The sequence below is a fragment of the Salmo trutta genome, chromosome 31, assembly GCF_901001165.1.
Source record: "Salmo trutta chromosome 31, fSalTru1.1, whole genome shotgun sequence".
Taxonomy (NCBI): domain Eukaryota; kingdom Metazoa; phylum Chordata; class Actinopteri; order Salmoniformes; family Salmonidae; genus Salmo; species Salmo trutta.
This window is the reverse complement of record NC_042987.1, coordinates 29,422,923-29,567,101: the sequence shown is the minus strand read 5'-3', so window position 1 is coordinate 29,567,101 and position 144,179 is coordinate 29,422,923. Positions and strand designations below refer to the sequence as shown.

At 41.8% G+C, this 144,179-nt stretch overlaps 2 protein-coding genes and 1 non-coding gene across 8 annotated transcripts in view; 1 reads left to right on the top strand and 2 right to left on the bottom strand.

Annotated features, from left to right (window-relative positions):
• The window catches only part of plppr4a (phospholipid phosphatase related 4a), a 34,343-nt gene extending 207 nt beyond the window's left edge, over positions 1–34,136 (bottom strand). The window contains exons 1-7 of one of the 3 annotated variants that reach the window (XM_029725985.1): positions 33,494–34,136; positions 25,449–25,634; positions 19,377–19,506; positions 18,939–19,137; positions 16,023–16,080; positions 14,171–14,344; positions 1–3,375 (exon numbers count right to left, since the gene is read on the bottom strand). The exon at positions 1–3,375 is cut by the window's left edge and continues 207 nt beyond it. In XM_029725985.1, the coding sequence (XP_029581845.1) occupies positions 1,747–3,375; positions 14,171–14,344; positions 16,023–16,080; positions 18,939–19,137; positions 19,377–19,506; positions 25,449–25,634; positions 33,494–33,571 (2,454 nt within the window). In that variant the 5' untranslated portion in view covers positions 33,572–34,136 and the 3' untranslated portion in view covers positions 1–1,746. Of the gene's footprint in view, positions 3,376–14,170; positions 14,345–16,022; positions 16,081–18,938; positions 19,138–19,376; positions 19,507–25,448; positions 25,635–33,489 lie in introns of all 3 variants that reach the window. The other 2 variants (XM_029725986.1, XM_029725987.1) reach the window with 2 other exon arrangements.
• LOC115170287 (U7 small nuclear RNA) lies at positions 17,696–17,749 on the bottom strand. Its single transcript, XR_003871032.1, has one exon. It is a non-coding gene; the product is annotated as a U7 small nuclear RNA (small nuclear RNA).
• Positions 34,137–59,099: 24,963 nt separating the features above from the next.
• Positions 59,100–103,603, top strand: plppr5a (phospholipid phosphatase related 5a). 4 transcript variants are annotated; one of them, XR_003870934.1, is made up of 7 exons: positions 59,100–59,630; positions 76,611–76,743; positions 79,592–79,842; positions 88,444–88,620; positions 93,533–93,673; positions 93,975–94,086; positions 101,337–103,603. XR_003870934.1 is itself a non-coding variant. In XM_029725983.1 (6 exons), the coding sequence occupies exons 1-6, from the start codon at positions 59,427–59,429 to the stop codon at positions 101,364–101,366; spliced, it is 936 nt and encodes a 311-aa protein (XP_029581843.1). In that variant the 5' UTR covers positions 59,100–59,426; the 3' UTR covers positions 101,367–103,603. The 4 variants fall into 4 exon arrangements, 3 of the variants coding, with proteins under 3 accessions (XP_029581843.1, XP_029581844.1, XP_029581842.1); XM_029725983.1 differs by lacking the exon at positions 93,975–94,086; XM_029725984.1 differs by lacking the exon at positions 101,337–103,603 and having other exon boundaries at positions 93,975–94,401.
• Positions 103,604–144,179: the final 40,576 nt, after the last annotated feature.

Genomic DNA, 144,179 nt, shown 5'->3' with positions numbered 1-144,179 from the left:
GTGCACAGTAAGTAGCATTAACAACTTGTACAGCTGCAGAAAAAACTATAATTTTCTTAAACTACCATACATGTTGCTAATAGGAAAAAAGTCACTGTATCAAAAAACAGCGAATACTTGTTAGTATACTTCTTCAAAGGCAATACAGGATGCAAAGTGTAAAGTCCTTCTTGAATTTCCAGTCTTTAAGCAAAACTAATTTGATTAAGGTACTGTATCCACTGCTCCTGGTAAGCAATTATCTTACATAGTTAATCCACTGCCCCTAGAAATATATTGTCTTACATACTGTATCCACTGCCCCTGGTAGTCTATTAACATACTTCATTTGCTGCCCTTGTAAGCATGTTATACTGTTCGAGGGATACAATGTGTGGATAAAGCACAGGGAAAAACTGGTGAGTTCACAGCGATAATTAGGATTGCAAAATTCTGTTAATTTTCCACAAATTCCCAGGTTTTCCAGAAATCCCAGTTGGAAGAACCCCGGAGTCATGAGGGAAGTCAACCAGGATTTCTGGACAAACCAGGAATTTGGGGAAAGTTAACGGAATTTTGCAACCCATGGATAATATTTGGTGATTTCTTAAAACGTTGCTCTGTTATAAATCACCTGCCAAACCAATTCATATCCCGAAAAAGTTCTAAAAACAACAACATTGAATAAACACATATTTGTTAAAATAGACTATTAATAATTAGTAATAAGCCAATGAAGACATCTGAATATTGTTGGCAGATCAATCGGAGAACTATAAATATGTACATAGCAAAAAATATAAACATTTCTTTTCACAATTGTCATGGTACTGTATGTATGAAAGTTGTCTTATGAAAAGCCCCTCCAGCGTTGCTATGCAGTGCAACACCCAATCACGGTCACATTACACAAGGACATTTATATGTTGCTGAGAAAGAGCACAGAACATCAATGGAAAAGGCCTACAAAACATCATGTCCATCAACTTAATTAATAACTTGCACGGTTCATTGCCGTCAAAGGCTCTTGCAGGTTGATAACAAATAGTATCAAATTCGAAGTTCAAACCACTATAGCCATTGTATTAAAAGAGTTAGTACTTGTGCTTGTCAAATGGATGAAAGTTTATGTAATGAAATAAGGGTTGAAAGGTTTGCGCAAAATGACTTTGTGGCTATTATTCCAGCATCTCCTGCATTCTTAAAGGACCATTGTGTGTGTGATGGTGTTTCAATTTCAAATCAAAAAAGAAGCATGGCGCTTGGCTTTTGTGTAAAACCTGCGAATTCAGACAAATGGCGTAATGGTGTAATGGGTTTGCCCTCAAAAATGTGTCACATAAAGCTTACTTCATTATTTAATGTTTAAAATATAAATATATTTACTGCATTTCTCAAAGAACACACACCAATACATTTAATCCGGTCCTATCAAATCAGGTCTAACAATAAACTGCTGAAAACTAAAAAAATCTGATTTTTGCAGAATGGAAAAACACTGTAGTGGCCTTACTGTACTAGACACACTGAGCTAGCTAATGAATTATGACCTTTAGAATGGCACTGGAAAAGTTAAGCCAGCCCAGTTAACACCACTGAATCCATGATGGATTTGATAATATACAGTCGTAGCTGAATGTGTTCAATGGTCCTATTGTGGGTTCCAGACTAGATCCAGTGTAGAAGGCCACTCATGGGGGGACAGATAGGCCACCACATGGGCAGTAAGGGGGAATGGTAAGGGTAATGGCTGACTGGGGCAGCTGTTCATTCTCTATAGGCCAGTCCCAGGGTGGGGGGCGGTGTGGGGGAGGTCCCTTTGAAATAGTTCCTGGAGTTGTCTGGACTCTGACCTCTATCCGGGAGCAGGATGATGTTGCCTTTTCTCCGCAGGGTGGATTCCCTGCTGGAGGCGATGGAGAGGGTGTCGGAGGCGGCCTCGCTTCCTCCTCCTAGTCCCTCCACAGGGGTCACACGGATGGTGGTGATGCCTTGGTGGGGGTGGTGGTGGTGGTGGTAGTGAGGGTGGTGCACGTGTGGGTGACCGCCTCCCCCACCGCCACCGCCGCGCTCGCTGCCGGTGTCGGTGCCCGTCTGGCTCCTCCTGCCATCAAAGGAGCCGTAGCCGTCCTTGAGCGAGTCGCAGCTCTCCGAGTCGCGATTGAGGTCGTTGAGCTCGAAGGCCTGGCGGATGCTGCCACGCTGCTCCTGGGGCTTCCACCTCCAGGAGCCACTGCCGTCCGGAGGCTTGATCACAGGCTTGTTCTCTGGATGGGCCTCCACCCTCACGATCCCCTGGCCGGGCTCCTGGTCCATCAGGGCCTTGTACTGGATGGAGCCTGTGCAGCTGACCACGCTGCCGTCCTCTGAGCTCTTGGGGCTGCCGTGCTGGAGCAGACCCTGCTGCTTGGACATGGTGATGACCTGCATGATGCGTGGCTGGTTAGTTAGACTGTTAGTCCTGCAGGGGGCGCCCTCCTTCAGCCACTTGGAGCGAATTGAGCCTCCCCCACCAGGAATCCCACCGCCGCCATAGTTATCCTCCCTGTCGTCATCATCCTCGTCCTCCCTACTGGAGGTGCCGCTGTTGACATGCTCCTGCGTCTCCTCTGGGATGTGGACCAGCTGGGAGGAGCCTGGCCGGGACTGGATGGACACGCGGGCCCCCCCTGCCAGGCCGCTGCTGCCCCCGTTGTGGGGGAGGTGGTTGGACAGTGGCACGGTGCTGGCAGCCAGCTTCATGTACTGGGCGGGGATGTGTCCCTGAGCACGGAGCTCTGCCTCCAGGCCCATGGCGGATGGCTCAGAGCTGCACCTCAGCTCCATGGTCCTCTGAGGCGAGGAGGAGGAGGACGTTGAATGGTGGCGTCCCACAACCACCCCGCTGTCCATCACCTGAAGAGAGAGCTTGCGGTTCTCGTTCTTGCTCTTCCACTGAGACAGCAGCTGCTTGGAGCGTGTGGAGTCCATGGAGGAGTGGATGCTGGCGTGGCGGCGAGGGACGCGGTGCTCCTCGGGTAGTGAGCCACCATGTGACCTGGGTAACGTGCTACTGTTAAAGGTCACCAGACAGTCCTGTTTACCCATGGGACTCGGCGGGGTTATGCACTCCAAGTTGGCGCTGGCCCTCTTCAGATTATTCAGGGAGCTGGACTCGCGGCAGGAGGGCACCCGGGTCAGAATGGTCTCGGGGTGGGCCGCGGTGAGGCCGTCAGCGGTGCTCACGCTATTTAGGCTGTTCATGCTGTTGAGGCTGTTGGGCTGCAGGTGGCGACCTGCATTCTGGCTGACGTTTGGCACAGTGTTGCTCCTGGGGGGCTCGCGGAGCGGGGGAGGCTGGGGTTGCTGTCTGGATGTGTCCTCACTGGGCTGGAAGTTACCCACTGCATACAGACCCTGAGAAGAGGAGAGACCATGACAGCATTCATTATTGGTTCAACTTATCTATAACCTATATCTACTTCTACCTACTGTATCTATCTACCTAAAACTGTCTAAAATAAGTCTCTTTTGGGAAGACACCATTCATTATAGGTTGAATGACCTATCCTGAACTACCTCTACCTACCTTTCTATTCCTACTATGTCTATATCTACCTATAACAAAATGGTCTTAGGCGTCTCGAGACAGACATTAGTATAAACTTCCAGGATTCCATTGTTTTTTCAAGCACTATTGAAGCACAGTGAATATACAGTATCGGACACAATAAGACATAAATAGCCTAACCAAGAGCCAAGAGCCATTTGTTCAACAGGAGGACTGCAAGATTGTGACAGTGGATTTGTCATGGTCATTGAGTCAGATAGAATGCAGCAGTCCAAACAAAACTGTTGGGGTAAATTACCAGTAGCACGATCATAGCCACAATCACAGCCTCAAGCACCTCTGATTGAAGAATATTAAATGTGAGGATATTGCATGGGTGTGTGTAGGCGGTGTGTCGTGTGTGTGTGGGATGTGCATATGTGGTATTTATAACTTGCTATGATTCAGTACAGTCAAAGATGGAACTGGATTTTACAGCACATTGCTGAAATGGACAGTATCTTTCCCAATCGTAATCATGTTATGCATCTGCACATTAAGCTAATTCAATGCACATTTCATTTTGTCACATATCCTTTACCGTATAGCCTACTTACCATATAGCCTACAGTATTTAAATAATGTTCAAACATTGATACACTCATAAACTCAGCAAAAAAAGAAACTGCCCTTTTTCAGGACCCTGTCTTTCAAAGATAATTTGTAAAAATGCTAATAACTTCACAGATCTTCATTATAAGGGTTTAAACACTGTTTCCCATGCTTGTTCAATGAACCATAAACAATTAATGAACATGCACCTGTGGAACGGTCGTTAAGACACTAACAGCTTACAGACGGTAGGCAATTAAGGTCACAGTTATGAAAACTTAGGACACTAAAGAGGCCTTTCTACTGACTCCGAAAAACACCAAAAGAAAGATGCCCAGGGTCCCTGCTCATCTGCGTGAACGTGCCTTAGGCATGCTGCAAGGAGGCATGAGGACTGCAGATGTGGCCAGGGCAATAAATAGCAATGTCCATACTGTGAGACGCCTAAGACAGCGCTACAGGATGGACAACTGATCATCCTCGCAGTGGCAGACCACGTGTAACAACACCTGCACAGGATCGGTACATCCGAACATCACACCTGCGGGACAGGTACAGGATGACAACAACAACTGACCGAGTTACACCAGGAATGTACAATCCCTCCATCAGTGCTTACACTGTCTGCAATAGGCTGAGAGAGGCTGGATTGAGGGCTTGTAGGCCTGTTGAAAGGCAGGTCCTCACGAGACATCGCCGGCAACAACATCTCCTATGGGCACAAACCCACCGTCGCTGGACCAGACAGGACTGGCAAAAAGTGTTCTTCACTGAAGAGTCGCGGTTTTGTCTCACCAGGGGTGATGGTCGGATTCGCGTTTATCGTCAAAGGAATGAGCGTTTCACCGAGGCCTGTACTCTGGAGCGGGATCGATTTGGAGGTGGAGGGTCCATCATGGTCTGGGGTGGTGTGTCACAGCATCATCGGATGGAGCTTGTTGTCATTGCAGGCAATGTGAACGCTGTGCATTACAGGGAAGACATCCTCCTCCCTCATCTGGTACCCTTCCTGCAGGCTCATCCTGACATGACCCTCCAGCATGACAATGCCAACAGCCATACTGCTCGTTCTGTGCGTGATTTCCTGCTAGACAGGAATGTCAGTGTTCTGCCATGGCCAGCGAAGAGCCCGGATCTCAATCCCATTGAGCACATTTGGGACCTGTTGGATCGAAGGGTAAGGGCTAGGGCCATTCCCCTCAGAAATGTCCAGGAACTTGCAGGTGCCTTGGTGGAAGAGTGGGGTAACATCTCACAGCAAGAACTGGCAAATCTGGTGCAGCCCATGAAGAGGAGATGCACTGCAGTACTTAATGCAGCTGGTGGCCACACCAGATACTGACTGTTACTTTTGATTTTGACCCCCCCTTTGTTCAGGGACACATTATTCAATTTCTGTTAGTCACATGTCTGTGGAACTTGTTCAGTTTATGTCTCAGTTGCTGAATATTGCTATGTTCATTCAAATATTTACACATGTTAAGTTTGCTGAAAATAAACGCAGTTGACAGTGAGAGGACATTTCTTTTTTTGCTGAGTTTATAATAGCATGAATCATATTGCTCAAACTAGTGCATCCTGTTCTCATTCATAAAGATAATCGAAAAGCTCTAACACCCTATACAAAAGCGCAACAGGACTCAACAAACAAGATAGCGAAACATGTCACTATTCATTACATCCATCAATATACAGACAGACAATATTATATCACCTTATATCAGCGAATAATCAAATCAAATGTAATTTAGCAGATGCTATTGCAGGTGTAGCAAAATGCTTGTGTTCCTAGCTCTGACATTGCAGTAATATCTAACAATTCACAACAATACACACAAATGGAATTAAGAAATATATAATATTAGGACGAAGTCCGGAGTATAAATACAGTATATACAGTTGAAGTCGGAAGTTTACATACACTTAGGTTGGAGTCATTAAAACTCGTTTTTCAACCACTCCACAAATTTCTTGTTAACAAACTATAGTTTTGTCAAGTTGGTTAGGACATCAACTTTGTGCATGACACAAGTAATTTTTCAACAATTATTTACAGACAGATTATTTCATTTATAATCCACTGTATCACAATTCCAGTGGGTCAGAAGTTTACATACACTAAGTTGGCTGTGCCTTTAAACAGCTTGGACAATTCCAGAAAATGATGTCATGGCTTTAGAAGCTTCTGACAGGCTAATTGACATCATTTGAGTCAATTTGAGGTGTACCTGTGGATATATTTCAAGGCCTATCTTCAAACTCAGTGCCTCTTTGATTGACATCATGGAAAAATTAAAAGAAATCAGCCAAGACCTTAGAAAATATATTGTAGACCTCATCAAGTCTGGTTCATCCTTGGGAGCAATTTCCAAACGCCTGAAGGTACTACTTTCATCAGTACAAACAATAGTACGCAAGAATAAACACCATGAGACCACACAGCCGTCATACCGCTCAGGAAGGAGATGTGTTCTGTCCGCTAGAGATGAACGTACTTTGGTGCGAAAAGTGCAAATCAATCCCAGAACAGCAGCAAAGGACCTTGTGAAGATGCTGGAGGAAACAGGTACAAAAGTATCTATATCCACAGTAAAGCAAGTCCTTTATCGACATAACCTGAAAGGCCGCTCAGCAAGGAAGAAGCCACTGCTCCAAAACAAGAATAAAAAAGCCAGACTTGCAAGCCGAAGAACACCATCCCAACCGTGAAGCACGGTGGTGGCAGCATCATGTTGTGGGTTGCTTTACTGCAGGAGGGACTGGTGCACTTTACAAAATAGATGGTATCATGAGGAGGGGAAATTATGTGGCTATATTGAAGCAACATCTCAAGACATCAGTCAGGAAGTTAAAGCTTGGTCGCAAATGGGTCTTCCTGTCACGCTCTGACCTAGGAGAGCTGTGTTTTCTCTGTTTAGTTAGGTCAGGGTGTGATAGGTGGATGGGCATTCTATGTTTTGTTTTCTATGTTTTGGCCGGGTATGGTTTCCAATCAGAGGCAGCTGTCTATCGTTGTCTCTGATTGGAAGCCATACTTAGGGAGCCTGTTTTTCCCTTTGTTTTTGTGGGATCTTGTTTTTGTGCAGCTGTGTGTGAGCAGCCCCAGAACGTCACGTTTGTTTCAGTTTTCACCTGTTTTCTTGTTTTGTTCGAGTTCACAAATAAAAGATGTGGAACTACTTGGCTAATTTATGACAGGGAATATGAAGATAGCACTCGTGACACTTCCAAATGGACAATGACCCTGAAACGTTTGACCCAAGTTAAACAATTGAAAGACAATGCTACCAAATACTAATTGAGTGTATGTAAACTTCTGACCCACTGGGAATGTAAAAGCTGAAATAAATAATTCTCTCTACTATTATTCTGACATTACACATTCTTAAAATAAAGTGGTGATCCTAACTGACCTTAGACAGGGAATTCTTACTAGGATTAAATAACAGGAATTGTGAAAAACTGAATTTAAATGTATTTGGTTAAGGTGTATGTAAACTTCCGACTTGAACTGTATACAGCAATAGTTGAATAGGATTGCCTTGACTAGAATACAGTATATATATATGAAATGAGTAAAACAGTATGTAGACATTATTAAAGTGACCCGTGTTCCATGTCTATGTTGTGACGACCCTCCCACTCTGTCTGCCGTATTCTCTCTTGTTCTTGTTTCTTTATTAGGAGGCCGGTGGGCGGAGTTGGAAGGGTCGTCAGATGAAGGGGAAACACCTGGGCTCAGGTGTTTCCCAGGATAAATGGACCTCTTCCCCATTCATTGAGGAGACTCTCTCCACGCAGACACCTTGTTGATATTGGTTGGGGAGTTTTGTGGTTCTTTTGGTTATTTGCTTTGGCACCTTTCAACACTCTGCAATATTACATTCAAGTATGCAACACACTCACTTACATTACTGATTACTGATTACACATGCCATTGTTAACTTCTTAGTTGCTTTATTTAATAAATATATATTTTTGATACACCTTGTCTCCACGTTGTCTCCCTTTTGTTGCGAACCCTGAGCCGGTTCGTAACAAGTGGGAGCTCGTCCAGGATCTTGAACTTGTGTTTGGGAGAAAACGTGGAGGTATGTTAACTTGAGGTGCTTTGTTTGTTAGTTTGAGTTTGGTGCTCAGTACTGGTTGCCTTTGGTTGTTTTGTTTGTGTGCTGCGTTGGAGAGAGTACATTGGTTAGTTTTCAGGCCTCTGCCCAGCCTGGAAACACTTGTTGTACTCGCTGTTGGAACATTGGTCTGAGGTGAGTAGAATCAGCTGTGTACCTCGGTGGGAGATTTGGATAGGGTAGTGAAACTTACTACCTGGAGCTATAGTCTTTTTCCCCTGATAGGCTTAGCGACGTGTTTCATTTTGGAATATGTTGGGCATTGTTAATGTTTGTTATTTTTGTGTGGTGTCTGTGGACTGAGCAGTTGTCTCGGGAGCACATCCGTGGCTTGGTGGAATCTACCAGCGTGCTGGGGGGTTACTTCCTCGCCAGCGGGCTACAGTGCATAATTACCCACCGCAAATCTGCATGAAGACTAGGGTTGAGTTATTGTAGGTTTTGGGGAAGCTCCATATCTCATCTCTTTTCTGTGGTATCAGTGTGATTGGTTTTTCTCTTGTTGTGGTCTGGTGTGCTCAGAGGGGTTGAGTGAGATTTTTTTTTCTCCCGTTCCTCTCTCTCTCTGACTATGGCGTCTAATGTAGACGAGTTCATTCGCTTTCCATCAGAGGAACTGTTAGACTTATGTACTAAAGAACAGCTGTTGAAGGTTGCTGAACACTACAAAATTGAAATTAGTGATAAACGTCTAAAAAATTCCATTAGGTTAATAGTGAAGGCCAATCTGATGGAGAGTGGTATTCTTGACGTTACCACTGGGGCAGCCTCTGCTGAGGACTCGCCGTATCCCCGATATGTCACAATTACCGCTCCATCGGTTAGTCCTAGTAATCTTCTTTTTGAACAGCAGAAAGAGCTGCTTCTGTTACAGCAAGAGTACGATCGTATAAAATATGAAAAGGAATTGGCTGCTGATCAGTTAAAACATGAAAAGGACTTGGATGCTGATCAGTTAAAATATGAAAAGGAATTGGAATTTAAACAGGATATCGAGCGTGCTAAAATCAAGCTGCAACAAGAGCGACTAGAGTTGGTTAGGGAAGGAAAGCTCTCAGGAGAGAGTTTGCTCTGGGAAGGTGACGCAGATTTACTTAGGAATCGTTCCTCTGTTGGTCATGCCCCGGACACATTTGACATTGTTGGGAATTTACGGTTGTTGCCTCAGTTTAATGAAAGGGATCCTGAGACATTCTTTTTGTTGTTTGAGCGTGTTGCTAACGCTAGGAGTTGGCCTGATTCTGATCGCACTTTGATGTTGCAATGTGTGCTGACTGGTAAAGCTCAGGAAGCATATGCAGCTCTTAGTGTAGCCGACAGTGTCAGTTATGATAAGGTTAAAACGGCGGTGTTACAGATTTACGAATTGGTTCCTGAGGCTTACCGCCAACGATTTAGAACTTTAGAAAGGGATGATAAGCAGACTCATGTTGAGTTTGCGCGAAAATTATCTTCACAGTTTAATCGCTGGTGTTCCGCCTCTGCGGTTATGACTTTTCAAGGGCTGTGTGATCTGATTATGCTAGAGCAATTTAAGGACACAATCCCTGATTATATAGCGACGTATATTAACGAACGCAAAGTAAAGACTGTCGCTGAAGCTGCGGTTTTGGCAGACGAATATGTTTTGACTCACAAAAGTGTTTTTGTAGAACCCCGTACTTGGAGTGAGTGGGGGCGTTCGGAGAGATTTGAACCACGCTCACAGAGATACTCTGGTTCACGGGCAGAGTTTTATTCAACTAGGGTTGAGCCTGATTCCCGTGGTAAAACTGACTTTGGTCAAGAGTGTCACTACTGTCAAGGCTCAGGTCATTGGAAAAACGAATGTCCGGTTCTCAGGTCTAGGGGTAAAATCAGTACGTGTGCTAACGTTAAATCTAGGCCTACGGCGTTAGCTGCGTCTGTTCCACATCAGTTTACTCCTGAAACATTGTCTCAGGCCCAGGGCCATGTGAAAGTTCATATTGACCCAGGCTATTTACCTTTCGTTACGGAGGGTTTTGTGTCCATGTTAGGAAGTAAGAACCTAGTGCCAGTAAAGATCCTACGAGACACAGGTGCCTCGGAATCGTTTGTGTTGGAATCTGTGTTACCCTTCTCTGCTGAGTCTGATTCTGGGAATAGTGTTCTAATTAGGGGAATAGGTTTGAACAATCTGTCAGTTCCATTGCATAGACTAATGTTGGATTGTGGACTGGTGAAAGGTGAGGTTGTTGTGGGAGTGCGTCCTTCGTTGCCTATTGAGGGTATCGACGTTATCCTTGGGAATAACTTGGCTGGCGAGAGTGTGTGGCCTGTCGTGTTTCCATCTCTAGTGGTTTCCACTAAACCGTCACTTGTAGGGATTCCTGATGAGAGTGAGCAGAGGTTCCCAGCGGTGTTCTCTGCGGGTACAGTGACGCGGTCTATGAGCCATGGTGACATGGTCCCTGCTCCGGTAAATGTGAATACCACAAAGAAGTCTCTCACTGTTTTCCCTGTTATTCCGTTGTCTGTACTCATCTCCGATCTAAACAATGCGCCACGGATGGACCACACATTAGAAGAGTTGCGTGACCAAGTTGTGCCTGTGGAACAGTTGGGAGATGTCGCACATGGTTATTTTCCCCAAGAGGATGTTCTGATGAGAAAGTTGGTGTCTATAGGGGACGGTAAACCTGTTCGTTTGGCTGATAACGTTGCTTCCCTTGGTTCTGTTAATACTAGGTCTGTGCATGAGGAAAAAAATGTTCCTAGTCCCGATGATTGCATACTGCAGGGTAGATTAAAAAATTCTGAGACACTGGATATTTTGGATGGCCCTTTCACTCAGCTACCTGTTGATGGGCGGAAAGAGCTGGTTGTTCTGATTCGGAAAATTCCAGGTTTGTTTTCTGTGACACATACACGTACAAACTTGATAGAGCATGATATTGACACTGGAAATGCTGACCCCATTCGTCAGCGGTGCTATAGAGTCTCTGTAGAGAAACTGCGTTGTCTGGATGCTGAGGTCAGGTACATGCTGCAGAGTAAGATAGCAGAGCCTTCTTTCTCTAGTTGGGCTTCTCCCTGTATCTTGGTCAGTAAAACGGATGGAACGGACCACCGTAATGTAAACGGAGTTACTAAGCCGGATTAATTTCCTCTTCCTTAGATGGAGGATGGCGTTGATCAAGTCGGCGCAGCTAAGTTGTGAGCAAATTTGAACGGTTATTGTGCCATTGGCAGGGGCCACTGACGAGTAGGGCATATGACATTTTTGACTTTATTACATCCTCTAGTCTGTACTCGTATTCGTTATGAGTTTAGGACTATGAATCGTTGGGAAATGTTGTTTGCGTTGGTAGCTAATGTGGTCTCTTGTGTGCCCTGTTCCTGAGTGTTATGTGAGTGATCATTGTTGGGGGTTGTCATGTTCTAACTTTCCTGTCTGTTCCCTCCTGGTCTTGTGTTCTCCTTTCCTCTTAAATGTTGCTTCCCTTATATATAAAGGTTGCTGAGGACTGGGGAGAAGGAGGTTGGTTGGGGCAAGTGGAAGGTGAACATATAACCTCTTGTAAATTTGAGACGCAGAGGTCTGTGAAAATTTGGGGTTGAGAGCCCTGTTAGTTTCTTTCCAAAAAGTTTAACGGTTATCAGTTGAACTACTCGGGCATTGAAAAAGAAGCGCTAGCACTCATTTGGGCGCTAGAACACTTTGAAGTGTATGTTGGGTCAGGAGTAGTACCTATTGTGGTCTACAACGACCATAACCCTCTCACCTTTTTCAGGTCCATGATGTGTCCTAATCAGAGGATAATGAGATGGTGTTTATTTTTACAATCCTTCCATCTAGATGTGAGGCATATCCGGGGAACTGATAACGTGATTGCTGATGCGCTCTCTCGTGCGCCCTGTTCCTGAAAATTTATGTGACTGACCGTTGTTTGGTGTTGTCGTGTTCTGTCGTTCCTGTCTGTTTCCTCCTGGTCTCGTTTTCTTCTTTCCTCTTAAAAGTTGCTTCCTGTGTAAAGGTTGCTGAGGTCTAGGGAGGAGGAGGCTGGTTGTAACAGAGGGAACTGTGAACAAGTAACCCCTTTTCAATTTGGGAGGCAGAGGCTGGTGCGTTGTTCCGGGGTCCTTGTTGGTCCCCGGTTTTATGGGGGGGGGTGTGACGACCCTCCCACTCTGTCTGCCGTATTCTCTCTTGTTCTTGTTTCTTTATTAGGAGGCCGGTGGGCGGAGTTGGAAGGGTCGTCAGATGAAGGGGAAACACCTGGGCTCAGGTGTTTCCCAGGATAAATGGACCTCTTCCCCATTCATTGAGGAGACTCTCTCCACGCAGACACCTTGTTGATATTGGTTGGGGAGTTTTGTGGTTCTTTTGGTTATTTGCTTTGGCACCTTTCAACACTCTGCAATATTACATTCAAGTATGCAACACACTCACTTACATTACTGATTACTGATTACACATGCCATTGTTAACTTCTTAGTTGCTTTATTTAATAAATATATATTTTTGATACACCTTGTCTCCACGTTGTCTCCCTTTTGTTGCGAACCCTGAGCCGGTTCGTAACAATGTACATAGGTCAGCAGTCTCTAAGATGCATGGTAGAGTGACCGGGTGGTAGTCGGCTAGTGACAGTGACTAAGTTCAGGTCAGTACTGGGTGGAAGCTGGCTAGTGATGATTTAACAATCTGATGGCCTTGAGATATAAGCTGTTTTTCAGTCTCTCGGTCCCAACATTGATGCACCTGTACTGACCTCGCCTTCTGGATGATAGCGGGGTGAACAGGCTGGGCATCGGGTGGTTGATGTCCTTGATGATCTTTTTTTGCCTTCCTGTGACATCGGGTGCTGTAGATGTCCTGGAGGGCAGGTAGTGTGCCCCCGGTGATGCGTTGGGAAGACCATACCACCCTCTGGAGAGCCCAGCGGTTGCAGGCTGTGCAGCTGCCATACCAGGCGGTGATTCAGCCCGAGAGGATGTTCTCAATGGTGCATCTGTAGAGGTTTGTGAGGGTCTTAGGGGCGAAGCCGAATTTCTTCAGCCTCCTGAGGTTGAAGAGCCGCTGTTGTGCCTTCTTCACCACGCTGTCTTTGTGGGTGGAGCATTTCCGATTGTCAGTGAAGTGTACACAGAAGAACTTGAAGCTTTTCACCTACTGCACTGTGGCCCCGTGGATGTAGATAGGGGCGTGCTCCCTCTGCTGTGTCCTGAAGTCCACGATCAGCTCCTTCGTTTGAATGGTTTCAATAATATTCATTTTTAGATTAGTTCTCTCCAATCCTGGTCCTAGTGACATATCGGTTTGCAGGCTTTTGTTCTATCCCAGTACTAACACACCTAATTCAATTAATCAATTTGACCTGTTATTTCATTAACTAGATGTATCAGCTAGGTATGTTACAACATGGACTAAAACAAAAACCTGCACCTCCTGTCGGTCTCCAGGACCAGGACTGAAGAGCCTAGGGATGTGTCCAAAATGGCACCATATCCCCTATATAGTGCACTTCTTTTGACCAGAAAACATAGTGCCTTTATAGGGGATACCGTGTAACTGGCAGAGCAGCCTACATCTACAATAGTAGAGTGTATCACCAGATAGTGTCCATAGATCAAGACCTAGAAGATCAGTGATCTAATAGAGATATACTAGATTTACTTGAGATGCTGTACCTTAATTTGACCCAGTTTCTCACAAAAGGAAAATAATCCTGTAGATTATAAATGGATTATAATTAATGGACATTTTCTGGGGGGTTCATAAAATATTTGTTAGGACTAATCAAGTCTAAGATTTTTAAGGGAAAATTTGCCTTTTTAAACCTCAAATGGACTACAAATTTGGATTTCCTGCTGTTCAGGTAAATTCCTGCAACAACAGCATGATCAAATTAAGATACGGCATCTGTAGCTCTACTAGAGATCTACTAGAGCATCTCACCAGGTAGACGGCGATCCCTCCTCCGATGAGGAAGCCACAGTAGACGTCAATGGCGTGGTTCTTGAACTGAATGATGCGGGTCAGCCCACAGATGATGCCACCCATGATGAAGGAGAAGACCAACAGGGGCTTCAGCAGCTTGGCGGATTCTGTCAACGTCGCGTTGAAGTACATCTGGAGAAGAGAGGAGCGATACACTCCGGCATCCATATCAGGAAGTCACCAACTAACTAACTAAAGACTTCCTAGTATGGATTCCGTACAGTTAATAATTCAGCTGTCTTCTATACAGTTATCTATAGACACTGTATATACAGTTTAATTAAGGATTCTACTCTGAACAAATTGTTCTGGTCTGTAGAGAGGCCTGGAATCAATATACTATAAACAAAGGACTTTTAACTTCAAACGGAGGTAGCCCCTTGTTCGAAACTTGATTTGCATTACGATTGCAGTCCAATTCAATCATTACAAGGATGACTCATGTTTTGGAGAACATTTTACTGCAGTGGCCTGAATCAGCGTCACATGGAGTGTTTCTTGGTAGTCTTAAACCAATCTACTTTGGAAAAAAAGTATAGACCTCACACACATGGTTATGGGCTTGTACCATGTCAGATATAGAGTTGAAATGTATTCCATTTTGAGTTTGCATCCCAATGTTACACTTTATATACACCATATATATATATAAAATGTATGTAGACACCCCTTCAAATGAGTGGATTCGGCTATTTCAGCCACACCCATTGGTGACAAGCGAGCACACAGCCATGCAATCTCCATAGACAAACTTTGGCAGTAAAATGGTCTTACTGAAGAGCTCAGTGACTTTTAACGTGGCACCGTCATAGGATGCCACCTTTCCAGCAAGTCAGTTTCTCAAATTTCTGCCCCGCTAGAGCTGCCCCTGTTAACTCTAAATGCTGTTATTGTGAAGTGGAAACGTCTAGGAGCAACATCGGCTCAGCTGGAGAGCACTACCTGCCTCAATGCATAGTGCCAACTGTAAAGTTTGGTGGAGGAGGAACAATGGTCTTGGGCTGTTTTTCATTGATCGGGCTAGGCCCCTTAATTCAAGCGAAGAGAAATCTTAACGCTACAGCATACAATTACATTCTAGACAATTCTGTGCTCCCAACTTTGTTGCAACAGTTTGGGGAAGGTCCTTTGCTGTTTCAGCATGACAATGCGCAAAGAGAGGTCCATATAGAAATGGTTGGTTGAGATTAGTGTGGAAGAACTTGACTGGCCTCTCCAGAGTCCTGAGCTCAACCCCATCGAACACCTTCGGGATGAATTGGAACGCCGACTGCGAGCCAGGTCTAATCGGCTAACATCAGTGCCCGACCTCACTAATGCTCTTGTGGCTGAATGGAAGGAAGTCCCCGCAGCAATGTTCCAACATCTAGAGGAAAGCTTTCATAGAAGTGTGGAGGCTGTTATAGCAGCAAAGAGGGGACCAACTCCATATTAATGCCCATGATTTTGGAATGAGACGAGCAGGTGTCCACATACTTTTGGTCATGTAGTGTACATCACAGAATAATTAAATATAACAAAACCATTTCACATAAACACCAGATTTCCTGCGTTTTCTTATTTTTAAAATATTGATTAATTATGAAATTATGATTTTTTTTTATGACATTCCACCCATGAGGCCTCTAGAGGGTGATTTTGTCATTTGACTGCAGGAAATATAGTAATAATCATCGTAGAGCAGCATCCAGTGCACTTGGATGAGAATCAGTTATACCAGATTGCTGTGAGGCAGTAGACAGAGGAGATGTGTGTGTGTGTGTGTGTGTGTGTGTTTGTGTGCGTGTGTGTTTGTAGCTGGATTACTTACAGAGATATAGACAGCAGCGAAGGCGGCCAGAGTAGCATGCTGCGAGGGAAAGGACTTCCTAGAACGACAGGGGAGGGAGACAGACATTTTAATCTTCTGCTTGAGAGATAGTGAGACAGACTCTAAAAGGAAATCCACCGTAAAGGGTACAACCCATGATCGCATTGCCACAGCAGTGAGTTGGTTTTATTTGCCCCTCAAATCACTGACCATATTATAAGCAGTTTGAGCACATAAGCATAGCAGGCCTTTGTTATAAACCAAGCCTGAGCTAGCTTGCCAACAAGGAATAAAGTCAACAAATAGCCCTTTATTTACTTTAATAATAAAATTACGGCCAATCTGATTTCAGGGCTGTGCTGTAGCCACCATTTCTCTGTGGTCCAGACCCACTTGTCTTCTAGAGTTTTCCAAACCCTACATCATTTGTACAATACAAAAACAGCACCCTTAAAGGACTTAAAAGTGAGTTTTGGCTGACAACTGAGGGACTTTCTAATATCGATGCCATAGTTAGGGCAAATGTTAACAGGCCAACTTCGCATCATGAGAGGCTGGACAGAACAGAAGACACAGTATACATTCTGCATATTGATGAGTAACAGGAAGTGACAGCCGTGGTAAGATCTGAAAATGATAGCTGTGAAACTCTCGGCTGCCTGGGCTGTGTGTGGGTGCAAGCAGGTCTGCCACAACATTCCCTGTTTCGTAAGTGCACGGGGGATGAACTGAGTGGGTTGAAGAAACGCCATCTTCAGTTTTCCTCGCTCTCTTCTCATTGCGGTACCAGCAGACCGTAGCTAGGACTGCTACATTGTTCAGTGAGTCAGACACAGTATTCATTAGGTTAATCCAGTGACTTGGTAGAGAGTGGAGACATTAAGTGCCTTTAACAAACTAATGTCTCTGAGACTGGTAGTGAGTCACTCCTGAGGTAGAGGCTTCTATGGGTGTTTTTCTGCAAGCTAGCGCTGTTATTAACATTACAGTGTTATTAACATTACGCTGTTATTAACATTACACTGTTATTAACATTACACTGTTATTAACATTACGCTGTTATTAACATTACACTGTTAGTAACATTACGCTGTTATTAACATTACACTGTTATTAACATTACACTGTTATTAACATTACACTGTTATTAACATTACGCTGTTATTAACATTACACTGTTATTAACATTACACTGTTATTAACATTACGCTGTTATTAACATTACACTGTTATTAACATTACACTGTTATTAACATTACACTGTTATTAACATTACTAATGAGCATTTTGTAACATCCCACTGGGCAAAAACTGGTTGAATCAACGTTGTTTCCACGTCATCCCACATACTTTAGTATTCACTTTAGTTTTTTTTGCAGACTGAAGTCTACAATATTTACTGTAGTATTACAGTTTACTATAGTATAAATACTGTAGTTAAAGAAATTGTAGTGTATACTACAAAATAAATTACTGTAGTGTTTTTGCACACTGTAGTATACTGTAATATTTACTCTAGTATTTTGCGGACTGTAGTATACTGTAGTATTTATTGTTGTGTTTTTGCGGACTGTAGTTCAGTATACTGTGCTATTTACTTTAGTGTTTTTGTGGACATTACTGTAGTATTTACTAAAGTGTTTTTGTTTTATTATCTTTGGCATAGAAGTGGGGGGGGCTTTCTCCTTGAGGAAACCTACTGAAGAAATACTAAAAGAGCAAATCTTCCATAAGCAGTAGGTCTGAATAGATAGTTCATAGCTTCTGCTCCTTTCTATAACCTACAGGGAACACAATATATTGTCTATACTTGGCATGCAGGTTTCTCATCTACGGATGGCACAAATTGGGATATCGGGGAGTGGAATGAACAGGGTATATGCAAATTAAATACTGCAGTATTTACTATAGTCTTTTAGTGTTTTTGCGGACTGGAGTGTTTTTGCAGATATTTAATTTTGAGGATAATACTGTAGTGTTTAGTATAGTATAATACAACATTCTATAATAAGTACTACACATAATCAAGGGATACTACAGTGTGTAGTAAAGTATCCTACAGTATACTACAGTTTCTGTATACTACTACAATATTTTTTACTTTCTCGAGGGCACTGTATACTGTTTCAAACTTTACTACATTACAGAGGTATGCTAATGACCATCTGTGGTAACCCACTAGAGATGACCTCGCAGGCCACTTAGAAAGCACAGTTTCAGAGCCTGTGTTCACAAGCTCCAAGGTTAGGTTTGCCCTAGGATCAGACCTAGGATCAGCTTCCCCTCCACTAGTCCTAATCGTAACCATTAGTGGGGAAAATGCTAAACTGTCTAGGGCAGGGGTGGGCAAATGTTTTGGCTGAAGAGGCCACATCAGGATTTCAAAATTTAGCGGAGGGCCGCACAGATTTTTATTTGGGCTGATTTGTTCATCAAAAGCAATTTGCGTGCCAGAAAAAGGGCAGTTATTTTAAAATATACAGGTCCATTATAATTTCAACATACTTTCTGTCAAGTTTTAGACATTCAAGTGTGGCCTGGAGTGTTTTTTTAATAATACCTCCCCCCTTCAAATAAAAATAGTCATACTTCCCGCGGGCCGTATTTTGCCCACCCCTGGTCTAGGTGCAACTTCACCCTACACATGTTTCCACAGACACAGTGGAGATTATTCATAAATGCTTACTGCCATGGTCAACCATCTAGTTTCTCCTGCAGGTGATGGTGCATGCGTCATTCAAATCTCTATGCATATTTTAAATACATGTTCAGAACATTCTGGTTTACTGGGCCCGTATCCATAAACTGTCTCAGGGTAGGAATTCTGGTCTAGGATCAGATTTTCCCTGTCCATGTAATCTTATTTATTATTACTTATTTATTAACGCAAAAATGATCCTAGATCAGCACTCTGACCTGCCAGAGTTGATGACGGCTGGGTCTGCTCCATCAGAACAGATGTCCTCTATGATGAAGGAGCTGTCGTCACAGGTCATGTTGAGCGTGGTGTAGTTGGGTTTACACACTGTCAGGAAGTAGGGGGCGTGGTAACCCGTCGACAGCTGGATGATGTCAGTGATGAGAGCCGTGATGCATAAGCCAAATACATGGACCCCTGGTAGAGAGAGATGGGAGGAAGAGGGGAGAGGGAGAGACAACCCGCAAAGGTGGGGACAGAAAGCGGGAGAGCAAGGGAGATATTACTCAGCTAATCACCAAAAGACAAGACAAAACACTATACAAAACATGTGGCTGTTCACTACACAGCTAGGTCCCACAGAGTGTATGTTTTGTGAAGTGAGATAGACCATATGTTTTTCAAAATGTCATGATTGAGAAAATACCAAAACTTACCAACAAACCGAACAGCTCGCCGTATATACGAGTTGAAATTGCAGCCGGCTGCGTTGATATTGGCCTCTGTTTTGACCCCACTCTTTTTCCTGGACAGACAGCAATACAGGATACCTTCGCCTATCATTATCTACGGAGAGATTTGACAGAAAGGACAGACAGAGTGAGGGTTTAATTTCTGCATGTTGAATAATTTGACCTAATAATTTATTAATAGGAGTGCAATTCCATTCCTGAATTGGCTGGAATTTAAATGGCAATGACACTAACTGACAGATAAGTTATTCATAATCTCAGTTATGAGTTGCCTGTGGATAGCAGCAGCTGTTAGGGAAGGAGAGACAGCTAAAGTCAATGCAGGGCTGCTCCACCACCTAAACCTTCTGCTTGTGAATCAGCTAAAACAACTACAGTACGCGCCTATGAGGTAACTACACTGACAGCCTGACAATGAGGTAACTACACTGACAGCCTGACAATGAGGTAACTACACTGACAGCCTGACAATGAGGTAACTACACTGACAGCCTGACAATGAGGTAACTACACTGACAGCCTGACAATGAGGTAACTACACTGACAGCCTGACAATGAGGTAACTACACTGACAGCTTGACAATGAGGTAACTACACTGACAGCCTGACAATGAGGTAACTACACTGACAGCCTGACAATGAGGTAACTACACTGACAGCTTGACAATGAGGTAACTACACTGACAGCCTGACAATGAGGTAACTACATTGACAGCCTGACAATGAGGTAACTACACTGACAGCCTGACAATGAGGTAACTACACTGACAGCTTGACAATGAGGTAACTACACTGACAGCCTGACAATGAGGTAACTACACTGACAGCCTGACAATGAGGTAACTACACTGACAGCTTGACAATGAGGTAACTACACTGACAGCCTGACAATGAGGTAACTACATTGACAGCCTGACAATGAGGTAACTACACTGACAGCCTGACATTGAGGCAGCTACGCTAACTGTCTGCCTGTGGGGCAGCAACACTAACTGTCTGCCTGTGGGGCTGCTACACTAACTGTCTGCCTGACATTGAGGCAGCTACGCTAACTGTCTGCCTGTGGGGCAGCTACGCTAACTGTGTGCCTGTGGGGCAGCTACGCTAACTGTCTGCCTGTGGGGCAGCTACGCTAACTGTCTGCCTGTGGGGCAGCTACATTAACTGTCTGCCTGTGACACCTGACGCTATGCTGAGGTAGAGATCTGTTACAACTGGACGACAGCTGGGACAAACCTTAGACAGCTAGCACGTACCATCTCAGCTGCTGGGGAGAAACAACTGACCTGTGTGGAAACACTAAACATCTGGGTCGAACCATCTAACCAGCGTGTGAGATTTCACATGGCACATACCGTGAGGGAAAAAAGTATTTGATCCCCTGCTGATTTTGTACATTTGCCCACTTACAAAGAAATGATCAGTCTATAATTTTAATGGTAGGTTTATTTGAACAGTGAGAGACAGAATAACAACAAAAAAATCCAGAAAAACGCATGTCAAAAATGTTTTCAATTGATTTGCATTTTAATGAGGGAATAAGTATTTGACCCCTCTGCAAAACATGACTTAGTACTTGGTGGCAAAACCCTTGTTGGCAATCACAGAGGTCAGACGTTTCTTGTAGTTGGCCACCAGGTTTGCACACATCTCAGGAGGGATTTTGTCCCACTCCTCTTTGCAGATCTTCTCCAAGTCATTAAGGTTTCGAGGCTGACGTTTGGCAACTCGAACCTTCAGCTCCCTCCACAGATTTTCTATGGGATTAAGGTCTGGAGACTGGCTAGGCCACTCCAGGACCTTAATGTGCTTCTTCTTGAGCCACTCCTTTGTTGCCTTGGCCGTGTGTTTTGGGTCATTGTCATGCTGGAATACCCATCCACGACCCATTTTCAATGCCCTGGCTGAGGGAAGGAGGTTCTCACCCAAGATTTGACGGTACATGGCCCCGTCCATCGTCCCTTTGATGCGGTGAAGTTGTCCTGTCCCCTTAGCAGGAAAACACCCCCAAAGCATAATGTTTCCACCTCCATGTTTGACGGTGGGAATTGTGTTCTTGGGGTCATAGGCAGCATTCCTCCTCCTCCAAACACAGCGAGTTGAGTTGATGCCAAAGAGCTCCATTTTGGTCTCATCTGACCACAACACTTTCACCCAGTTGTCCTCTGAATCATTCAGATGTTCATTGGCAAACTTCAGACGGGCATGTATATGTGCTTTCTTGAGCAGGGGGACCTTGCGGGCGCTGCAGGATTTCAGTCCTTCACGGCGTAGTGTGTTACCAATTGTTTTCTTGGTGACTATGGTCCCAGCTGCCTTGAGATCATTGACAAGATCCTCCCGTGTAGTTCTGGGCTGATTCCTCACCATTCTCATGATCATTGCAACTCCACGAGGTGAGATCTTGCGTGGAGCCCCAGGCCGAGGGAGATTGACAGTTCTTTTGTGTTTCTTCCATTTGCGAATAATCGCACCAACTGTTGTCACCTTCTCACCAAGCTGCTTGGCAACAGGTGTCTTTTATACAGGTAACAAGCTGAGATTAGGAGCACTCCCTTTAAGAGTGTGCTCCTAATCTCAGCTCGTTACCTGTATAAAAAACACCTGGGAGCCAGAAATCTTTCTGATTGAGAGGGGGTCAAATACTTATTTCCCTCATTAAAATGCAAATCAATTTATACAATTTTTGACATGCGTTTTTCTGGATTTTATTCGTGGTTATTCTGTCTCTCACTGTTCAAATAAACCTACCATTAAAATTATAGACTGATCATTTCTTTGTCAGTGGGCAAATGTACAAAATCAGCAGGGGATCAAATACTCTTTTACCTCACTGTAGGCACGCCCTCTCTGAACAACTTAGTATTCATTGTCAAATTTTGTTACTGTTCTTTAACAGCCTATGTTTTAAAAAATGTTTTCTAGGATCAATTACTACTATATAGCTTATACTGTACAGATTAATGTGTGCGTTCGGCACAGTAGGAGGCGCATGACATTTAATAGGGCATTGCCTGCATTTACTTTAATGATGAGAGGATCAGTGAGTGGGAACAAATTAAGCAGGCAGTATATATAGTCAAGGCAATCATATCTCCTGCTGCAGTGTAGTGATGTTATATAGATGATACTGCATTTCTTAAAGAAGAGACCCAATATGAAGTTAATGACTCAAGGAGAGCAATAGGAGTTGCATTAACCATCATTGAACATGTTGCTAGAGGCAAAGCCATTATACTGAAAGGTTTTCTGTATGGCTTTGTATTTTTGGCTGTCTGTAGTTTTTGTGTGTAATACTAAAGATGACCTAGTGACCTATTTCTTCTCAACAAAAGGAATTAGATTACAAGTCGCAGCTAAATATCTGAACCGTATCCAAGTTGTCTGCGAAGCCAGTGTCATAGTGTGATAACGTCGTCATAGCTAAAGTCAAAGAAAGCAACATAGAGAAACCAAGTGCAATCTGTGTTTCTACCAAACATCAAAACCAAATCATTCAAGCATAAACAAAAACAAGAAAACCCTTCACTAGGAAGCTGTTTTACAAGTCATAAAATCTGTCTGTCTGTCTTTCCCTCTGTCTGTCGGTGTTGATGTTCTGACAGTGGCCCTAGGTGGGCGGCAGTCCAATCGAAGCTGACAGCGCCAGCCAAACTGTACGGGCCTGAAAGACAAGGCATGACACTGCAAGAAGCACCACCCCGCAGGTTGCCTAGGTGATAACAGTCGAAGGAGAGAAAGAGAATGTGTCGCCGAGCGAGACGCTGTCAGAGGAATTTTTGCTGAGGAGCATTGAGAGAGAGCAGCAGCAGAGTAACGCTAAGAACTGTACAAATATAACATGTCCAATTAATGGATAATTGTATGAATATAACACGTCAAATTAATGGAGAATTGTTTAAATATAACACATCAAATTAATGGAGAATTGTATGAATATAACATGTCAAATTAATGGAGATTTGGGGTGATCATCAACCAGCAAAATCAGGACATTATATTTTAGGCCAACACTTTTCATAAAAGTCCATGGGAACCTGTCTCGCAGACACCTGTTTTCTCACATTACTAGTGTAATGAATACAGAAGACACCATAGACAGAACAACATAGAGATGTTATCTTTATAGAAGATACTATTACAAAACCATGACCTTTAGCAAAATGATGACACTTGACCCCTACACCCAAGAGCAGAACACTTCTGGAAGAGTGAGATATTAAATATTAAAACAATGAAAACCTATTCATAACTAGACCCTAAAAGCGGAACCACTCTACAGGAAAAAACTCTAGGGAGCATACACTTCCCTCAGAAGTGATCCCATAGCGTATGAGTGAATTCATCTGCGTGAGTAAACACATCTGAGCATACCATTGGGAGAAAACCCTTCTGATAAATCCAGGAAAATGAGAATGCAAAGTTATTAAATGTGATACTTTTTTGGAATGAACCCCAGACATTGTAAGCAAACCCTTTGGATTCTCCCTGGACCCTTAGGAGTGAACTCTCATTCAGCATGAATAAACCATAAGATGTGAGCACTGATATGTGGATGAACCCTTTGGAAGGAACACACATGAGTATGAGGGCATGCTGGCCGTGAGTAACCCTTAGAAGTGAAATATGAAGAGTGAATTTTGCTGGTACACTAAATATAGAACCCTTAGAGGGGGACTATTCACACTCACAGAGAGTAAACCAGGACTGAGTGAGTTTGCCAGCAAACAGGCCCTAAAGCTTTAGACGTGATCCCTTGGTAGTGCAATTAGGGTCCCTTGAGAGTAAGAGCACACTGCTGTTATGAATTAAAGACATTGACACTATTCTCAGCATGCTCTGGTGAATGGAGAGGGTGAACTCTGATCCGGAGAGTAAAACTGATCCTAATCTATTTGATCTATATGCATTACCTTATAAATAGTGGAATCATGATGCTTGTCTTGGGTCATGTTCATTAGGCATCAACGGAATACATTTTACTTAAACCAGGAGTCACTACCTGGATTTGTCCAACAAGATATGCTAATTTTTGTTTCTGGGATGGAAATAGCTATTTCCACCATGCTGATCCATTGGAGTGTGCTAGATAACTAAAGCTTATTTTATTAAACTCCATTGTTGCATGCGCTGCATTATGCATTAAATATGTGCTTTTCACTGTCTATGAAGATATAGCATTGAACCTCATAATCTGTATGCATCTTTTGTTTTTCTTCATGGGTTCGTGCAGGTGACTGTGCATCATGACCTCCCCAGACAAATTGGTAGAATGGTTAGAATATGTGTTGGAGGATGAAGTGGGAGACAGTGCTAAACTTCTTGGGAGGAGGCTCAGCCAGTGCTATAGCAGCTGGTCACATGCAGGAACACATGCAATGAGTTATTGCTTTTATGCTTCTTGTTTTATGAAGAATGTATGCATTTTCTACATGTGAGTTAATGTTCTTAAATCTTGTAATTTTCTTTTAAATTGAGAGAATTCTCAAAATAGGGGATTATGGTAGAAATTACAAGATTATGTTATAATGCTGTTATTGCATCAAATGGTTGTTTTATGCAAACGAATAAGGGGTTGTAAGATTGCTCATCTGTATGTGTTTTACTGAGGATGAGCCTCTAGAAGATTTACGATGTCTTTGGGTGATACTGCATTCCAGCATGAGCATGAGTTAATGTTTCTGTTCTATAAGGTACCAGGGAGAGATGACTCCAGGGCCAAACCCTGGTCTCTACACAATGAGATACTGTCCTCTGTGAATTATAAGTATCTTTCATACAAATCTTAACCTTGTGACCCATTCCATACATATGTTGTTTGTCATGAACATCCAGGAGGATGGATTTTGCTATAAAATTCTGTGGCTCAAATCCGCCCGTTGAGTTCTCAGTGATCACCTCCAGGGGTGTTTACCGACCAGCGCCATTACTGCACTAATTAAATAATAAAGTTTGATTGTTTTGAAGAAATCTAAATGTCTCTCCTTTTGATTACAATAATTCCACCACAGGAATGAGGTTTGTGGTTACACTGACCGTGGCTGCAGGTCCAGCGAAGGCCAGACTGAAGAGAATGAGGAAGGGGATGGCCTCCTGCGCGGGCTCGATGTAGGGCATGCTCAGACTTCGGTCATTGCAGCTGTAACCCGACCGCACCGGTTTGAACACATCTGTCAGCTCCAGAAAATACAGACTGACCACAGAGGAGGCCAGGATGGGAAGCTGGAGGAAGAGGAAGAGAGAGAGAGAGAAGAGGGGGAAAGAGAACAAGAGAGACAGATGGAGCAAAAGAGAGAGAGTAAAAGAGAGAGAGGGGGATTATAGAGGGGTAGTGGTAGGGAAGACAGAGAGATGAGGATGAGGGGATAGATAGAGGAAGACAGAAAAATAAAGATAGGGAGAGAGATATATATATAAAGCAGAGGGTGATAGAGAGATATTTGAGACAGAAAGAGAGTGAGAGATGAGAGACAAAGAGGGGGAAAGGTTAGAAGCTGTCTTAAGAACATATGGCAAGCAGCAGACCGAAAACAGACTAACATTAGAGCGCTGTCAGACAAGCCATCCAGAAGACAACCCACTATTCTTCAAAATGACATCCTTCCTGAGTAATCCTCATAGTTCCTGAGTGATCCTCATCCTTCCTGAGTGATCCTCATCCACCCTGAGTAATCCTAATACTTCCTGAGTGATCCTCATCCTCCCTGAGTGATCCTCATCCTTCCTGAGTGATCCTCATCCACCCTGAGTGATCATAATCCTTCCTGAGTGATCCTCATCCTCCCTGAGTAATCCTCATCCTTCCTGAGTAATCCTCATCCTTCCTGAGTAATCTTCATCCTTCCTGAGTAATCTTCATCCTTCCTGAGTAATCTTCATCCTCCCTGAGTGATCCTTATCTTGACCTGAGTAATCCTAATCCTTCCAGAATGATACTCATCCTTCCTGAGTAATCCTCATCCTTCCTGAGTAATCCTCATCCTTCCTGAGTAGTCCTCATCCTTCCTGAGTAATTCTCATCCTTCCTGAGTGATCCTCATCCTTCCTGAGTAATCCTCATCCTTCCTGAGTAGTCCTCATCCTTCCTGAGTAATTCTCATCCTTCCTGAGTAATCCTCATCCTTCCTGAGTAATCCTCATACTTCCTGAGTGCTGAGGACTTTTAAACTATAATTCTCTTTCCAGACAGGGCCACAAAGGATCAGAATGTGCTTCCATTCAGTGACTTAATAACTTGAACTACAATTTAATTTGGCAAACTAAAAAACATAAAGGATACAATAGGAATAAGTGGTTCTATATTATACACAATTGTAGTAAGAGTGATTGGACCCCAATTATATTTGTAATGGCTAACATAACAGAATGGAAGTCTATATAAAAGCTTTACCCCTGCACCTGTTGACGACCAACTGAGTTACTTTATGTTTGTACTCTTATCTTTTATTATTTTCTTATTGTTGTTGTATTGTCGAGAAGGAACCTGCAAGTAAGCATTTCATTGGAAGGTGTATACCATATGTATCCCGTACATACGACTAATGAAACTTGAAACTGTTACCCAACTACAAAAACACTGTGTATCGCAGAACATGACCTGAACATAGAGAACATACAATGAGTGGCTTATGAAAGCACAGTGGTTACACAGGGTGGATTTTCTATTCATTCTCCATTTATAGTTCTCTCTACCTCAGCAAAGCAATTATCTGAGTGCTCTGCGAGAACTGAATTTCTACAGCAATCACACAGGCAGTTTCCATATGCCTCTTACCAATGGAGATTACAAATGATTTCAACAGCAACAGAACGGGATAGCATACGATCTGTTGAGGATCAGTATGGGCAAGCGATCAAAAAGGATGGAAATGTAACGTTTGAAGGGAAATGTTATCTTATACAGCTGACCAAAGGCATCTTCAGGAGCTACATTTACAGATCTTACATGAGTGAGATCAATATTCTCTGTTGGGGACGGGGGTTAGAGTAGGGGGAACTCTTTAAAGTAAATGTACACAAATGGGACTTTCTCGCACCAGGAGTTTCTCGCACCAGGTCACAAGGTAAGGAAAATCTCCTGGCCCTACACAACTCCTCCCTCTTCCCTCCTGAGGCTTTCTCCATCATGCACTGAATGATGGAGACTAAGGGCTCAATTCAATCAGACCCGCTTTAGCCGATATCCACATGTCGGAGGTGGAACTGCGTTAGAGCTGTCAAATCCACAAGGGGCTCCCGGCATTATACCTAAAGCAGACATTGCCATTAGCTGCATGGAGTCATATTAAGATAAATCCCATGCAGCCTTGTTTACAATTTCGAAACACTAGAATTTGAGATGTATTCTACACTTCCATTAGGCTGATAGAAATCCTAATTATTTAGTTGGATGATTTGAGCTTCGTTATTAGGGCTCCCGAGTGGCGTACTGGTCTAAGGCACGGCATCTCAGTGCAAGAGGCGTCACTACAGTCCCTGGTTTGAATCCAGGCTGTATCACATCCCGCCGTGATTGGGAGTCCCATAGGGCAGCGCACAATTGGCCCAGCGTCGTCCGGGTTTGGCCGGGGTAGGTCGTCATTGTAAATAAGAATTTGTTCTTAACTGACTTGCCTAGTTAAATAAAGGTAATATATATATATTTCTATATAGCCTAAACTTTCTCATTCTGAACTTGTAACGCGAATGGGACGGGTGTAGGTTCGTGACAAGCAGCTGCTCCCCGATTTAACAGCTCCAACGCAGTTATACCTCTGACACCGCCAAAACATCAGCTATGCAGGTGTCGGCTATCGCCAGTTAACGTTTGATCTGATTGAATCACTAGTTCTAAATTAGACTAATTCAGGTCATTTAAGACTCCAACCAGAAGGAATTTAGAGCCAACCCAGTATGGGTCAATGGATTATTTCTTCATGCAATTTCAACCTGTTAATATACCAGCGCTATAAACGATAAGGTCTTGCTTAAAATTATACTGGCATTAACAAAATAATGAAGAGGATCATCATGATTGATATGATACTACAATAACTGGTTCAACTAACCACCACAACAGCTGACAATGCTACTATGTACTGCTACTATACTACTACTGATACTAATAATGCTACTACTATACAACTGCTGCTACTACTACTACTATACTACTGCTACTACTATACTATTACTACTACTACTACTATTACTGCCACCACTATACTACTACTACTACTACTACTACTACTACTACTACTACTACTACTACTACTACTACTAAAACAACCAAAACCAGAATTTTTAAGTACTATTTATGAGCAAAAGAATAAACGGACATAAACAATGGCATCAAAATAATGCCTAGCAAACTATTGGTATAAACCTAATCACAAACAAACACCTTAGGAGCTGTGCTACATGGATGCTGCCTGGTTGCCCACCATACTGATAGCACTTTGCAACCTTGTGCTCGTTTAATAAGAGCTTATCATGCAAGTCTGTTCCTGCATCTGTTTGATTACTGACATCCAGGTTATGTGTAGGCTTTCTGCTTGTTGTGATGACACCAGTTAATTAACTATATAATTGAGCTCCATGAAGCAAATAACTGAATGATGATCTGCATGACCATCTTGCCTGTCACTAAGCAGTTGTAAAGGAACATCCATCTAAATAGGCTGAAGGTAAGGAGGAACAGTAGGTTGTCCCCCACCAAAGGGAAAATTACAAAAATGCAATTCCAGTAAATCTGGAAGGCTCTGTTTGAGCAACCATTGTTTTTAGCCACTTCTGCTGTAGTTATGTAGCAAAAGTCGAATACCAACCATAACCATAGAAGCATAGCAAACACAGTCGACATATTCAGCTAAAGCCTCCAGTATTTATGCTGCAGTAGTTTATGTGTCGGGGGGCTAGGGTCAGTCTGTTACATCTGGAGTATTCTCTTGTCTTATCCGGTGTCCTGTGTGAATTTAAATATGCTCTCTCTAATTCTCTCTTTCTCTCTTTCTCTCGGAGGACCTGAGCCCTAGGACCATGCCTCGGGACTACCTAGCATGATGACTCCTTGCTGTCCCCAGTCCACCTGGCCATGCTGCTGCTCCAGTATCAACTGTTCTGCCTGCGGCTACGGAACCCTGACCTGTTCACCGGACGTACTTGTTGCACCCTCGACAACTACTATGATTATTATTATTTGACCATGCTGGTCATTTATGAACATTTTAACATCTTGACCATGTTCTGTTATAATCTCCACCCGGCACAGCCAGAAGAGGACTGGCCACCCCTCATAGCCTGGTTCCTCTCTATGTTTCTTCCTAGGTTTTTGGCCTTTCTAGGGAGTTTTGGGTTTCTGTACAGCACTTTGAGATTTCAGCTGATATACGAAGGGCTATATAAATAAATTTGATTTGATTTGATTTAAAGAGGGTAGAGGAAGAAGTAGAGGATGGAGCAGGGCTGCTTGGTGCTAGACATCGTGCACCACTGTGTGGTCTCTCCATTTTCATTACTCGTATCTTGTTTTCCTCTCACTCACATTTGTGTTGTTATCGAGCAGCACTGACCTTGCTGATAGCTGCTTTATTGATGAACAGTTCGACTTACGATGACTGATATCTTGTTGTCTTACCTAGCTACAGTTGAAGTGGGAAGTTTACATACACTTAGGTTGGAGTCATTTATACTCGTTTTTCAACCACTCCACAACTTCCTTGTTAACAAACTATCGTTTTGGCAAGTCGGTTAGGACATCTACTTTGTGCATGACATAAGTCATTTTTCCAACAATTGTTTAGACAGATTATTTCCCTTATAATTAACTGTATCACAATGCCAGTGGGTCAGAAGTTTACATACACTAAGTTGACTGTGCCTTTAAACAGCTTGGAAAATTCCAGAAAATGATGTCATGGCTTTAGAAGCTTCTGATAGGCTAATTGACATCATTTGAGTTAATTGGAGGTGTACCTGTGGATATATTTCAAGGCCTACCTTCAAACTCAGTGCCTCTTTGCTTGACATTATAGGTAAATCAAAAGAAATCAGCCAAGACCTCAGAAAAATTATTGTAGACCTCCACAAGTCTGGTTCATCCTTGGTAGCAATTTCCAAATGCCTGAAGGTACCATGTTCATCTGTACAAACAATAGTACGCAAGTATAAACACCGTGGGACCACACAGCCGTCATACTGCTCTGGAAAGGAGACGCGTTCTGTCTCCTAGAGATGAACATACTTTGGTGCGAAAAGTGCAAATCAATCCCAGAACAACAGCAAAGGACCTTGTGAAGATTCTGGAGGAAACAAGTACAAAAGTATCTATATCCACAGTAAAACGAGTCCTATATCAACATAACCTGAAAGGCCGCTCAGCAAGGAAGAAGCCATTGCTCCAAAACCGCCATAAAAAAAGCCAGACTACGGTTTGCAACTGCACATGGGGACAAAGATCGTACTTTTTGGAGAAATGTCCTCTGATCTGATGAAACAAAAATAGAACTGTTTGTCCATAATGACCATCGTTATGTTTGGAGGAAAAGGGGGAGGCTTGTGTAACCAATGTGAAATGGCTAGCTAGTTAGCGGGGTGCGTACTAATAGCATTTCAATCTGTGACGACACTCGCTCTAAGACCTTGAAGTAGTTGTTCCCCTTGCTCTGCAAGGGCCACGGCTATTGTGGAGCAATGGGTAACGATGCTTCGTGGGTGTCAGTTGTTGATGTGTGCAGAGGGTCCCTGATTCGAGCCCAGGTAGGGGCGAGGAAAGAGACAGAAGCTAAAACTGTTACATTGATGCTGTTGACCCGGATCACTGGTTGCTGTGGAAAAGGAGGAGGTCAAAAGGGGGGTGAGTGTAACCAATGTGAAATGGCTAGCTAGTTAGCGGGGTGCGCGCTAATAGCATTTCAATCGGTGACGTCACATGCTCTGAGGCCTTGAAGTAGTTGTTCCCCTTGCTCTGCAAGGGCCACGGCTTTTGTGGAGCGATTGGTAACGATGCTTCGTGGGTGCCAGCTGTTGATGTGTGCGGAGGGTCCCTGGTTCGAGCCCAGGTAGGGGCGAGGAGAGGGACAGAAGCTATACTGTTACACTTGCAAGCCGAAGAACACCTTCCCAACCGTGAAGCACAGGGGTGGCAGCATCATGTTGTGAGGGTGCTTTGCTGCAAGAGGGACTGGTGCACTTCACAAAATAGATGGCATCATGAGGCAGGAAAATTATGTAGATATATTGAAGCAACATCTCAAGACATCAGTCAGGAAGTTAAAGCTTGATCGCAAATGGGTCTTCCAAATGGACAATGTACCCAAGCATACTTCCAAAGTTGTGGCAAATGGCTTAAGGACAACAAAGTCAAGGTATTGGAGTGGCCATCACAAAGCCCTGACCTCAATCCTATAGAAAATGTGTGAGCAGAACTGAAAAAGCGTGTGTGAACAAGGAGGCCTACAAACCTGACTCCATTACACCAGCTCTATCAGGAGGAATGAGCCAAAATTCACCCAACTTATTGTGGGAAGCTTGTGGAAGGCTACCTGAAACATTTGACCCAAGTTAAACAATTTAAAGGCAATGCTACCAAATACTAATTTAGTGTACGTAAACCTCTTGACACACTGGGAATGTGATGAAAGAAATAAAAGCTGAAATAAATCATTCTCTCTACTATTATTCTGACATTTCACATTCTTAAAATAAAGTGGTGATCCTAACTGACCTAAGACAGGGAATTTTTACTAGGATCAAATGTCAGGAATTGTGAAAAACTGTGTTTAAATGTATTTGGCTAAGGCGCATGTAAACTTCTGACTTCAACTGTACCTTAAGATGAATGCACAAACTGTAAGTCTCTCTGGATAAGAGCGTCTGCTAAATGACTAACAATGTAAATGTAAAACCAAAACAGTCAGCGTTAACAGACAAAGAAGAGAGAACCTCTGCTTGTCAATGACATATGTTTGCATTGCAACCCTCCTTACCTGCACTATAGAAGCCCCCTGATAATGCTTGCCCTACTTAATATGGGCATTGTGCCCCTCTCCCATGTGTACATCCAAGAACCAAGCCATATAGCCTTCAATGGATGCATTTACACAGGCAGCCCAATTCAGATCTTTTTCAGAGCTGATTGGTCAAAAGATCAATTTGTGTAAAAAATATCAGAATCGGGCTGCCTGTGTAAGTGCAGCCTATGTAGGGGAAAACATATGAAACCCACCCGATGTTCTTTCAGGTAATCATCTATGGTTAATCTTCAATTGATCTATAATCAATGGTAAAACCTACATATTTGTTGGAGCGTCATCAAACTCATAATAATCCATTGAAGCCACGCAGCAGTCTTCAGTACTATGGAGAGCTCCCAGATTCAGCAGATGACATTATGGTCTTTGTCAGTTAGGCCTCTAGTCACAAAAAATGCTAATGCATTAATCAATCCATTGGCTGTGTAGGCTTATGTCATTTTACATAACCGTCACATGCTGCATAAACTAGCATGGCATATCAATATTCATGATTTGCAGTTTCATTATAATCACTGTGTGGGAGAAAACTAACAGGGCTAAATATTTTTCCTTCCTGTTTTTTCTTGAACGCACCCTTGGGAGTCATTTTTGCATAATCCAACTAGTTTTTGACGAACATTCTCTAAATTAGGTGGGTGTTGAGTTATATGATCAATAAAATAGAGATTAAACAAGAGAGATGTGACTATACTGGTCACAAGATTAAAATGATTTATTCTCTATCATGTTCGCCACTTTACATCATCGCTACTGTATGAATCTGTGATATAACACAAATGACAGAATGACATGAAGAGAGCTCGTTAACCTTGAATAAGTAGCTTTATGGCAACCTCATCATTAATCCTAGCTTTGATCGTGACTGCCATACCAATGCACGGTGCCGTGACTGAAAATTACACACATTTTGCGCGGCTACCTGTAGGCAATGTGGTGCATACAATAAGATACAGCTGCATTTTGTTGCATTTCCGCTGTCAGTGACCGCATATTCATTCAAAACCATAGATATCCTATTAAATTATATTATTATTATAGTATTCTAATTCCTAATTGTATTAACTCACCTACCTCAACGAAATAGAAACATGGCAGCAAGGTAACACTGTCTTTGGTCACCTTCACTTTTAATCTCTCTTTTGCAGACATGATGAACCTCCTGTCTCTCCTTTGAGAGGCCGGAGATAGAGAGTTGTATTTAATTCCGCCCGTAATTTTGGCAATATAAGAGATTACGCTTCTGTAGCTGGTGGTTTCAGCTCCATCGCCAAGTGTCGCGCTTGTGTTGAAGGGACCGCTCCACTGCAGCCAGTCACTCGCGCAAAAAATCACTGTATCGAAACCAGCCACAAAACCAAATGATAAAATTCAAAACATTGTGCGTAATTAGGTATCTAGAGGGGAGAAACATGTTCCAAATATTGCATTACATTCCTTGTGAGTATTTAGTATTTGCAGGTGACAACAACGATGTGGAACGAATCGAGAAGGAAAATGCTAAAAAGATCGATACAAGTGACGTCAGAACAAGTGTACTAAAAACCTATTTTTCGCACGGGTGGCGCGCATTAGAGTACGCGCATACACGAATGAATACTGGGTGCATGACAAGTGTTTGTATATGCTACTACACATATAACTATTGTAGAGTCGAGCCGCTAGTGTTGCACCACTAATTGTTCATTTTCATGTCAACACAAAATCCATTTTGCCTTTGTAGTCTAGGGGTCTAGATCAGAGAGCTGCAGGCAGAGGAACAGACACACACACACACACACACACACACACACACACACACACACACACACACACACACACACACACACACACACACACATACCCACCTCCAACTTCATTGCTGTACAACACAAACACATCCTCCACTTCCCTCTGGTTTTCCTCTTTTTACAGAATGCTTCCTCTTTTTACAGAATGCTTCCTCTTTTTACAGAATGCTTCCTCTTTTTACAGAATGCTTCCTCTTTTTACAGAATGCTTTCCAATCCAGTTTTGCCCGTTTTCTCTTGCTTTCTGTGTTATTCCACACATGTCTTTAAGTGTGAGAATCCTGCCATCTTCCACTTTTTCTTATGACAACCTAGTGAATACTGAGACAGTTTGTTGAAATGTGCCACCCCATCTGGGATTGAAACTCTCAGCTCAACCACAGTGTCTGTTAACTCCTTCATGTGGCCAGTGAGTTCACTTCATGTTCTTATGTGGTGGTGGCAGTTGCATCATCATGGTATTGTGACTGTCATTTCAGCTTTATTCATTATCTGGAAGGCATTTGGGAATTTCAGAGCACACCATCAGTTGCCATCTCCTTCCAATAAACACTGGGCAGTCAGTTTATTTATAACCCACAGTAGCTTCATGCAGACAGAAATGGAAACCCCACACGCATTCATCTCCAGTTTACTCTCTCTTGAATTACTTCAGATATGAGATAAAAAGCGCTTGGGGATTAAGCATAGCTGTAGTGTAGGCTGCAGAAAAGTTTGTTGAGATGTGTTTCACCTCAGGTGTCCAGAAGTCAAAGCAGATAACTGCTGCCATCTAATGGTAGAGCTTTAATATTACAATAGAAGGGAAGACAGCGTCCCAATTGTTATGAAAAGCTTCCTTTCCTCTCTACCTTAGTACTGTACCTACCCTTGATGACCAATTATCTTCAAGGACCTGATAAACAATGAGTTCTTCTGAGACATGTGAGCTGACCAGAAAAACTGTCCTTGTGATAGAGTACAACTACTGCATAACACAGAGTTTTTCCTGGTCAAGTAACATGGTCAGGAAGCATCCAGGGGCTCTAACTGAAAGTATTATTGAAAAGATTAATTCCAGACATTTCAACTGTCAGTGATTAGCTAGGAAATAGTGCTATTATATAGTACTGGAATAGTGCCAATGGTGTGCTATAAAACATGTAAGGTCCTTAAAACCCACAAACTCATAGCTCAGAATAAACACAGCAGGCAAGCAGGCAGGAAGGCAGGCAGGCAGGAAGGCAGGCAGGCAGGAAGGCAGGAAGGTAGGCAGGCAGGCAGGCGCACGTCTCTTCAACTCCCTCTTTTAAATGGTGTCCAAATGGGTGCTAATGGTAGGTTTCTCCATGAACAAAAATGACCAAGCACTGCATTAGGGTCATTCTATAAATAGAGGGGCCAATGTGTGACATTAGAGTCAAATTTTCAAAATGGTTTGATATACATTTAAATATGATTTTCTTGCCGTTTCACATGTGTAGTTACAGTCTAGATAAGCACAATGAGACCATAGCAACAACAAAACATCTACATGTCATTCGACATGTCATATGTAACCTAGTAGCCAGGTCTGTTTGTGCTTTAGTCAACTTCGCTATCATTTATAGCCATGCTTAGCGTTCCAAAAGAATGAAAAAGATAATTTCTATATTTTTTAATAGTTGATATAATAACTGAATACAAAAATATAATACAATGGGTTCTGTCAACAAAATGATTGACAATAATAATAACCAATAACGACATCATGATAATCAGGAAACTCTTCAAGCAGTGTGTGTGTGTGTGTGTGTGTGTGTATAAAAACTAGACATCAAATTCTTTCTTCTTCTGTCCTTGTTTCCTCCACTCCTTGACTCTCCTTGAAAGTGCGTTGGGGCCCCGAGGGGAGGAACCTTCACTCTTCTCCCCCAATATGCTTTGAGAGGGAGGTGAGGAATGGAGGAAACAAGGGGAGAATCTCAATTGCATTTCCTTGATTATTTGCATCAAGGGGAGGGACCCCTGACCTTCTCATCCAATGCGTTATGAGAAGAAGACGAGGAGATGAGGATGCAACGAATCAAGGAAATGTAATTGAGATAATCTTCCAAGGACAGAATAAGCAAGTATTTGACAGCTATTACATTTTTTGGGGCTGTGCCCAGACTGCCTGACTGACTGATTGACTGGCTGAGCAATCACAATACACATGGCCTGTCCAGAAACAACCCCTAGTCCTTACTGCCAAGAGTCTAGACATTTGTGGAGATATGAGAGGAATTGATGGGTGGTGACATGGTGAGAGCTCCACCTTACCCTCTAATTCTCCGTGTACACTAGCACGTGGTGCCGTGCAGTGAAACACCGCTTCCCATTCATTTTCAATGGAAGGATAGCGGTGAGAAGCGGAGAGGGCGTGGGACCGTTGGGCGGTGCGAACGTGGGACGGCTCATTTTTTCTTTTTATTTCACCTTTATTTATTAACCAGTTAGGCCAGTTGAGAGCAAGTTCTCATTTACAACTGCGATCTGGCCAAGATAAAGCAAAGCAGTGCGACACAAACAACAAAGAGTTACACATGAGATAAACAAACGTACAGTCAATAACACAATAGAGAAATCGACCTGTAGCACTCACGTCTGTAGCCATGAAGTGCTTTGAAAGGCTGGTCATGGCTCACATCAACACCATTATCCCAGAAACCCTAGACCCACTCCAATTCGCATACCGCCCTAACAGATCCACAGATGATGCAATCTCTATTGCACTCCACACTGCCCTTTCCCACCTGGACAAAAGGAACACCTATGTGAGAATGCTATTCAGTGACTACAGCTCAGCGTTCAACACCATAGTGCCCTCAAAGCTCATCGATAAGCTAAGGACCATAGGACTAAACATATCCCTCTGCAACTGGATCCTGGACTTCTTGACACTGACCCTCAACACAGGGGCCCCTCAGGGGCGCGTGCTCAGTCCCCTCCTGTACTCCCTGTTCACTCTTGACTGCACGGCCAGGCACGACTCCAACACCATTATTAAGTTTGCCGATGACACAACAGTGGTAGGCCTGATCACCGACAACGACAGCCTATAGGGAGGAGGTCAGAGACCTGGCCGTGTGGTGCCAAAATCCAGGGGGTCGCTGAAGGGGGGGGGGGGGGGGTGCCCAGGAGCCATACAAGCTAGAACCACCACTGTTCCTACAGATACTGTACCTTGTAACTGGAGATTCCTTCAAAACGATTGTCTACAGTTACCGTGTAGGGCACTGCAAGGTTGGATGACCAGGGCCATCTGGGACTGCCTCCTGGGGGAATTCAGGCATGTGAAGGTTACCTATCAAAGACTTCAGCCACCCTAGTCACATACTGTTCTCTCTGCTACCGCACGGCAAGCGGTACCGGAGCGCCAAGTCTAGGTCCAAGAGGCTTCTAAACAGCTTTTACCCCCAAGCCATAAGACACCTGAACACCTAATTAAATGGCTACCCAGACTATTTGCATTCCCCCCTCCTTTACACCGCTGCTACTCTCTGTTGTTATCATTTATGCATAGTCACTTTAATAACTCTACCTACATGTACATATTACCTCAACTAACCGGTGCCCCCGCACATTGACTCTGTACCGGTACCCCCCTGTATATAGTCTCGCTATTGTTATTTTACTGCTGCTCTCTAATTACTTGGTACTTTTATTTCTTATTCTTATCCGTATTTTTATCCGTAAGTAATCATTTCACTGTAAGGTCTGCACCTGTTGTATTCGGTGCATGTGACTAATACAATTTGATTTGATTTGATACCTGTGTCCTGCATACAGTAACTTCATGAGGATGGAAATCAGGACCAGGAGGGGATCTGCAGCTCGCCGCCGTGTGCCAGAGGAGAAGTCTGCTGCTCTGCAGGATGTTTCAAGGATGGGGTCCAACAACGCAGCAAGAGAGGCAATCCGTGTGCGGGAGATCTTCACCTACTACTTCTTCGAAGATAATGCTGTTCCCTGGCAACACCATAGACTACACTATGCACAACCAAAGGCTCTTTTAACCTTTCTGGGAAGGTTAAACTTCTTGTTAATCCAACCACAGTGTCCGATTTCAAAAAGGCTTTACGGCTAAAGCACACCATGCAATTATGTTAGGACAGCGTCAAGCCACAAAAAACCATACAGCCATTTTCCAAATAAGGAGAGGTGTCACAAAAGTCAGAAATAGCATTAAAATGAATCACTAACCTTTGATGATCTTCATCTGGTGGCACTCCCAGGACTCCATGTTAGAAAATAAATGTTTGTTTTGTTCGATAAAGTTAATCTTTATATGCAAATAATTTGTTTTTGTTCGCGCGTTTAGTCCAGTAATCCAAATGCACAAAGCGCAGGCACAAAGTCTAGACGAAAAGTCAAAAAAGTTCCATTTGCGTTCTTGGAAACATGTCAAACGATGTTTCTAATCAATCCTTAGGGTGTTTTTATCATAAATATTCAATAATGTTTCAACCGGACAATATTGTTTTCATTAGAAAGGAAAGGGAACGGAGATTGCGCTCACGGCCACGCGCGTGACTAAACTAAAGGCTTTCAGCCAAGCCATCTGCTCTGAGTGCTCTTATTCGCTCCCCTTTCACAATAGAAGCCTGAAACAACGTCTAAAGACTGTTAACATCTAGTGGAAGCCTTAGGAAGTTCAATCTGACACCACAGACACTGGATATTCGATAGGCATTCACTTGAAAACTACAAACATCAGAATTTCCACTTCCTGGTTGGATTTCTCTCAGGTTTTCACCTGCCATATGAGTTCTGTTATACTCACATACATTATTTTAACAGTTTCGGAAACTTTAGAGTGTTTTATATCTAAATCTACTAATTATATGCATATTCTAGCTTCTGGGCCTGAGTAACAGGCAGTTTACTCTGGGCACGCTTTTCATCCAAACTTCCCAATGCTGCCCCTATCCCTAAAAGGTTTAAGAGCCATCCTCATTGCAATAAGAGTATTCTTCCATTTACTTAGCTATGTCAACTGCAGTTATTCAATTCCCAGTTTCTCTCCCTTTGATTTCTACTTCTCAGGTCAGGGTGTTGTGTTGGTAAGGGTGTGATGTCTGTACAAAAACAAAACAGGCTATTTTAAGTCACCCATATTGAAACAATGTAGAACAATTAGACACCCTATAACCCACACCTACACAATCATGTATCAATCTGATTGATGGATTGTGTTGTGCAGTAAGCAGGCTCAGGTGTATAACTGTGGCTCCTTCCACCTTCAAAGAACAGGCAAGAGTGCTAACCATGGAGAATAGTAAGACACTTCATTATTTCTATGACTACGCTATATTTCTTGTCCTTGTGTGTCTGTGCATGTTTTTCAGTATAAAGTACTCTGCAGCCACTTAGTGTGGACACCAGGTGAGGCCACACACACAGATTCCTGTTGAACATTGTCTCTTAAACTACCTAATTTTCTCAATAACAGTCTCTATCCTTCACCTCATCCCTCTCTCCCCTTCTCCATAAATCCTCTAGGTTATATCAGCTGTGTCAGTGAACCCCTCCCGCATTTGAACTGGCTACATAGAGGGCACAACATGATCAGTGAGAGGTCACTTGGTCGGGTCAACAGGAAGTATTATTAAAGAGATGTTTTACATAGAAATACAGATAGAGATGTAGTAGTCTCAGAGTTAATGATCCAAGGTCAGTTTTGCATTTCACCTCCTGATGATTATGATGACTGACAGTGTTAGAATAAAAAAAACACAAGGCTAAATCATGCTCTCTCTCTCAATCTGTCTCTCAACTGCAGGTATGTTTTAATGTGAGAGAGGATCCCAACCACTGACCAGCTATAGCTAAGGGATATCTCTAGTCTTTGTTAGATTAGTTTTTTACGGGGGGGTATATGTTTTTGTAACTTTTTACCCCTTGTTTCTCCACAATTTTGTTATATCCAATTGGTAGTTACTGTAGTTGAGGACTTGGTGGACTGTATATTCTGTAGGGTTAGGTTTACTTGCTCTCTTCCAGGTGCTTGTAAGGGCACAGATGACAGACCGGGAGGAATCTAGTCGGGGTTGTTTAATGACGCTGATTCACATAGAGTAGTAATGGCACAGCACAGCAGTGTGTATGGCTTGACAATTGTGTTAACCAAGAGTGTGTGCAGTTCTGAAAAGGGAGAAATGAAATACAATAGTAAATGGAAGGTATAGGCTTAATACAACCTCCAATTACATAAGCTATAAATAATATGGCTACAATAGGTTATCTGCTGCACAGGGCAATACAACCTAACATGGCTGTGACTTCACTAATGAATGATCAGAGGAGTGAAACTACACAGCAGTACTGAGGAGCACCATCATCCTCACACAACTGCATGAATTTGAATGTATAATGCATCCACAAGGTCATTGCTAACAAAATACCCACACAATCTATACAGTATACATCCATACAACCACAGGGCATATACGACTAGACACTGAAATGCTAAATGTCTGAAATGGGATGACAGAACCAACAGGGTTAGGTAAAAATGCTAAGTAGCATAACAAAGGAGTGTGTCCACAACACATGAATTGTAAGAAATTTGAACTCACATTTATGATAGGACGCACACTGGCCTTGGCTAGGTAATCACACAAGATGGATTGAACTTATCAAGGCTTGTGTACTTTCTCTAGTTTCTTCCTTCTCATTAGTTAGAGATCGGGGAGAAAAAGGGAGAAAAAAATGATTACAAATATGCGTCCTCCGAAACATGACCCTGCCAAGCCGCACTGCTTCTTGACACACTGCTCGCTTAAGTCAGCCGACCAATGTGTCGGAGGAAACACTGCACAACCGTCAGCATGCATGCACCCGGCTCGCCACAAGGAGCCGCTAAAGCACAATGGGACAAGGACATCCTGGCCAGCCAAACAATCCCCTAACCCTGACGACCCCGGGACAATTGTACGCCGCCTCATGGGTTTCCCGGTCGCGGCCGGGATCGAACCCGTATCTGTAGTGATGCCTCAAGCACTGCGATGCAGTGCCTTCGACTGCTGTGTCACTCGGGAGGCCCCTGATTTCTCTAGTCTAGCAATAGATGCTGTTGTTTTGTCTGTATAGCCTCATTTAATAAGATTATCAATAGTTAGCTAGGATATATCAGTCAGCTAACCATGTACAGTAACTGCAGTTCATTACTAAGTCAATTAGCACTAAATCTTATGCAGCAATTGAGAAATCTTACCTCATCTTGGAACTTTGACAATTAATTAAATGGCATGTTTCACAATATATATATATATATATATATATATATATATATATGAGTAGTGCAAATATGTATGAATCTGATAAGTCACTTGTTTTTTTGTTTTATACTGTATATGCAAAACATATTTTTTGTTGTTGCAATTTTTGGTATTTCTTGATTTCTATTCAAAAACGAATAACCGGAACGTTTTTATGTTCTCGATTGCTCCGTTTTAAGTCTAGACAGACCGTAATCTTACCTCAGGAATGTTGATTTTATCACTTGACTGTCATTCAGAAAATCCTTTCCTGAATCAGTTGATGTTGCTAGATAATGTCCCTACATCGGCTCATCCAAGATGGCGTAGCAGTCAGACGTCTTTTGTCCTTGTCTTGTCGCGTCCCGTGTTTATATCTTTTCTATCTTTTTTCTTCGCATATATTTTTTAAATATTTTTCTTAACCTCAACTTCAACATACTCTCCTGCAATCCGCCTCACCCAATGTGGTATGGATGTGCTATTTTCTTTACTTTTGAACCGGAACCCTGTGATGGTTAATTTCTTTACTATCAAATAAGGAGAGACAAACTTTACACACAAGTCAGAGTTATACTTAAACCACATCTTTAATAATAAGAGCTTTGCAATAGCAATGACTTTCAACGATTCAACATGTTCTAATGATCCGTTGAGAGTGACAACACAATGGCTACTGAGATCTTTTATAGCAAAGATCCACCCCCTAGTCGACATAACAAACCACAGATATTAGGAACAGTTCACAAAGTGAGACTTTATAAATGAGAAAGGAGTATCCCGTAGCCAGATAGCATTCGCTATAAATTATCGTTCAGTTTGGTCCCTAAAACGAGGTTCTAATCTCGTTCCTGGTACTTCATAGCACAAAAACATTAACTCATGTTCTCTGGAATGCTCTTTAGGTTTTATCACCCAAAGACATCGTAAATCTCCTCTGTCAGTGTTATCTCATAGAGGCCCATCCTCAGTAGAACACACACAATAGTAAACAGAATACTCTATCTGTCGAATAAAACAACCATTATAATGCAATACAAGCATTGTAACATAATCTTGCAATTTCCATGACAACCCCAACAGAAGCTAGCCAGCTAACTAGCTACTACCTAGTAGGCAGCTAACCACTGCTAGCGGTCATCAGCTACCTTTAGCCCGGACAACTCTCGCCAGTCTGCACAGAGCGACTCAAACCAGAGCAAATGTGACTTATTTTTCTCCATATCTCCGGATTCCTACCGCAAGCTCTGAAACTTTTCACCTGGATCATTGCAGCTAGCTAGCTGCTATCCGAGTGTCCACTCCTGGCTAACGTCTCTGTCCCGAAGCAAGAACCAATTAGCCTGGAGCTAGCCTTTGCTAGACCCATCTCCCGGCTAGCCGAAGAGGTCCATCAACCACTCCTTGGGCTACAATACCTATTTTGCCAATTGGCCTGGACCCCCGCCGACCCATCACGACTGGACTACCGACGTTATTCACCCGAGTGGGTTTTTCAATCTGGCTCCTCCGTCACGACGTCCCCTGAATGCCCATCTGCTAGTCGCGGCCTGCTAGCTGTCAAGAGAATATCGGACTGTTAGCTTAAGAGGCCCATCGGACAAATTCTTTGGCAACTATACCTATTTTGCCAATCGGCCTGGACCCTTTTACCACACGGAGCCCTGCTGATCCACGATGACTGGTCTGCCGACGTAACAGCTCGAGGGGGCTACAACAGACTTCTCCCGTCACGACGTCCCTCTAAGGCCCTTCTGCTAGCTTGCTAGCCCCGGCCCGCTAGCTGCCTGAATCGCCGTGTCTCTGGCCCGCCGAGCCACTCACTGGACTCCTATGATCACTCGGCTACGCATGCCTCTCCCTAATGTCAATATGCCTTGTCCATTTCTGTTTTGGTTAGTCATTATTGCCTTATTTCACTGTAGAGCCTCTAGCCCTGCTCAATATGCCTTAGTTAACCCTTTAGTTCCACCTCCCACACATGCGGTGACCTCACGTGGTTTAAATGATGTTTCTAGAGACTATCTCTCTCATCGTTACTCAATGCATAGGCTTACCTCCACTGTATTCACATCCTACCATACCTTTGTCTGAACATTATGCCTTGAATCTATTCTACCGTGCCCAGAAACCTGCTCCTTTAACTCTCTGTTCCGAATGTACTAGACGACCAGTTCTTATAGCCTATAGCTGTACCCTTATCCTACTCCTCCTCTGTTCTTCTGGTGATGTAGAGGTTAATCCAGGCCCTGCAGTGCCTAGCTCCACTCCCATTCCCCAGGCGCTCTCATTTGTTGACTTCTGTAACCGTAAAAGCCTTGGTTTCATGCATGTTAACATTAGAAGCCTCCTCCGTAAGTTTGCTTTATTCACTTCCTTAGCACACTCTGCCAACCCGGATGTCCTAGACATGTCTAAATCCTGGCTTAGGAAGACCACCAAAAACCCTGAAATTTCCATCCATAACTATAACATTTTCTGACAAGATAGAACTGCCAAAGGGGTGGAGTTGCAATCTACTGCATAGATAGCCTGCAGAGTTCTGTCTTACTATCCAGGTCTGTGCCCAAACAATTTGAGCTTCTACTTTTAAAAATACTCTCTCACCGTTGCCGCTTGCTATAGACCACCTTCTGCCCCCAGCTGTGTCCTGGACACCATATATGAATTGATTGCCCCCATCTATCTTCAGAACTCGTGCTGTTAGGTGACCTAAACTGGAACATGCTTAACACCCCGGCCATCCTACAATCTAAGCTTGATGCCCTCAATCTCACACAAATTATCAATGAACCTACCAGGTACAACCCCAAATCCGTAAAACACGGGCACCCTCAGAGATATCATCCTAACCAACCTGCCCTCCAAATACACCTCTGCTGTCTTCAACCAGGATCTCAGTGATCACTGCCTCATTGCCTGCGTCCGTAATGGGTCTAACGACCACCCCTCATCACTGTCAAACGCTCCCTAAAACACTTCAGCTAGCAGGCCTTTCTAATTGACCTGGCCCGGGTATCCTGGAAGGATATTGACCTCATTCCGTCAGTAGAGGATGCCTGGTTATTCTTTAAAAGTGTTTTCCTCACCATTGGCATGACGTTGGCCTGTGGGTAAGGTTTATGACCCCCCCATAAATACCTTTCTCCCTTCCCTCTCTCTCTGACTCTACTGAAGGACTCTTGAATAGCCTTTGTTAAACATAGAGAGTCTGGGAACATCAAACAAGTGGGGGAAAAGGAACCATATTTCGGTAATAGAACCAGTTGAAAATATGCGTTGGTACTTAATGAATATGATGTCAGTTCGGTTGTCATCTGAGACATTATGACTGATGACAGGACGACATAAACCGTATCTGGGAAAGTCTACACATTCTAGTTATCAGATTCACATGGAATTGTTGTGCAATTTAAATGTTTGAATATGAATCTATTTGTGAAAAGATGAAATGTAATTTTAGCTTCCAAATGAGAGAATTGGGTTTTCATAAGGTTAGAGCCCTGCTCAATCAGTGGCCCGCCCCTGTGAAGAGACATGGGTTATAAACTATGAAACACACCCTTCTCTCCCTCCACTATATAAGCCCTTGACGAAAATGTAACGTTCTGTTCCGAGGACAAAAGGACGACGGTCCATACGTTAAAAAGGACTAACATGTCAACTACAGAACTAAGCCAACCTCAGCGTGAGCTTTGGTTGTGAATGGTATGAACTTTGAACTCTTATTCACTAAAGAAGTGAGACTTCCTAGCCGTTGAGTTAGCAACAGCAGCTGTAAACGTGGGCTAGGAAAGGATGGACGACGTATCCAGTCTAACACACAACGAAGATACTACAACGTATCCAATTTACCACCAGAGACATTCTTCCGAGGACAGCAAGATCTCTGTTGGGCAACACGACCAGCAACTACGACCAACCTACCGAAGCGCAGCCCAGAGTAAATATTTATTTCCAAATGGGTGGTAATTTTAGAATGCATAAGATACTGTATTTACGATAGCACAGCTTCTCCCTTTGCTCCTCAGTCTTCCCGCTCTTTCATTCAAGCCCAACCCCCTCTCTTTGTGTGACAAGCCGTCATACAGGTTCCGTCCACCAGGGATGTTTTCTGTATGACATAATTTGCATTCTGTGTATATGTAATTCTGTGTTATTAGTTAGGTATTGTAAATAAATAATTAAACCCAATTTTGTATTGCTGATTCAACTTGTTAGCCAGGTTTCGTGAAGATAACCAAGAATTTACAACTTTCAGATGAGACTGAAATAAGGTGACGATTAATATTGACTGCTATTGATGTAAAATATTACTAGGTCTTTCAGAGTTTATTCAGAAGATAACAGCTCTATAGGCACTCTTTCGTGGTGCCCCGACTTTTTAGTGAATTACATTTACATGATTAGCTCAATCAGGTAATATTAATTACAGAGAAAGGATTTTATAGAATAGCATGTCATATCACTTAATCCGGCCTTGCCAAAGACACGACACCATCTCAAGTAAGCATGCCCCGTTCAAAACATTTTGAACCAAGTAAGAAAGCAAAGGCTAGCTTTTTCAAACAGAAATTTGCATCCTGCAGCACAAACTCCAAAAAGTTCTGGGACACTGTTAAGTCCATGGAGAATAAGAGCACCTCCTCCCAGCTGCCCACTGCACTGAGGCTAGTAAACACTGTCACTACCATAAATAATAAATAACACTGTCACTACCATAAATAATTGAGAATTTCAATAAGCATTTTTCTACGGCCGGCCATGCTTTCCACCTGGCTACCCCTACGCCGGTCAACAGCCCTGCACCCCCCACAGCAACTTGCCCAAGCCTCCCCCATTTCAAATCCAGATAGCTGATGTTCTGAAAGAGCTACAAAATCTGGACGCCTACAAATCAGCCGGGCTAGACAATCTGGACCCTCTCTTTGTAAAATTATCCACCGAAATTGTTGCAACCCCTATTACTAGCCTGTTCAACTTCTCTTTCCTATCATCTGAGATCCCCAAAGATTGGAAAGCTGCTGCAGTCATCCCCCTCTTCAAAAGGGGAGACACTCTAGACCCAAACTGCTACAGACCTATATCTAAACTACCCTGCCTTTCTAAGGTCTTCGAAAGCCAAGTTAACAAACAGATCACCAACCATTTCGAATCCCACCGTACCTTCTCAACTATGCAATCTGGTTTCCGAGCTGGTCATGGGTGCAACTCGGCCACGCTCAAGGTCCTAAACGATATCATAACCGCCATCGATAAGAGACAATACTGTGCTGCTGTATTCATCGACCTGGCCAAGGCTTTCGACACCACATTCTTATCGGCAGACTCAACAGCCTTGTTTTGTCAAATGACTGCCTTGCCTGGTTCACCAACTACTTCTCAGACAGAGTTCAGTGTGTCAAATGGGAGGGCCTGTTGTCCGGACCTCAGGCAGTCTCTATGGGGGTGCACAGGGTTCAATCCTCGGGCCGACTCTTTTCTCTGTATACATCAATAATGTCGCTCTTGCTGCTGGTGATTCTCTGATTCACCTCTATGCAGACGACACCATTCTGTATACTTCTGGCCCTTCTTTGGACACTGTGTTAACTAATCTCCAGACGAGCTTCAATGCCATACAACTCTCCTTCCATGGCCTCCAACTGCTTTTAAATGCAAGTAAAACTAAGTGCATGCTCTTCAACCGATCGCTGCCCACACCTGCCCGCCCGTCCATTATCACTACTCTGGACGGTTCTGACTTAGAATATGTGGACAACTACAAATACCTAGGTGTCTGGTTAGACTGTAAACTCTCCTTCCAGACTCACATTAAGCATCTCCAATCCAAAATTAAATCTAGAATCGGCTTCCTATTCGTAACAAAGCATCCTTCACTCATGCTGCCAAACATACCCTCGTAAAACTGACTGTCCTACCGATCCTTGACTTCGGCGATGTCATTTACAAAATAGCCTCCAACACTCTACTCAGCAAATTGGATGCAGTCTATCACAGTGCCATCCATTTTGTCACCAAAGCCCCATTTACTACCCACGACTGTGACCTGTATGCTCTCATTGGCTGGCCCTTGCTTCATATTCGTCGCCAAACCCATTGGCTCCAGGTCATCTATAAGTCTCTGCTTGGTAAAGCCTCGCCTTATCTCAGCTCACTGGTCACCATAGCAGCACCCACCCGTAGCACGCGCTCCAGCAGGTATATCTCACTGGTCACCCCCAAAGCCAATTCCACCTTCGGCCGCCTTTCCTTCCAGTTCTCTGCTGCCAATGACTGGAACGAACTGCAAAAATCACTTAAGCTGGAGACAAATATCTCCCTCACTAGCTTTAAGCACCAGCTGTCAGAGCAGGTCCCAGATCACTGCACCTGTACATAGCCCATCTGTAAATAGCCCATCCAACTACCTCATCCCCATACTGTTATTTGTTTTATTTATTTTGCTCCTTTGCACCCCAGTATCTCCACTTGCACACTCATCTTCTGCACATTTTTTTCATTAAAAAAAATGTATTTCACCTTTATTTAACCAGGTAAGCTAGTTGAGAACAAGTTCTCATTTACAACTGCGACCTGGCCAAGATAAAGCAAAGCAGTGCGACACAAACAACAACACAGAGTTACACATGGAATAAACCAGCGTACAGTCAATAACACAATAGAAAAAAATTAAGTCTATATACAGTGTGTGCAAATGGCGTGAGGAGGTAGGCAATAAATAGGCCATAGTAGCGAAGTAATTACAATTTAGCAGATTAACACTGGAGAGATGAATGAGCAGATGATGATGTGCAAGTAGCGATACTAGTGTGCAAAAGAGCAGATAAGTAAATAAAAACAATATGGGGATGAGGTAGGTAGATTGGGTGGGCTATTTACAGATGGACTATGTACAGCTGCAGCGATCGATTAGCTGCTCAGATAGCTGATGTTTAAAGTTAGTGAGGGAAATATAAGTCTCCAGCTTCAGCAAATTTTGCAATTTGTTCCAGCCATTGGCAGCAGAGAACTGGAAGGAAAGGCGGCCAAGGAGGTGTTGGCTTTGGGGATGACCAGTGAGACATACCTGCTGGAGCACATGCTACGGGTGGGTGTTGTTATCGTGAGCTGAGATAAGGTGGAGCATTACCTAGCATAGACTTATAGATGACCTGGAGCCAGTGTGTCTGGCGACGAATATGTAGCGAGGGCCAGCCGACTAGAGCATACAGGTCGCAGTGGTGGGTGGTATAAGTGGCTTTGGTAACAAAACGGATGGCACTGTGATAGACTGCATCCAGTTTCCTGAGTAGAGTATTGGAACCTATTTTGTAGATGACATCGCCGAAGTTGAGGATCGGTAGGATAGTCAGTTTTACTAGGGTAAGTTTGTCGGTGTGAGTGAAGGTGGCTTTTATGCTTTTATGCCGATATAGGACTCGTTTTACTGTGGATATAGATACTTTTGTACCTGTTTCCTCCAGCATCTTCACAAGGTCCTTTGCTGTTGTTCTGGGATTGGTTTGCACTTACCTGTTTTTGCTTTGTCATTATGGGGTATTGTGTGTAGATTGATGAGGGGAAAAAACGCTTGAATATATTTTAGAATATGTTGGGTCAAACATTTCGGGGAGACTTGCACAAGCTTCTCACAATAAGTGAGGTGAATTTTGGCCCATTCCTCCTGACAGAGCTGTGTAACTGAGTCAGGTTTGTAGGCCTCCTTGCTCGCACATGCTTTTTCAGTTCTGCCCACAAATGTTCTATAGGATTGAGGTCAGGGCTTTGTGATGGCCACTCCAATACCTTGACTTTGTTGTCCTTAAGCCATTTTTCCACAACTTTGGAAGTATGCTTGGGGTTGTTGTCCATTTGGAAGGCCCATTAGCGACCAAGCTTTAACTTCCTGACTGATGTCTTGAGATGTTGCTTCAATATATCCACATAATTTTCAATTCCTCATGATGCCATCTATTTTGTGAAGTGCACAAGTCCCTCCTGCAGCAAAGCACCTCCACAACATGATGCTGCCACCCCCGTGCTTCACGGTTGGGATGGTGTTCTTCGGCTTGCAAGCCTCCCCCTTTTTCCTCCAAACGTAACGATGGTCATTTTGGCCAAACAGTTCTATTTTTGTTTCATCAGATCAGAGGACATTTCTCCAAAAAGTACAATCTTTGTCCCCATGTGCAGTTGCAAACCGTAGTCTGTCTTTTTTATTGTTGTTTTGGAGCAGTGGCTTCTTCCTTGCTGAGCGGTCTTTCAGGTTATGCCGATATAGGACTCGTTTTACTGTGGATATAGATACTTTTGTACCTGTTTCCTCCAGCATCTTCACAAGGTCCTTTGCTGTTGTTCTGGGATTGGTTTGCACTTTTCGCACCAAAGTATGTTCATCTCTAGGAGACAGAACGCGTCTCCTTCCTGAGCGGTATGACGGCTGCGTGGTCCCATGGTGTTTATACTGGCATACTATTGTTTGTACAGATGAACGTGGTACCTTCAGGCGTTTGGAAATTGCTCCCAAGGATGAACCAGACTTGTGGAGGTCTACAATTTTTTCTGAGGTCTTGGCTGATTTCTTTTGATTTTCCCATGATGTCAAGCAAAGAGTCACTGAGTTTGAGGGTAGACCTTGAAATACATCCACATGTCCACCTCCAATTGACTCAAATGATGTCAATTAGCCTATCAGAAGCTTCTAAACCCATGACATAATTTTCTGGAATTTTACAAGCAGTTTAAAGGCAGTCAAATTAGTGTACGTAAACTTTTGACCCACTGGAATTGTGATACAGTGAATTCTAAGTGAAATAATCTGTCTGTAAACAATTGTTGGAAAAGGGACTTGTGTCAAGCACACAGTAGATGTCCTAACCGACATGCCAAAACAGTAGTTTGTCAACAAGAAATTTGTGGAGTGGTTGAAAAACGAGTTTTAATGACTCCAACCTATGTGTATGTAAACTTCCGACTTCAACTGTACCTTTCATCACAGTCATGTTCACTGCACATGTTGCTGAACAATTCAACCATTTTGTTAGTGTCATTGATATATGGAAATTCACATACAAATATTCAGTTCATAAGCATTGACTGTAATACCGCTAGGGTCCTGTGGTGAAAGACTGCAGTGCAAGGTATAGATGAATATCTTTTTTCCCCGGCCCGCATTCACAAAGCATCTTGTGGACCCCCCTTTGTCAATGTAATCATTCATTGTGTTATAAAAGGCTAAACTGATCCTAAATCAGTACTCCTACTCTGATATCTAACTCCCTCTTCCATCTGAAATGCAACACCATAAATATGAATAACAATTAGTCTAGTCAGTCAGTAACTTAGTTAACTAATGAAACACTAATGTAAATGTGCGAAAGCCTATTCAGCCAAATTAAACCAAAACAACACAGCTTATTTGCAGTGAAATCAAGAGCGGCATTTTACTTTTTCAGTCACCAGTGCTTCAATGAACAGGCAGGGGAATGAAGTAGTTTGACAAAAAGTGTTCACAATAGACAGTATTATAGCTAGCAAATATATCATTATTTTCTAGAAACCTAACTTCAATACACTTATCTAGCTAAGGTGGTGAACTCAGACAGATGGTGGGAGTTAAGTAATGTTAGCTATCTTTCCCCCAGCAGTTTCAATCAAGCTAGCTAATGGCATTTTTTTCTCAACTTTATCAATCAGATGGAAAGCAAATATAGCTATAGCTTCCTGATACAGCTTGACAGTTGCTAGTAGATTGAATAAATCAGAAGCCAGCTAGCAATGCCAACTTCATGCCTTTTACCAACAAAAATCATGTACACGAATAAAATATAATTTTTTGTTTTATTTTAGGACTTCAGGCCGAGGAGTTAAAGCTACCTGTTTGTGGAACCGGTATCTTCACCAGATGTCCCCAGTCAGCCCCAGAGCCTTCAACGGAAAGAACATCACAGGCTGCATAATGCACTTGAGGGGGCGTTGCTTACTAGGGTACGTGCTTCACAAAATGTTTTCTTTAGCAGCCCAATGAAAAAAATGGCCTTTAATAGATAATAGATGAATAGATTCATAAAATAGAGTTAGGGAAAGGTATTTTGTCCAACTAAATGTATTCAACTGAAATGTGTCTTCTGCATTTAATCCAACCCCGCTGAATCAGAGAGGTGCGGGGGGCTGCCTTAATCGACATCCACATCTTCAGCACCCGGGGAACTGTGGGTTACCTGCCTTGCTCAGGAGCAGAACAACGGATTTCTACCTTGTCAGCACCTTTCCGGTAACTAGCCCAACGCTCTAACCACTAGGCTACCTGCCGCCCCAGTAAGAAAGGTGACCTCCTACTTTGAAAGGACAGGAAGTGTTGGCTGTGCGTTTGACCAGGCATTACACATTTAACCCCACGTACATTTGAACATCGAAATATCAAGTAGTTTTTCTTTTACATGCAAAAATGAAAATGTTTGGAATTTTTTTGTATTTTTCAATTTCTATTAGGAATGTTGATTTAATGTTGTCCAAGAAGTAGGCTAATTATGTTGACCTGGTAACAACATAAACACCAAAAATGTTCTGTCAATCCTCGAGATAAACTTTAATTCCCGCACTTTGGCTGTTCTTAAATCGCATGCAGTATCACACAGGCTCTTTATCACATGACTGTCATTCAGAAAATCGTTTCCTGAATCAGTTGATGTTGCTAGATAATGTCCCCACATAACTAAACACCTAGATATCAAACCCCATCAACAACTATTATGCATAATTCATCAGTGGCGACCTGTCATTCAGGGCAGGTGTATACATTTTATATATACACTACCTTTCAAAAGTTTAGGGTCAGTTAGAAATGTCCTTGTTTTTGACAGAAAAGCACATTTTTTTGCCCATTAAAATAACATCAAATTGATCAGAAATACAGTGTAGAGATTGTTAATGTTGTAAATGACTATTGTAGCTGGAAACTGCAGATTTTTTATGGAATATCTACATGGGCGTACAGAGGCCCATTATCTGCAACCATCACTCCTGTGTTCCAATGGCATGTTGTGTTAGCTAATCCCAGTTTATCACTTTAAAAGGCTAATTGACCATTAGAAAACCCTTTTGCAATTATGTTAGCACAGCTGAAAACTGTTGTGGTAATTAAAGAAGCAACAAAACTCGCATTCTTTAGACTAGTTGAGTATCTTTAGATCAGTCTCAACGTCAACAGTGAAGAGGCGACTCTGGGATGCTGGCCTTCCAGGCAGAGTTGCAAAGAAAAAGCCATATCTCAGACTGGCCAATAAAAAGAAAAGATTAAGATGGACAATAGAACACAGACACTGGACAGAGGAACTCTGCCTAGAAGGCCAGCATCCCGAAGTCGCCTCTTCACTGTGACGTTGAGACTGGTGATTTGCGGGTACTATTTAATGGAGCTGCCAGTTGAGGACTTGTGAGGCGTCTGTTTCTCAAACTAGACACTCAAACTTGTCCTCTTGCTCAGTTGTGCACCGGGGCCTCCCACTCCTCTCTCTGTTCTGGTTAGGGCCAGTTTGCGCTTTTCTGTGAAGGGAGTAGTACACAGCGTTGTACGAGATCTTCAGTTTCTTGGCAAATTCTCGAATGGAATGGCCTTCCTTTCTAAGAACAAGAATAGACTGACAAGTTTCAGAAGAAAGTCCTTTGTTTCTGGCCATTTTGAGCCTGTAATCGAACCCACAAATGCTGATGCTCCAGATACTCAACTAGTCTAAAGAAGGCCCATTTTATTGCTTATTTAATCAGAACAACAGTTTTCAGCTGTGCTAACATAATTGCAAAAGGGTTTTCTAATGATCAATTAGCCTTTTAAAATGATAAACACAACGTGCCATTGGAACACAGGAGTGATGTTTGCTGATAATGGGCCTCTGTACGCCTATGTAGATATTCCATTAAAAATCTGCTGTTTCCAGCTACAATAGTCATTTACAACATTAACAATGTCTACACTTTATTTCTGATCAATTTGATGTTATTTTAATAGACAAAAAAATAGCTTTTTAAAAAAAAAAAACAAGGAAACGTCTAAGTTTCCCCAAACTTTTGAACGGTAGTGTATATATATATATATAATTTTTTGGGGGGGGGGGAGGCTTGCCTGTTTTGCATGTTATTTTAGCCTTAATATCAGTTTGCAAACAATGTAAAAAAACTAATATATATGATTCAGTTAATAAAGCCGCATACAAACAGGCAGCTCCAAAATGCAGGTGTTTCAGCCTAGTTCAGTGCTTTCTGTGGTGTTGGGGCAGGCCAGCATAAAATAGGAGCATTGCACCATGATTGGCTCAGCATTGCACCGTGATTGGCTCAGTGTTATGTCACTTATGGGAACACTACGTCACCCGCCTTTAGTAAGGGTAGACATCAAAAATGTGAGCCCTTTTGGTGCTGCCATAGAGTTACATTACAAGTTCCCTTCCAAGAAGGCTCAAGGTCATTGGCCACAGAAATTACGTCAAATCACGTTATATGTACAGTAGCTTTGACTGGACTGATCATGTCAATATCTTACTTTCACAATCTTAGCTAGTAGTCATCATCATGAATTAAGTCTACTGGCAAATCCTTTTTAATCCTTGTCATATGAAGAGAAATAATGAAGAGAAGATATAGATAAAACATATCAGTGCTCATTTGCCATTGGACATAAACATTACACAACAATTTGGATATCGCAAATTCAACTGAGTGGTTTGTAATTAATCGGTGACAGTGGCTAACTGCAAGCATTGCAACTGGGAAGTCTGGAATAAACTGGGAAAATAGGTTTTGAACTTTCATTCAACTCGGAATTGTAAATCCGGCATCTTTCTTTTTGATGACAAAATTTGCCCAATAAGGACCGCCTCGCCGCTTTCCTGTTCAAGCACATCACAACAATGTGAGTCCAAATATGTCTTATGGTGCTTCATAAATTATGTAGGATGTAAGAGCGATATGTATACTGTAGCTAAGAAAATAATACAAGTGTATGTTGTGTAGTAAGCTGTTAATAGCCCATGTGCCTCACCTTAATAATTTGTTCTATTTTTACCAACGCGGTATTGTAAACACATCGTTCGCGGCCGGTGTGTGCTCGTTTGCAAACTTTTTTTGTACAGCTTTGACAGTGCTACTGATAGTAGTACACTGTAAGAACGGCCCATGTTCTGAATTCTGTCGCTTTACATTTCAAAAGTGCTGAACAAATAGTTATATTGACTATGTCCGTTGTCGCTTGGTCATTAATGGCTTAATCGAAATTACGGATTGCCTCTTATCCGCCTGTCGTCCCCTTATGCTGTAGTTTGTACATCTCAATTGTCAGTAGAAACCACATTTGCTTAAGCAAGTCTACCATATCAGCTATGTTTTTTTTAAAGGCAATAAATGAGGCTAAATGAACTATTTTGCTGCCAGACAAGGCTCCACTGAAAGCCAGGTGTTGGGACTGCTGTTGGGACTCTGCTGTTGGGACAGCTTTATGTAGGCCCTAACAGTTTGTGGGCACCGTTTGCCACCAATATAATGCAATTAATGTATTGCTTAGTGTTGTGTTGTGTGGCTTTGCTGGCATGCATCCCATATTTTGTTTTGTTTGCCCCACCAAGATTTACATGTTAAAATCGCCACTGGTTTTCACACAAGAGGTTCACAGGATCAAGGTCAATGTGTAATTCAATTGTTAAATGCTTAGTATATGATTTAACAACAAGCAACAGTATCATACATGTAAGGAAAGAAAGTTAGTGTTTTAAGTCACACGGTTTTTGCCAAATCTGTGAAGACTCAAAGCATGAGAAATGGTTTAAACATAGGCTTTGATTCAACTCATGAATTATGTTGAACGTATCTACAGTATGTTACCACTTTATATCTTAATGAAATTATTCACATGGGGAATAAAAGCTAATTCCTATTAATGATTTTGTAACAGCTTAAAACAGTTGTCCACTACAAGAAATGCTCAAGGGGTACATCCCGTCCTGGACCAGCTTCCAAAATGGTGGCCTGGTACAATTCACACACAGGGGACCGTGTTGGGACAAAAAGTTGCCCCTAACCACTCTCATAATTGTTATGATGCAACATTGTGTAGCAGTGAATCTCAACCAAGGGGACTAGGACCCCAATATTTGGAAGTTATGGCTGGGATTTTTTTTTTAACAATGGAGAGGTCTATTTTCCTTTGGTTCCAATTTATTCCCTATTATTTATAGTTCTAAAGTTTGGATTGAAAAAGTCAATATGGCTGCACAGGCAAGAAAATGTGAGTTCGTATAGGACAGCCTTCCCCTTACAGGATTTTGGGCTTCTTATGTTTTGGTTAGGCCTTCGTGATTCTCCAGTGGGAAGTGGCTGCTCCTGATAAGGTCGCTGTATTGTCCTGTAGTAGTGAACTTTGGAGTTGCGATTCTGCCGTTGTCCGCCTCAGTCGTTCTAAATCGGAGATTGTCGCTGTTACACCTTGTTGATTTAACATCTGACCTTTTACATTGTGACAACAAGGTGACCACAGGAGTGTCACAAAGTTGGTAAAGTTTGAGAACCCCTGAAAAAGAGGACATAATTAGCAGTAGGGAAGTGTCTGAAAATCCAATTTCACCACCGCGACCTTCTCAGTCGGTGTGTACACTGCAAGTCTAACCACACAGAAGGGTAGACGGAGAGATTGCGTAGTTCCCTTGGGTCTAGCTAACTCTAGGTCTATGTGAAGATGAAGAATAAGACTGTTGTATCCTTTGGTTCCTTTGAGGAACAAACAATGTTTCCTCTAGTTACAGACCAGGCTAAACCTTAAACCAGTCCCATAGCTGCTAATCATGTGTTTGCCTTCATATTAACACAACCTCATTTTTATGTGAAGGCTTCCTAGTTCAATTATTCATTATTTAGTAGGATGAGACCTTTAGGAAGAGAAAGGAGGAGAATGTGTTTGCTGTCTCTTCTTATTATTATATAGCTTTGTCAAAGACATTATTCACAGTTCTCTGTCCCTAAATTGTCTCCAATCCAGTCCTGTTTGGGCCACCACCTAAACATTAGTCACAAAGCAACCACAATAAAACAAAGCAAAATAAATAATTATCACACCAAGAGTGTCCATAGAGGACAAATACAGTAACTGAACCAAGATGACTGTTTAGTTTCGCTCGCTGACTGAGCTACCCTGCTTTATTTTAGGCACTGTGACAAATCCATTTGTAGGCTGCTCTCTGTCTCAACTCCACATGCCTGATTTGGATGGCAAGTCTCACCATCTTATACTCAGATTTAGGTTACCCTGTCTCATTGCAAATGGTCTAGGGGGATTGTATGTAATCCTTTGTCTATTGCTGTTGTGCCGACCTGAGAAAGATTCATTTAGTAAAGATATTCAGGTGTATGGCAGTGGATCTTTACTGAAAAGGTGACATTGATTTGATGTTATGAAATAGGACTTGTTTGACTGGATATGAAAAAACAGCAGTTAATCTAGTGTGTCATTCAGTGACAACGAGGTCATCAGGTTGTTAGTACTAGGAGACAAATATTTTCCTGTTCATCATATTCCACTAGAGGGTGCACGGGCATGCCACAATATTTTTAAAATGAGGGAACTAAAAGAAATCATGATTAATTATTGTTATCAAGAGGCAAATGTTCTTAGTTAACCATTTCTACAATATAAAGTTGTACTGAATATGGCTTAGATCGCCCTTCTATTAAATCTACCTGATTGTCAAGGTGATCTAGATTTGAGTAGTGTCAGCTTTTCTTGGTGAATACGACAGTAGTAAATACAAGGAAAACAAGAAAGTTTTAGCATCACAAGAACCTTTTAATCTAGATGATGAGGGGAACGTCATAACAGTATCAACATCTGATTTTCGTAATCCATAATCTGATATTCATAATCTACAAAATGATGTGGCTACTGTAGGATACTTCCAATCTGCTCCCTTTTACTTAGAAAGGGTGCCTTGTTTATTATGCAATACACCAAAATATTAAAGAAATTCAGGGTTGCCACTGGAACAATACTTGGTTTCCTTTGAAATAATCATGAGGTTGCTGAATAAATTATGGAGCATCCACCTTGTTCAGCTGAGCCACAACTTTTAGAAAGAGGGATTGTGACAGTCACAGCACATTTAGCACATTTTAGGTTGGACTATTAGGAGCCAAACTCTCATCAGATCACCATCAGAAACCCTCTCTACATCAGTGGTTACTAGGGGAACACAAAGATGATGACATCAACAGGATTTATGAGGACGGTGAGGAGGACAGTGGCGATAAGTGACAACAGAAAGGCTGCTGCTGCTGCTGAAAAAGAAGCAGAAGAAGACAGACAGACGGATGGACATAAACACAAGATTGGATACACAGTTGAAGTCGGAAGTTTACATACACTTAGGTTGTAGTCATTAAAACTTGTTTTTCAACCACTCCACAAATTATGCGTCAGATCACACTGGGCAAACGTTGCCTTATTATTCTACAGACATCTTATTAGTGTAGGATTTGCATGCATTGAGCACTATTACAATGATTTTCATATTATCTCCCCACTGAGCTCTGTCTCTAATGATTTTCTGTCCATGGATGAAAAGGAAGGAAGTAGGCTATTCGTAAGGAGTAACTACAGTCACATTTAGTCTTAACATTATTTTCTGAAATCGTTCTCTTTTCAAGATATCTGTAGTTATCTAGCTAGTAATCAAGTGCTTGAGCTTGAGGTTACATAGCAAACCAAAAGTGGTTCTGTCAACATTCCCAGAACATTCATTAGGTTGCCCCAAAACGTCTAATTACACAAAAACAATCCAGTTGTGCTGATTCGACTGATGTTGCAAGAACATTCACAGAACATATTTTGTTATTACATTACCTGGAAACCTAATAAGAACCTTAGGAGAATGTTCTGTGGTAGTTGTTAAAGATGTTGTGGATAACATTTTAGTAAATTTTAGGAGAACATTTCAATAATTTTTTGTAATATCTGAAAATAAAAAAACATTTTATTATCAAAAACATTTTTGGAATGTTTTTGGGATGTTATCATCCTAATGTTAGATAAAACGATAACTAGAACTTAATAGGAATGTTAGCTAATGTCCTGGGAATGTTCCTGGTTTGTGTGTGTGTGTGTGTGTGTGTGTGTGTGTGCGTGCGTGCGTGCGTGTGTGTGTGTGTGAAGGACATTCTCCATTTGATTTATTTTGGCTGACAGGATGATTTATCTAAATCAAAGACGTCACGCCTGAAATGCACAGTATAGTAGATCATCAACATCAGGACCTTTGGTCTAGCAAAACCCTGACACACATTCACACACACACACACACACACACACACACACACACACACAGAGACACACTTGTAGATTACCTAGAGCACATCATAGCCTATTATTAACACCTGAAGAGCATGAGTCATTGGTGAGAATTTGGCTGCTACTGACCTGTATACTTTTTTGACATGCATAAAACATCAAACTGATGTCAAACAATATGTTTTTTTTTTCGAGAATTGTGTTAGTGACCCGTAGCCTAGTATTTAGCTCACACATTAACGTTAACAAGTGTTTGTGACTACAATAAGCGCAATATTGGCTCATGGTTGGCGCGCGCTGTCCCTCATCATCGCTCGAGGCGGGAGGAGGGCTGCACGCCACGCATATCTCTCGCGCCACCGAGTCCATTCCATTCCACGCGTGCATTTTCTACCCCCCTCCCCTCACTTTTGCGCGGAGCTATTGAGTGGTGTCATGACTGAAAGCTCGCCTGTTCACCCAACACAATGTTTTATGGATTATCTTCCCTTGTAGTAACGAGAGATAGATGTGGAAGGAACGCGGAGCGAGACGGAGCACTGCCCGGGTTACAGCAGTAGCCTAAAAACCGGGCGACTGGGGGGTTCCATTCAACCGGGCTTTTCTAATGCCCGTCGATTTCGTGGGGCTCGGTTCGCTTCACCTCTGTGATCATGCTTTACTTCCAGCTGGTGATCATGGCAGGGACTGTCATGTTGGCTTACTACTTTGAGTACACCGACACTTTCAACGTGCACGTCCAAGGGTTTTTCTGCTATGACAATGCATACACGAAGCCCTACCTTGGACCCGAGGCGTCCAGCGCTGTTCCTCCTGCCATACTCTATGCAGTGGTCTGCGGAGTGCCGTCGCTTCTGGTGAGTTTTGGGAAATGGACATATGTATGGATAAGTAAGGCATAAGCTAATGGACACACCGATTGTATAGAGATGAACAACACACATGTCAAACTTTAGGTTACAGCAGTTGCAGAGCTATCCCTTTGGAAAGAGGCACTCTAACCTCAGTGAGGATACCTGGTGAATTGTTGTTGCAACGTTGGTAAAGAATCGATGGAGATTGGTTGTGCCAGCCATATATTATTGAAAAGCCATTGAATATTTTCCCATGCTCTTACACGTCTGATACTGTGGAGTAGTCACTACTGCTCCCCGTTGACAGCCCCCATGGATGTATTCAGGTGTTTCAGAATTTTGTAATTAATAAATAGATGTCTTTCTTCAAGCTGCTGATGCCTGACAGGAATGGTGAACTCACCACACAGCCAACTAGAACCACGAGGTATAATGTCACTTTTAACATAGTCTTGCAGGTGCTGTACTCTACTTGTATGGTTAAACAACAGCTAGATAGATGCATTGGGTTGCAAGAAAACGTAACAATTTTTGATTATTAATGGAATTATTTTCCATTATGGGTACTTCCATTTGCCAAACCTATTTAGTTTATTTGTGCAAAAACACAGCCAAAACCTGTCTGTGAATTCTTATAAATACTGCTCTCTTCTTAGCTCTGCAAAGGTACTGTCCATTTGTTGAGATGTCGTCATCTTTAGTGGTCCTCAGAGGCTGTTAGTCTACAGTGATGTTACAGCAAAATGCATTCATTCAAATGTATTCATTCATTGTAGTCCTGCTGCCATTTTTAACTTCTGACATGGGAAATCATTAACAGTAAGAACACGCCTCAGGCTGCAACATGTTTCTCAAGGAGTCTGTGTGGGTGGGTGTATCTGTGTGCTTGTGTGTCCTCCTAGACTAAACAGCCTACACTCTTAGAAAAAAAGGTTCCAAAAGGGTTCCTCGACTGTCTCCATAGGAGAACCCTTTTGGGTTCCATGTAGAATCCTCTTTGAGAATTGTTCTACATTAACCCAAAAGGGTCCTACCTGGAAGCAAAAGGGTTCTACTTGGAAACAAAAATAGTTCTTCAAACAGTTCTCCTATGGGGACAGCCAAAGAACCCTTTTAGGTTCTAGATAGCACCTTTTTTTCTAAGAGTGTATAATAAAAAACGTAGTAACAGAACTCTGAATTTCTGATTGACTGAGTCAGGGCAGGCCTCATCTCCTCCATCCCAAACTGAGTAAGTAACCGCTGCTATCCAACCTTCTCATTACCATCCATTTCCCCAGAGTTGTTACCTTTGAGACTGGAGGCAAGATAGTGAGAGAAAAAAAATCTAGCAATACCAACGTAGGACACATTTTTATTGCAGATAGATAGGGAACAGCTAGGAGGATCATACAAAAATACCTTTTACTCAGCTGCTGTAAGACCGACCTGAGCTTTGGAAAAACTGCCAGAGCTAGAGAGCTAGATTAAAAAGCCTGACTTGACACCTCAGTGTAGTATTGCAGATGTTAACTAGCTAGTGAGAGCTAGCCATGCTTGTTCAGTGACCTCACCTTTTTTTGAGACCTGAAGTACTGCCATAGTTTAGTAGGCTACCGGTTGTCAGTAGCTTTGTGGGTTTTACGTATTGTTGGGAATGCAAATCCTTTTCAACCATGCGCCCAAAGGCGTATGTCTGTGGACCTTTGAGTTGAGTACAGAAATCCTTGTCTCTGTCAGTTCCTGGGCTGTACAGGGATGGATTCCATTTTATCATTAGATGGGGGTAAATATCTTACACAGTCCAACCCCCAAATCCTAGGAAGATTAGAATCAGAAACATCCACTGAAGTCTCTCACCGGCTTAGCCTTGCCCTAGAGTTCCCTGGACCTCCCTTATGGCCCTATATAATGTTGAGGGGGAATTTGTGATGAGCGAGATATTGACGGACCCAGCTATCAATAAAAGAGTAGCAGCAGAAGCATCACCATCTAGACACACACACACGCGCACGCACGCGCGCACGCGCATGCGCACACACACACACACACACACACACAAAAACACAAGACAATTCAAACACTGACTTCTCAAGCTAAATCAAAGGAGATGGCACAGTTTTCCACTGTGCTGTCTCTAAATCAAATCAAAGTTTATTTGCCACATGCACAGGATACAGAAGGTGTAAACAGTACAGTGAAATGTTTACTCGCAAGCTCTTCCTCAACAATGCAGCATTCCTTGTGGAATTGACAAGAGCAGGAACAGACTGGCACCCAGGCTAGGATGAGCTAGCTTTATACAGTATCTATGTTGTCAAGATTAGGGATGTTGAGGTGACCGTGGTCACCAGTCATGACCATTTAGTCACGGTAATTAGGCTTCTCCAAGCTTTGATGCTGGGGCTGGTCATTAGTAGCCTACCAAACTTCCCAACTGCCTGGTAATCAGCACTGTATTGTCCCTCTAATCACTCTGACATCAATGCAAATGTAATCGGAAATCTAATCAAACACTTCATGAGAGCCCATGAGCTCATGTTGCGCAACATTTCTATAGGCTATGCAATTGCGTGAGAAAACAGTGTGATGGCCTTTACTAAAAAGAGGAGGTTCCCATCAGCTTTCTATCGGCTAGGCCTATTATATTTTTTTCTCAACCTTCCTAATATTAAGCAAATTGATTATATTTACAACAGGAGTATAGCCTACCTGGCTAACATGAAAAGGAATCACGCGAAAACCGTCCTCCATCCGCTATTTAAGTGCATAGATGACATGTATTTCTTCCCACTGCCCCTGTTTTGAGACAGGTGCATCATAATGGTCCATTCTAAATCAAAACAAATTTCACACATATTATTTTGTATATGTAAAGACAAGATTAAATCAAGAATAGTCTGATGGGTGACAATATTTGCCTATCACTTGTGAATTATATATTATCACTTGTGATTGATGCCCAGCATAAGAAACAATGCCTTTTTTGCGACTTTTTCTAATCATAGTTGCACCCCTCATGTAGCCTAGCCCATACGCCTATATGTTTTCATACGGTTTGTATCACAACTAAATTAGCCAAATAACTTCTTAAAATTAAGCACATTAATCTGCTTTACAATGGGTGTAGATCCTAACTGGCATACATAAGCAGTGCGTGAGTTTCAAGTTTGGGGAAGATAATTTTCACCATAAAAATGCACCTTTATAATAAAAGCATTACATGCATAATTGCATTTGCGGTCATTTCTGATAATGGTGTTTTATGCTAATAGAACATTTGTGCTGATAGCCTACTACCAGGTGCGCATTGCTGCACTTATAATGTGAAGAAATAGCCTAATAGTTGGTCAACATTTTAAGCTAAACGTTCTCATCTGTTGCGTCAGTCACATTGCGTAAAAAATCTAACGCATCCCACAACTGTCCCAACTGTCTATGTTTGGAATATTTATTTATCGCACAGAATAGAATAGGTAGGCTTTTGTACTATGGGGGATAGTAGATTGACATAGGCTAGTGCTTTTGCTGTTCGTTATGTCTACTCATCTTCTTGGCTGACGAAAAGTAAATGTGGACAGTTCTTCCAATATCGTCAATATGTACCTTGGAATTGGATAAGGACGCGCGCAGTTGCATCCCCGACGTATCTGTCTTCACTTATAGCCTGTGAGAAAGACCCAATCACATGATGGAGAGCCATGTGAGAGGTGATTCTGAGTGCTTAGCTCTCGGATAAGGGCACAACGGCCACTGGCCGCAAAGGCATGGATTTTTTAGGGTGCGTTATGGCCACACAAGGGGATGCCGCTGTGAAATTTTAGGCATTATCAAGAGCTTGCCAAATTGTGAATGAGTGACTGATGTAGTGTGTACAGCCTGCATGAAAAACAAAACAGAGCAACTTTTTTCAAATCATCATTAGAGTCGCATAATGCAGCCTTTCAATGTATTAAAAACACATAGCCCAACTTTTGTAGTAGGGATGCACGATATATCGGTAAGCATGTCGGAATCAGACGATATTAGCTAAAAATGCCAACATCGGCATCGGCCCGATGTCTAGTTTAACGCCGATGTGCAAAACCGATGTGAAGCTGACGTGCATACCTATATAACGTAGGTAGATGACTTAATGACGCCAAAAAAAATATAGCGCTACACGTACAACACAGCATTCCAAATCTAGCCAACAATGTGTGCTGTGTGGATCGAACAGTCAACAAGTCGAGCTGTCATTTGAAAGAGTAAGAAAATTTCAGCGAGATAACTCAAAGGCAAAATCCATTACCACCAAGATAATGTAATTCATTGCCCTTGACAATCAACAGTTCTCTGTCGTGGATGATGTTGGCTTTCGCGGACTGGTCGAGCACCTTGAGCCCTGGTACACACTACCAAGTAGGCACTATTTTTCAGATGTTGCCCTACCGGAGTTACACAGTATTGTTGAAATGCACATCCATGAGCTACTTGCTATGGGCGTCACTGCTATTAGCTTCACGACTGACATATGGACCTGTGATGTCAGCCCCATGAGCATACTGAGTCTGACAGCACAGTGGGTCAATTTCGTACTGAGGAAAGCCGTATTGCACGCTTAAGAATGTGTTTGAAACTTGGAAACATGAACACACTCCTAGCTCCATTCGAACAACTGCCTCGAGAAATAATCTCATCAACTGTGTCTGCAGCAGACCGTGATACCCTCTGTCATGGCATTGAAACACCTGCTCAACAAAACAGCGGGCACAGACCGTGGGGTTAACTTGGAAAAGTACTCTACTAGAGGCTGTGAACAAGCTTTTCGGTGGCATTCTCTCTGAGCCTCTTTTACTGTGTCACCACCATGCTCGATGCTAGGTACAAGGACCGCTACTTCGATGCAGACAAGAAACAGGGTTTACGTGAAATGTTAGACACAGCTGGACAAGATGGAAATGGACACAGTGACCGTGCGCACCGAGGAAGAGGCCACGGACAGACAGAGCTGAAACTTCACTGATTGACATGTATGATGAAATCCTGGTTGAGAATGAAACGACTGAACAAATGAACAACGAAACAGCACAGCAAGTAAGTGAAACAAATAGGTTTTGATTATGTTTTACTGGTAATGGGGACATACGTAAATGTCAACAAAATAACTTTTTGGTCAGTGTGTGTGTGTGTGTGTGTGTGTGTGTGTGTGTGTGTGTGTGTGTTTCAACTATTTATCTGTACTAGAAGGCCTAAAAGGCCACGAAACATTTTTATATTGGGTATCGGTATCTGTTTTTTTGACAATGAAAATATCGGGTATCGGTATCAGCCAAAAATGTCATATCGGTGCATCCCTAGTTTGTAGAACAACTAAAGTTACATTAATAACTCTAAATTAAGCATATAGGAATACCTATTTCTTTGTTAACTGCTCAACACACAATAGCCGCATGTGCGCACTCCCTCATTTTTTTGAGAAAATATTATTTATATTTTATTCAGCTTTGTTCTATTCTATTCTTCATACTATAAAATAATGCCACAGAATTCTAAGCAAATCTTGTCCGCTAAAGATTTGCTAAATTAACTAGTGTAGCCCACAGCCATTTGGCATAGCCAGATCAGGACCTAACATCCAACTCAGAGTATGCTATTCTGTTCTCTGAAATAGACTACATTTCCTTCATATCATGCTTCTGTAGACCTGTCTAAAATAAGTAATGAATTTATTGTAAAGGTGTAGGCTATATGACATGGATTTATTAGACTTTTTAAAATGTAGATGTTCCAAAGGTCTGTATCAGTGGCTTGTTGGAAGCCAGGAGATGCTAAATGTGTTTATGTTAATTAATGGTCAATTACCCTGAGACTGACAGTTATTTGCTTGACAATCACCGGCTGATGAAATTTCGTGACCGCCACAGCCCTAGTCAAGACTTCTATTTTTGACAACACATGTTAGTAATGTGTACATTACTAACTTGATGCAGGAAAATTCTCAGCAACAAAAGATTGATCAAATTAACATTTTACTGCACTGGGCTGTATCAGGGTCACCCAGAGTGTTTCTTGGTAGTCTTAAACAAATCTACTTTGAAACGGAAGTATACACCTCACATACATGGTTGTGGGCTTAAACAAAAGAAGATACCTGTACCATGTCAGATATACAGTTGAAATGTATTACATTTTGAGTTTGCACTCCAATATTACACTTAATATACATCACAGAAGACTGAAATAGAACAAAAGCATTAGACTTTTTTTTAAAGTAATGTTTAGTAATGATGAAATTCTGAAAAATATTAATAACATTCCACCCATGAGGCCACTAGTGGGCGATTTGGTCAAAGGTCTACGATCCTACACATATATACTGCTCAAAAAAATAAAGGGAACACTAAAATAACACATCCTAGATCTGAATGAATGAAATAATCTTATTAAATACTTTTTTTCTTTAAATAGTTGAATGTGCTGACAACAAAATCACACAAAAATAATCAATGGAAATCCAATTTATCAACCTATGGAGGTCTGGATTTGGAGTCACACTAAAAATTAAAGTGGAAAACCACACTACAGGCTGATCCAACTTTGATGTAATGTCCTTAAAACAAGTCAAAATGAGGCTCAGTAGTGTGTGTGGCCTCCACGTGCCTGTATGACCTCCCTACAATGCCTGGGCATGCTCCTGATGAGGTGGCGGATGGTCTCCTGAGGGATCTCCTCCCAGACCTGGACTAAAGCATCCGCCAACTCCTGGACAGTCTGTGGTGCAACGTGGCGTTGGTGGATGGAGCAAGACATGATGTCCCAGATGTGCTCAATTGGATTCAGGTCTGGGGAATGGGCGGGCCAGTCCATAGCATCAATGCCTTCCTCTTGCAGGAACTGCTGACACACTCCAGCCACATGAGGTCTAGCATTGTCTTGCATTAGGAGGAACCCAGGGCCAACCACACCAGCATATGGTCTCACAAGGGGTCTGAGGATCTCATCTCGGTACCTAATGGCAGTCAGGCTACCTCTGGAGAGCACATGGAGGGCTGTGTGGCCCCCCCAAAGAAATGCCACCCCACACCATGACTGACCCACCGCCAAACCGGTCATGCTGGAGGAGGTTGCAGGCAGCAGAACGTTCTCCACCGCGTCTCCAGACTCTGTCACGTCTGTCACGTGCTCAGTGTGAACCTGCTTTCATCTGTGAAGAGCACAGGGCGCCAGTGGCGAATTTGCCAATCTTGGTGTTCTCTGGCAAATGCCAAACGTCCTGCACGGTGTTTGGCTGTAAGCACAACCCCCACCTGTGGACGTCGGGCCCTCATATCACCCTCATGGAGTCTGTTTCTGACCGTTTGAGCAGACACATGCACATTTGCGGCCTGCTGGAGGTCATTTTGCAGGGCTCTGGCAGTGCTCCTCCTGCTCCTCCTTGCACAAAGGCGGAGGTAGCGGTCCTGCTGCTGGGTTGTTGCCCTCCTACGGCCTCCTCCACGTCTCCTGATGTACTGGCCTGTCTCCTGGTAGCGCCTCCATGCTCTGGACACTACGCTGACAGACACAGCAAACCTTCTTGCCACAGCTCGCATTGATGTGCCATCCTGGATGAGCTGCACTACCTGAGACACTTGTCTGGGTTGTAGACTCCGTCTCATGCTACCACTAGAGTGAAAGCACCGCCAGCATTCAAAAGTGACCAAAACATCAGCCAGGAAGCATAGGAACTGAGAAGTGGTCTGTGGTCACCACCTGCAGAACCACTCCTTTATTGGGGGTGTCTTGCTAATTGCCTATAATTTCCACCTGTTGTCTATTCCATTTGCACAACAGCATGTGAAATTTATTGTCAATCAGTGTTGCTTCCTAAGTGGACAGTTTGATTTCACAGAAGTGTGATTGACTTGGAGTTACATTGTGTTGTTTAAGTGTTCCCTTTTATTTTTTTGAGCAGTATATATATATATATATATATATATATATATATAGCCTCAAAACATGGTTAAAACTATCATTTTGATACCATGGATGGTCAGTCCTTGCATCCATAGCTCGGTCAATGAATTTGAGAGGGTTACATTTCTCCAACCCTATCCCTCAGCTTTATACCGAAACAGGAACGGGGAGAACACTTTGTTATTGTTTCAGCTGATGATCGCCATTTTTGGGTTAATTAACATCAGGAAAGGTCAGCTCTCTTAATACAGACAGTTATGTTTTTGTTATGTATGAAAACTGTATACAGTTTCTATAGCTGTGTGTTACTCTGTTTAGTAGCATCAAGCATCCTGACAGGTACCTCTCCCCAACTACCCAACTCCACAACCAATATATTAGTTGAATCCACTGCTGTCATTGTTGGACTAGTAACCGAAAGGTTGCTAGATTGAATCCCAGAGCTGACAAGGTAAAAATCTGTCGTTCTGCCCCTGAACAAGGCAGTTAACCCACTGTTCCTAGGCCGTCATTGAAAATAAGAATTTGTTCTTAAACTGACTTGCCTAGTTAAATAAAGGTAAAATAAAAAATAGAAATAAATAAAAATTGTAGTAGTGATAGGACCAGGAACAACTCAGGGCCCTCCTTACCATTGTAATGATCATTATTGATCAGTGATTTGACATCCTTATCCATCATCCACAATGTGAAATAGTCAATGCCTGCAATTTAATTATTGTCATGAGCTAGTTTTCCATCCAATTGGTGACAGATTTTCATGCAAATATTCCAAAATCTGCATACAAACATTTCCCCACCAGAGATGTTTCCATCAAATTGACTTGTTGTGGATAAAAATACAAAAGTTAAATTGGTTTCTGTCGCATTTTCAACTCCACCAATGATTTTGTGACAAACTGTTGAGCTAAATAGCAAATGTGCCCACACTGGTCTTGGTACGTGTGCTCTAGCCAACAGCTTGCAGACACAGTGAGGATAGGCTAGCCTACATGATGAGATTATTATAGACAAGAGTAAGATCATTTTTATTTGTCAAATGGCAGCCAAGCATCGATCGTCACCAGAATAAGACCCTTGATATTTATTGGAAAGGAGCATCAAGCTCATCACTGTGCACGTTCACCACCCTGTGAAGTTCATCATCATTTATTTAATCTGTAGCCTAATAAACTGCATGCTTTCCCCAAGTCGTAGTGGGAAGACCACACAACATGTCATCGTGTGACTCCAACTTTACTACGATATAATGGTTATTATAACAGTATTTTCGCATAAAGGCATTTCCACTGCCATTTCTTGCATTATACATTTTACAGACACAAAAACATTCCACCTTGTCCAGCGTATTTTGTTTTGTCAACATTTGGAAACTTAACCGATAAAGGCCTGTCGTGACATTTTTTATCCAACATGTACTTAACTCGCATAAAAATGTTGGATGGAAACTTTATTTTCATACCATGACGTACATTGCATTAATGTTCATGGGAAAAGACACATTAGCTCTATACATTGTGCACTGCTATTGACATTGCCTTAACCAGGAACTCATTCTCTCTCCATGTCCATTAGAGTAAGTCTACATTGATTTTAAACCGCCCATATAAAACACATGAACACATCCATGCATTCACACACACGTGCAGACACAATCATTTGGAAACACACTTTTTACTCCCCTTGGTTGTTGGACAACAACGCCCTTTTTTCTTCTGATGGATGATTTCATTAAAACCGGAACTATGTGAGCTGTCATTAGTAGTACGGTCGCCACACGTTGAGCGAACTTGCTTTTTCCTTCAGCATTACTTATATCTTTTAAAGCACTTCAGGCCCCTGCGATTGGATGTCAGGATGCTTAATGATAACACTGTTTGAGATCTAGGCCACTTATTAATCCATAGTGCTGTTTTGTGAGATGTTCCACTCAACGCCTGGCTTTAAAAGAGATCATGAATAATTTCATTCCAGGAGGTAGACTCGGTGTGAGTTTCACAAGTGAGTTTAGGGGGAGTTTCTCTCTCTAATCTCAAAACTGTTAAAGAGTGAGTTTGGGTCATTGGTAGTCACAGAACTTATTTTATTAAGTGGATATGTTTATTTGTGATTCGTGGAATGGATCAGCTATCTTTCTCCATAATTCTCCAAGGCATTAGATATTTATTTATTATTATAGTCATTCATTTTTTTTTTATCTTAGCAGTTGTATGCAGGTTTGTCTTTCAGGCTTTCATGTCACTGTTCTGTTGCTTTGTTCAGTTCTTCAATGTCTTCACAAGTTACAAAATATACTGGTTAAGTTATACAGCAGTTGAGGATATTCCAAAATGTAAAGTTGTCCAACATGTCCTCTGTGCAGTATCATGCTAGCACATCATTTTCAGATGTAGCCTAGCTCTGATTGTCCAGTCCAGCTCCCATTGACCACTAGCCGCACAGTTTGAGTAAACTCTAACTAATAATCACCTCATTTCAATTTCATTTGACGCCTTAAATGAGCAGTGTAAACTGCAAAGTTTAAAGTTATCTATGACGTACACGCAGAAGCCTGCTGATCCCTTTCATTTGGATGAGATGGATGATGAGATGAATGTTTCACCCAATCCAATGTGTATTTGTGACCGACCGCCTTGATTCGGTCTTATGTAGCAAAATTAGATTATTATTATTTTTTTTACATACAACAGTAAAGACTCAAAATGATATATTCTACACTACAGTTGAGGAACAATGGGAAAGTAATTCTGCTTTGAAACTTGTAACCCCGCTTGAATGTTTTGGTACACCTACCGGAGAGCTCTTCTTTGTCTAAACCCATTCAGCATCATTCACAGCCTCTTAAGCCTTAGCCCCACCCATCTTTTATGGATTCACATGTGAGGCCATGTGGTAAACACACTATATCAAATAAGTTTGTCACATGCACAGGATACAGAAGGTGTATTTATTGTTGTTGTTTTATTTAACTTTTATTTAACCTTTATTTAACTAGGCAAGTCAGTTAAGAACAAATTCTTATTTACAATGACAGCCTAGGAACAGTGGGTTAACAGCCTTGTTCAGGGGCAGAACGACATATTTTTACCTTGTCAGCTCGGCGATTCAATCTAGCAACCTTTTGGTTACTGGCCCAACGCTCTAACCACTAGGCTACCTGCCGCCCCAAAACGGTACAGTGAAGTGGTTACTTGCATAGTAGCAATTTCAAAAACAGAAATATTTTATCATTATTAGATGAAGCTTACCTGACACACTTGTCTAAATTGAGGGGTCACGTGAAGGAAATGTCCCCCCCAGCCACATCTAGCTAAGTGGATGTGTCACCATGGTCTAGACATGTACACATGTTCATGAAATACAATAGATGGCTGTAATCACCCCCAGACACATCTAGCTAAGTAGATGGTTCACTATTGTCTAGACATGTACACATGTTCATGAAATACAATAGATGGCTGTACTCACCCCCAGACACACCTGGCTAATTTGATGGATTATGTAATAATCTGGCCGAAGTGGAGTCTTTTGTTTAGACATGTAGCTAGCTAGCTAAACAATTAACCGGCATAATCCCAACTCATACTACTACCAATACAAACATTGTCATACATGTAGTATGAATCTTCAGGTAGCTAAAGCTAATAAACTAGGTTAGCTAGCTAACATTAGGCTATAACTAGCAATGCAAATGGTTTTCTGATTCGAATAATATTACTGGATCATACACAACGTTAGCTAGCGAGCCAGCAAGCTAACGTTTGCTAGCTAACTGACAGTACACTTTCACTTGCAATAAAAACTACTTTTGGACAAAATTAGAAACTTATATCTGAAAATGTAGCTAGACTCTTACCCGTATACATGGATGAACGCTTCACAATTTAACTCCATTTTGTTTGTAGCTACATCTTGTTTGGCCAGCGTTGTGTCAAGTCACTCCGGTTCATACTGACACTTGTGCAGAAAGTAGCCCATCACTTTTTTCAACTGATCTGTTGATAGCACCTGCTAAATTCAGGGCATCAGTGTTGTTGAGAAAAGTAGCAAAACTTTTGTAGTTCTCGATGGCTAACGTTATATCTTTCAAAAACAGTGCTGTAGAAAGGACTGTCAACACATACTGAACAGCTCATGTTATAGACAGAAGCATGCTACATGGCAGACCAATTCAAACTCATCTCCCAGCATGTCCAGCCCATTCCGTGGCTAAATCAACTAATTTAACAATTGTATGCGTATTGATGGATGGAATACAAGTTTGTTATTAACCTCTAGAGGATAAAATCCCGTTAACGGGATTGGTTGGACAACAACCAGTGAGATAGCACGGCGCGAAATTCAAAACAATAATAATCTCAAAATTTAAATTCAAGTATTATACGGCATTTTAAAGATACTCTACTCGTTAATCCAATCACATTGTCCAATTTCAAAAAGGCTTTATGGTGAAAGCAAAACATTACATTATTTTAGCATAGTACATTAGCAAAAAAATAAAAAATGCCATTTTCCAAGCACGGATAGCCGTCACAAAACCAGATATACAGCTAAAATTAAGCACTAACCTTTGACAATCTTCATCAGATGACACTCCTAGGACATCATGTTAGACAATACATGCATTTTTTGTTCGATCAAGTTTATATTTATATCCAAAAACCCAATTTTTACATTGGCGCGTGACTTTCAGAAAATGTTTTCTCCCCATAACTTTCGGTGAATAGGCACATACATTTACAGAAGAACTCATAAACGTTGACAAAATTTATAACAATTATTTAAAGAATTAGAGATAATCTACTCCTTTATGCAACCACTTTGTCAGATTTCAAAATAACTTTACGGAAAAAGCACATTGTTCAATATTCTGAGTACAGAACTTAGCCTTCAATGCTAAGCTATACAGTTAGCCTACAACAACATGCGCGTCATAAGATACCTGTCCTCAGACTGGCCAGTGATTGACTGAGCCATAATTTTCTGCCCGGTAACAGGTGACGGATAAAACCAGTTCCTAAAGATTGTTGACAGCCAATGGAAGAGTTAGGAGGTGCAACATAAATCCTATGTCACTGTAGTTTTTCAAGGGATTCAAAAGATAAACTACATTTCTAATTTCCCCCACTTCCTGATTAAATTTTTCTCAGGTTTTTTGCCTGCCATATGAGTTCTGTTATACTCACAGACACCATTCAAACAGTTTTAGAAACTTCAGAGTGTTTTATATCCAAATCTACTAATAATATGCATATTCTATTTTCTGGGCCAGAAATTTAAATTGGGTACGTTTTTCATCCGGCCGTGAAAATACTGCCCCCTAGCCCCAATTAAGGCATGTTCCAGAAGGCATTTCTGCTAAAAAACGCTTTTTGATAACAAAAATTTATGTTTACGTTCAAATGCAGCTCCTGTCAAGTAGTGATGTGCGACATATGCCTTGTTTCCTGAAACGAGTCACATTTATGAGAGACATATATAGTGCAAGTATCAAATTCCACCCAAAGTTGTACCCCATATGGGAATGATGTGTAATTTGTGACAAAGCCACAGGTATGGGTTTGGTCTCATTACTCTAGACCAGTGTTTCTTAAACTTTTGCAGCCTTGAGACCCAAATGAGAAATTCAGCGTTTTCCTGGGACCCAAGCTCATGAAAACATATGTCCCCTTAGCGGGATTTGGTTAGGAGCCCCCCCCTTTTTTTAGTGACACCCCTCTTCACGATGGAGAGAAACATTTAAGTTTTAAAGTACATTTCCTGCAATTCTACACATTTTGGGGTGTAGAGAATGTGTTACTGTTTTAAAACAAGTTTTCATGCCATGTGGTGGAGAGAAATCTTTGCAGTTTAAAGCAATTCTACACATTATGTCATGACTTATGTCATGTTAATATAATATCTGTGTGAGAGTGACTAACAAAATCAACGGCGGGGCCCTGGAGGTCTGGCCCCCTGGGCACGTGCCCTGCGTGCTCTGGCGTTATTTGGCCAAGAATAAAATAATTGCCCGCTGTAGTCCTTGTAAAGCGGCCAGAGGAACAGTCCCACTCATCAGGGTTATACTGTTTGACGTTTATGGGCCAAAGATGGCATGATTGCTATTATTAGTGAGCAGTGAGTAAGGCTCGGGCTCCATCTTGTTCACAGTATAGGACCAGGGAATAGGGGATGGGTTTGCAGTGAGACGTGAATACACTGCACAGGGTTTAGGCCCCTGTGCTCTGCGGAAAGAAAGGGGGGAGCATATTATAGTTTAATTAATGACTATTAATAACTCCCTTTATGAACAATCGTTTATATGTTTTTTTATTGAAAAGACTGGTGATTTGTCATGAAGCAGATTGACCAACCCTTGTCTTATTTACAGTAGGTTTCCTAAATAATGAGTGCTCGACAACATTAAAAGAAACGTGGGAATAGATGAAATGGATGGTTTGTTCATGGAAGCAAGTCTAAGGCTACTGGGCACATCATGTCCAAAGGCTTGATTCAAGTAGGCTGACCGTCACATTCAATGGTTTCCTTCATATCATTTTTTTATCAGCTGATATTAGTCATCACCATGTTTTGAACTGATTCTCAATGGATTGGGGGCTTGGACTATTTGATAGAGATGTATTTTTCACATTCTTTGTCTTTCTCTCTCTGTCTGTTTGTCTGTCTCTCTCACTCTCTCTCTCACTCTCTGAGCCAGTCAGGTGTTTGTTTGTAATTAGCGCAACAGGAGAAAGCAAGCTGGTGAGTCCACAGTGTTCTATATCTATCAGCGAGTGTCTGTTGTGCTGCGCACATGAGGTGATGAAGTTACACCTGTATGCAATTTACTACTAAATGTTTGCCATCATATCTTATGACTCTCTGACAGAAGTCAAAGAGCTCTGGATGAGTTCTGTACAGTTGACATTTTTTCCCTGTGCTTCCTACTAGTTTTTTTTCTCCTCTGTTCTTCTCCCCTCTGCTCCGTGTATACATGCTGCTCTTCCTTCAGAAAACATGCATCACAACTTTGTTCATTTGCACAATTTATTTGGTTTACTTTTACTTGTAAATGTCCACACTCACTGAAAATGACATCCAGTAGCTACTAGAAATGCTTGTATAACTTTATGAGCTGAATTTGCCCCTCTTTGCAATTAGTTTAAGTTCGGTTTCGCTCGTTAGCATTTATGTGATTTCACTATTAGTTTGTGAACATTTTATTAGCATTCTGGTTGTAGAGGCCCAATGGGCTTTACTTGCATTTTTAGCACCCCCTTGTGTGCTATGCCGGTAATACCGTAAATCCCAGGATGAGAAAAGGATGGTATGACGACATGAAAATCTGGATACCGCCCAATCCTAGAAACAACGTTGATTCAACCAGTGTGTGCCCAGTGGGTCTTTGTCGTTCTCTCTCCCACTTTCTCTCACTGGAATGTCAGGTCCAGCTGCAAAGAGTGCCAGTAGTAGTAGTAGAGAGAGAGAGAGATGGTCCCACTGATTTCTCATTGTAACGTCAGCTGCACTAATGCCTACTGTGCTGTACTTCGAAGCCACCCTGGTTCGAGTGGATAGCTGTGTCACATTTTGTGGTCGAGTTCACAAGTTCGACCAGTCACTCCATGTGCTTTTTCACACGGTTACAAGAACAGAGACATGGCCGATAATGGAGCGGAAATCTGTTCTCACAAGGTCACACTGTCACAAGGAGAAACAGGGTGGCTAGAGAGAAGAATGCACAAAAAGAATAGTGCTTTGTTGGTGCTCCACAGCAGGCCTACCTATGAGAATGTAGCATTGGGCTGAAGTGCTGATGGGTTAAAATATATATCTGATACATATTTGATCAAAGAGATAATGTTGCATTTATTAATAAGTAGATGTTTTGAAGATGACAGAACAGAAGGGAAGAGTAAAGGTAGCTGAAGCAACTTTGAAGAAGACAGGAATGCTCAAACAGTTTTATGCACAATTGATTTCATGAGCTTGCCAAACCTTTGACATTTACCTATGGAAAAGTTCTAGAACAAGACTATATAATTGAAAGTGACACAGTTAGGGTGGCACACTCAATCATCAGACAGAAAATAAATAATGAAAAGTGATCTGGCTTCATTCCAGATGGAAACAAAGGAAGTTATTACTGGATTTCTGTCAGTTTTTTTTGTGCTTCAGAACTGTGCCATTATGACTTGTAAAATGAATGTTAACAACTTACAAAGTGCTGAACATCTAAGTATTTAGAAGGCATAGGCCCAGTTGGCATACTTTTCTGGTGTGATTCCATCATGATTCTGGTTTTGATTGTTCCATACTCAATAGGTCTGGTAAGGATAGTGTCTAGAGTCTAGGGACACTAGGGAGAGAGAAGAACAGAACCCATTTTTGACTAAGAGATGTGCTGTTACAGAAGGTTATGAACATGTCTGCTCTCTCTGCTGCGTTATGCATGGTCCAACTGGTCTAGACTGTAGCTTTACTGTTCCACACTCTTAAAGCTGATGGCTTAAGTCACAAACCTATCATGATTGTGTCACACACAATGGTTTAACGTTCTACCACCACAAAATGTTTAGTTGCCTGTTTCAGGAAATGATTGCACACATTATACTAGGCATCTGCACAGTTCATTGTGTCTTTTCCTGAAGGCGCTTATCAGTGTTTCGACCCATTGACCTCTGGCATTTGAGCTAAACGGGCCAATCAAGGCCAACAGCTGTAGTGGAACACTGGCATTACAGCTGAACTGAATCAGAGCCCAAATCAACTCCATTGTTCATTGGTGCAGTATTCTTCTGCCTTAGGTTTATATACTGGACTCTATTCTTGGTTGCAGCGAGACAACAAGAATAGGTCTTAATTTGTGCCCTCAAGGGAATATTTGGTTCAAGTGGAACAAAGGCATCGCTATATCAGAGAAATGTCTCGAAAATCAGCTGCATTTGTTAGCATAACGACCATGATTTGAATTAATGGCATTTTCTGCAAAAAAAGGTCACAATATTCAGATCCTGTTATCAGTGATTAGAGTCTATCTCTCGCTCTCTCTCTCTCTCTCTCTCTCTCTCTCTCCCTGTATGTTAGATCACAGCCATAGAGTCGTTGTTGTTTCTGCTCCAGTATGTGTCAGAGGACCTGGACAATCGGGAGAAGATCATTGTCATGGGAGACTGCTGTTACCTCAACCCTCTGGTGCGCAGGACCTTCCGCTTCCTGGGTACGTATTTTGGCAGTAACCTACCTCCATACCATTTGCCGAATGCTTACTGTCCCCATGTAAAATGGCTGCCCTAACTCATGATGTGATAGCAAGGACCTTGGGTGCAATATAATTTCAAAGGTCTGCACTTCAAATTAAACAACGATTGTTGGTATAAGTGGTGAACAGGAAAGGTCTGACTCAAAATAAGATGATAAGTGATGCTTATCTATATTTAATGCCGCTAGTAAAATACAATGTAGAAACATCTTCTAAGCTATCATCAGTGTCAACAAAGTTGAACCTATGTCTGGCTGCAGTCAACAGTAAAGGTGAATGGAATGTTTGTCTTTGCCGTGGGCTTGCTTGAAGCAATGCTCTGGGGTGTTTACCCATGCTGTATGAAAATAAAATTACCAAACACTCTAGAAATGACATGTAGAAATGACATGGAGTGGAATTGTTTGGATAAAATCAGTTTGAGTAGCTGTACTATGGTAAATGTACTTGGACTGTCGCCGACTAAAATACATCTTGGTCGATCAAGAGGAACCCTGTTCTTTCAACCAGTCGATTGTTTGAAATGTTTCAACTTATTTTTCCATATGTAGACAGACAGTTTTTGAATAAAATCAACTACATATGCACTGAGCTTGTCTGATGCTTTAAGCATATTGTTTGATTAAATAATTAAGACACAAAAATGACTCAAAGAGCCTGATGACAGCGAGAGCCTGTGTGACTGGCGCACGTTGTCTCTCTCTCCTCCCTACTGCAGTGAAAAGGCACCACAGCACAGGAAGTCTTTATTGCGTTATCCGTGCTGAAGCTGCAACATCATTACAGCCATTTAGTTTCTTACTTGTTTCTGACTGAAAAGTTCTGTTACTGAAATGCCTGGAGGTCAAGAAAAATGAGGGTATAGGAACAAGCGTTGTGAGAGTATTATGTGTGACAAACAGTTGCTCTTAGATTTGAATAATATATTTTTTTCAGACCATTTTTAACAGTGTAAACAACACTAAATTAATGTGTGTATCAGAGAGTCTGTTCTAACAAAAAATAAATATATATATATATATATATATAAAGCAGTCTAAAAACAGTTGCATGCATTCATGAATTGCGGTTTATTTATTGTTTAGGCTAATTATTCAAAGCTCCTTTTGTTATTTAATTTTAAAACTAAAATGCTTGATTGCATTTCAAAGCATTAATGTCTCGTATGCTGTGTGATGGCATGAACGAATTAATGATTGGTTGACTGATACAGTAGCTTATTTATTGAAATATAGGCGTAAGTAGGTTATGGTATTAAGACTTAACAGGCTACAGCTCGATGGTGGTTATACAAGGCTACTATACAAAACCTACTAATGATAACTACATTACTTATCATTATAATGATGATCATAATAATAATTGAAATAATAACAATAAGGAGGGTATAGGAGCTGCGTGCATAGACAGTAGGGGGGCTGCGTGCATAGACAGTAGGGGGGCTGCGTGCATAGACAGTAGGGGGGCTGCGTGCATAGACAGTAGGGGGGCTGCGTGCATAGACAGTAGGGGGGCTGCGTGCATAGACTGTAGGGGGGCTGCGTGCATAGACTGTAGGGGGGCTGCGTGCATAGACTGTAGGGGGGCTGCGTGCATAGACAGTAGGGGGGCTGCGTGCATAGACAGTAGGGGGGCTGCGTGCATAGACTGTAGGGGGGCTGCGTGCATAGACTGAGACAGACGCAAATCAGACAGGTATCTTGTGCACCATGCAACAACAAAAAAAGATTGCGACTACTCGGCTTAATAAATCTCGGTCGACCAACAGCCTATCGGCCAAACAATCGTCCAGTCAACTAAGTGGAGTCAGCCCTAAAATGAACAGTAGTGCTATGTTTTACCAGAGGACGCTGGTGGGAGGAGCTGTAGGAGGATGGGCTCGGGCTCATTGTAATGGCTGGAATGTAATAATGGGAATGGAGTCAAACGTGGATTCCATATGTTTGAAGTGTTTGTTACTGTTTTTATTCCATTCCTAATGAGCCCATCCTCATATAGCGCCTCCTACCAGCCTCCTCTGGTTTTTGCAGTGACTGTGAGACTGTGAGTATTTCCTCAGAGAGACCCTGTAGTCTTGGCCAGTGGCAGCTTATAGGACAGGAAGCACATTTCCAGTGTAACCCTCTGGGCTTAAGTGTGTCCAACCTGATTTTCTTGCTATGGCAGGCTTAGAAGTAAATGTGTCAGACCTAGTGGTAAATGGAAACCCACTACCATCCTGTCTTGTTCTTACCACTCAGTTAGAGATTTTAAAGATCTTTGGGTAATTAAGTTTTATAGATTCTCAGCTCAATGACTAGTAGTTTGTCATCTCAACTTTTAGAAAAATCAGAAACTGCAGTCAAGCATTTAGCAATTGTTAGTTTATTTTCTCTGGATTAGTGTTGCACCATCAACGCATCAAAGGACACATTCAAGGTGAAGGACTATAGTCTAGACAAGATAATTACATGGTGCTCATCAGTAGTCTGTGACTCATAAGACACAGTGGTTGATCACTGTCTCTTCACTTCCTCACCTCTGACCTTTGTTGATGTCCTCATCAATCTCCCTCTTTCTGCCCCTCCTTTTTCTCTCTCTCCTGCCTTTGTCTCTCCCTTTCTCTTGCTGTCTCTACCCCCGTTCTCTCTCTCTCTCTCGCTTTCTCTCTCGCTTTCTCTCTCGCTTTCTCGCTTTCTCTCTCGCTTTCTCGCTTTCTCTCTCGCTTTCTCGCTTTCTCTCTCTCGCTTTCTCGCTTTCTCTCTTTCTCGCTTTCTCTCTTTCTCTTTCTCTCTCGCTTTCTCTATTTCTCCCCCTCCCTCTCCAGGTGTGTACGCTTTTGGCCTTTTCTCCACTGACATATTTGTGAACGCGGGCCAAGTGGTGACGGGGAATCTGTCCCCCCACTTCCTGACGGTGTGTAAGCCCAACTACACAGCCCTGGGTTGCGTGCAGACCGCCCGCTTCGTCAACCAACAGGGGGCGTGCACGGGCAACGAGGACGACATCATGCACGCCCGCAAATCCTTCCCCTCCAAAGAGGCGGCGCTCAGTGTCTATGCCGCACTCTACACAGCGGTAAATCAGGGATGCAATTTGGAGAAGTGACCGTTTTTGTTTGTTATTAGGGGTGATGTATGATGGTATTATTACACCACAGTTTGCTATTATACAGTACATAGTGTGAAGTGGGGGATGTCATGCTAACTATACGTTTCTCATCCTGCAGACTACGCCAAATGTACTACTAAAGACAGTTTGTAGCCAATCTACACCGGCTCTCAATCTACACTGAGCACCGCATCCAGGACCTATATATTAGGCGGTGTCAGAGGAAAGACTATAAAATTGTCAGAGACACCAGTCACCCAAGTTATAGACTGTTTTCTCTGCTACTGCATGGCAAGCGGTACCGGAGTCTAGGACCAAAAGGCTCCTCAACAGCTTCTACCCCCAAGCCATTAGACTGCTGAACAATTCATAAAAATCGCCACCGGACAATTTACATTAGCCTCGTTATTGTTATTCTTATTGTGTTACTTTTTATTATTACTTTTTATTTTAGCCTACTTGGTAAATATTTTATTCTTGAACTGCGCTGTTGGTTATGGGCTTGTAAGTAAGCATTTCACTGTAAAGTCTACACTTGTTGTATTCGGCGCATGTGGCAAATAAAATTGGATTTGATTTGTTTAATGGGGCTATTATACATAATGATTTTCTATTGGTGGTCCTACTTCAGTAGCTTGATGTTGACTCTGCTGGTACCTCTTTATCATTTGAGAATAGAAAATATTCCCTGATTTGACCAAAGCGAGGTCATTGCTATGAAATTCTGAACGGATTTCAGAATGTTAGTGTTTGCCTATTAATTTGATGTTTATGAGACTGGGAAAAGTTCCATTGGAAAGATGTTTGGCTTGACTACTTTTTGAACAGCTAAATGATGTTCATTTAAAGGGAGATCTGAGTAGACCGTTGTGCAATATCTCTGTGGTGACTACCTGTTTAGTTCAGATTTAGAACCTAATTGTATCCAGTTGTACTGCTGCTACATTGTACTGCTGCTATGATATTGAATGAAAGGTTGGATGTAGGCTGAGCAGAATGCTCTGCTTGGATTCTGCTCTGCTCAGAATGCCCTGTTGATGTTTTGAGGGGTTGATGTCGCTGGTATTGAGCACTTTGATCAAATTAGTTCTTATTGAAGAGCTTCCTCTCTGAAGACGGTGGGAGAAGGGTGCTGCAAAATCAGCAGCATCACCACCCGGTCCTCTTCTGTGCTCCCTCATTTCCAAATTCAGCTCAAGTGGCGAGTTCTCTAAGATTTGGATGTTTCTAAGGAGGAAAAGAGTTCTCTCCTAGAAACGGATTGTATGTGAAGTCTGAGGGTAGAGGCTAGACACAGCAGTTTGGTGGGCATGCTTTTCAGAAACGATACCAGTTAATGATAATGGAACCTTGGAGATTAGTGGAAAATGGTCTGGTCTGTGTGGCTCAGTTGGTAAGAGTATGGCAATGATGGCACTAGCAGACTAACACCAAGGTTTCATGTTTATTTTCCGCAGGAATCACAGCCACACACATAGCAAAAATGTATGCCCTCACTGTACTGTAAGTTGCTTTGGAAGTGTCATATTTAATTAGTCTCAGTTGGATAGACATGTTACTGTCAGTGCATTCGGAAAGTATTCAGACCCCTTGACTTTTTCCACATTTTGTTACGTTACAGCTTTATTATCAAATCTATACACAGTACCCCATAATGACAAAGCGAAAACAGATTTTTTAAATAAAATAAAAATACCTTCTTTATAGGGATGCACGATATATCGGTGAACATATCGGAATCGGACGATATTAGCTAAAATGCCAACATCGGGATCGGCCCGATGTCTAGTTTAACGCCTATGTGCAAAACCGATATACCTATATAACGTAGGTACATGACGTAATGACGCCACATAAAATGTTGCGCTACACGTGCAACACAGCATTCCTAACCTAGCTCACAATGTCTGCTGTGTGGATCGAACAGTCAACAAGTTGAGCAGTCATTTGAAGGAGTAAAAATTTCAGCGAGACAACTCAAGGGCGAAATCCATTAACGCCAAGATAATGGAATTCATTGCCCTTGACAATCAACTGTTCTCTGTCGTAGGTGATGTTGGCTTTTGCAACTGGTCGAGCACCGGTACACACTACCAAGTGCGCTATTTTTCAGATGTTGCCTTTCCGGAGTTACACAGTAATAGCGTCACAGCTATTAGCTTCACGACATACTATGGAACGCCGTTTGGGTCTTTGCGTGTCAAAAAAGATACACGTCAAATAACACTATTTGACAATAACTCTATGTGACACGTTAAATAAGCTTGTTGTTTGACATGTAAAATAACACAGTTCTATTATAGAATGTTGTGTGTTCTGAATTTGCATGTGCAAGCCAAGCGCCACCACTACTATCAGTAGCACTGTCAAAGCTGTACAAAAAAGTCTGCAAACTAGCAAACACCGGCCACGAACGATGTGTTTACAATACTGTGTTAGTAATAAAGCATTATTTCTTTGACCGCAACTTCTGGGGTAGCTAGCTAGCTTTAGCTTGGTACCTAGCTAGCACCAATACAACCAGCCTGAAAACAATAACCAGTAGAAACTGCAGTCATGTTCATTATTCTTAGCAATGATTTAGGAAGTATTAGCTAGGTAGCCACTTGTTGTTAGCCTATTGAAATTGAACTTCAGTTCATTAAAATAAATAGCTAGCCGGCTACTTAACCCTGTTGCCCAAAGCTAACGTTGTAAGCAGCCAGCTAGCTTCATCTGGCTAGTGAGGCTCGACCGGACCGTGTTATGTGTTGTGAAACGACCCACAATAAGGATTAGGCACAATAGTGGAATTTGCGGTTTGCCTTCAAAATTAAGGTACCTCTTTGAAAGTGATGCAGAAGGTTGCAATTGGTGGAATCATGCCATATTTAGACTAGATCATTTTAATTAAGGTTGGAATGTGAAGCAGTGAAATGGGGTATCAGTCTACTCAGTGACACGCACATAACACAATTGTGAAGAGTTACGCAAATATTAGCGTTGTAGCTCTTATCACGGGACTGTGATTGTGTGAAATCACCTCCCCAGTCAGCCTATTGTGTGTATTGACATTCATATTGCACTGTACAGCTTTACCTAAGGATTGGGGATCAATGAAATGGGATATCAATCTACTCAATACCCAAGCTATTTTTTCCCAACGTCCTCCACAGAGTTATCAGACTCCAAAACATCCATGCAGTATTGTTTTTCCTTTGGAATAGTGTTCAATACACATAGGTTGACAATAAATGTGGCTCAATTCACAGTTGTTTCAGAGTCCCACAATAAGAGCTACGACGCTAATGTTCTCTGGGTGTCACTGAGTAGACTGATACCCCATGTCATTGATCCACAATCCATAGGTAAGGCTGTACAGTGAAATAAGTATGCCCCCAATGCAATTCTAAAGTATAATACATCCAGTGTGATTTCAACATATTTTTGTCAAATTAAAAAATTATTGTCTTTTGTTGATTTTATATAACAACATTCCAACCTCGTTTAGCATGATCTATTCAATTATAGCATAATTCTACTATTTGTTTTCATTTTTTATCACTGTCAATTACATACTTTTATTTTGAAGGCTAACCGCAAAGTCCACTATTGTGGCTAATCCTTATTGTGGCTAGCTTCACATAGATGGGTCCGACCACCATTAAATAAGAACTGTCTTATAAATTAGGGTTATTTTAGATGATGCCACCTAGCTATATAGTTAGCTGGCTAACTATAGCTACTGAAACAGATTGTTGTTTTGCTATGTTTTTGGGGAAGAACATTGTTTGCATCCATCAGCTAGCTAGCTTTTTTTATGACCAGCACTGAAGGTGCGCGAGACAACTTTACCAGCATCATAGCATACATATCGATGAATCGTTGTGACATATGAAATACGAGTGATAGTGTAATCAATGTGTAAAAACTATGTCGAAAATGTATGAACGCGTTAAATTATTAGTGACGTGCAGTCACATTCAGATCCTGATTTATTATTATTTTTTTAGCACCTTTAAGGGGGGGGTTCTGTCACGTCCTGGCCAGTATAAGGGTTAATTAGTATTGTAGTTTGGTCAGGACGTGGCAGAGGGTATTTGTTTTATGTGGTTCAGGGTGGTGTGTTTGTTTAAAGGGTGTTTGATTTAGTATTTCCGGGTTTTTGGTTGATGGTCTATGTTTATGTATTTCTATGTGTAGTCTGGTGAGTGTGTTTCTATGTTGTGTTGATTGGGGTTGGGACTCTCAGTTGAAGGCAGGTGTTGTCTATCTGCCTTTGATTGAGAGTCCCATATATTAGGGTGTGTTTGTGTTTGTTATTTGTGGGTGATTGTTCTGTGTTGAGCCTTAGGCTTTGCAAGACTGTTTGTTGTTGTTCGTTCGTTAGTTCTCGTGTTTTTGTTATTTTTGTATTCATTTTTGAAAATAAATAATCATCAAGATGAGCATACACATACCTGCTGCGTTTTGGTCCTCCTTAACCGACGACGACTGTGACAATAGTGTAATTTGACACGTATCTTTTTTGACACACAAAGACCCAAACAGCGTTCCATAGAAATCCTGGTTGAGAATGAAATTACTGAATAAATGAACAATGAAACAGCACAGCAAGTAAGTGAAAGAAATGGGTTTTGATTATGTTTTACTGGTAATGGGGACATGCGTAAATGCCAACAAAATAACTTTTTGATCAGTGTGGTGTGTGTGTGTGTGTGTGCAACCTTTATTTATCTAGGCAAGTCAGTTAAGAACAAACTCTTATGTACAATGACGGCCTTCCCTGGCCAAACCCAGACGACGGTGGGCCAATTGTGCGCCGCCCTATGGGACTCCCAATCACGGCCGGATGTGATACAGCCTGGATTGGAACCAGGAACTGTAGTGACGCCTCTTGCATTGAGATGCAGTGCCTTAGACCGCTGCGTCCATGTGTGTGTGTGTTAACTATTTAACTGTACTAGAATGCTTAAAAGGCCGCTAAAATGTTAAATATCGATTATCGGCATCAGTATTTTTGGCAAGGAAAATATTGGATATCGGAATCGGCCAAAAATGTCATATCGGTGCGTCACTGCTTATTTACATAGGTATTCAGACCCTTTGCTATGAGACTCAAAATTGAGCTGAGGTGTATCCTGTTTCCTCTGATCATCCTTGAGATGTTTCTACAACTTGATTGAAGTCCACCTGTGGTAAATTCAATTGATTGGATATGATTTGGAAAGGCACACCCCTGTTTATATAAGGTCCCACAGTTGACACTGCACGTTGAAGGAATTGTCCGTAGAGCTCCGAGACAGGATTGTTTCGAGGCACAGATCTGGGGAAGGGTACCAAAACATTTCTGCAGCATTGAAGTTCCCCAAGAACACAGTGGCATCCATCATTCTTAAATGGAAGAAGTTTGGAACCACCAAGACCCTTCCTAGAGCTGGCCGCCCGGCCAAACTGAGCAATCGGGGGAGAAGAGTCTTGGTCAGGGAGGTCACCAAGAATCCGATGGTCACTCTGACAGAGCTCCAGAGTTCCTCTGTGGAGATGGGAGAACCTTTGAGAAGGATAATCATCTCTGCAGCACTCCACCAAAGGCCTTTATAGTAGAGTGGCCAGATGGAAGCCACTCCTCAGTAAAAGGCACATGACAGCCCGGTTGAAGTTTGCTAAAAGGCGCCTAAACAATTCTCAGACCATGAGAAACAAGATTCTCTGGTCTGATGAAACCAAGATTGAACTGTTTGGCCTGAATGCCAAGCATCACGTCTGGAGAATACCAGGCACTCTTCATCACCTGGCCAATACCAACCCTACGTTGAAGCATGGTGGTGGCACGTTTTTCAGCGGCAGGGGTTGAGAGACTAGTCAGGATCGAGGGAAAGATGAATGGAGCAAAGTACAGAGAGATCCTTGATGAAAACCTGCTCCAGAGCGCTCAGGAACTCAGACTGGGGCAAAGGTTCACCTTCCAACAGGACAACAACCCTAAGCACACAGCAAAGAGTGGCTTTGGGACAAGTCTTTGGATTTCCTTCAGTGGCCCAGCCAGAGCCCGGACTTATAAATACTGTAGCTGCGCAGCTCCCCATCCAACTTGACAGAGCTTGAGAGGATATGCAGAGGAGAATGGGAGAAACTCCCCAAATACAGGTGTGCCAAGCTTGTAGTGTCATATTCAAGAAGACTCAAGGCTTTAATCGCTGCCAAAGGTGCTTCAACAAAGTACTGAGTAAAGGGTCTGAATACGTCATATTTCAGTTTTTTATTTGTGATTAATTTGAGAGATTTTTTTTTGCTTTGTCATTATGGGGTATTGTGTGTAAGTTGATGAGGGGGAAAACAATTTAATCAATTTTAGAATAATGTAACCAAATGTGTAAAAATTTAAGGGGTCTGAATACTTTCCAAATGCACGTTTCTCTCAATGAAATTGGACCTCTACTTAACATGGGGCTTCGGGGTGAATTAACTTTAACTCTACCATAGATGAGTGGCTGATGTGTCCAGAATAACATTGGAATGCCTAGAAGACAATATTTCTATTCGCTTAATTATTTCCAATGTTTTCGCTAGAGTAGTGCTGGTTGCTAAAGGAGCGAAGGACTGGAGGTGAGCTGGAAGGGCAGAAACAATGACGCAGCAAGTCGTTTCCAAATGTTACTGGAGCAAAAGTTTCCTCATCTCCAACTAAATTGAAACTGCAAAATCATTTAAAATGTAAACGTAATTAACCTTTAGTGGCAGATTCAGCAATAGTACCTTTCTTTCAGCAAATGAACTACAGAGACAATGAAGTTGTTCGAAATTGCAGCCGGCATTGCAGGCGAGTCGCAACTGACTGATCAACAAATCACCTTGCTTCATTAATAACTACTCATTATTATTTGTAGGTCAGTCACAATTGATCCACAATGCATCACTGATTTGAGGATCTTGAACGCGACCAATTATCTTATAGTTAAATTATAAGCCCTCCCAAAAATGTGATGGTCTCTTAATAATTAATGCTCATTGCAAATTACCCTTGAGTATCTCCCCCTTTCACACCGTCGTGTCTTTGGCTATGCCGGATTAAGTGATATGACATGCTATTCTATAAAATCATTTCTCTGTAATTAATATTACCTGATTAAGCTAATCAGGTGAACGTAATTAACTAGAAAGTCGGGGCACCATGAAAGAATGTTTATAGAGCTGTTATCTTCCGAATAAACTGTTAAAGACCTAGTAATCTTTTACATCAATAGCAGTCAATATTTAATCGTCACTTTATTCAGTCTCATCTGGCTAACAAGTTGAATCAGCAATACAAAATTTAGTTTAATTATTTATTTACTAAATACCTAAATAATCACACATTGATCATACATTGATTCCAAATTATGCCATAAAGAAAACGTCCCTGGGGGACGGAATAGATACGACGGCTGGTTACACAAAGAGAGGGAGTTGGGTTTGAGTGAAAGAGCGGGAAGACTGAGTAACAAAGGGAGAAGCTATGTTATCGTAAATACCGAATCTTATGCATTCTAAATAACCGTCCATTTGAAAAAGGAGAATGCAATAAATATTTACTCTGAGCTGCGCTTCAGTAGATTGGTCGTCGATGGAAGACCGGTTTGTCCTTTATGGATCTTTGGTCCTCTGAAGAATGTCTAGTGGTGAATTGGAGCGTGGTACAATGGATACTTGGTAGTACTGTCGTTGTGTGGTAGAACAGATACTCTGTCCGTCCTCTCCTAGCCCACGTCTACAGTTGCTGCGCTAATGCGACAGCTAGGAGGTATCACTTCTTTAGTGAATAAGAGTTCAAAGGTCATACCAAGTTGCCATGCTATATGCTCATGCTATATTCTGGCCGGTATAGTCGAAATTCATCCTTCCGCCGTGTAGGTCGTCACCTTCACATTGAAATTCGATGCTAATTTCGTTAGATTCTTGCTGAGGTTGGCTTAGTTCTGTAGGTGGTCTTTGTCCTTTCAATGTGGGGACCTCAAGTCCACACGTCCTTGGAACAGGAAGTTACATTTTCGTCAAGGGCTTATATAGGAGGGGAGAGAATGGCGTGTTTCATAGTTTAGAACCAATGTCTGTTCACATGGGCAGGACTACTGAGTTGAGCATAGTTCACTCATGAAAACCCAATAATTTCATTTGGAAGCTCAAATTACATTTCATCTTTTCACAAATAGTTTCATATTTAAACATTTAAATTGCACAACAATTCCATGTGAATCTGATAACTAGAATGTGTAGACTTTCCAAGATACAGTTTATGTCATCCTATCATCAGTAATAATGTCTCAGACGCCACCTGATCTGGCATCATATTCATTTAGTACCAACGCATATTTTCAGCTAGTTGGATTACCGAAATATGGTTCTGTTCCCATCTTTTGATGTCACCAGACTCTCTCTCAATGTTAACGAAGGGATTTTCAATAGTCACATCGGTAGAGAGAGGAAAAAGGGGAAAGGTATTTATGGGGGTAATAAACCTCCCCCACTCAGGCCAACATCATGACAACACTTAACATACTATCAAACTGAGCACTGTTGTGTGTGTGTGTGTTTGTCTCCCTGCTGCAGATGTACATCACGTTAAAAGTGAAGGCCAAGGGGACCAAGCTGGCCAAGCCACTCCTATCTCTGGGACTTATGTGTCTGGCCTTCCTCACAGGAATCAACAGGGTAGTGGAGTACCGCAACCACTGGTGTGACGTCATCGCCGGGTTCATCATCGGAGGGGCAATAGCAGTCTTCATGGTGAGTGAACCAATGTCTTTATACTAGAGACTTCTGTTTAAAGAGACTTCTGTTTAAAGATAGAAGGAGCAGTTCCGTGAATGTGTTTGTTAAATCCTGTTACATGCTCATTACATACTCATGTTTATTACATGCTTATAACATACTTATTACATGTTTATTACATGTGTATTACATGTTTATTACATGCTTATTACACATTTGTGCCATACTTATAACATGCTTATTACATATTACGTTTTTTACACATACTCTTCATGATGAGGCCCTCGCCATTTTCAAATGTATATGCTTGTTGTTTGAACTCTGTACAAGTGTTTGTTTTGTATTTGCTACATGTGTAAAATCATGTTATGACAGTCTCACTGTCAGTTCTTCAATTTCTTTCATTTTAATCTAAAATATGATCACGCCGTCATTACTTTTTTCTGGTCCAAGTCAAGTCATCTACATACTGTATATTCATTTGCATGAGAAAGTGAGGAGTAATTCGGTTCTTGAACTTACATTGGTGAGGCAATAGAAAATAAGGCTCTATGAATATTTTATATTAGATGAATGGGAACTTGTTATCTCCCCCTTTGACCGATAGACTTGTTTGGACCAGTGTTTTTCTCTGTGTGTTGTGAGGCCGTGTCAAATCCCTGTCCAAGTCTTTAAAAAGCCACAGACGGTGCAAAATCATTTTCCCATGCTGCCAACATCAAGGGAAAACTCATTTGGATAGATGATGGGGGCATCAGGTGTTTTCAGTGTTGATATGTCCAACAACAACCACAACAACAACCAAACATCAGAGTACCGGTACATACCAGATGGAGTTATGGGGTTTCATATTCATTCTGAAGAATCCAGAAGGGAACATAATGGAAATATGTGCTTTATATTTTAGTCTTGATGAATTTATGCACTTTAATAGGTTCCCCATGTATCACTGAGTCAGACAAGTATACGTGTGTATCTGCCTGGGGTGTATTCAATTTGAAACTAAATGAATATTACCCTGTGCTTGCCTGTGTCCCTTCTCTCTCACCATCTCCTAGGTGGCACAGGTTACTCATGTTGTTTCATATTGCCACAAGGCTCCTATTTTAGAGGAGAATGGCCAGGGATAACAACAAGATGTAGGATGAAGTTGCCCCTAAGCGCTGATCTAAGGCCTGTTTTACTGTTTCCTTCCAATGATTGAGATTAAGACATGGGTTAGTTTGATCTGGTTTCCACTAGCTAGACACAAAGTCAAAATTGGCTATATTCATGAAAACAAAAATTTGCTTTTTGGTCTTCATTTAAGGTTAGGCATGAAGTTAGCAGTGTGGTTAAGGTCATGGTTAAAGTTAGGGTTAGGTTTATAATCACATTTTAAGAAGCGAAATTATCGAAATAGTCAGGGTTTATGACTTTGTGGCTATGGTAACTTGTGATGACCATCTGATCCTGAAAATACTACCGAGATCCTTATTTAACTATCTAGATGTTGATGGAAACCCTGCATATCCCTGGCAATGGCTCAGTCCTGCGAAGGTTTTCTTCCTCGTATGGCTGGCTAATTGGGTCAGATGAATGCAGTGGGGCCTTGTGGAGCTGTTTAGGACAGTTCAAGTGAGCTCCTGTATGAGTGGATTCCTGTGATATCTCTGCAATACAACGTTATTCTATGGTGTTTCTTAATAGAGTGAGTATGAACAAGCGTTTCTCAGATTTCAGAGCACTATTCTGTGGAGAAATCTAGCTGAACTGGTTGTGGATTACAAATTGGGTGAGGATACATTTAGCGCTAGGTTGTTGTTTATCCTCAACAACTCCAAATTACTACTAGAACATACTTCAAAGACTAGCAAATCATACATTTTCTCCAGCATAGATGGAGAGTTGTAGTGTAGTTTTTCCCTGGGTAGAAGAGAGGTGGAGGGTTGTGCTAGGTTCTGTCCAAAATGATAAACTACACTATGGGCCCTGGTCAGACGTAGTGCACAATGTAGAGCATAGGGTTCCATTCGGGACACTAACCTAGTATGGCCTAGTTAACTAGACTGAATGGGGAAAGGGGATACGTGGCTATGGACCAGCATGGGATTTCTGAGATCAAATCACAGGCTAGCAGACGCTTATCACGCATTATCAGCAAGAAAGCACAGGTGTAAAGAAAACTTGAAAAAATAAATATATGGTTTTCGGGACACGTGTGAACATTTCACAAAAAGGTTTTTGTGATTGAAAGTCAGACAGTTTTCCCTTGTAAAAATGTTTTGACCCCTCGTTTATTTTCACCACTTCCAGCTACATCTGGTCTCCCATCTTGGGACTGACCAGGACCGACCCTGCTTTGCAAAACCGTTCCCTTGTCCCGCATTTGCGATTTTTAGATGTGGTCACCCAAATTCCACCAGTAAAAACATTGCAACTGCAACATGTTAACACCATCTTTTCACGTGTGGAGAATAACATTATTTGAACTCCATATGTGAACTTGCAATTCCACATGTGAAAGTGAGATTTTCTTACAAATAGAAATGCAAATTAGTTTCACTTTTACATCTGGAATTGCAAGTTGTGGCGGAAGAATCAGAATTAGTTGGGTAACATAGATAATTAAGATGTCTTATCTGCATAATATGCTGATATGATATACTTGTTATTAGAATGTATACTTTCGGACTCTGGTGTTGGCAGTTGCACTTCTTCCCTCAGCTGGTGCTCAGTCACCTGGGGCCCAGAGAGCGGAGAGGTCAGGCTTGTCTTTCACATGTCCCTGGTGCTATGCAGAATATCAGAAAGGGAAGAGGACAGGAGGGAACATTGTCTTCATATGTGAATATATCTTTACCTATTCTTAAACTGTGAAGGGATGGCGTGATTAATGGTGAACAAATTTCTTGTCTCCACAATGTCTGTGTGCCAGTCACTCCCTCCTTTGGCATTGGGGAATGTGTGTGGTAGTGTCTGGAACCATTGTATGTCATCTCTGATGTTGCACTTATCCTGGGATAGTGTATGACCTAAAGGCTCACTCCCCTCAGTGAGCTTGTCCAGGTGTGTGGTCAAGAAGGGTTTTACTTGAGATGGGAGTATCTGGAGTTGACAATTGATTTATGCCATTGGATGAGTTGGTGTTTTTGTGCTATGAAGTACTAGGAACTAGATCGGAACCTCGTCTTGGGGACCAAACTGAACGATACTTTATAGTGAATGCTATCTGGCTACGGGATACTCCTTTCTCATTTAAAAAGTCTCACATTGTGACCCATTCCAAACATCAGTTGTTTATTATGTAGACTAGGGGGTGGATCTTTGCTATTAAAGATCTCAGTAGGCTTTGTGTTGTGGCTCTCAATGAATCATCTGAGGGTGATTCGTCGACCAGCCATCGCTATTGCAAAGCTCTCACTAATAAAGATTCAGTTTAAGTATAACTCTGACTTGTGTGATAAGTTTGTCTCTCCTCATTTGATAATACAGAAATTAACCACCACAAATGTGATTTTTACATGTGAGTGTTTTTCACATCTGTGGAGTTTTCTTACATGTGAACCTGTGAATTTGATTTTCAAATGTGATTGAATTTCACATGTGAACTTGCAATTTCACATGTGAAAGTGAGATTTTCACTTGTGAAACTTCATATCCAATTTCACGTGAATGTTTTTAACATGTAAAACTGTAAATTTCATATCTGAGGTGAAAAGGTTATTCTTCTCCCATGTGAATAGGTGGCGTTAACATGTGAACTATAATTATGGTTTCACGTCTGAAATTGAAACTGAACATGTGAAAACAGCTATTTCACGTGAAAATGGGATTAGCAGATTTGATGTGTTTATATGTAGAGCGTGTTCTTTCTGGCTGTGTACACAACATACTGTATGTATCTCACATTACCGCACACATGTCTTTTACCTCTGATGTGCACAGTATTTGTTCACTGGCTATACCCTGCTTGTACCCTGCTTGTGTTATCCACTCTCACATGCAATGTTCAGTCACGCCAGTGTCTGGAGAATTTAGTGCTGTGGTGTGAGATCGTAATTTGCGCACAAACGGTTATTACCACATTTGAAGTTTTATAACATGCCATATCTCAAGCTGAGGCAGGTTTTTATGCTGCGTGCTACAGCAACCTGCTGAGATAATGGAAGTGTGCTGAACACATACTGAAAATAACTACCACGTATACAGTATTATTTATTTATTTGGGATGTAATTCAACAAATGACTGCGGGGCTCTTTGACCTGTAATGGTAATGGAAGAGTCCCTTTAGATGATATTGTTCTCTGAGTTGCATTTCTCCTCTGTCTGAACATTGCCTTAGATAGTAGTCAAATACAAAAAGCTCATTTGGGCTCTGGTAATGGATGGAACTCCTTGAGGACACATGCATGCACACACACACACACACACACACGCACAGGCACGCATGCATTCAAACACACACACGCACACACAGCTCTGATTGAATTCATATTTTTGGGCAAGTCATGCGAATCCTTTATCTTAGGAAAAAGGACTTATGTAACCCTTGTTACGAGAAGAGAAAGGAAATCTACTCTGCAAAAAACGCCATAGGGTCTCTCTATCTCCATATCCTCCTAACTAACTTACTTACTAACTACAGATGTAGGAGCCAGTTTGCTACAGCAGGAAAATAATCCTGCAGCAAGCCAGTAACAGGAAATGTGAATTAATGTACATTTTTGTAGGGGTTGATACATTTTTTGTAAGGGAAAATCAAGTCTGACATTTTAAAGTGGAAATTAAAACATCAGAAGCCTTTTTAAACCTCATACTACACGTAAAATATGTTTTCTGCAACAAGGTGATCAAATTAAGATCCTATATCTGTACAGTATCTATTTTCCTTATCTCTCTCTCCCTCTCTCCCTCTCTTTGTCTCTGCCGTGGCTGTGAGTGTAGGTTCTAGGGGTGGTGCAGAACTTCAAAGGGAAGAGCCTGCTGAATGAGATCCCGCCGGAGGAGAGCGTGGTCAGCAGTATTCCTATGATGGGCCAGCCCAGGATCATGGACAACACAATGGAGAAGTACATAGCCTCACAGGTACTGGCAGACACATTTAACTGTAGTAGGCTAAGTACAACATACTGTGCTCCCGGCTCTGCTAGGTACACTTTCCTAGTGTACTTTGCATTTTAGCGTCAGCCAATTCTCCTGTGCCCACCATACAGAAAGACACATCAGATGCATTCTATTTTCCATTCTCTGTAAAGAAATATCAACATTTCCACCATTTCCGTGGTGTGAGGGTGTATGAAAATGGATAAAAACAATATACATATGTGTTTGGAATACAAAGTACTGTGTCTAACTTGAGAGTCTTATGGAGTTATATCTTGTGCAGGTACAATTATTTTAAGCTCTTTCAATGTCTCAGCCAAGAGTCCACAATCCCAGTCCCTGAGGGAGACAGTGTCTGTCTGCTAATGTCTATCTTCCTAAATAGATTCATACAGGTGATCATACTGTACCATACACATTGTTACATTGGGATAAACCACACACATTGTTACATTGGGATAAACCACACACGGTGTTACATTGGGATAAACCACACACGGTGTTACATTGGGATAAACCACAGACGGTGTTACATTGGGATAAACCACAGACGGTGTTACATTGGGATAAACCACACACGGTGTTACATTGGGATAAACCACACACGGTGTTACATTGGGATAAACCACACACGGTGTTACATTGGGATAAACCACACACGGTGTTACATTGGGATAAACCACACACGGTGTTACATTGGGATAAACCACACACGATGTATAAACCTGGCTCTGTTCCCTGTCTGTACAAAGTGTTTTGATAACTACAAAAGCCATGCTGGTATAAACAGTGTGTGTGTGTGTGTGTGTGTGTGTGTGTGTGTGTGTGTGAGAAATTGGACTAAGTTGCCCATTTGCTGTTTATTGATTTGAACATTGTTCAGACCATTGGAAGCTAGAGTAATCCTATAACTGACAGGAGATCACTGTTCAGACCATTGGAAGCTAGAGTAACCCTATAACTGACAGGAGATCACTGTTCAGACCATTGAAAGCTAGAGTAACCCTATAACTGACAGGAGATCACTGTTCAGACCACTGGAAGCTAGAGTAACCCTATAACTGACAGGAGATCACCGTTCAGACCACTGGAAGCTAGAGTAACCCTATAACTGACAGGAGATCACTGTTCAGACCACTGGAAGCTAGAGTGACCCTATAACTGACAGGAGATCACCGTTCAGACCACTGGAAGCTAGAGTAACCCTATAACTGACAGGAGATCACCGTTCAGACCATTGGAAGCTAGAGTAACCCTATAACTGACAGGAGATCACCGTTCAGACCATTGGAAGCTAGAGTAACCCTATAACTGACAGGAGATCACCGTTCAGACCATTGGAAGCTAGAGTAACCCTATAACTGGCAAGAGATCACCGTTCAGACCATTGGAAGCTAGAGTAACCCTATAACTGACAGGAGATCACCGTTCAGACCATTGGAAGCTAGAGTAACCCTATAACTGACAGGAGATCACCGTTCAGACCATTGGAAGCTAGAGTAACCCTATAACTGACAGGAGATCACCGTTCAGACCATTGGAAGCTAGAGTAACCCTATAACTGACAGGAGATCACCGTTCAGACCATTGGAAGCTAGAGTAACCCTATAACTGGCAGGAGATCACCGTTCAGACCATTGGAAGCTAGAGTAACCCTATAACTGGCAGGAGAACACTGTTCAGACCATTGGAAGCTAGAGTAACCCTATAACTGACAGGAGAGAAGAACACTCTGCTTGTCACGTCCTGACCATAGTAAGTTGTTATTTTCTATGGTAGAGTGGTCAGGGCGTGACGGGGTATTTATCTGTTTTTGTATGTCTATCTTCAGTTCTAGTTTTTGTATTTCCATGTTGGTCGTTGTTTGGCATGACCTCCAATTAGAAGCAGCTGGTTGTTGTTGTCTCTAATTGGAGGCCATATTTAAGTTGATGTTTGTCCCACCTGTCCTTGTGGGTGATTATATTTTGAGTAGTGTGTTTTTTCCCTCTCTGCGTCATGGTTTGTTGTTTTCTGGTTAGTTTAAGTATTTATGTATTGCATCACGTTTCACTATTAAATAAAGATGTGGAACTACGAAAACGCTGCGCTTTGGTCCGCTCCTTTGAACAGCCGTGACACTGCTGGAATACACAGTGTTTGTAGATGGATGGGGATACATGTTTCACAACATCAAGTTTTTGTCTAATGACATAATTCTGTTTTGTTTATTGTTTTCAGTTGAATTCATGTATCCCATATGAAATGATAGTTTTCCCCGGATGAAACTATAATGCCCTTTAAAATACAAATTTTGCCTTTTCGATATTAGTATTACTTTTTGTATTAGTAGTAAGACATGATATCCTTCAGTACTAACAACTGGCTTGATTATGGGATGTTTATTAATGAACTCAGTTCAAATCTCTGAATGCTGTAGCAGGAAGTCAGGCAGCCAGGCAGTCAGGCAGTCTGGGGAGCAGTGAGCCTGTCTCTAAAGGATTTTCTAAAACATCCTAATGTGTCAGATGTATTTGGGTCACCTTCTGTACTCTGTTTCCAGATGGCCTATGGCCATGGTGATGTTGAGTGTGGCAATGCATTCAGTGTGGAAATGCATTTAGATATATCCTCCTTGCCGCAACGCTACATTGTACACTGAGTGAAACTGCTTTCCATTGGATGTTTGATTTCTATAGTACACCTAAAGTACATCTTGTCCCTCAAACCTAACCTACTACAAATTTGATCATTCTTGCCATTAAGGCTTTGTTCATCGTACGCATGCACGCACACACACACACCTCTCCACATATCCGCCTCCTTATTCACCTCACACACCTCATGTTAGCGAGATGAAGGCATCCTCTTTTGCTTTGACGAATGGCCCAATGTAACTTCCCCTGGACTCATTGTGGATTCATATAGGTGGAGCACCTGGTCTCCACAAGACACTTCATCAAGACTACCAAAGTGGTCAGCGACATTATTTCCCTGCAATGCATGGCCTAGCATTCCTTACCACTATAGGGCCTCCAAAGACTAAATCATTCATCTCCAGGAGCTTTGTTATATGCTTAGAGGCAAACCAGAAGCTGTACAGTATGTTAGCTTCAACTTCATGCAGGCCCTGTGTGTGTGTGTGTGTGTGTGTGTGTGTGTGTGTGTGTGTGTGTGTGTGTGTCAGAGGGACCAGGGAGATTTTAATTTACTGGCCATTTTAGAAATTTAACGGACCCATGTGCATTGGGTGCATGGTAATGCATCTTGACAGAACATGCAACTAATTGCCAAAATGCAATTCACAGGAAAACACCATTCTTAACAGTGCACCTTAAAGCGGTTCCATATGTGACAGAGATAAAAATGTCTGTTTGAAACTTAGAAAGAGGGAAGATCTAAAGATGCAACAACTACAATGAGTTGCTAATATGACTAGGATTGCGCCTTTGGCTTCCAGACAACAAAAGAAAGTTGATATGAAAACCAATAGAACAGGAAAGAACTGGCATAGCGGTGGGTCCAATAGGGAAGTAAATGAAAATACAGTGCCTTCAGGAAGTATTCACACCCCTTGACTTTTTTCACATGTTATTGTGTTTCAGTCTGAATTTAGTATTGATTAACGTTAGATTTTTGTGTCACTGGCCTACACACACTACCCCATAGTGTCAAAGTGAAATAATGTTTTTTTGAATTTTTGGGAAATTAATTAAAAATGAAAAGCAGAAATGTCAAGAGTCAGTAAGTAGTCAACCCCTTTGTTATGGCAAGCCTAAATAAGTTCAGGAGTAAAAATGTGCTTAACAAGTCACATAAGTTACATGGACTCACTCTGTGTGCAATAATAGTTTAACATTCTTTTTTATTGACTAAATCATCTCTGTACCCCACACATCTGTAAGGTCCCTCAGTCGAGCAGTGACTTTCAAACACAGATTCAATCATAAAGACCAGGGAGGTTTTCCAATGCCTTGCAAAGAAGGGCACCTATTGGTAGATGTGTCAAAAAAATAAGCAGACATTGATATCCCTTTCAGCATGGTGAAGTTATTAATTACACCTTGGATGGTGTAACCCAGTCACTACAAAGATACAGGCGTTCTTCCTAACTCAGTTGCCGGAGAGGAAGGAAACCGCTTAATGGCTGTGTTTAATGGCTGTGATAGAACACTGAGGATGGATAAGCAACATTGCAGTTATTCCACAATACTAACATCATTGAAAGAGTGAAAAGAAGTATAGAATAAATATTCCAAAACATGCATCCTGTTTGCAACAAGGCACTAAAGTAATACTGCAAAAAATGGGGCAAAGAAATTCACTTTTTGTCCTGAATACATTTTATGTTTGGGGCAAATCCAATACAACGTGTTACTGAGTACCACTCTCCATATTTTCAAGTGGTGGCTGCGTCATGTTTTGGGTATGCTTGTAATAGTTAAGGACTTGGGAGCTTTTCAGGATAAAAAAATTAACGGAATGGTACTAAGCACAGGCAAAGTCCTAGAGGAATACCTGGTTCAGTTTGCTTTCCACTGGACACTGGGAGATGAATTGATCTTTCAGCAGGACAATAACCTAAAACACAAGGCCAAATCTACACTGGAGTTGCTTACCAAGAAGACAGTGAATGTTCCTGAGTGGCTGAGTTACAGTTTTGACTTAAACATGCTAGAAAATCTATGGTAAAGTTTGAAAATGGTTGTCTAGCAATGATCAACATCCAATTTGACAGATCTTGAGGAATTCTGAAACGAATAATGGGCACATATTGTACAATCCAGGTATGTAAACCTCTTTGAGACTTACCCAGAAAGCCTCACAGCTGTAATCCCTGTCAAAGGTGATTCTAACATGTATTGACTCAGGGGTGTGAATAATTATGTAAATGAGATATTTCTGTATTTAATTTTCAATCCATTTTCAAACATTTCTAAAAGCATGTTTTCACTTTTTCATGATGGGGTGTTTTGTGTAGATGGATGAGAAACTAAATCAATTCAATCATTTTTTAATTCAGGCTGCAACACAACAAAATGTGGAATATGTCAAGGGGTCAAAATACTTTTTGAAGGCACTGTAAATTTGCCAAAATTATTTAATTACTCCTGTCTATATGGAAATAAAATCATAAAAAATAGCTCACCAGAAAGCATGACTTAGCCACAGAGGAATCGAGGATCATTAACGTATTTTAAATGGCTGTGGATTGTTTCAAATCACAAGCTCCTAGGTTGATGCCTATTTGTTGAGCCCTCAATTTGGGCAGTGCACCTGGCAATAGACCTAGCTAATTATTGAGTTGCAGCTGTCATTGAAAAGCATCTAAAACGTGTGAGGAAAATGTGTCTTGAGTATAATTTAAAATGTTGAGACAAGAAGAAGGGGAGTGGTAAGTGACGAAGGTATAGGCAAGTCTGTCTCCTGCCAATTCTTGCGCATTCATTGTTTTTTTCTCCAATTTCGTGATTACGATCTTGTCTCATCGCTGCAACTCCCCAACGGGCTCGGGAAAGGCGAAGGTCGAGTCCTGCGTCCTCCAAAACATGACCCGCCAAGCCGCGCTTCTTAACACCTGCTCGCTTAACCCGGAAGCCAGCTACACCAATGTGTCTGAGGAAACACCGTTCAACTGGTGCCCGGTGCCCGGCCCACCACAAGGAGTCACTAGAGCGCGATGAGCCAAGTAAAGCCCCCCTGGCCAAACCCTCCCCTAACCCTCCCCTAACCCGGATGACGCTGGGACAGTTGTGCGCCGCCATGTAGTGACGCCGTAACACTGCAATGCAGTGCCTTAGACCGATGTGCCACTCGGGAGATTCATTGTTTTATTGTGTGAATTATTTGCCGTTTTTATACATTTATTTGATCAATTCCCCATTACATATGTCACCGGTAGTAAATGTACCTTTACCGTTCTCATTCTTGGAGTGGAAATATTGTTTGCAGAGTTCACAACCTGCTAGACTTGTGAGAAACATGTTTTGGTTTATTTCATAACCACCATTTACGAGTTTTGTCAATTTTTTTCATTGTTTGTTTGGAGTGCTAGGGGTGAGCAATGAGCATGTCTGGTTTCTCTGTCCTGATAATGTTGAAGGAGCGCTCACGCCTGAGCATGCATAAAAGTACATCCATTTCGAATGATAGTATATTAAAACTAATACATCCTCACAGTAGGCTATTTGAAAAATCTTTCCAACCATCTCCCCCTCGATAATCACCAATCCTCGATGTGAAAGAGCAATGGAAGTTATGGGCTTACTGCTGCATTGGCCTATAGGTTATAAGTTCCATGCGCTCATTTTTTTAACCGCCAATGGATCACGGTGTATCAATGTCTCCATATGGCAGAGGCTGGTGATCTCACATTTTTTTATTAATATCATTTTAATTCTTATGATTAACCACATTACAATGATTTTGAGAAACTAAAACATTATTATTGAAATGAAACTGTTCCATAAAAATGTGCATGTGAAAATCAGAACTGGCACTCAGAACAGAAGAAATGGTATGATAAATTGTAAGCTACCCCAGACTTGAAACTCACGCGCTGCCTATAAAGTCTTTATAAAATAATTGCCTTCATGTTTCCATGGTCCCATTTAGCCTATAGGCTGCTTTGAAGAAAGGTAAAGCTCATAATTCCTCATAATATGAAATAAAACATTCAGGTTTCAAACAATGAAGTATGTTTTCAAAATGCATACTGCCTCCAGTTCACATTGTAAAGTGGTGGGTGACGCGCTGATATCCTGTTGCCTGCACTTGAATGGGAGGCGCGCTTCAATTACCAGTTGAGAAATAAAATAGTAGCTCTTTTTAATCGTGCACCAAAACAGTTTTTAACACAGGGTTGTATTTAGAATTGTTGTGAAATGAATGGGCTTATAAAAGCATATTTTACTCCAGCAGCAACCAGCTGAGTAGCAGCAGGAGAAATCCCGCTCAAGATGGGCTCTGTATGCTGTGCGCATGTGATAGTTGTGTTGGATAAATAAGATGCATGATGACTAACGGAAGTATACACAGGCCAAGTTTATTCCACTAAATGATGCTAATCAACCTATAGACAGATGAGCATGATGGTCAAATGTATTTCCATCCACTGGTATTTCCATCAATGATTTCCTAATTTTGGCCAGCAACAGTTTTATTTATCGGCTTTAAATGTTTTTTTAATCAGCCAAAAGCCAGAATTGCTTAACGGAAACCCTGGTGTGTGTCTGCGTGCGTGTGTACGTCTACATGTGTGCGTGTGTTTGTGTGTGGCATCCAGCCCTACAAGCACCTCAGCTGGTCAAATAAAAGCAACTGACTCATTAGCTGATGGTTATGTAAGGGTTGTTACATCATTGAAGAAAGGAAAGGTGGAGATGTTGGGGATGAAGATATAATTGGACCAATACTATACTGTATCTTGTCAGATGTTTCATTTTAACTTTGTAGTAAATTGACCAATAATATAAGCAATCTTGTTCTTCCGTTAAATCGAGACCACAATTATCATCATGATACCAAGTAGCCTACTGTTTGATCTGTCTGAATCAGTATACTTAATAAATGCTTCGGCATGGCATTTCTGGTCTAATCCTGGAATGTGTTTAATCATTGAAGATATCTCGCTGTTCTTTACATTTTTTTCTTCTTTTCTCTTTAGAATCCTATTACTTTTGCCGAGGTTACATGACAATGAATGTGTCACATGACACACATTGTTTGGACGTGGTTGCTGCTCGCTTATCAGTCATCATGGTCGCCAGAGAGAGGGAGGGCCACACAGATCCTGATGTTGATGTGTATCTATACTAGGGTTGGGGATCAGTTACATTTCAATTCAGGCATAAAACTGAAATTCAATAATTTACTTCTCAGTAAACTGAAAACATTTTCAGTTTTTGAATTGTATATTTAAATAACTTCCAGAATTAACTGAGTGACTTTAATTATAATTGACCCCAACCCTGATCTATACAGTATGACACTATTTCCAATCAAACATTATGTTCACACTGATCATTCCAAAGGAATTGTAGATATTTCTGTAGCTTTACCAGTTTATTTTATTTTTTCAATCAGCATTTTCTCTCCTTCTTTCTTCCTCTTCATTCTACTCTCTCTCCTGTTGCAGTTTGACGTTTATTGTCATGAATCTTTCCCTGGCGGCAGAAGTGAGTGATTTCCTCTAGATGTGCAAGCTGCAATGTCAAAATTGGCTATTTCGTAAAAATTCATGAAAACAAACATTTGCTTTTTGGTCTTAATTTAAGGTTAGGCATTAGGGTTAGCAGTCTGGTTAACATTATTGTTAAGTTTAGGTTTCAAATTCGATTGTTTGACTTTATGACTGTGCCAGCAAGTGAGCACTCTGCAGAGCTGCCTCCAGAACATGAGTCATCCCAATAAAATGCCAAGCTGCTCTTCTGTTCTGCTGATTATTGGCGTTCATTGAATTCCACAAAAGTATTCCTTATTTTATATACTGTATCAAACAAACATAATACTGCTGTATATGCATTTTTATTTCCTCAAAGATTACGAATCCTAAAGCCCAAATGTGTAAACCTGTATTATGTTTATTTCTTATGTATTGTAACCAGTGCAATCCAAACTGTATGTTGTCAGAGTCACTCTGTGGGTTTATTTCTGTTTAGATTTTCCCAACCTGAGAGAACGAAGATCCAAAGATCACTGACATTTTAGTATAGTCTTTATTGGTAGTTTTCAGAGGAATCCCTCTTGCGATTAGCTAGAAATACGTGGGTGTGCGGCTGTGTGTACGTGTGCGAATGGATCCGTACATGTGTGTGCATGTGTACTGTAGGTGTGCTTGGTAAACGTTTCAACATAATTTTCTCTTGTGGATTGAAGGATGTTGCTTAGGGCTTGCCAGACAATCAACAACCATAATATTGCCACGGTCAGGCAACGGAGCTATTATGGAAGTAAGATGGAAATATAAAGATGTTTTTTTAGAAGGTGTGTTTTTATTCCTCAGTTCTGTTTTAATGTGTTGTGGAAGCATTGATATTTTTGTATATTTTGAAAATGTCATTAAATTGATATGCTATATGTTTTGTGTATTGATTCATACTGTATGTTGATATGGCAGATACTTGTTTAGTACAATATGGAGTATTGTTTTAAACTCACAGGCCAGCAATGAGATTCATAGTTGATGCACGACTAGACGTCAGTTTCCCGAATGCATTGTGGTTGGAGTTGTTTTTATACCACCACAGCTTGATGAAATCTCCTGTTGTATGTTCTTCTCCATGATGACATTTTTACACCATTTTATACCCTTATACTGTATGTGACTGTACTGTTTCCCTAAATGTCTTACTGTATGTCCCCTCAATGTCTCATAGATATCATCTGAACATTGAGAGTTTCGGTATTCATGGGCCTTTAGAAAAAGGTTTCTATCCATGTACAGTTTGATTATATGGTTTTTATGCATTTAACATTTAAAAAAAAAATAATCATTTTCATACTTTGTCCTAGTTTTTCTAGAAATGTATGGGACATTTGAATGATTCTGGAGATGTTCACTGTCAACCTTTATGGTACTTTCAAAAAGATGTAAAGATATATTAATTATTATATATAATATCAAATATATCATATTAAAGTTGGATTTGTGTATTGTTTTGATTTTAGTTTCTGAGTGTTGGTTTTTTCCTTTGTACAGATTGTGTTACTATTCTAACCTCTAAGACTCTTCTGTTTTGTTACTATTAACTTCTGTTTTGATATTGTCCCATTCTACCTGATCTTTGTTTAATGATCTTGTCACTATGAGTAACAGTAGCCCAGCAGCAGCACCTCTTACACTGTAGAAACATGTAAAAGAACCAAACCATGAGAAAGTTGAGGGGGTGAAATGTATTTGAATATAATCTAAATAAATATGTTCTACTCAGGCATGTTTGTTGTGTTGAATATGTATCAGACTGGTGATGATGACAGAGCAAAACATATATTGAAAAGAAAAGGTGTAGGGCCAAGTACTGCACAACCCAAAAGGTTAGGCCAATTTAATTCACAACCAAATGGTTACTGGTTAAAATCCTATATGTGGGCTATACAGCAGTGGAATAAATGCCCTTGACAAAGAACATGTACAGTTACCTAAATTTAAACTATTGTGAATGTGGCTCATAATAGTGGTTTGAAATCCCAGACTATTGATACGGCATCCATATTAGGACTTCATATATCAAGCAAAACTATCTGATGACTTCCTAATATGGATTCCGTTAATACAACTTTATATATTGTATGTAAAATATAGGCCGACTACTCCAAATCATCTAGGATTTCTGGAAAGAAAGTTAGTGGCATAGTAAATAGAAAGTGTGTTCAATATTTGAAATTAATATTCAACGAGACATTTACTTTGCAGCTTTGCACGATTTGTTGCCATGGCAGCTCCGGTTTATATTGATTAGCTGTAATGAAGCTTCTTTTTATCTGCTCCTAGCAACTGACTGGGAGACGTAGCATTTCCTTCACTGCTTCTCATCATGGGCTGCTGTGTCATGTTTGGATAAGGGCATGATGGTTAGTGAGAAATATTTGACTGCTGCTTTAGTTAAATGCTAAAGGTGAAGTTGAATTTCTAATTATTGGACAGAATTATGTATTTTTTATACTTTATATTAACTTTTTAGTATTTTTGTTAACACACATTGAGGAAGATAGGTTTTTGTGTGTTTGTTAGTGCTGAGCGATTAGTGCTTTTTGATGTCCGTTTGGTTTCGGTTTGGTTATGAAAAAATAATCACAGCTTTCGGTTTCGATTATTTTTTTTTTACATGAAATGCACTATGCATTATGTGGGTGGAATGCTGTAGCAACACAGAATTATAAATTAATAGAAGTCTCATGATGGTAGTGACTACCCATTACTGCCTATCACTTATTAACCATCATTTAGTCACATTACTTTAATAAAATATTTGTTTTATTTGATGTCTTTATTATTTCCTTCCAAGTCATCATCTCATCTCTATAGAGCTGCTGCATACTGTATGCTGTCTGACAAAATCACTATTTTAGTAGTTCTTCAAAGTAAATAAGGCATACTTTTATGACTACTGAATTCCAACTATCAAGATCACTATCAAGATTGAGGCTAGCGCAGCAACTGCTTTCTATCCCTCTCGATTGTGTGTTCTCTCTTCTCTCAGTCTCCTTGTCTTGCTCCGCACAGAACAGAGAAGTTTAAGCGGGCATGCAATGGATTATGGTAATTGTAATTAGTTTAGTGCAGAAAATGAGTAGAATTATGTAGAATATTAACCTGTTGAAACTACAACTCCCTACTACATCATACAGTTCAGGCTTGATCTGGTTTATCTCTACAGAAACTGCATATCGAGCTTACAGAAAAAAAAGAACAAAATGAAATTCAAATAATTGAACCGACGTCGATCAATTAGTTGTTTAAAAAATGAAAACTAACCAACATTTTGGTTAATCGCTCAGCACTAGTGTGTGTGTGTGTGTGTGTGTGTAAATGTGTGCATGCTTGCATCTGCCTGTTTCTCTCTGTTTCTCTCTCTGCACAGAACAGTGAGCAGGGTTTTCTCTCAGGTGGTGGGTTTGGACTGGCGGCTCTGCTGTTGTTAGAGATCAGGCCAGGCCACAGATGCTCCCAGCCCTGCTCTGCTCTCTACTCTGTTCCTGTACAGATGTCTCCGTCTCCCTCAGAGCCCTCTGCTCTCATCTCCACCGCTAATGGACAGACTCTGGCTGCAGTCTTGTCAGTCAGCCAACACATCCTACTTTCATCTTTTCTTTTAGGTTTGCTCTTTGGATGGATATGTTGTGTGTGTGTGTGTGTGTGTGTGTGTGTGGTCATGCAGTGTATGGCATATACAATATAATTAAAATGACAACTTTGATCGTATGACACATACATGACACACCCTATGTAGGCAATTCTGCGTGGATATTCTAGTCTTCTCATGGTTTACTGAGGCTTTCTCTCCTATTATTCTCTGTCCATTAGTTCCTACTGGTCTCCACTTTACAATGGAACTGTATCTAATCACATCAAAATGTATTGGTTATAGATTGATAGGTTTATTTGATCAATTAAAACATAATACAAAACATTTTGAAAACGTATTTCAATTGTGTTCCTCTTAAATTGCAAAACAATATATACATTGCTCAAAAAAATAAAGGGAACACTTAAACAACACAGTGTAACCAAGTCAATCACACTTCTGTGAAATCAAACTGTCCACTTAGGAAGCAACACTGATTGACAATAAATTTCACATGCTGTTGTGCAAATGGAATAGACAACAGGTGGAAATTATAGGCAATTAGCAAGACACCCCCAATAAAGGAGTGGTTCTGCAGGTGGTAACCACAGACCACTTCTCAGTTCCTATGCTTCCTGGCTGATGTTTTGGTCACTTTTGAATGCTGGCGGTGCTTTCACTCTAGTGGTAGCATGAGACAGAGTCTACAACACACACAAGTGGCTCAGGTAGTGTAGCTCATCCAGGATGGCACATCAATGCGAGCTGTGGCAAGAAGGTTTGCTGTGTCTGTCAGCGTAGTGTCCAGAGCATGGAGGCGCTACCAGGAGACAGGCCAGTACATCAGGAGACGTGGAGGAGGGCAACAACCCAGCAGCAGGACCGCTACCTCCGCCTTTGTGCAAGGAGGAGCAGGAGGAGCACTGCCAGAGCCCTGCAAAATGACCCGACGTCCACAGGTGGGGTTTGTGCTTACAGCCCAACACCGTGCAGGATGTTTGGCATTTGCCAGAGAACACCAAGATTGGCAAATTCGCCACTGGCGCCCTGTGCTCTTCACAGATGAAGCAGGTTCACACTGAGCACATGTGACAGACGTGACAGAGTCTGGAGACGCCGTGGAGAACATTCTGCTGCCTGCAACATCCTCCAGCATGACCGGTTTGGCGGTGGGTCAGTCATGGTGTGGGGTGGCATTTCTTTGGGGGGCCGCACAGCCCTCCATGTGCTCGCCAGAGGTAGCCTGACTGCCATTAGGTACCGAGATGAGATCCTCAGACCCCTTGTGAGACCATATGCTGGTGCGGTTGGCCCTGGGTTCCTCCTAATGCAAACAATGCTAGACCTCATGTGGCTGGAGTGTGTCAGCAGTTCCTGCAAGAGGAAGGCATTGATGCTATGGACTGGCCCGCCCGTTCCCCAGACCTGAATCCAATTGAGCACATCTGGGACATCATGTCTCGCTCCATCCACCAACGCCATGTTGCACCACAGACTGTCCAGGAGTTGGCGGATGCTTTAGTCCAGGTCTGGGAGGAGATCCCTCAGGAGACCATCCGCCACCTCATCAGGAGCATGCCCAGGCGTTGTAGGGAGGTCATACAGGCACGTGGAGGCCACACACACTACTGAGCCTCATTTTGACTTGTTTTAAGGACATTACATCAAAGTTGGATCAGCCTGTAGTGTGGTTTTCCACTTTAATTTTGAGTGTGACTCCAAATCCAGACCTCCATGGGTTGATAAATTGGATTTCCATTGATTATCTTTGTGTGATTTTGTTGTCAGCACATTCAACTATGTAAAGAAAAAAGTATTTAATAAGATCTAGGATGTGTTATTTTAGTGTTCCCTTTATTTTTTTGAGAAGTATACATAACACCGTAGGTTTTGGTTACACAGTAAGCCTAGGTTACACAGTAGGCCTGGGTTACACAGTAGGCCTAGGTTACACAGTAGGCCTAGGTTACACAATAGACCTAGGTTACACAGTAGACCTAGGTTACACAGTAAGCCTAGGTTACACAGTAGGCCTAGGTTACACAGTAGGCCTAGGTTACACAGTAGGCCTAGGTTACACAGTAGACTAGGCATACTAGGCATACTTGGGTTACTCATACAATAATAATGAATACATTTCTGAACTTGTATAGCTGTTTTCAAAGAATATCAAAGCACATCAAAAGTAAAACAACAAACACTTTTTTTATGAGAGAGATTGAAGGTCTCAGTCAGCTTGGGATGAAGTTGATCCAGTTTAGACTGGAAAGGCAGTGTAGGTTCAGTGGAGGGGGCATTGATGGGACAGCCAAGGAGAAACAACAGTGCACTGCACCTGCTTCTCTGAATGGTCAGTCACTCCACTGAAGCCACTGTTTTGGTACTGGTCCTCCATTGCCAGGAATGTAGCACCCAGCTTTGGTGATGCCACGGCTGCTGAAAAGCGCATGAAAAGCCACCACATCTTGGCAGCGGTTAGGAGCATTCCCTGAACAGTCCCTGGACTGCCTCTGCTACCTCTGGACACAGCATGCAGTCCTTGGTGTAATACTTACAAACAGTTTATTTGAATCCAAACAGCCAGCTAGCTGCTAGCTAGCTATCAAGCCAAAATATAGACTTTCAATCACGATCCTGCAACTCTGACAGTCAAGACCACAGGACATACAGTAGTGATCCAATCCTAGAGCAGCCAAAACCCTAAAATCTGCTTAACTGTTGCATACACAGTTTAGCAGTTATTATAGCAGGTGCAGTGAAAGTATTATGTTTCTAGCTCCTTACAATGCAGTAAAATGACAAACAAGAACACAAATAAGTAAAATGTACAAAAAGTACAACAAAAAAACAAGAAATCAAGAACATCAGGATTAATCCAATTAACAAAGCAAATAGAAACCCAACTATGCTGTTGTTAATTGTACGGTGTTTGTTCAGGTCAAGTTGCCAGACCAGTGGTGGATGTATGACCATGTTGCCAGACCAGTGGTGGGTATAAAGATGGCGCAGATAGAGATTGTAGCTTCGCTTCAAGTCCTTAGGAAACGGTGCAGTATTTAGTAATTTTACTTATTATTTCTTACTTTGTTAGTCCAGAATACCTTAAGTGTTATTACATATAGCCGGGAAGAACTATTGGATATCAGAGAGACGTCAACTTACCAGCACAACCAGCACTACGACCAGGAATACGACTTTCCCAAAGCGGATCCTTTGTCTGCACTTCCCAGGGCATTTGAACTGATTCCAGAGGCCGACCCAAAACAACGCCTTCGGAGGAGATGGTGCCAGAGCGGGCTTCTATTGAGGCTTTGGATGTGCGCACACCACCCACCGCATCCAAGGACATTACTCGCTTATGTCCAGTCCCTAGTTAACTTCTCTAGGGTAGGGGTCATTATTTTCACGTCCGGATGAAAAACATACCCAAATTAAATGGCCTACTACTCGGGCCCAGGAACTAGAATATGCATATTATTAGTCGATTTGGATAGAAAACACTCTGAAGTTTCTAAAACTGTTTGAATGGTGTCTGTGAGTATAACAGAACTCATATGGCAGGCAAAAACCTGAGAAAAATCTAACCAGGAAGTGGGAAGTCTGGTGCTTGTAGTCCTTTCAAGTCATTGCCTATCGAACAGACAGTGACTTAGGGTTCATTTTGCACTTCCTAAGGCCTCCACTAGATGTCAACAGTCTTTAGAAAGTTGTTTGAGGCGTCTATGATGAACAGAGAGCGAACAGAGGAAGTTGGAAGTTGTTGACTCAGGAAAGAACTGGCGTTCATTGGCGCGCATTCACGTGAGAGTGTTCCAAAACGTTTTTCAAGACATTGCAATCGTCTGGTTGGAATATTATTGAAGTTCTAAGTGAAAAAGGCCCTAAAGATTGATGCTATACAACGTTTGACATGTTTGAATGAACGTAAATATAACTTTTTTTAAACTTTTCGTCGTGACATTTTCCGCACGCTTCCTACATTTGGAGTAGCTAACTGAACGCGCTAACAACAAGGAGCTATTTGGACATAAATTATGGACTTTATCGAACAAAACAACATTTATTGCGGACCTGGGATCCCTGGAAGTGCCTTCTGATGAAGATCATCAAAGGTAAGTGAATATTTCTAATGCTATTTATGATTTTAGATGACTCCAAAAAGTGTGCTTTCCTCGTGAAGCTTTTTTGAAATCTGTCACAGCATTTGCATAAAGGAGATGTTCATCTATAATTCTTTGAATAACAGTTTAATATTTTATCAACGTTTATGGTGAGTATTTTTGTAAATTGTTGTGCTAATTCACCGGCAGTATTGGAGGCAAAATATTTTCTGAACATCACGTGCCAATGTAAAATGGGGTTTATGGATATAAATATGAACTTCATCGAACAAAAAATGCATGTATTGTGTAACATGATGTCCTAGGAGTGTTATCTGATGAAGATCGTCAAAGTTTAGTGCATAATTTTAGCTGGTTTTCTGTTTTTTGTGACGCCTGTCCTTGCTAGGAAAATGGCTGTGTGGTTTTTCTTGTGTTGGAACTGTCCTAACATAATCTAACGTTATGCTTTCGCCATAAAGCCTTTTTGAAATCGGACAATGTGGTTACATTAAGGACATGTGTACCTTTAAAATGGTGTAAAATAGTCGTATGTTTGAGAACTTTGAATTATGACATTTTGTGGTTTTGAATTTGGCGCTCTGATTTTTCACTGGCTGTTGAATAGTGTGAACCGTGGTCCCACCTGCCCAAGAGAGGTTAACAAAGTCAACGAAATTAGGGCAAGAGTTGCTTTCCAAAGAGATATACGGGATTGTAACATACTCTGTTTCACAGACACATGGCTAGCTGGGAACATGCTGTCGGAGTGCGTACAGCCAACAGGATTTTCAGTGCATCGTGCCGACAGGTAAAAACATCTCTCTGGTAAGAAGAAGGGCGGGGGTGTATGTTTCATGATTAACTCATGGTGTAATTGTAACAACATACAAGAACTCAAGTCCTTTTGTTCACCTGACCTAGAATTCCTCACAATCAAATGCCGACTGTATTATCTCCCAAGGGAACTCTCCTCAGTTATCGTCACAGCCGTGTATATCCCCCTGCAAGTGGATACCAAGACGGCCATCAGTGTTTATTGTAGCTGGGGATTTTAACAAAGCTAATCTGAGAACAAGGCTACCTAAATTCTATCAGCTTATTGATTGCAGTACACGGGCGAGTAACACACTCGACCACTGCTACTCTAACTTCTGCAATGCATACAAGGCACTCCCCCACCCTCCTTTTGGCAAATCTGACCATGACTTCATCTTGTTCCTCCTCTCCTATAGGCAGCAACTAAAACAGGAAGCGCCCGTGCTTAGGTCTATCCAACGCTGGCCTGACCATTCGGATTTCACGCTTCAAGATTGCTTCGATCACGATCACGTGGACTGGGATATGTTCCGGGTAGCCTCAGACAACAACATTGACGTATACGCTGACTCTGTGAGTGAGTTTATAAGGAAGTGTATAGGAGATGTTGTACCCACTGTGACTGATAAAACCTTCCCTAACCAGAAACCGTGGATTGATGGCAGCATTCGTGCAAAACTGAAAGCACGTACCACCACATTTAATCATGGCAAGGCGACTGGAAACATGACAGAATACCAACAGTGTAGTTATTCCCTCCGTAAGGCAATCAAACAAGCAAAGCGTCAGTATAGAGACAAAGTGGAGTCGCAATTCAACGGCTCGAACACGAGACGTATGTGGCAGGGTCTACAGACAATCACAAGTTACAAAAAGAAAACCAGCCCCATCGCAGACATCGACGTCTTGCTCCCAGACAAATTAAGCAACTTCTTTGCGCGCTTTGAGGACAATACAGTGCCACCGACAAGGCTTGCTACAAAAGACTGTGGGCTCTCGTTCTCCATGGCCGACGTGAGTAAAACATTTAAACATGTTAACCCTCGCAAGGCTGAGGATGCCCAGAAGGCATCCCTAGCCACGTCCTCAGAGTATGCACAGACCAGCTGGCTGGTGTGTTTACGGACATATTCAATCAATACCAGGCAATCCCACATGCTTCAAGATGGCCACCATTGTTCCTGTTCCCAAGAAAGCTAAGGTAACTGAACTAAATTACTATCGCCCCGTTGCACTCACTTCTGTCATCATGAAGTGCTTTGAGAGACTAGTCAAGGATCACAACACCTCCACCCTAAATGTTACCCTAGACCCACTTCAATTTGCTTACTGCCCCAATAGGGCCACAGAAGATGCAATCGCCATCACAATGCACACTGCCCTATCCCATCTGGACAAGAGGAATACCTATGTAAGAATGCTGTTCATTGACTACAGCTCAGCATTTAACACCATAGTACCCTCCATACTCGTCATTAAGCTCAAGACCCTGGGACTCGACTCTGCCCTGTGCAACTGGATCCTGGACTTCCTGACGGGCCACTCCCAGGTGATGAAGGTAGGAAACAACATCTCCACTCCGCTGATCCTCAACACTGGGGCCACACAAGGGTGCTTTATCAGCCCTTTCCTGTAGTCCCTGTTCACCCATGACTGCGTGGCCATGCACGCCTCCAACTCAACCATCAAGTTTGCAGACGACACTACAGTGGTAGGCTTGGTTACCAACAACGACGAGACAGCCTACAGGGAGGAGGTGAGGGCCCTCGGAGTGTGGTGTCAGGAAAATAACCTCTCACTCAATGTCAGTAAAACAAAAGAGATGATTGTGGACTTCAGGAAACAGCAGAGGGAGCACCCCCCTATCCACATCGACGGGACAGCAGTGGAGAACGTGGAAAGTTTTAAGTTCCTCAGTGTACATATCACCGACAAACTGAAATGGTCCACGCACACAGACAGTGTGGTGAAGAAGACACAACAGCGCCTCTTCAACCTAAGGAGGCTGAAAAAATGTGTCTTGTCACCAAAAAACCTCACTAACTTTTACAGGTGCACAATTGAGAGCATCCTGTCGGGCTGTATCACCGCCTGGTAAGGCAACTACACCGCCCACAACCGCAGGGCTCTCCAGAGGGTAGTGAGGTCTGCACAACGTATCACCGGGGGCAAACTACCTGCCCTCCAGGACACCTACAACACCCGATGTCACAGGAAGGCAAAAAAGATCATCAAGGACAATAACCACCCGAGCCACTACCTGTTCTCTCTGCTTCCATCCTGAAGGCGAGGTCAGTACAGGTGCATCAAAGCTGGGACAGAGAGATTGAAAAACAGCTTCTATCTCAAGGCCATCAGATTGTTAAACAGCCACCACTAGCACAGAAAGGCAGCTGCCTACCAACAGACTTGATATCTTTGGCCACTAATAAATGGAACACTAGTCACTTTAATAATGCCACTTTAAAAATGTTTACATATTTCGCATTAGTCATCTCATATGAATGTACTGTATATTCTTTCCTTCACTATCTATTCTTTACTATCTATTGCATCTTAGCCTCTCTGTCACTGCTCATCCATATATTTTATACTTATATATTCTCATCCCATTCCTTTACTAGATTGTGTGTATTAGGTTTTGTTGTGGAAGTTGTTAGATATTAGGTTTTGTTGTGGAATTGTTAGATATTACCTGTTAGATCAGTGGTCACCAACCTTTTCTGAGTCAAGATCACTTTCACAGTCAAAAAGCAAGCTGAGATCTACTGCTCAGATTTTTTTATATTAACCTCACACAAAGTTTTGTAGGAATGAGGTTTGGGCAGTAGGCCTAATACATTATCACAGCATATTGGCTATATGATTGGCCTCCCAATATTGTTAATCAGACCATATTATATTTCAAAACTCGAGCTTTGATAACAAAATAGATCAGTTGGTTTAGCGCTTGTGAGGCACTGTGGAGCATGAATTTAAATAATTCGCTTTTTTCTTTTACTGGACTGATGGTTACCTGCATATGATGGTCAACGAGGTCAAATCACGACGTCAGTGATCTTCAGGTCGAAAAGTTGGAGCTCTAGAAAGATTTTCCGACTTGGAATTCCGAGTTGGATGACCATTCAAAACTATTTTTCCTAACCGCCTCTCATGGTCCCTGCTCTCTCCTTCCTTTCCTCCGGTGAGACTGATCAGAGAGAAGGGGACACCGTCTTCTTCTGCCTCATGCACAAATTCATGTTATTCCTACGACCAGAGAGAGATAAATATTCCTTAATGTTAAAATCAACACGACGAGCTGCTAATAATAATAAAACGAAAGGTTATCGATACTTGGCTACTCATTCATTGCAGCTGCAGCCCAAGCGGAAGTAAGGAGAAGCGCGTTTTGTAATAGTGTTGAATAAAAACTTAACCATGAACTCACTCATAAAAACAGCAGGTCTTTGCTGTATTCGTTGACAGTTTCTCTAGTCATGGTTTTAAAAGTTATTAAATCTTACGTAGGCTAGTAGCCTATTAAACTTGGCTGTGGTCAGGGTCATGGAAGCTCTGTAGCCACGGTGATTTGAGCTATCCGATTGGGCAGCGCAGTAGGTGCACTCGATTTAGTCACAGGCTTGCCGGTCCGCCAGGTAGGCGGAGTCTGTCTCATGGGAACACTTTGCTTACCCGGTGTGCAGGACTTTTGAATCAAGTGCACCTACCGGCAACAGCTCAACCCGATTTTAAAGAAGGAGCGCAAGCCTTTACCGTTCGTTGGCTTTTCTAGTTCAAAAGGATATTAACTTGTGTACTGCTCTACCTAGTGCAGGGATGGGCAACTTTGATGGGGGTGGGGGCTACAAGATATCTGAAGTCAGGTGCTCGCGTGTCTGGGTACCCACATGTGCATACCCTCCCCACCACATTGCGAGCTAAACATTTTTGTAGTCCCCCTCTTGACAGTGGAGAGAAAGTTTTGACGTTTTAGAGTTAATTTCTTGCAATTCTACACAAATTTACCAAGTGGTGGAGAGATGATTTAGCAAGGTTATATCGAATTTCATGCAATTTTACAAATTTTGCCATGGGACAGACAGCATAATTAGTTGTTTTACAGCGAATTTCCTGCAATTCTACACAGTTTGCCATTGAGTGGTGTCATGACGTGGCCCTCTTTGGATATAGCAAGCACCAACTCTCTCTCTCACCAACTCTCAATTCTCCCTAAACCCAGGCTCAGTTATCTCATGTCGTAAATTCCTGGAGGAGACGCTCTTCCCCCCCGGCCATGCAGTATAGAGAGAGGGTTCACAGTAGAACAAAGGAACTTCTTCTACCTCACAGAACTTGAGAACTGAACAATATCCATGTTTTGGAGAATGTGTAAACAGTCGGTGGAGAATCCAGCTACGACCGGTCCATTTTGTCTAATGTTTGTGACCTCATGAGAGACAATACAGTCACATTACCATAACTCTGTTTATCCTCTTTGGGCTTGGGGGCAGTATTTTCACGTCCGGATGTAAAGCGTGCCCAAAGTAAACTGCCTGCTACTCAGGCCCAGAAGCTAGGATATGCATATTATTAGTAGATTTGGATAGAAAACACTCTGAAGTGTCTAAAACTGTTTGAATAATGTCTGTGAGTATAACAGAACTGATTTGGCAGGCGAAACCCCGAGCACAATCCATCCAGGGAAAACATTTTTTAAGGTCAATGTGTTTTCCATTAGTTTTCTATGGGAAACCCTTTTGAATAGGAATCTGGTTGCAGTTCCTATGGCTTCCACTAGATGTCAACAGTCTTTAGAATTTGGTTGATGTTTTTCTTTTGAGAAATGAATAAATAGTCCTGTTCTTTTCATGTCACTCAGATGGACTCAAGTCTTTTGTTACGCATGACCTGGAACACGCTTTACGTTGTTTTTTATCAGGTATTGAACACAGTATATCCCGTCTTAAATTTTATCGATTATTTACGTTTTAGGATACCTAAGGTTGGATTAGGAAAGTTGTTTGAAATGTTTGGACCAAGTTTACAGGTAACTTATTGGATACTTTGTAGGTATGTTGGGCAAGTTGAAACCGGTGTATTTCTGAATCAAATGCGCCAAATAAATGGAAATTTTTGCGACATAAAGAAGGACATTATCGAACAAAAAGACCATTTGTGATGTTTTGGAGTGCCAACAGAAGATCTTCAAAGGTAAGGCATTAATTATATCGCTATTTCTGATTTTTGTCGCGCACCTACCTGGTTGAAATCTGATTTTCATGTGTTTGTATGCGGGGTGCTGTCCTCAGATAATTGCATGGTCTGCTTTTGCCATAAAGCCTTTTTGAAATCGGACACAGCGGCTGGATTAACCTCTATGGGACCCCTTCCCGTTCTCATCCCGTCAACGGGATTGATTTTGACAACAGCCAGTGGAAAATCAGAGCGCCAAATTTAAAACAGCTAAAATCTCATAATTCCATTTTCTCAAACAATCAACTGTTTTACACCATTTTAAAGATAAACTTCTCGTTAATCTAACCACATTGTCCAATTTCAAAAAGGCTTTACGGCGAAAGCATAAAATTAGATTATGTTAGGACATAAACTTCACAAGAAACACCACACAGCCATTTTCCAAGCAACTAGATGCATCACAAAAACCCAAAACACAGCTAAATGAAGCACTAACCTTTGACGATCTTCATCAGATGACACTCCTAGGACATTATGTTACACAATACATGTATGTTTTGCTCGATAAAGTTCAAATTTATATCCAAAAACAGCATTTTACATTGGCGCGTAATGTTGAGAAATGTTTTCCCTCCAACCCCCGGTGAATGAGCACAATGAGCACACATAGTACGTAAATTCTCATCGTAAACATTGATCAATATAAAAGTGTTATGCACAGAATTATAGATACACTTCTCCTAAATGTAATCGCTTTGTCAGATTTCAAAAAATGTTCACGGCGAAAGCACAATTTGCAATAATTTGAGTACAGCCCAGATGACACTAACAACTAGCAAACAGAAACCCGCCATCTTGGAGTCAATAAAACTAAGAAATTACATTATAAATATTCACTTACCTTTGATTATCTTCATCAGAAGGCACTCCCAGGCATCCCAGCTCCACAATAAATGTTCAATAAAGTTCATATTTATTTCCAAATAATCAATTTTGTTCGCGCTAGGTTCACTATCCAAATCCACTACGCGCGTGCTTACTTAGTCCAGACGAAAAGTAAAAAAAGTTATACTACAGTTTGTAGAAACATGTCAAACGATGTATAGAATCTATCTTTAGGTTGTTTTTATCATATACCTTGAATAAAATTACAACCGGACCTATCCGTTCTCTTTAGGAGTGAATATGAACTCAGCTCGCTCCCAAGTCATTGCGCGTGAATTGAGCCCATGCCTTATAATGGGACACCAGTTTACCACAGCTGGTATTCCCTTCAAATTCACCATAGAATCTTCAAACACCGTTCTAAAGACTGCTGACATCTAGTGGAAGCTTTAGGAAGTGCAAATGAACCCTAAGTCACTGTATACAGTCAAGGCAATCACTTGAAAGGACTACAAGCACCAGACTTCCCACTTCCTGCTTGACTTTTTCTCAGGTTTCTGCCTGCCATATGAGTTCTGTTATACTCACAGACACCATTCAAACAGTTTTAGAAACTTCAGAGTGTTTTCTATCCAAATCTAATAATATGCATATTCTAGTTTCTGGGACAGAGTAGTAACCAGATTAAATTGGGTGCGTTTTTCATCCAGCCGTGAAAATACTGCCCCCTAGCCCTAAGAGGTTTTAACAAGAGGTTAAGTTTTATTTTGATGTATAACACTTGTATGTTTTATGAATTCTTATTATGTGTCACAATGTCCACAGAAGGTGGCGCCACTCCCCGGTCGGGCGGCGCTTGGCGGTCGTCGTCGCTGGCCTACTAGCTGCCACCGATCCATGTTTCATGTGTTTGTTAGTTATGTCTGTTTTGTGCGCACCTGTTTCTTGTTTGTAATTAGTGGGAGGGTATTTAGTTTGTCAGTTTCTTGTTTGGGGTTGTGCGGGATTGTTTCGTGTCTGTTCTTGTAGGTTATTTATTTTCTGTCCATTTATATTTTAACGTTTTGGCATTAGGGTTGCTGGGCTGTGTCCCGTGATATTCCGAAGACTTTGTTTAGTCCTCCTTTTGTTGGAATATTTTTCCCTGGCCTGGTCGGCTTTATATTTTGAACTTGGTTTTTTCCTTCATTAAAACATTTTACGTGTTTCACGTACCTGAGTCTCCTGCGCCTGACTTCACCCCTCCTGCAGAATTATTATTTGACATTATGAGTATTTCTGTTTTTGAATTTCACTGGATGTTGTCAAATCAATCCCGTTAATGGGATTCGCGCGGGAATGGGATATAAGGGATCCCTAAGAGGTTATACAAGAGTCTCCGTTATGAGATTTGCATCTAATTATTGTATAAAATGAATGAGTAAAGATGAAACTATCTGTGAAATGATGTAATGTGATTTTAAACTGTTTAATGAAAGAGAATCCAATTCCCTTTAAAGTTAACTAAGTCATTGGCCCGCCCCATGAGCACAGACATTGATCTGGCATCATTGCTGTTCCGAATAAAACCCCCACCTAGAGAAATCATTTGCAGACCAAGCGTACCTCGATTACCGAGAGGGCTAACGTTTGAGTAGAGACCATGCATTCTTCGGTTGTTGAATTCCTAACCAAACCACGTGGAGCATTGGCTACACTGGTGGAAATGGTTCAACTCTGAGACTATCGATTGACAGAATAAGAGCAAATCTTCGATACTAATTACTAGTCTGCAGCTAGAATTTATGTCGACTGAATGCGAAGACCGACAACCGTCGAAACATCTATCCTTAAAGAACATTTCTGAATGGGACTCTGAAGTATCCATTCTAACCAAGAAAGACTCCAGGGATGCAAAAAGAAATTCAGATGAACTTTCCAACAGAAAGACGGACGATTCCAACAAGATCAAGATGACACAGTGAGCGTAAATATATATATTAATTGCAAATATTCCCGAATGAGTGATCGTTCATGTGCAAAGGATTAGTATTTCTATCAATATAATTATCAACTGTGTAGTGTCTTTTGTCTTTCGCACCCTACTCAGTCCCTTTGTCTACCAAGCCGCCATACCATTACGGCGATAATGTGCATGATAGTGATAAATCTGCATCCGCTGGCTTCCTAGGGAGAAGTTGACAGCAGGGCCAGTGCCAGAACAAGTCAAGTTGCATTCATGGAGTGCCTTTGTTACAACTATGAAACAGAAAGCATTGGTTTTGGAACCCGGTCTAAGCTTTTTTTTAATAATGATAAAATAAAAATAAATACCCCAACCACCAAGACGCACGGTCAGCAAGATGCATGGTCAAATATCGAAAACATCAGTAGCCTAAACATCGTTACAAGCACCAAGTGTGCTTGATAATAGTTAAAATCATCACAAAAGCAATAATGGCATTATGAATATACAGTTGAAGTCGGAAGTTTACATACACCTTAGCCAAATACATTTAAACTCAGTTTTTCACAATTCCTGACATTTAATCCTAGTAAAAATTCCCTGTCTTAGGTCAGTTAGGATCACCACTTTATTTTGAGACTGTGAAATGTCAAAATAATAGTAGAGAGAATTATTTATTTCAGCTTTAATTTCTTTCATCACATTCCCAGTGGGTCAGAAGTTTACATACACTGAATTAGTATTTGGTAGCATTGCCTTGAAATTGTTTAACTTGGGTCAAACGTTTCGGGTAGCCTTCCAAGGGCTTCCCACAATAAGTTGGGTGAATTTTGGCCCATTCTTCCAGACAGAGCTGGTGTAACTGAGTCAGGTTTGTAGGCCTCCTTGCTCGCACACGCTTTTTCAGTTCTGCCCACAAATTTTCCACAGGATTGAAGTCAGGGCTTTGTGATGGCCACTCCAATACCTTGACTTTGTTGTCCTTAAGCCGTTTTGCCACAACTTTGGAAATATGCTTGGAGTCATTGTCCATTTGGAAGACACATTTGCGATCAAGCATTAACTTCCTGACTGATGACGTGAGATGTTGCTTCAATATATGCACATAATTTTCCTCCCTCATGATGCCATCTATTTTGTGAAGTGCACAAATCCCTCCTGCAGCAAAGCACCCCCACAACATGATGCTGCCACCCCCATGCTTCACGGTTGGGATGGTGTTCTTCGGCTTGCAAGCCTCCCCCTTTTTCCTCCAAACATAACGATGGTCATTATGGCCAAACAGTTCTATTTTTGTTTCATCAGACCAGAGGACATTTCTCCAAAAAGTACTACCTTTGTCCCCGTGTGCAGTTCCAAACCATAGTCTGGCTTTTTTATGGCGGTTTTGGAGCAGTGGCTTCTTCCTTGCTGAGCGGCCTTTCAGGTTATGTTGATATAGGACTCATTTTACTGTGGATATTGTCACGGCTTGTCTGTGGTGTGGCGGAAAGAAGCGCATGAAGCAGCGAACACGGTGTGGTAATTTTAATCAAACCACAACGTACAAAATTAAAGGGCTCCCAACAACAGGGAAAAATACAACCAACAAGCACAGTCGAACAAACTGCAGTCGACACACAGAAAGACAATCCCGCACAATAGGGAGCGGGCCAGCTGAACTAAATAGCCCTCTTAATGACTAACTCAGGGCAGGTGAGAAAACATTAAAAAAAGGGAAAAACAAAAAGGGAATCGGTGGTAGCTAATAGGCCGGTGACGACGACCGCCGAGCGCCACCCGAGCAGGAGGGGCGCCACCGTCGGTAGGAATCGTGACAGATATAGATACTTTTGTACCTGTTTTCTCCAGCATCTTCATAAGGTCCTTTGCTGTTGTTCTGGGATTGATTTGCACTTTTTGCACCAAAGTACGTTCATCTCTAGGAGACAGAGCGCGTCTCCTTACTGAGTGGTATGAAGGCTGCGTGGTCCCATGGTGTTTATACTTGCGTACTATTGTTTGTACAGATGGACGTGATACCTTCAGGCATTTGGAAATTGCTCCAAAGGATGAACCAGACTTGTGGAGGTCTACAATTTTATTTCTGAGGTCTTGGCTGATTTCTTTTGATTTTCCCATGATGTCAAGCAAAGAGGCACTGAGTTTGAAGGTAGGCCTTGAAATACATTCACAGGTACACCTCCAATTGACTCAAATGATGTCAATTAGTCTATCAGAAGCTTCTAAAGCCATGACATAATTTTCTTGAAATTTCCAAGCTGTTTATAGACACAGTCAACTTAGTGTATGTAAACTTCTGACCCACTGGAATTGTGATACAGTGAATTATAAGTGAAATAATCTGTCTGTAAACAATTGTTGGAAAAATTTGTTGTGTCATGCACAAAGGAGATGTCCTAGCCGACTTGCCAAAAGTTTGATCACAAGACATTTTTGGAGTGGTTGAAAAACGAGTTTTAATGACTCCAACCTAAGTGTATGTAAACTTCCGACTTCAACTGTAAGTGTTGGTATTACAGCTGTCAAAAAGTAAATTTTCAGTTGGAGCATGTCCATGTCACATAGCCTAAACAACAACAGTTGTTGATTGCTTTGCTGATTTGATTTCTTGCTTGAGATGTACTGTAGGGCCTGCTCCCTCATTGATGACATTTTGTGCTAATAATAGCCCATAGAATTTTCATTGGCTTGTTCTATTCCAAAAGGTACCATGCTCTCTCCTGTCTCACCATTTCATTTGGTGGTGGAGGGCACCTGCTCAGTGCGCACAGTTCTGGCTTTTTTGCACTTAGGCCTCAGAGGTATAGGTTCAGGTTGAGGCTCAGAATCAGAAGAATACTCTTCAGATATATCGTCATGATTAATTTCTTCCCCACCATCAGAGTCATTTTTATTCAAATTTTGTAGTAACGCTCCATTCGTCTTGGTCTTCTTGCCATTGTTAATGACGCATGCTCTCACTGTGTACTCCAAGATGGTCAGAGTAGATTGATAGAATACATAACATTTTGAGATTATAATTAGAATAGATCAGTACAATAGAATGGCCCACCCTGTTCTTCATTCACAATGGGTGATTACATAACTATGCATCCTTCTCTTCCCCTCGCTCATCAATTCATTAATTTCCCTCATCATACACTGAACAAAAATATAAACGCACATTTTCTGCACAGATTTGTTTACGTGGCTGATAGTGGACATTTCTCCTTTGCCAGGATAATCCATCCACCTGAAAGGTGTAGCATATCAGGAAGCTCAACAGAGTGGTTATAGTATGGGCAGGCATAAGCTATGGACAACGAACACAATTGCAATTCAACGATGGGAATTTTAATGCACAGAGATTCCGTGTCGAGATGCTCAGGCTCATTGTCATGTCATTCATCCTTCACCATCACCTCATGTTTCAGATTTCTGAAAATGGCCCAGTTCTTCAATGGCCTGCATACTCACCAGACATGTCACTTATTGAGCATGTTTGGGATGCTCTGGATCGACGTGTACAACAGCATGTTCCGGTTTCCGCCAATATCCAGCAACTTCGCACAGCCGTTGAAGAGGAGTGGGATAACATTCCACAGGCCACAATCAACAGCCTGATCAACTCTATGCGAAGAATATGTGTTGCATGAGGCAAATGATGGTCACACCAGATACTGACTGGTTTTCTGATCCACGCCCCTACCTTTTTTTTAGGTACAGTATCTGTGACCAACAGATTCATATCTGTATTCCCAGTCATGTGAAATCCATAGATTAGGGCTTAATGAATTTATTTCATTTGACTGATTTCCTTATATGAACTGTAACTCAGTAAAATCTTTGAAATTATTCCATGTTGCATTTATATTTTGGTTCAGTATACTTTCGCCTCCTTCATTTATTTAATATTTTATTGTATGTGTGAAATTAGTTTCTGTATAGTTTAGGTTAACCTTTGAGGCAATTATCAGGTTGATTTTCAACTGAGCACGGCATCTTCAACTATCGGGAGAAGGAGGGGAGCAGGCCCTACTATCGAGAGGAGGGGCAAAGGGGAAATCCATATAAAAAATGCCCTCCTAAAACTGTCTGTGACACCAGTTCTGTTTATGGTATTAAGATTCTAACAATAACAGTGTATAGTATAGACTTATTTAGGAAAAGTCAAAGACGGAGGGGGGGCATGACTTAAAAAATGGCAGAGTTATACATTTTTTTAATTCATGAGCAGTCCAAATGACTGCTTTAGTGGTTCTATTGTGGGTTTTATAATAACAACATTTAATTTAACAGTAACAATGTATTAGCCTAGATTTTAATGTGGCATGAACACAGCCAGTCATGATGTTTTCATCTGATTGTAAAAGAAATCACTTCAAAAAGTAGGTTACCTTTGCACATTAGTCCAAAATAGCCTCCAATCGACTGAAACACCACTCTCTGTCTTACAATATGTAGCCCCATGTATCTGATGTGGTCTGGCTGTCTTTTAGTCCAGACAGCATCAGATACATGGGCTACACATACTGAGACAGAGAGGGGCTGTTTTGCTTGCTCGGATGCTTTATCTGACAATGATGGGTCTTACTGTCAGCGTGTGTTTCGGTCAAAGAAATGATCAATATTTAAATATTTTATTTGGATGAGCAAGGAGGTACGGTAGGGTGGGCTAGGCCACTCTAAGGTCTGCCCATACCGCCGGCCCTGGTTGACAGTCTTGTCTCGTACCCTCTGACCCTGTGAATAGGCTCAGCCAAACAAAGAAGAGAAAAAACGATTTAATTTCTCCAGTGGCAAGAAGGATGATGATATGCGTATTCATTTTCCAGCTGTTGATCTGACTCTATTAATCCTTTAGCTCCAGCCTCTTCCACTCTGCCCAAGGAGAATACATTTCCATGAATTTATTCATAAACTGGGTAGGATACGTATTAATGCTGGGACTCCAGCACAGCAAGTCTGCTGGTAAGAACTCCACATTCATCTATTGGAGATAGTGGAGGAATACATTGTCTGACTACACCACATTCTGAAAGACAAATTGACAATGTAAGCTAAGAAGTAAACAACGGGGGCTATCAAACTTCATATAGAGTCTAGCTCAAAACGAATGCCATGTTAAGACTGGAATATCTCTGTTAAGAAGGGTCATAAATTCCTCCTGATTAAGTGACCTGACAAGGAGAACTCTGGGCCCTAGTATGATACAGGTCACAAGCTGATGATGATGATGGTGCAGTAAGTGTGATAAATAGGGATATGATTTTCCCTGACCAGATGGCCTGATCGGGAAAAACTCCAGGTCCTAGATAAAGATTTATTTGAAGTGCATGACCTTGAATAACCAAACCTAAGGACCTTGAACAAAGAAAGTAATTCCATTTCAGGATTTTAAATTCATCCCAACTCAGAGGGAGATGACTGAGTTAACACTGCATTTTACTTCAGGGAAATTCCACGGTATCAGAGTGATGCTGAGACTCCGATTTTTCACTTTAAAATGTATGCCAAACAAAAACCATGCAATTCAATGCACAAGGACTACTTTTAAAAATCTCCACAGAAAATGTTACAACAGAATGACGGTACCAACAGCACAAACAGTCATTCTGCTACCAAACTTTGCATCTGCACTGTGTTTTTGTAAAATGTTCAGTGCAAATTGTTAAAAGTTGTCCTTGTGCAGAGAGCTGTATGGTTTGTTTAACTTTGCAATCATTGCTTTTTGTTTGGCATACATTTTAAAGTGAAAAATCAGAGTCTCAGCATCACTCTGTTACCGTGGAATTTGAAGCTTCTGAAAAGGAGAGTGACGACATTAAGAATTGGGTCACTGAGTTTACAAATGGCTGCAATAATGACATTAGGTATAAAAATAGCGCTTTGGAGCTCTGACACAGTGTCTATATTTAATTCTAGATCTTATCAGAGCCAGCCATCTGACCACGTTGTCCTGCTAGCTGGATCATTCAGCATTAGAAGGTCACATTCAGGCCTGTCTTTTGTTATGTGAAGGGTTAGGCACAATATACAGTATATTCCATGGTCCATCACATTACTTTATTCAAGGAAATAATGATTGATTATAATGAAATCACTGCGGTTTTCTATCAAATTATTTTCACCGGTAATGTAATATGACGAAGGTTCTGTTGATGATCAAAAGGTATGTCGTTATATTATTTGCATATGGTCTGTGGAGAAAGTTTTTTTATAGACGCTGTCTGTAGGTTATGGCATGATGGCATCGAGGATGTTGGAACGTGCTGTAGAACAGAATATTCCTAGAATAAAATATCCTTCGTTTTCACCTTTTGGATTAAGAAAATGGATTTATACGCCTTGTTGTTAGACAAGGGACTAGAAAAGTTTATCAAGAATGTCCTTTTCTCTTCCTGCATGCTGAGTCTTTTATTGCCTTTCATAAACATCAATATTCTAGTCTACTTTTTTGGGGGGTGTAAGGTGTTGGAAAATGTCTTATTGTCTGCTCATACAAATCAATATTCCCTCCCATCTTATTGTATAAAAATGTTGGTACACTACTATAGGACAAAAAACAACTACAATGTATTTTACCTGAAAACGACATTATGTTTCTGTGAACCAGCATGTTTTGACCCAGCAGAAACATAATGTTGTTTTCAGGTAAAATACTTGGTGGTTGTTTTTTGTCCTGCAGTAGGACATTTTTACATTGATTTGTATGAGCAGACATGGAGAAAGTGGCTTCAGCAATTTTCCAACCCCTTACACCCCAAAAAAGGAGAGTAGAATAATGATGTTTATGAAAGGCAATAAAAGACTCAGCATGCAGGAAGAGAAAAGGGCATTCTTGATAAACTTTTATAGTCCCTTGTCTAACAACAAGGCGTATAAATCCATTCTCTTAATCCGAGGTGAAAATGAAGGATATTTTATTCTAGGAATATTCTGTTCTACAGCACGTTCCAATATCCTCGATGCCATCATGCCGTAGCCTACAGACAGCGTCCATAAAATCCAGAACAACATGACTGTTGAGCCACCTTCATCACCACTGCACCACTTCGTCTCCGCTCCCTCTCTGTGTCGCAGTGTCCTTCTGACAGCAACCAAAAAAGCCTCCTGTATGATCGATAGTGACAGCCAGTAGGACTGACTGACATCACGTTTGACTCCGTCCCCTGTTAGTGTTATCAGTGACAGAGGGTATGCTGTTTAGCTGGGCTCCATGCGCCAGGGAAGGGCCAGGGGGGAGGTGTGTGTCTGTTACGTGACAGAGATGGAGCTATCAGACAATGGATCTGGACAGAACTGTTGTCTGTTCTCTCTCCTTGTCCTTCCAGACCACCTGGGATAATCTAAAAGCAACGCTGGTTTAATTTAGGGGCTATGATTGCTCAGAGGGATTGTTGTTTAGCTGCTTCTGGTCGTGATAGCAACAGGCCAACATGTAATTGATTCTGCAAGTAAAGTTTCCTGCTCCAATCCAGGATTCCAAGAATCATGTTCCAGTGTAGTTATTGGCCAGAAAACCTGTTGTTGGTAATATTGCCATTGTATCGTATTATTAAATGGTTTAACCATATCAGTTGCCACTGTCAACCACCCTTGACAGGCTGCTTGTAAATGCACATTAAAGTGTTAAATTATTAACTCAGTAATTCACTTGTGTCAATCAATATGAGATGGTGTTTTGTCATTTACTGTCATTCTGGAAAACAGACAGGCCTATATCTGACACAAACAGATCAAAGACACTGGAATCCCTCTCTTTTCACCCTATTTCTCTCAGAAAGCGATATCATTTTTCATTTGATTAAGCCAACTCGTTAACTTAGAATGTGATCACACAGCCATATCACAGAGTCCTTTATGTGTGCATTATAAACATACACTTGATGAAAATAAAAATGAACATTTAGCTGTTTACACACACACGCACAAAGTAAACACCATTAAAATAAATTTTGAAAGGAGTACAGTTTGCTAGTTAGGGTTTTCTTTCTTCTAGCCTCTAGCTTGGATGTTTACTTCCTAGCCTTCAGTAAGTATGGCATGGATCGCTTTTGAAGCACTAACTTAACACCATAGTACCCTCCAAACTCGTCATTAAACTCGAGACCCTGGGTCTCGACCCGGCCCTATGCAACTGGGTCCTGGACTTCCTGACGGGCCGCCCACAGGTGGTGATGGTAGGAATCAACATCTCCACCCTGCTGATCCTCAACACTGGGACCCCACAAGGGTGCGTTCTCAGCCCTCTCTTGTACTCCCTGTTCACCCACGACTGCGTGGCCATCACGCCTCTAACTCAATCATCAAGTTTGCAGACGACACTACAGTGGTAGGCTTGATTACCAACAACGAGGAAGCGGGCTACAGGGAGGAGGTGAGGGCCCTCGGAGTGTGGTGTCAGGAAAACAACCTCTCACTCAACGTCAACAAAACAAAGGAGATGATCGTGGACTTCAGGAAACAGCAGAGGAAGCAGCTCCCTGTCCACACCGACGGGACAGTAGTGGAGAAGGTGGAAAGTTTTAAGTTCCTCGGCATACACATTACGGACAAACTGAAATGGTACACGCACACAGACAGCGTGGTGAAGAAGGCGCAGCAGTCACCAAAAACCCTCACTAACTTTTGCAGATGCACAATCGAGAGCATCCTGTCGGGCTGTATCACCGCCTGGTATGGCAACTGCTCCGCCCACAACCATACGGCTCTCCAGAGGGTAGTGAGGTCTGCACAACGCATCACCGGGGGCAATCTACCTCCCCTCCAGCACACCTACACCACCCGATGTCACAGGAAGGCCAAAAAGATCATCAAGGACAACAACCGCCCGAGCCACTGCCTGTTCACCCCGCTATCATCCAGAAGGCGAGGTCAGTACAGGTGCATCAAAGCTGGAACCGAGAGACTGAAAAACAGCTTCTATCTCAAGGCCATCAGACTGTTAAACAGCCATCACTAACATTGAGTGGCTGTTACCAACATACTGACTCACATCTCTAGCCACTTTAAACAATGCCACTTTATATAATGTTTACATACCCTACATTACTCATCTCATATGTATATACTGTACTCTATACCATCTACTGCATCTTGCCTATGCCGTTCGGCCATTGCTCATCCATATATTTTTATGTACATATTCTTATTCATTCCTTGACACTCGTGTGTATAAGGTAGTTGTTGTGAAATTGTTAGATTACTTGTTAGATATTACTGCATGGTCGGAACTAGAAGCACAAGCATTTCGCTACACTCGCATTAACATCTGCTAACCATGTGTATGTGACAATTAAAATTTGATTTGATTTGAATGTGACTTGACATTGGAAAGGCACGAATTCATACTCAAACACAGGATCAGGCAACCACAGTAACATATATTCAAGAAATTTCCAGACATAGTGTAGGCCTATCTGTACAATCCATCTGCAACAGAAACAGTGGCACCATATTGATCATGTTGTTTTAAGATATCAAAGATCTAGAGAGAGATAATAGCCTTTATTGATAAAGCGGTGTTTAGCAACAAAGATTGTCTAATGTGGTTGTATTACTGTGTGTTGTCCTCCTCCTCTGTTTTCATGAAGGCCTTCCTGATCTGTCCTAGACCAATATGTCACAGCCCAGCCCGAGGCCAATTCCACACACTCACCTGTGATTCCTTCATTCAGACGACTCTGTACTGTCCTTTCTATTCTTATTCTGCCTCCCACTCACAACAACAAACGGTGAGTGACACAACCCACTGGGCACAGACATCAGTTTAACATCTATTCCATGTTGGTTCAATGTCATTTCATTGAAATGATGTGGAAACAACATTGATTCAACCACAGTGTGTGCCCAGTGGGATGAGACTGTGCAATCTGCTAGAGGTCTGGATGTCAGGTAAACATCAAGTCCAAGGCCCTGGTGTTGTAGGGAATGCATACAACACCATGGGTTATAGAGGTCCTAACACTTCATTCAGCCATAATTGTCTGTCTTTACAACGGTTGTAACAAGTAATGGTAAATAGATAGCTCATCAGATCAAATTTCTGATGAGGATAAAGTACCTGTAGATCATATCGGATACATTAGAATTTTTACACATTCTAGTTGTTACAATGGTAAATGTTAAATGTGAACTAAACACTTACATGCAGATCACCTCATGTAAGCCATAAGAAGCTCCATGCTCAACCTTTTAAAGACTATACATTGGCTTGCGTCAGACAGTGACTGACAGCATACCAGAGACTCACATCCTCTGGTGCAAAACTGTCTAAATGACTGAAGCTATGCAGATACTGACGGTATCACCAATTCTATGTATAAACTCTTTGAATAGTCGCAAAATGGTCTCATTAGAATATGTCAAAAATAGTGACATTTAACCACTGTAGTTTTGTCACATACTGTATGGTCACATATAGGGTGCGTTTACACATGCATTCCAATTCTGTGCTCAAGAGCTGACCAATTAGTGAAATACTCAATTAGAGACCAATTAGACCAATTAGTGATACACATATCAGAAATGGGCTGCCTGTGTAAACGCAGCCATAGAAACATATTACTTACAGTTAGATCTAGCCTAGTTAAGCTCAAGGTGAACACTCCTGTACCCCCTTTGGTATAGGTTTGACCCAGACCCAGAGGCCCATGCAGTGAGGGACAGCTCCCTGTCAGAGGAGGTTAGTTCATGTGAGGGCTCTGTTGTTCTGTTTCCCCATGACCTTTAGAAAACTACCTCTCTCAGACAGCCATCCCCACTGCTCAGCATTGGGAGTAACCAAGATGTAGGACTACACACTGGCTGATACACTGGCTGATGCACTGGTTGGCGCAGCGGTCTAAGGCACTGCATCTTGGTGCTAGAGGCGTCTCTACAGACCCTGGTTCGATTCCAACCGGCTGTGATTGGGAGTCCCATAGGGCGGCGCATAATTGGCCCAGTGTCGTCCGGGTTAGGGTTTGGCCGGGGTAGGCCGTCATTGTCAATAAAAATGTGTTCTTAATAATTGAATTGCCTACAGTTGAAGTCGGAAGTTTACATACACTTAGGTTGAAGTCATTAAAACTTGTTTTTCAACCACTCCCCAAATGTCTTGTTAACAAACTATCGTTTTGGCAAGTCGGTTAGGACATCTACTTTGTGCATAACACAAGTAATTTTCCAACAATTGTTTACAGACAGATTATTTCACTGTATCACAATTCCAGTGGGTCAGAAGTTTACATACACTAAGTTGACTGTGCCTTTAAACAGCTTGGAAAATTCCAGAAAATGATGTCATGGCTTTAGAAGCTTCTGATAGGCTAATTGACATCATTTGAGTCAATAGGAGGTGTACCTGTGGATGTATTTCAAGGCCTACCTTCAAACTCAATGATCTTTGCTTGACATCATGGGTAAGTCAAAAGAAATCAGCCAAAACCTCAGAAAAATAATTGTAGACCTCCACAGTCTGGTTCATCCTTGGCAGCAATTTCCAAACACCTGAAGGTACCACGTTCATCTGAACAAGCAATAGTACGCAAGTATAAACACCATGGGACCACGCAACCGTCATACCGCTCAGGAAGGAGACGCGTTCTGTCTCCTAGAGATGAACGTACTATGGTGCGAAAAGTGCAAATCAATCCCAGAACAACAGCAAAGGACGTTGTGAAGATGCTGGAGAATACAGGTACAAAAGTATCTATATCCACAGTAAAACGAGTCCTATATCGACATAACCTGAAAGGCCACTCAGCAAGGAAGAAGCCACAGCTCCAAAACTGTCATAAAAAAGCCAGACTTCGGTTTGCAACTGCACATGGGGACAAAGATCGTACTTTTTGGAGAAATGTCCTCTGGTCTGATGAAACAAAAATAGAACTATTTGGCCATAATGACCATTGTTATGTTTGGCGATAAAAGGGGGAGGCTTGCAAGCTGAAGAACACCATCCCAACTGTGAAGCACGGGGGTGGCAGCATCATGTTGTGGGGGTGCTTTGCTGCAGGAGGGTCTGGTGCACTTCACAAAATAGATGGCATCATGAGGAAGAAAAATGATGTGGATACATTGAAGCAACATCTCAAGACATCAGTCAGGAAGTTAAAGCTTGGTCACAAATGGGTCTTCCTAATGCACAATGACCCCAAGCATACTTCCAAAGTTGTGGAAAAATGGCTTAAGGACAACAAAGTCAAGGTATTGGAGTGGCCATCACAAAGCCCTGACCTCAATCCTATAGAACATTTGTGGACAGAACTGAAAAAGTGTGTGCGAGCAAGGAGGCCTACAAACCTGACTCAGTTACACCAGCTCTGTCCACTTATTGTGGGAAGCTTGTGGAAGGCTACCCAAACAGTTTGAACCAAGTTAAACAATTTAAAGGCAATGCTACCAAATACTAATTCAGTGTATGTAAACTTCTGACCCACTGGGAATGTGATGAAAGAAATTAAAGCTGAAATAAATCATTCTCTCTACTATTATTCTGACATTTCACATTCTTAAAATAAAGTGGTGATCCTAACTGACCTAAGACAGGGAATTTTTCCTAGGATTTAATGTCAGGAATTGCGAAAAACTGAGTTTAAATGTATTTGGCTAAGGTGTATGTAAACTTCCGACATTAACTGTAGTTAAATAAGGGTTAAATATTTTTTTTTTAGAAATAAGCTGGCTGATACAGTGGTTGATATGCTGGTTGATACGCTGGCTCTGCTAATGACTGAGCCATGTCATCCCCTGGTGACTAATACACGGCTGGTGAATGGAGCCACTGTTATAATGGATGGATCATTTTTCTCACCAATGTTAATGTTGGGTAATGTATGGTTGTACAGACCTATGACTGCATTAGCTCTTAAAAGGGTGTAAAATAGAGTGTGTCTATATTAGGAAGGCCACCTGGTAGACACATTGCACTTCGGTAAACAATATTAGCATTCAATAGGAGTCGGAGTGTTTCCGTTATTAATGTTATTTTTCATGACAATACTTTTTGTACCCTTCACCTTAAAAGTCGCTGGATGTACTTTTGAATAAGTCCTCTGACTCCCAAGCATTTGAAAGGATTTGGATGTGCTAACACGCTAAATAAATGTCTTGAATCTGAAAACAGACTATAGAGATCATTGTTGCAGACCTTGTTCTTCCATCTCTTTGAGTAATAATCCTTGTTGCCATGGCATCACCATGGCAATCCCCTGAAAGTTGCAGTAGCCAAAAGTTACTAACAGTGCTGTTTATGAAAAATGAGAGAAAAACATATTTTCATAGTACTGTATATCTTCTTCAGGCACCACCTACCTGCCACCGCCGATAGACTCAGTGGGAGTGAAATGAATAGTATTTCAAAAGTGTTTTTTAGATATGAGCGACAGTCGTCTTGGGTCATTCACAACATTAAGAAAAACAGCGAGTAAAAGACAAGTGCTATTCCCTTCAGTGAAAAGCACTGATAGTCAGGCAATCCCATCTTGACATCTTCAATAATATACATGTCGCTCAGTCCTTTCCTAGAAAACACTTCCATGACTGTATATGGTGAGAGACCAAAGATAAAGCTGACACCAGAGACCGTATTACTCCCAATGCAGTGCAGTCAGAACTGTATTTTGTTATAACAGGGGTCTGATAGGACAGCCATAGCTCAGAGGAATTTGTGCAACTCTTCTTCTCGCCATCCTTAAATGTGTCTTCAATTTTCATTGCTATGCTGGCGCAGTGGCGGAGGAATGAGGCTGACCCCAAAGTGCCGCTCTGCCACTGCCTTTCTCGTCACGCTCACAGGGCTGCATTATCGCACTGACAGTGACACTGCCAAGAGAGAGAGAGGGAGAGGAATAGAGAGAGACTCCGTGTCCCCACAACCCACAACGTCACAACATCCATAAACGTCCCCGTAAACCACAATGAATGAACACACCCCATACGGTTCCATGTATCGCCGCTCACACATTCACCTCAATCACTCAGTTAACATCTGCCAGGAAGGCCCTGGAACAAAAACAGACCAAGCAACAGCGTAGAAAATGGGAAGAAAACTCCCATCCTGGAGCGTCACTTGGCTCATCTGTTCACGACCCTGGAATCAACACTAATTATCACGCATTAGTGACAATTCACACAGCTGCGAGTGCTGCCGCTTCACCACATCTGTGATCACACAAGGCTTTCAAAGCAGGGGACTCTTTATTAGTAAGACAAGGGGCTGCACTTCCTGTAACGAGGGGCTGCACTTCCCCGACAAGGGGCTGCAGTGAAAACGCAAGGAAGCGTCGGGGGTGGAGGTTAGCCATGTTTGTTTATTTGAAGAGGAAGACTTGAAGAGGAAGAAAAACATCACAGTGGTAGTGAATGGGTAGGATAAGGATAGGAGCCATGATCATGGCTTTGTTCTACCATGAAGATTGATTGGTTCAACTGATTCCATGAATCTGTTTGTTACAGAAAACTGCTCCAGTTACATATAATGTCATGTTTACCAGTTCAACATGTCTGGGAGCTCATAGAGGCTTTCTGGAGAGGTGTGTGTTGAGAAAATACTGCATCCAAAAGTGAGGACAGCCTTGAGCACTTGATGAACTCTCTGAAATGTTAATGGATGCAGCTATTGCTACAGAGGTCTCTTGTGAGGATTCATTGACAGGTAGGCCTATTCCATTACTTACTGCTGGCCCTCTCTTGCACAAAATTACTGTAGCTCCAGCCTCCATGAATAAAGTAATGCAACTGAAAAACATCATTTACAATTTGGGTTTGATCCAATATTTCCAACAGCACCAAAATTATGTCGCTCCAATTAGCCAAAGAGTACACTTCTGATGAGAAAGCTTGATGAAAGATATTTATAGGCTCGATCTGAAGTGTTGGAACCATATTGAAATTAGCCTCTTGCATATCATAAGGGCTATTTGGCTGCCTGTAATCAAGCGTTTTGTTCCGGATGAATGAGAGTAGCTCTTAGCCTCTGCTTTCTCTCATCCAGAGTGGTCCTTAATCAGAGAGACAATATGGTACTCTCATAATATAGTGTGTGTACGTGCGTGTGTGCATGCCAGTATTTGTGTGTGCATATGTGTCTCTCTGTGTCTCACAGGTTTGCTCATACGTATGCTTGCATGAGACCATGTCCATATGTGTGTGTACACAGTATAATGTATTGTTTAGTTTAGATGTGTGTATGGTATCCATATTAGGAAGTCTCTTAGTTGTCAGATGACAACTTCCTAATATGGATGCCGTATTAGTGTACACGTTGAATCCTTTGACTATATTTGCTGTGCTGTGTACATGGCTGTTCCAGCCCATGGCCCAACAGAATGAGACTCCGCTGAACACAGCTGGGGCACTGACGTCATCATCTCAGTTCTCAAGTGTCCGACCGGATGCGGAGGCCTGTGGGGTTCTGTTTTGTGTTCTGCGTACTTTGTGTTCAATGTTTTTGTTCTATATTCAGGCTTCCCTGCTGTTCATTGTTTAAGTATTCTCTATTCTGTGTTCTGTATTTCATGTACTGTATATCACTCTGTTCTGTGTCCAGTGATCTATGTTCTATGGTCATTATTTCTTTGTAGACTAAAAATGTGCTGGTTTTCAGTACAAACTATTCTGTGTTTTGTATTTCTGTGTTCTATGTGCAAAGTGTTGTCTTTAATGTAGCACGTTCTGTTTGTCTATGCATCAGGGACAGAATGGGACAAGAAATCAGCTCGGGCATTTCCAACACATCGGCCCATTTCTTCTTTGAGGCCCACACACTGGCTATTTTCTTCCCTCAAGGCCCCCATTATGCGCCAATAAAATCATAATTCAGACAGGCTCACTGGACTAAAAATGGACTAGCCCATCTGGCATTCGCTTGAACTGCCCTATGGCCAGTCTGTTTCTGGTTTGCATTGTGTGTTCAGTGTTCTCTGTTCTATGTTCGATATTCTATGCACTTTGTGCTGTTTTCAGCATTCTATTTTCTGCATTCTATTCTCAGATCTCTGTGGTCTGTACAGTCTCTCTCTCGCTCTCACTCTCTCTCTCTCGCCAGGTCATCTCATTAGTCACAATGACTAAGCCTGCTGTTAAAACAACATGGTGAACCTCCTTATACAGTGGCTTGCAAAAGTATTCACCCCCTTGGCATTTTTCCTATTTTGTTGCCTTACAACCTGGAATTAAAATTGATTTTTGGGAGGTTTGTATCTTTTGATTTACACAACATGCCTACCACTTTGAAGATGCAAAATATGTTTTATTGTGAAACAAACAAGAAATAAGACAAAAAACTGAAAACTTGACCGTGCATAACTATTCAACCCCCCCAAAGTCAATACTTTGTAGAGCCACCTTTTGCAGCAATTACAGCTGCAAGTCTCTTGGGGGTATGGCTCTATAAGCTTGGCACATCTAGCCACTGGGATTTTTGCCCATTCTTCAAGGCAAAAATGCTCCAGCTCCTTCAAGTTGGATGGGTTCCGCTGGTGTACAGCAATTTAAGACATACCACAGATTCTCAATTGGGTTTAGGTCTGTGCTTTGACTAGGCCATTCCAAGACATTTAAACGTTTCCCCTTAAACCACTTGAGTGTTGCTTTAGCAGTATGCTTAGGGTCATTGTCCTGCTGGAAGGTGTACCTCCGTCCCAGTCTCAAATCTCTGGAAGACTGAAACAGGTTTCCCTCAAGAATTTCCCTGTATTTCGCGCCATCCATCATTTCTTAAATTCGGACCAGTTTCCCAGTCCCTGCCGATGAAAAATGGATGGTGTTCTCAGGGTGATGAGAGGTGTTCGGTTTGCGCTAGACATAGCGTATTCCTTGATGGCCAAAAAGCTCAATTTTAGTCTCATCTGACCAGAGTATCTTCTTCGATATGTTTGGAGAGTCTCCCACATGCCTTTTGGCGAACACCAAACGTGTTTGCTTATTTTTTTCTTTAAGCAATGGATTTTTTTCTGGCCACTCTTTTGTATAGCCCAGGTCTGTGGAGTGTATGGCTTAAAGTGGTCCTATGGACAGATACTCCAATCTCCGCTGTGGAGCTTTGCAGCTCCTTCAGGGTTATCTTTGGTCTCTTTGTTGCCTCTCTGATTAATGCCCTCCTTGCCTGGTCCGTGAGTTTTGGTGGGCAGCCCTCTCTTGGCAGTTTTGTTGTGGTGCCATATTCTTTCAATTTTTTAATAATGGATTTAATGGTGCTCTGTGGGATGTTCAAAGTTTCTGATATTTTTTTATAACCCAACCCTGATCTGTACTTCTCCACAACTTTGTCCCTGACCTGTTTGGAGAGCGCCTTGGTCTTCATGGTGCTGCTTGCTTGGTGGTGCCCCTTGCTTAGTGGTGTTGCAGACTCTGGGGCCTTTCAGAACAGGTGTATATATACTGAGATCATGTGACAGATCATGTGACACTTAGATTGCACACAGGTGGACTTTATTTAACTAATTATGTGACTTCTGAAGGTAATTGGTTGCACCAGATCTTATTCAGGTGATTCATAACAAAGGGGTGAATACATATGCACGCACCACTTTTCAGTATTTGATTTTTTAAAATTTTTTGAAACAATTTTTTTTAATTTTACTTCACCAATTTGGACTATTTTGTGTATGTCCATTACATGAAATCCAAATAAAAATCAATTTAAATTACAGGTTGTAATGCAACAAAATAGGAAAAAAAACGCCAGGGTGATGAATACTTTTGCAAGGCACTGTATTATAAGGCTGATTACGGAATTCATATTAGGAAGTTTTGAGTTATCAGACAAAAAACTCCTTCAGTGGGGTTATAACATTATATTGATTGTTAGCTAAAACACACTGTGGAATTTGCTCATTAATGCTAACATTTCTGCTTTGCTTAGGTAGACAAGGAACAGAGCAGGATGTTTTTTCTGTTTTTTCTTAGCTATTGCAATGCCCCCACCTACTGTATAAAAGCTGTTAGTGCATCCAGTAGGACAGTTGTGGTGCTCCAAATGCAGCTAAACTTTCAACATTTTGTACGAAATGCCACAGGTCTCCAATACCCAATATTATGGTTACAAGCTCAATATTTTGGGATATTACGATATCAGTTGAAAAGGTGAGTTAACTCCCAGGAACGTTTTTCAAATAATTTGGTTACATGCATTGTGAAATATTTAAAGGGCATGAATGAGTAACTATAACATACATTTATTTTAAATTAAATTAAATTGATATCAAACAATCAGTAGTCCCTTTGTTTACTACAGGGAAACAAGGTGAGGTAAGACTACACAATATATGAGCTAATCCAATGAGGAATGTAGAAGCTAATGAACACAGTGCTTTCTATGAGTTTCATCATCACCTTTCTGCCTTCTATTGATTTTCTCACCTACTTTTTATCAGTTCAAAGCTGACGGCAACTCAGTTCAGCTCAACACTTCACAGGAATAGTAGAGTAGAGGAGATCTTTAAGGTAGAAATATGCTGTCAAATTCAAATAAATATAGTATGACATACGATAGACAAAGATCCTCCACAAATATTATTAAAGGTTTGTATACATGATTCATGTGAATTTGAATTATAAATCCTGTATATCTACTTTTTATTTTTTTAAATTGTGAACAAATAGGAACAGCTCTGAGAGTGAGAGAGCCAACTCTTCGATGCTGAGTTCCTCTTGTATTATCCTATAACGTGACAAGTCCTCAGTGGAATTAGGACAATGATTATAACACCAGTAAAGAAATCTACTTTCACAAAAAAGTTGAGGAGATGATTTAATAAGGAACTAACTCCAAAGGGACTACAACCCCATTGGGTGAATGAGTGACTCTAATGAGAGATAAATTAGAGAGGCTTTTGTCAGACTGCTGACTTTTCCAGCTGTCTAGGCCTCTCCATCCAGCACAGACAGGTACAGTCCAGGACTGGCCTCCTCTCACAGAGGAACAGGGCTCACATGTGCCCCTCTGAAACACCTCCACAGAAACAGCTCCACTCCACTCCTAATTGGAATTATTTTAAGAGGAATGAAGTGAACTCCAAGACTTTTACCACATGAACCCTGAAATCCTACTTTTAAGCACAGTTGGTCTAAGTACTTTCATGAGGCTATTGCAAGAAATGTGTCTTTCCATTTATATAAGATGAAGGCGGATTACCAGGCTGAATCACATCCGGCTGTGATTGGGAGTCCCATAGTTCGGCGCACAATTGGCCCAGCGTCGTCCAGGTTTGGCCGGGGTAGGCCGTCATTGTAAATAAGAATTTGTTCTTGACTGACTTGCTTAGTTAAATAAAGGTTAAATAAAAAGTAAATATTACCATCAGAAGACTGGTGTAACAGTTTAGAATAGAGGTATAGGTAGAATACTTTAGCTGTGTTTCCATAGCATTACTGTATATACAATAATTGATCATCAATCATTTGGTTTGGAGACCATACTTAACCTACTTGACAAGACCAAAAATATAAAACATCGGAGATCCAATGTCCATTTGGCCTGTCTGCAGACTGAGCCTTGATGTTCAGCCTTGTGTTTTATCCAAGAGGTGTCACTGTTGTTCTGGGAGTGTCTTGATGCTTCTGCCGAGACGTGTCATTCCATAAGGGAAACCCTTTCTTTAATCTTTTCAAAATAATCCAGTTGATATTTTTAACCCGCAATGCCAATCATTTTACTTAATGTCCATATGTACTGCAGTAATTTGAGTATCTTGATTATGAATTTCATATGATCCCATGTTTTCCTATACACAGATTTTTTTTGGTATGTCCAATGGTCTATTGAGGATAAGGTACAGTAAGGTCAAAGTATGAATGCAACACCTCTGCCAGGTATAATCAATATAGTAAAGGCTCCACCTTGCCCTTAATAGACCAGGTAGAATCCTTCCTGACCCATGATGCATAGAGAATAGAGGACAGGGCAGAGGGGCTAAGGTTTGGTCGGGGACGTGTGTTGTAGCCAGTGATTGCTTTCATTATCACTGTCAAATGTCTGTAACATTTTAGACAAGCTATATGGAAGTGAGTTGTGCCTCACCCTCAGATTCGGTGATATCAGGGCATTTTGACAAAGGTCAGCCCTGAGACTAGTGGGATACCATCCTGCTGTGTTGCAACAGACTCAGAAAAGGTCAAGCGAGCCAGACCCTATTCATCCAACTAACTTCATAATGGCCTTTTCCCTTTATCAGATTATATCAGATTAATTCAAACCTCATTCATTTCATTCTGAAACGTATTTCAAGATAAAAGCATTTCACATGAAAATAGAAATCTGAAACCACGAAAAAAAACGTAATTACACAGAGAGAAATAAATCAATGATTCTAACATGACAACCGTCGTACATTGATTAAAGATCGACTTTGATGGCATCAGCACTGTGTATAAATGTGATTGCATAAAAGCAGAAGAACAAAATCCTGGCTGGGTCTAATACGTTTAGAGATGATGGAGGTCTGGCCTGCCAGCTAGACAACATGGGGACACGACGCTATAACAAATGCATGCTGGGAAACAGAAAACCCCATAACCCCATTAAGATGAATGTCTCTTTAGCTTCTCTCCAGCCTCTGCCGGCAGTGAGAAGGAAGGCCATGCATCCTGACCTGAGTCTGGGGCTGATGTGCCTGTCCCAGACCTTGTCAGAGTGGGGATGAGTGGGGATGGATGACTGGTGCTGTTCCATCACTGCCAGCTGGTAATCGGATCATGCCTAATGCTATCGCTAGCCTAGCCACCCATACATCATGTCTAACGCTATGGCTATCGCTAACCTTGCTGCCTACTCAGCGGAAGGTTCCATAGATCAGCCTACTCTAATGTCACGTCATGTCTCCCTCACTATGGATACATTAGCGTCATGGGTCAGGCTAGCTGCTGGCTAGCTGCTGTAAAGGCTCCTCAAGATGCCCTGTCTGGGTATAATGGTATTACAAGAGGAGAAAGGGTTGGTCAGAGAATGGATGTGAATTGATAGCTATTGCTATTACCGATTATGTCAAGGATTCCCCAAGATCTATGTAGCTACATGTCCTGTAAATGGTGATGGTGGGTGTGGATGTACAATAGTCTGTATTAGAATAGCCTATGCACCAGAGATGACCATATCTGGCTGAGAAGAGCATATTCATCTAGTCATTAGAATTACAGCCTGTTGGACTGTTACTGGGCTATAGAAGAAGATGGCCTCTTCAAAAGCTCCTAAGGGCTCAGACACACCAGTAGAGTTTGAAGGCCCAGAGTGCTTAGAACCTCTGAACATAATTTGCGAACCAGTTTTCATGTGGAATCACATGAAGAATGTTGGCAGTCCCCTTGTCTACAGAGGGTATCCCTAAAACACTGCGTGCTGAACGATCAGCAGATCCACATTGATGTGTGCAAGCCTTAACCTGTTTGGGATAGGGGGCAGTATTTTCACGGCCGGATAAAAAAACGTACCCGATTTAATCTGGTTACTACTCCTAACCAGAAACTAGAATATGTATATAATTAGTAGATTTGGATAGAAAACACTCCAAAGTTTCTAAAACTGTTTGAATGGTGTCTGTGAGTATAACAGAACTCATATGGCAGGCCAAAACCTGAGAAGATTCCATACAGGAAGTGCCCTGTCTGACAATTTGTTCTCCTTCTAGGGCATCTCTATCAAAAATACAGCATCTCTGCTGTAACGTGACATTTTCTAAGGCTTCCATTGGCTCTCAGAAGGCACCAGAAAGTGGAATGACGTCTCTGGGCGAAAAACAGCAGGAGTTTTTGTGAGTGGTCAGGCAGGGAACAATGACACTGGAGTGCGCTTGCACGAGACGACTCCATGTTTTTCTTTCAGTCTATGAATGAATATAACGTCGCCCGGTTGGAATATTATCGCTATTTTACGAGAAAAATATCATAAAAATTGATTTTAAACAGCGTTGGACATGCTTCGAAGTACGGTAATGGAATATTTTGAATTTTTTGTCACGAAATGCGCCCGTGCGTCACCCTTCGGATAGTGACCTCAACGCACGAACAAAACGGCACTATTTCAATATAACTATGGATTATTTCGAACCAAAACAACATTTGTTGTTGAAGTAGAAGTCCTGGGAGTGCATTCTGACGAAGAACAGGAAAGGTAATCCAATTTTTCTTATAGTAATTCTGAGTTTAGTGAGCACCAAACTTGGTGGGTGTCAAATTAGCTAGCCTGTGATGGCCGAGCTATCTACTCAGAATATTGCAAAATGTGTTTTTGCCGAAAAGCTATTTTAAAATCTGACACCGCGATTGCATAAAGGAGTTCTGTATCTATAATTCTTTAAATAATTGTTATGTTTTTTGTCAACGTTTATCATGAGTAATTTAGTAAATTCCCCCGGAAGTTTACGGTGGGTATGCTAGTTCTGAACATCACATGCGAATGTAAAAAGCAGTTTTTTGATATAAATATGAACTTGATTGAACAAAACATGCATGTATTGTATAACATAATGTCCTAGGAGTGTCATCTGATGAAGATCATCAAAGGTTAGTGCTGCATTTAGCTGTGGTTTTGGTTTTTGTGACATATATGCTTGCTTTGAAAATGGCTGTGTGATTATTTTTGGCAGGGTACTCTCCTGACATAATCTAATGTTTTGCTTTCGCTGTAAAGCCTTTTTGAAATCAGACAATGTGGTTAGATTAATGAGAGTCTTGTCTTTGAAATGGTGTAAAATAGTCATATGTTTGAGAAATTGAAGTTATAGCATTTTTAAGGTATTTGTATTTCGCGCCACGCTCTACCATTGGATATTGGTGAGGCGTTCCGCTAGCGGAACGTCTGTCCCTAACAGGTTTTAAGTGTAGATGTACACTCTTTAAAAAAAAGTGCTATCTAAAAGGGTTCTTCAGCTGACCTCATAAGACAGGGTTTCCCTATCTCTCTACGGGGGACCCCAAGCAGTGCACATTTTGGTTTTTGCACATGCACTACACAGCTGATTTAAATTATTTCCCAGGACGGAGTTTGGGAAACGAGAAGCTTTTGCAATACGAGAACCTTTTGAAGAACCCTTTCTGGTTTCTGGGTAGAACCATTTTCGGTTCCATGTAGAACCCTTTCCACAGAGGGTTCCCCAAGGGTTCTACCTGGAACCAAAATGTTTCTCTACCTGGAACCAAAATGTTTCTCTACCTGGAACCAAAAATGGTTTTTCAAAGGGGAACCAAAAAGTGTTCTACCTGCAACCAAAAAGGGTTCTCCTTTGCAGACAGCCAAAGCACCCTTTTGGAACCCTTTTTCTAAGAGTTTTGGTGGATATTATCATGTCATTTCTCTCTGTAGCAGGAGGTCATGGCATTTCTTAGGGTTTGGTAGACGTGTCCTCAAGATTGGGCTGTAAGGACTTCAAAGGTGCCCTTGAGTGTGATGTAAGTTAGGGTAACACACACTGAAAAATCCACCAGCAAGGACACACACACGCACGCACACACGCACGGACGCACACACACACACACACACACACACACACACACACACACACACACACACACACACACACACACACACACACACACACACACACACACACACACACACACACAAATAGTCTGTAGTGTAATGTTGGGGCATGTTGCCTCTTTCATCCTCCTGTGTTCTCTGTATCTCCTCTCTCTCTCTGTACTCTGACTGTCTCTTCCTCAGATCTCTCAGATCTCTACTTCACTTCCTCTCATCATATTCTGCTCATCTCCTCTGCTCCTCCAGTCTCTCTCTCTCTCTCTCTCTCTCTCTCTCTCTCTCTCTCTCTCTCTCTCTCTTTCTTCCTCCACTGGAGTCACACTAAGACCAAATCTTAGTCCAGTGAGCTCATAATTGAATACAGTGAGAATATGTTGCAGGACACTGGATATTACAGGGGTCAGTTGGGGTTCGGCTGTCTTGCAGAAGCAGAGGTGAAGTGAGGTACAATTTATTAATTGTAGAACAATTTAGAAACACACACACATGCAAGCACAGAGAAACACCAGTGAACTCTATGACACAGTGCTGATGGAAACGGGGCTGGACGTGACATCTCAGCAGAAGTGGTTGTCAGCCATGTGCCACACTGATTTCCCCAGCATCTGAAACAGAGGATATTGCACCTGTATTATTGTAAACAAGCACGGATGTTGTTCCAATAACGAAGAAATCATATACAAGGTAAGAAAGAGACGTAAAGGAAGTCAGAGACAACATACTGTTTTACCAAGCATTTGCATCACGTTTGATCAAATTGGAAATGATTATAGAACCCAAAATATGGGTATTTATTCTAACTACATGGCACGGAGAACGGGGGAGCATAGAAGGGTACATAGCAATAGAAACAGAGACAGACAGAAGAACAGAGAGGGGGAGGGAGGTGGGGATGGAGACAGAGACAGACAGAAGGATAGAGAGAGAGAGAGAAAGAGAGAGCGAGTAAAGTACACACATACAGTACATACCGTATAGAGAGAGCGAGAGAGACAGAGCTAAAGAGAGAAAGAAGTGTGTTTCCAATCGAGGAGCAGCTACACGTCGGTACAGGGGAGACTGAGCCTGTTTCAATAATTAGGCTTATGGCAGCTTCATTCTCCCACTCTCCCCATTATTTTCTGACCTTATGCCAAATGCCTCAGTCAACACTTCTGGCCACGTAGGTTCTGCATGCATTCCGAATTCAGCAAGTTTGGGCTGTTAAGGCTGACCATGTTGATCGTTTTTAGCAATTGTATGTGACGTGCAGAAATGCATTTACATAGACAGAGATATACACATATTCATTCACATTCTTCTTACATACAAACACAAATGCTGTAAAACAGGTCACACAATCCACTATGAACAGAACCGGTGTAATGTGAACCCACTTCCCCCTCTATAACCAATCTCCATAATGTCTTCATTCAGCCCCTATCAAAGACCCCCCATGCAGTGAGGATTTGCTCTATCCTCCACAACACCTCTCCACTGCATCCTCCACAACACCTCTCCACTGCATCCTCCACAACACCTCTCCACTGCATCCTCCACAACACCTCTCCACTGCATCTTCCACACAACACCTCTCCACTGCATCCTCCACACAACACCTCTCCACTGCATCCTCCACAACACCTCTCCACTGCATCCTCCACAACACCTCTCCACTGCATCCTCCACAACACCTCTTCACTGCATCCTCCACAACATCTCTCCACTGCATCTTCCACACAACACCTCTCCACTGCATCCTCCACACAACACCTCTCCACTGCATCCTCCACAACACCTCTCCACTGCATCCTCCACAACACCTCTCCACTGCATCCTCCACAACACCTATCCACTGCATCTTCCACAACACCTCTCCACTGCATCCTCCACAACACCTCTCCACTGCATCCTCCACAACACCTCTCCACTGCATCCTCCACAACACCTCTCCACTGCATCCTCCGCAACACCTCTCCACTGCATCCTCCGCAACACCTCTCCACTGCATCCTCCGCAACACCTCTCCACTGCATCCTCCGCAACACCTCTGCACTGCATCCTCCGCAACACCTCTCCACTGCATCCTCTGCAACACCTCTCCACTGCATCCTCCACAACACCTCTCCACTGCATCCTCCACAACACCTCTCCACTGCATCCTCCACAACACCTCTCCACTGCATCCTCCACAACACCTCTCCACTGCATCCTCCACAACACCTCTCCACTGCATCCTCCACAACACCTCTCCACTACATCCTCCACAACACCTCTTCACTGCATCCTCCACAACACCTCTCCACTGCATCCTCCACAACACCTCTTCACTGCATCTAGGGGACCATCAGTAGGGTCCTGACCGTTATTACCC

Excerpts from the sequence above, each read along its gene's own strand:
- plppr5a (XM_029725982.1), top strand. The coding sequence starts at position 59,427 with ATGCTTTACTTCCAGCTGGTGATCATGGCAGGGACTGTCATGTTGGCT. Across the intron at positions 79,843-88,443 it reads ATGCCGCACTCTACACAGCG|ATGTACATCACGTTAAAAGT; the intron begins GTAAATCAGGGA and ends TCCCTGCTGCAG. Across the intron at positions 88,621-93,532 it reads GGGCAATAGCAGTCTTCATG|GTTCTAGGGGTGGTGCAGAA; the intron begins GTGAGTGAACCA and ends CTGTGAGTGTAG.